At 35.4% G+C, this 144,179-nt stretch overlaps 4 protein-coding genes across 13 annotated transcripts in view; 2 read left to right on the top strand and 2 right to left on the bottom strand.

Moving 5' to 3' along the window:
• LOC142627962 (AT-hook motif nuclear-localized protein 20-like) overlaps positions 1-1,759 on the bottom strand; it is a 1,892-nt gene extending 133 nt beyond the window's left edge. Inside the window, exons 1-2 of one of the 2 annotated variants that reach the window (XM_075801869.1) lie at positions 1,110-1,759; positions 1-1,019 (exon numbers count right to left, since the gene is read on the bottom strand). The exon at positions 1-1,019 is cut by the window's left edge and continues 133 nt beyond it. In XM_075801869.1, the coding sequence (XP_075657984.1) occupies positions 156-977 (822 nt within the window). In that variant the 5' untranslated portion in view covers positions 978-1,019; positions 1,110-1,759 and the 3' untranslated portion in view covers positions 1-155. The other variant, XM_075801868.1, reaches the window with a different exon arrangement.
• Positions 1,760-60,752: 58,993 nt separating this feature from the next.
• LOC142629947 (uncharacterized) lies at positions 60,753-69,937 on the top strand. The gene is made up of 5 exons (XM_075803995.1): positions 60,753-61,027; positions 61,893-62,182; positions 62,303-62,392; positions 68,868-69,229; positions 69,363-69,937. Exons 1-5 carry the CDS (start codon positions 60,838-60,840, stop codon positions 69,625-69,627), a joined length of 1,197 nt encoding a protein of 398 aa, XP_075660110.1. The 5' UTR covers positions 60,753-60,837; the 3' UTR covers positions 69,628-69,937.
• A 3,546-nt stretch (positions 69,938-73,483) lies between these two features.
• LOC142628642 (uncharacterized) lies at positions 73,484-77,323 on the top strand. The gene is made up of 3 exons (XM_075802693.1): positions 73,484-73,822; positions 76,557-76,918; positions 77,049-77,323. Exons 1-3 carry the CDS (start codon positions 73,484-73,486, stop codon positions 77,311-77,313), a joined length of 966 nt encoding a protein of 321 aa, XP_075658808.1. The 3' UTR covers positions 77,314-77,323.
• An 8,728-nt stretch (positions 77,324-86,051) lies between these two features.
• LOC142626893 (disease resistance protein At4g27190-like) lies at positions 86,052-120,517 on the bottom strand. 9 transcript variants are annotated; one of them, XM_075800605.1, is made up of 12 exons: positions 120,332-120,481; positions 119,825-119,995; positions 119,523-119,592; positions 116,324-116,505; positions 116,016-116,095; positions 112,443-112,574; positions 112,145-112,224; positions 97,943-100,784; positions 95,116-95,859; positions 93,145-93,651; positions 87,837-88,529; positions 86,052-86,677 (listed from the first exon to the last, which is right to left on the bottom strand). In XM_075800605.1, the coding sequence occupies exons 8-12, from the start codon at positions 100,682-100,684 to the stop codon at positions 86,576-86,578; spliced, it is 4,788 nt and encodes a 1,595-aa protein (XP_075656720.1). In that variant the 5' UTR covers positions 100,685-100,784; positions 112,145-112,224; positions 112,443-112,574; positions 116,016-116,095; positions 116,324-116,505; positions 119,523-119,592; positions 119,825-119,995; positions 120,332-120,481; the 3' UTR covers positions 86,052-86,575. The 9 variants fall into 9 exon arrangements, with proteins under 9 accessions (XP_075656720.1, XP_075656722.1, XP_075656725.1 ...); XM_075800607.1 differs by having other exon boundaries at positions 116,016-116,085; XM_075800610.1 differs by having other exon boundaries at positions 116,324-116,451.
• Between the last annotated feature and the right edge of the window lie 23,662 nt (positions 120,518-144,179).

The raw sequence follows: 144,179 nt of genomic DNA, 5'->3' as shown, positions 1-144,179 counted from the left end.
AATGAAGTGAAAACATACTCATCATAGAGAAATATACATATATAATCCACATGATTCTCACCTTCATCTCTAATTTTCTCTTTTATCTCTCGAAGTACAACATAATTAAGACAGGATTGCTGAATCTCTCTTCTCTCATGAGTCTTTCACAATCTCTAAAATTGTGGCCGGCCATGAGCCCAAGAATAAGCTTCATGGTTCAACTGTCCACCATTTGGAAGCAAATTGGGAGGCAAATTATAAACAGGCAAAGATGAGGACTCCCCGATCCCACCTTGTTGCTGCCCTCCACCACCGCCAATTCCAGGCGGTGAGCTTCCACTACCACCACCACCACCACCACCACTACTTGCAACTTGCCCGTGGCCCGGGCCACCGCCTTCCTCTTCGTCATCCAAGGGCAATCTTTCATATGTAGCATTCGAAAACGTAGCTGCCATCACCATTACAGGCCCAGATGCCAGAAGTGGACCAACCACGCTACCACCCACCACCTGTCCTTGCCCCCCGGCTAGATAGATGGTCAATCCTGTTGACCCAGGTGGCGCCGGTCCAGGGAGAAATGAACCATTCAATGAGAGAATCTCGAACCGGCCATGTAGCGCCATGACTGCACCGGGGGCAGATGGCTGGCGGAGTGTGACGTTGGTCACTGTGCCGGTGCCACTAAGCACGCAAACACCTCTCTGCCGCCTTCTGGCGAATTGAGCTACACTCTCAGCAATATCAGCACCATTTGATACTTCCATGACATGACTCCTAAGTGCATTAGGGCTATCTCGAGTGACAAATATAGGCGGTTTCGGCTTGTTTTTTGAGCCGGGTGGACGACCTCTTGGCCTGCGAGTAGCTACTTCAATCGCGCCTTCTCTAGGCTCGTCGCTGTTCTCTCTTTCGTCATCTTCTTCATTTCCACCTCCACTATTTCCGGTTCCACTATTATCATTCATGGATATACCCAGATCTGGTTTTTTCATGGGGGATGAGCTAGCCGAGGTATCCAATCCCGGTAGACCTACCTGCCCGGTCCACCACCGGTTTGCCATGAATTCAAGTCAAGCACAAAAAAAAAAAAAAAAAAAAAATTATATGATAAAATCAATGATCACCCAGAAGATGATTCTTCTTTAGGTTTTCTTCGCAGGTATATATGATCTCTCTTTTTTTGTTTTACATGTAGGCCATGTATCCAAATCAAAGCTCACACAAGAGAGATAGATCAAGGTTGTCTTAGGTTGTAAAGTGAAAGAAGGATTAAATAAGGAAGTATCCAGAAATGACTTGGAGCTTGAGTAATACAAGAGGCGATCTTCTTTAGTTTTCAAAAAAGCAAAGGTAGCGCAGATTAAAGCAAAGTGTACATGTAAAGTAGTGACAAAGAACCTAAAAATGTAAAGAACTCAAAAGGATGAACAATATATAAGAAAAAGAGATAAAATTTAAGGAGTCTGTCTTTATGGAACTAAGCTTGGTAGCTAGCTTTTTTCTTTGGTGTCTTTGATTATGGGGTATCTGTGACAGTGTTGTGTTAAGGTCCAGGGGAGCTGGGGTTCTTGTACCAAAGGCAAAATCTCTCTCTCTCTATTTTTTTTTTCTTTTCTTTCTGTGTGTTTGTGTTTGACAAATGAGAAATGAATACGAGAGAGAGAGAGAGAGAGAGAGAGGTGTAGATGGACATGGGAATTAGGGTTTGTTTGTTTGTTTGTGTGGGGTCCTGTGCGCGTGAGAAAGTGGGCTGCACGTCCTTCTCTCGCATACCGACATTTGCTAGAGATTGAGGGAAAATGGGTGAAGTCTCATATGCATTCCCTTCTTCTCTATTTTCTTTTTGTGTAATTGTGTGTTCCTGATTTCCTAGTTGAACTTAAGGTTTCAGAAATTGAAGTCAGCTTCTTTCTTTCTTTCCTTTAAAAAAAAAAATTATGATTTTTTTTTTCTCTTTTTTACAAAATATAAATTGTAGGAGGGTAGGCAAATTAATCAAGTGGAAAACTCATATTTCTCACCACTTTTGGTATATATATATGCTGTGATTTCTCATCCCATTACAAGTGGGTACCGGTATTCAATTACATGACTGCTGGTGATCAATCATAGTACACAAATTGTATATCTTCCTCTTTAGAAGGGAGATTTGTAAGGGTTGAGTGCTATATATCCGTAAAAGAAAGGGATTTGTGAGACAAAAAAACAACTTCCATTACATAGCCTGTAATACTATTTTAATTTTTTTTTAAAGCTTGTAATTACTATATTTATAATAAATAGGTGTTCTTTATATGCTAAATGCAATAATCCCAAGTTTGGAGAATGTCCTTCTAAAGTACCATTAAGATCAATGGTTGATGCCTTATTTGTGATTAGAACATTTCATTTGTTGGTGACACGCTTGTTTGAGATGTGTCCTATTTGATTTTGAATATAAAACTAACAAGAGTTGATTTTCGAAGCTTATTCTATTCAATTCACCTCGATATGAAAGCTGTCGATTTAAAAAATAATAAACATTTTGACGAGTAAAAGAGTGCTTGAAAGACCTAAAGCAACAAATGTTAATAACTGGGGAAGGTTTACGTTTATTAGATAAACAAAACCGTGTACGACGGACTGTTGTGATTCTAAGTTTGAAAGAAGACAAATGTGAAAAAAAAAAAACATAATAATTACACTCAAGTCTTTACATTTTAGCACAGTGTACAATCGAGTAAATATTACATCTACAATATTTTCATAACAATTACGTAATAAATATTATTGATTGTGGAAGGATAATGGTAAGATAAACAAAACCGGGTACTTTGAATTGATGTGATTCTAGGTTTGAAGGAAAACAAACGTGATAATAATAATAATAATAATAATAATAATAATAATAATAATAACACTTAGTCTTTAAATTTTTAATGATACATTCACAATAATTTTACAACAACAAATCTTAGGTGACAACTTATTTTTGGTATAAAAAAAAAAATAGTGGTAGGTTAAATTAAAACTGGTAACAACTTACTATCTAAGCACTTAAATTAAAAACCAATTGATGCTTTAGGCCTGATGATAAAGAGAAATTATTATAGAGTGGACATCATATGTTAAAATTCAATCATATCGGCTAAGTTCAATAATGTGAACTTATAACCTTTGTAGGGGCATTAAAATAGTGGAACTTTGGGTTAAAAAAAAGGTAAACGGTGGTCTAGTGTGAGAGTTTAAATTCAAATTTTGTTTTTGGTAAAATTGTTGTGGACATAAGATTACTTGATTTACATTAGTCATAGGGTAAATTGCAAAGTACACCCCAAAAGTTTGAGGTTGTTTAGATTTTACCTTTTAAAGTTTGAAAAATTGGATTTTACATTCTGAAGTTTGTATCCATTGGCAAAAATAACCCCTCCATTAGTGGACTCACCTACATGGTTGTTAAGTGACACGCTGATGTCTGACATGTAATTTATTTTCCATGTATGCAAGTCCACTAATGCAAGGATTGCTTTGCTAACAGAGCTAAACTTCAAGATGTAAAATCTAAGCGGTTGCAAATTTTAGAGGTATACTTTGTAATTTACCCTTATTTTGATTTATGGCTTTGTCTTTATGTGTGAATTCTAATTTACTGACCAGCCCTACATGTAAGAAAGATATTTTGCCTTCTTCCATTCAATGACTCACTTTATAGGAAAAATGATAAATTCAAGTCACATTTGATGTAATTTTTTAAGACATTAATGTTACATCATTCATTTTTTTTAAAGGAATATTTCACCAAATCAACCTTTGAATTACATTTTTTTGTTATACTCTTCGTACTTACAAACATCAAGAAGATTTGAGATCAATAAATATTTCATCATAAAAAAATTTAAATTTCAAGTGTTTTTAATTTTAAATTTACACAACTCAATAAATTTTTATTTTGACAAAGTCATGCATGCAAAATTTCAATACTATAATATATCAATAATATATAAATAAATTTAAAGTTTTTGTTATTTGAAAGGGTAAGTTGCAAAGTATACCCTTAATGTTTGGGAGTGTTTGGATTTTATACCAAAAAGTTTGAAATTTTAAATTTTACATCCTGAAATTTGAAAAATAAATTTTACACCATAAAATTTGCCTCTTTTAGCAACGGTAGCTCCACCTACGTGGCGAAAGAATTACAAATTAATCAGATGTCAATGTGTCAATTAAAGGCCACATAGGTGAGTCTATTAACGGATGTGCTGCTTTTGCTAGTGAAGATAAACTTCATTGTGTAAAATCCAATATTTCAAATTTCATGATATAAAATCCAAGCAACCCAAAATTTTAGAAGTGTACTTTGCAATTTATCTTTAATCATAATTATAAGCAGTTAGTATCTCCATATCCTTATGCATACTTTTGTGTGATTTTTTTTTCCTAAAATTTAAGATTCTTGATAAATTTTAATCCGTTAGTTTTCTCGATAATGCATGAAGTAAGACATATCATATTGTATACTTTATGCTATGTAATAAAAATTATGTTTTAAAAACAGTGGAATCCGTATCTCATCTCAATAAAAAAAATTTTAAAAAAATGGACACTTTATTCCCTTTTTATTTATTAATATTTTTTCTTTATCCTCCTTATGTCATGTGAATAATCTTTTATTTTACACATTTAAGACTTTTTATTTTGACTAATAATAGATGAGTGCATATCTTTTTTAAAATTTTTGATAATGAATATAGAGTACTCATCTTACTATGATTACATTAAAATTATTAAGCTAATTTAAGTTTAGGCAAAACTATATTACCATATAAAAAAATTTGAAAATTTTTACTTTCATTAGAATTCTATTATTCAAAGTGTAAAGTTTTTAAACCTCTTAAAACACAAGTTGTTTAACCTAGTTATTTAGCCAAGTGATTACTTAGATAAATTATTCAGATCTAAGTTAACACAAGTAAATCATATCATGTAAATAATGAGGAAATATAAAGAACACAACGATGTGGTAACTCAGGAAAACCAAACCGGTAAAAAACTTGAGGAGGGTTTAACCTAGCTATCCTCAAGGTAAAACAGATCCACTATGAAAGAATTGAAGTTTTACAATAAGACTTAGACCACTAACATCCTATTGCTACCTTGAGTAGAAAACTTACTACCATGACCACGTGACAGCTCTAAGTCCAATGACTACTTCTTTCTTAGATCCAAAGCAGCCACAAGTACACCCACTTGTGTTTTTCTTTAAGCTCTTGATACAGCAACTGAAGAAATTACTAAGTTCTTAATATCAATCTTGATCTTGATAACCCTAAGTGTGTATGAAGGTAAACACCTCTAGATTTCACAAGAGATTTACACACACATCATATCAACAACCTCTAAAACATGGCTAGGGTTTTTCTTTTTATATGATACATAAAACATAAAACCCTACACGTCAAACGAGCTTGGGCTGAGTTGGAAATTCTGCAGAAAAATAATCTGCACGAGGTTCGATCGATCAAGTCTAATTTTCGATCGATCGAGCCTTGCAGATTTAGTCCAATAAATCCTGCAGTGCACTCGATTCCAACTTTACAAATAAACACACTTTGAGCAACCTAAATCTAGACTCTAAGTTTTGATAATAGTTTGCCAACATTATACGTTGAAGTTCTAATACATTTAGATCCTAAAGTCTTAGAACCTAACAAACTCCCCATTTGGCAATCCGTGACAAAACACGTAGCAAAACAGAAATGCTTAAAGTTACAAACACCCCATTAAACATTAAACATGCCTAAAAACAATTCAACCTAACTACTTCGCCAATGTAGACAGCAGCATGACTGAATAAACCTGTATATTCCTTAAACACTCAACAAACATATAAACGCATGTGTGAAAAATACAAGTAAAACAAAATAAATTCTTGATTTCACAAAACAGAAAATAAAATAAATATATCATGAATAACCTCATAATATAAATCTATAGCCAATGTAGCACATGTGAAACAAGAAACAATAATAGAAATAAAAACATAGTGTCTCCCCCTCACATATACAATCCACAAGCAAATAAAAACAACAAAAGAAAAAATAAATACATCATGAGCCAAAAAAAATATACATCATAAAGCTCCTAGATACAATCTAAAGCCCCAAAGCTCTAGAAACATCAAAATCTCCCCCTATCTCCATCAATATGTACTCTCCCTTTTTGTGACGAATTGCCAAAGGGCAATCAAGACTCATCATCAAAAGGAGGTGGTAGAGTAGACCGTCGAATATTCGCCAAATCTACACGCAAAGCCTAAAGCTCCGTGAGCACATCCACTAAAAGCTGTCCATGCGCCGTTTGAACGGTCATAACAGTATCCAACATACTCCGAATAGATGAATCATCCAAAGCAGAAGGTGGAGGATCAACAGCGACTGTGGGATTGACATAAGCCTCAGCAGAAGGGTCACCTGAAGAAGGAGGCTGAGCTGCAGCACCTGTGGAAGACTCTACTCTAGGGTGTTTAGAGCTAGCTTTCATCTGAGCTGCTTTCTGCCTAAGAAATGTGGCACCTATGGGAGCTATAATATATATGGGCTCAGACAGGGAAAAATCCTCTAAACCTAAATGTAAAAAAATCCTATGAATAAAAACAAGGAAGAAAAGACCATGTGCTGTAGAGCTACTCCTATGAACCTCAACCAAGGAACGAATGAAAAGAGTAGGAAAACTCATAGAAGCATAAGTCATAAGGGCATACAAAAAAGCACATCTCTCAAGAGGAATGGTGTGCAAATGAGAAATAGGCCAGATAGAATGACAAGAAATCCGAAAAAACAAATAATGGATCTCAGTAAGCTCATGGGAGGTGATACGAGGATCAGTACCTCACTAAATAGAAGTACCGGTGAGATATGACATAATGTCATCAAGAGGAGGGGTCTCAGAAAAAAAGGGTGGATAGGCTGTCGTACCAAAGGTACCCCAAGAGTAGAGGTCACTACTGAAGGAGTAATGACATACTCTTAACCCCTTATCCAACTCATCACATAGTGAGCGTTGGAATCATCGGAGTGGACAGAAAGGTTCAAGTAGAACTCTCTAATCAAGACAGCCGGAGGAGGATAAGAAATATCCAACAAAGGTAACCAACCCCTACGCTCAAAGTTCCTTCTAATCTCCTGATCTAACTCATCTAAAATCACCTTTCTCTCAGCCCAAACAGACCTAAATATGTTCAGCTTCTCATAGGTTTCTTGGTTTTTCTCAAACCTAAACCTCTCACTATCGAAGGCTGGGATAGAGGTGAAGGTGGTTTTCTTGTTGGCCCTAGTTTTCCGAACCATGATGCTAAAGGTTGGAAAGGAAAGACACAGCAGAAACCAAATAAAGAAAACAAAACCAAGGGCAGACTGAATTAAACAAGGTTAGAGAAAAAAAATAACAATCTATATGATGCATGACATGAATGAATAAATGATGCATACCCTAATGCATTGAAAATTGTTCAATTTTACTGTATAAACCAACAATTGACTTGAACATAGAGGCTTGGAACAAAAACTCCAAATTTTGAAAAATCCAATTTCAAAAACTTAACCAAATTGAGCAATTAATCATCATACTAGCTAGGAAACATCATATAATGAGTTAATTAAGCAATTACACAAGTTAATTTTACCAATTTTAGCCAAATTGAACAAAATCCCCAATTTCCTAAATTTTCAAGCCCTAGAAATTTTAATTTTTTTCCAAATCACAAAATTAATCAAATTAATGCATGGGAATCAAGTTAATACCATCCAAGGACAAAAACCCATTAAACAAAGTTGATTAAAAACAACTGATTTGAACAAAAATCCCAAAACCCCTATGTTCAAAATTTTCAATGAAAATGTATGAAAATTGTGATTTTAATGAAAAAGAAGGGGTAAAAAGGTCTTACCTGCACTTGAAGACAAAGATACTTGAGAAAAATTAGGAAGAAAGCGACAAAAGAGGCTCAAATTGGATTGGTCGAGCAAGAACAGTTAGAGAGCTTTTGAAAAGATTTGAAAAGTGTGAAGAACACATGAGAGAAAAGCCTTTTTTAAAAAACTCACTGATCGATTTTCGATCGGTCGAAAATTACATCTGATTAATCGAAAAGTAATTTCGATCGATCCAGCACCAATCGAGCACCGATCGAACCAGGCAGATTGTAACCAAATTTTTTATTGCATTTTCAATCGGTCGAGCAACAGGTTCGATCGATCAAAAATCTAGAAAAATCATTTTTTTGAAAAACATAGCATTTTAATGTAGAAACATCTCAAAGCACATTGTTTTATGAATGAAATACATGAGTATGAAATGAAATTTTTTTTCAAAAAAACTTGAATTCAACCCAGATCTCCCAAAAACAAGTTTTTCAACCAATTTTGTCGTCAAAACACAACCATTAAACATATTTTGCATTAGAATTTGGACACATTTAATCTTGGATGGCTACAACAAGATCACACACAATATTATATACTAAGTTTAACAAAGAGTAACTTGTGTAGTGTGCGTAACTAGCAAAAGCATGAGATATATGTGATGTGATATGTAGATAGTAATCAATCACAATTTCTACAGAATTCATTATATAAGTTTGAAAGTAACTATCACCTAAAGAGTTACATCATATAACTCTCACAATTTCTTGATTTGCCTTATAATGTACACACTAATTTTTATTTCAATTTGAATTTATTATAGTCCAATAATTTACACACCAATTTTATTATTTAAACCAAGGCTACACCTTATGTTCTTTTTGTGCATGTGCTACACTTTCTCGAGCACAAAATCATATGATATACACTATGGTGTTCATGATTGGCTAGTAAATGGTGGTGAGATAGTTATTTATGCCTTTTTCTTAGGATTTTTTAGTCCTTATAATCGAAAGCATGTGACTTCAAAATTAAGATCATGTGATCAAAAACTATAAACAATTCTCACACAACATGCATCACATAGCCAAAACTAGCAAAGTACAGTAAAATAAGCTCATCCAAGCTAAACAAAGTACATAAACATGTTATGTAAAAATAATATAGCCAACCTTGATTATAAGTCCAAGAAAAATAATGCAAAACACATTTTTTCTTCCTTTTCCCTTTTTTTAATTTATTTTTTATTTTTTATTTTTATAAGGAATAACAAAAACAACCTATCATGAAATGCATGAATGTTATGCAATGCAAATCCTAAAAGAAACCAAAACAACAAAAGAAGATCGGTCACAAAGAATAGAAAGATGAAGCTCAAGGACCATGTTAGAAAGTCTCAATTAGATTGAGCCTTTTGCATCCAAAACCTCTTAGATGCAACTCTAGCATTAGAGTTATTATTCTTATTAGAATAATGAGCAACTCCAGGATTGGAATAAAGGTTTAATGCCTTTACCAACTCACCAATAAGTACCATAGGATTTTGTACTTGAGGCACAAATACTTTTGGCTTATTTGTTTACTTTGCAGCTTGCAACTTGAAACAGTTTGGATGAATATGTCTAATCTTTTCACAAAAAATGACAAACCCAGACCAGTCTATCATGCAACTTATCCTTAAGGAGAGAAGAATTCTTAGGCTTAAACTCTTTAAGATCAACCCAAATCTTTCTAGAAGGTGTAACTTCTACTGGTTTGACAATCTCACTCACAGGAGGCTCAGAAGAAGGAACAAAATTTGTGAAATGAGTTTCAGATATTGAGATGCTTTCTACAAAATCTAGACCAGTTTTGTCTAAAGGAGACTTCTGAACACTCAACATATGATCAAGTTTAGAACTAGCAGACCTATTAGTTTGTTCTCTAACAACAGATAATTCTAGTTCCAATTTCTTAATCTTATCAAGTAACATTATTTTCTCAATCTTCACTTTATCAATTAAAGTATTAGCATCAAGTAATTTCAACAACAAATCTTTCTTATCAAGTTCAAGAGAAGCAATTTTCTTTAAATCTAAATCAACATTCATAGCATCTTTTGCAGCAACTTTGCATAGCTTATTGTAAGTTTCTTGCAAATCAGCACATTTAGAGTGTTTCCAATCAGAAGGGCTCTCTTCAACCACAACAATTTTGTCAACTACTGTGTTAGCTATGAAAACAATGTAGTTTCCAACTTCATCACTACTAGATTCGTGATCAGAAACTTCATCATCACTTAGGGTTACAGCTATAGCCTTACCCTTTGATTTTAGGAATGTAGGATATTTTGATTTCACATGACCATACCCTTAACAGCCAAAACATTGTTGTCCCAAAGAATTATTAGAGGTTTGACCTACTTTCTCTTTAGTTTTATCAGTATTGTTCACTTTAGTGGGTTTATTCCTCTTAGAATTCCTAGGTTCAGCATTGTTTTTACCTCTTGCCCTTCTGTTATTGTTCCTAAGAAAGTTTCTAAAGTTCTTGGCAAGATATGCAATCTCTGTAGAAGAGAGTTCATCATCAAATCCATTCCTATCAACATCATCAACTGACTTAAGAGTCACTGATTTAGATTTGTTAGTCTTGGGTAGGTTTAGCTCGTAGGACTAGAGAGTCTCGGCTCTAGAGCTAACCCGCTTTGATACCACTTGTAAAGTTTTTAGACCCCTTAAAACATAAGTTGTTTAACCTAGTTATTTAGCCAAGTAATTACTTAGATAAATTATTCAGATTTAGGTTAATACAAGTAAATCATATCATGTAAATAATGCGGAAATATAAAGAACACAACAATATGATAACCCAGAAAAACCAAACCGGTAAAAAACCTAGGGAGGATTTAACCTAACTATCCTCAAGGTAAACTAAATCCACTATGAAAGAATTGAAGTTTTACAATAAGACTTAAATCACTAACATCCTATTGCTACCTCGAGTAGAAAGCTTACTACCACGACCACGTGACAGCTCTGAGTCCACAAACTATTTCTTTCTTAGATCCAAAGCAGCCACAAGTACACCCACTTGTGTTTTTTTTAAGCTCTTGAAACAGCAACTAAAGAGATCTCTAAGTTCTCGACATCAATCTTGATCTTGATAACCTTAAGTGTGTATGAAGGTAAATACCTCTAGATCTCACAAGAGATTCACACACACAGCATATCAACAACCTTTAAAACGTGGCTAGAGTTTTTCTTTTTATATGAGACATAAAAACATAAAACCCTACAAGTCAAACGAGTTTGGGCTGAGTTGAAAATTATACAAAAAAACAATCTGCACGAGGTTCGATCGATCAAGCCTTGCAGATTTAGTCCAATAAATCCTGCAGTATGCTCGATTCTAACTTTACAAATAAACACACTTTGAGCAACCTAAATCTAGACTCTAAGTTTTGATCATAGTTTGCCAACATTACACATTGAAGATCTAATACATTTAGATCTTAAAGTCTTAGAACCTAACACAAAGTTTGAAAAGTTTTTTAAAATTATTAATTAATTTAAAATATTTTCATAATCTAACATAATTTTTAGTTCTGACAAAAGTTTAGCTTCCGTTATATTTTATTGTTCGATTTTGATGAAAGTTATGGAATATTTTCGTTAATTTACATACGAATTTATATAAAACCATGTGTCGAATGAGTATGCTACTATTAAATTAATAATATATACAAAACGTCAATAAGAGAAGGGGCATGTGGTGTGGAGGGTATATAATTCCTTTAAAGAAGAATATCAAATTTACCCCAAATAAGTATTATATATATATTTCTAATATAGTTAACCCTCCATAAAAAAAAATGGTTAACCCACTTATCATTAATAACGATGGATGTAAATTTTTTATTATTAGAATTATTAAACAAAAATTCTCTAAGAACTTCACAAATGAAAATTTTCCAAAATTGACTAGGCTTTTAGTTTAATGGAAGAATTTAAACGATAATCGATTTTGATATGATGTTTATCAAAAGGATGCTGAATGGTCTTGTTCAAATAGTAAACTTTTTTGAGAATTTTAATCACATGAACAAAAATCCATGTTAAGGTACGTTTCAAGTTTAAGTCTTATGGAATTTTGTTTGAAAAACTCTTAATTATGAAATGTTAGCTAGAATTACTAATTGGACAACATAAACTAAGTTGGTTCCTAAAAGAATTATTTAAAATTTTGCTCAACTATGTTTAGTGCCGATTGAGACATTTGTTCTTTTTTTTGCTAAATGAGACACTTGTGGGGAGTAAAAAGACCCTGATGGGAATGTGGGCCTTTGGGCCATGCTAAGGAAGGCCGACCTGCTCTTGGGTTTAGAACTTGTTAGTACTACGGGTCGGCCCATACGCCGAGGATCCGAGGATCTAGCCGAGGATCCGAGGATCTAGCCGAGGGTGAATTTCCCTTCGGACGGACACCGGAGAACCCAGGACTTCATGGTAAAGGTTAGGGAATGACACGGTCAAGACCAATGGTTAAAGAGGGGGAACCCTTGAATGTCCTAGAAGCAAATGGAGAAATACCAAGATAAAGGCTGCCACCTCGCATTAAAGACCACATGTACCTACCACCCTGGCCGCATTAATGGGGAAGTGACGCCTGAACAGTGGAAGGGAAACTTCTGGTTACTATTCAAAGGCACTGAGAAAAGAAATATCTAGGTTAAGGGGGAGTTGGGGCAACACGTGTACAAAGTATCAAAAAGAGAAGTATTTAAGGAAAAACCTAGAACAGGAATGGAGGGTCCCTTTTTTGTAATCTAAAAAGAAAAAGGAAAAAGAGAAAGAGAGAATATAAGAACAGCTCTCGGCTTACATCCGAGTAGGTTGATTTACAATATTCCTTGTTGTTTTCAAGTGTTCGCAATCTTTGACTTGTCATTTAGTCCTTAGACACTTCTAACCTGGGTTTCAAGCCCACACTCTACAAATTCATATTGTTTAAGGCTCATTGGGCCTGACCAATGAGCCCGTAGCCCCATTCTTGGGGCCGGGTGCAATTGTGCACTTACAATTGGCGCCGTCATGGGAAATCTAGTCTAGAAGAGGTAGGGATATTATGGCGAGGCTTAGGCTCTCACCATGCGAGTCACGAGGATCACAACCGAGAGGACCATTTCGAGCGTCTTGAACATCGAAGGGATCGTGAGAGGAAGCGTCCACACGAGTACCTAGGCGCCCGGCCATACTCGTATGGTGGGGGTAGCACTTGCGCGGAGGAGGGTTCTAAATCCATGCATAAGGAAATTAATCGTTTGAAGAGGAAGTTACGCCGTTCTAAACGCAGGTTTTCACCGTCCTCGTCTAATCCTTCCTCTGAGGAGGATAGGGGAGATGGCTATAGCTCGAGGTCGCGCTCCCCCACCAGTACAACGTCCTCCGGTGAGGAGGACGACCAGCCAACTCGCAGACGTAAGAAGCTTCATTCTAGGGGCTTAGGCAACGACACTATGAGTAGGGCGTTGCACCAACTCTCCAAGTCTCCATTCACACGGAGGATTGATAAAGGAAGGCTTCCCAAGAGGTTCACCCAGCCTACCTTTACCATCTATAATGGCCGGACTGATCCGGTGGAGCACGTGAGTCACTTCAACCAGAGGATGGCGGTGCACTCTCACAACGAGACTCTGATGTGTAAAGTTTTCCCCTCCAGCTTGGGACCTGTGGCTATGAGATAGTTTAACGGTCTCAAATCGGGGTCTGTAGGCTCATTCGGGGAGCTAACTAGGGCATTCGCTTCGCGGTTCATTACGTGTAGCAGAGTCCCTTGGCCATTGGACTCGCTGCTCTCCATGGCCATGAAGGAAGGGGAGACGCTGAAAGCATACTCCGACCGATACTGGGAAATGTTTAATGAAATAGATGGTGATTTTGATGAGGTGGCGCTTAATACCTTTAAGGTAGGTCTTCCTACTGACCATGACTTAAGAAAGTCTTTGACGAAAAAGCCCGTTCGCAGCGTACGCCGCCTTATGGATCGTATTGATGAGTACAAAAGGGTAGAAGAAGACCAGCAGCAGGGGAAGGGAAAGGAGAAGGTTATCCCGCAGGAGAGAAGGGATTTCAGGTCGAACATATCACAACAACAAGCCGAGAAGGGATTACTTCGGGCAATCCGGCTCGGCAGCACCTCAGGCTGTAAATACTGTGTTCCGAGAACCAGTGCATCAGTTACTAGAGAAAGTTCGTAAAGAGCCCTTCTTCAGATGGCCCAGCAAGATGGCAGGGGACCTTGCGAAAAGAAATCAAAACCTCTTTTGTCAGTACCATCAGGACGTGGGCCACACTACGAAAGCTGTCGGACCTGTGGAACCATCACGGCCGGCTCGTCGGCGAGGAAGGTTAAACGGCACTTGTGTCGGCCCGGCTAGGCGAGTCGGTCAAGTTGGCTCGAAACAACCGGAGGAACAATTCATCTCGGCCAGCATTGGGAACAATTAATGTTATTTTGCTGCTGCACAGCGAGACCGATTCGGCCCCCGCTGGGGTGATGGCGGTTTCTCATTCTCGGGCCGAGGACACGAGTTAAGCGCCGAAAAGGTTGAAGCTCGATTTGCCGTCTTGGGATTTTCGAGAGGAAGATAAAGTAGGGACTATCCAACCCCATGACGATGCTCTTGTGGTTACGCTCGGAATAGGGAACTATGATGTGAGGAGGGTGATGATAGACCGGGGCGGCGGTGCGGATATCATGTACCACGATCTATTTTAAGGGATTGAGATTGAAGCTGGAAGATCTTACCCCTTATGACTCCCGACTTATAAGCTTTGAAGGGAGAGCCGTCTGCCGAAGGGACGGATTCGGTTGCCGTTCAATCCGGCTCGAAATGGTTGAGGTGGATTTCATCGTGGTTTGACGCGTACTCTCCATATACAGCCATCCTCGCCGGCCACACGGCATTTGCACGCTTGTTGCTGTCTCCTCTACCTTGCACGTTAAAGTTAAATTCCCCTCGGGGGAATGTGTTGAGGAAATCCTCGGCGACGATCGGTAGCCAAGCAGTGCATATCGGCTGCGGTATTACATCAGACAGAAGCCAAGTCTTCGGCTTTAATCACCAAAGACTTATAGCAGTTAACGGCTCCTGATTCATCTGGAATGGTGACAGGAGATGAGACACATTGCGAGGAGCTAGAGAAGTTTCCAGTAGCCGATGACCCAGAGAGATTCTTCCAAGTCGGTGTACTTTTGCCGCACCAAGAGAAGATGGAATTGTTAGAATTCTTGAAGGACAATGTTGATGTTTTTGCGTGGGGTCCTTACGAAGCTCCAGGCGTGGATCCGGGCTTCATTTGTCATCGCTTAAATGTCAACCCGGCTATTGTTCCGAGAGGGCCACCTCGGCGATCTTCTAGAGAACATTCGAGAAATTTGTGAAGGAAGAGGTTCTTAAACTCGAAAGGGCGGGGGCTATCAAAGAAGTTTTCTACCCCGAATGGTTGGCTCATCTTGTTGTTGTTAAAAAGAAAAATGGAACGTGGAGGGTATGTGTGGACTTAGTACGATCTGAACAAAGGCCTTTGTCCTAAAGATTCGTTCCCAATGCCACGTATTGATCAGCTGGTAGATGCCAGCTCGGACATCCTCGGATGAGTTTTTGGACGCCTTCCGGGGTTACCACCGAGATTCCACTTGGCATTACGGGATCGGGGAGAAGGCGCTTTCATTACACCGATGGGGAATTATCATTATAAGGTCATGCCATTCGGCTTGAAGAATGCTGGGGCTACCTATCAAAGGATGATGACCAGAATGTTCGAACAGCAAATGGGGAAAACTATTGAAGTATATGTCGACGATATGGTGGTGAAAAGCAAAACAATACCCTCACACGTGAAAGATTTGGCCAATACCTTTCAGATACTGAGAAAGTACAAGTTGCGCCTCAACGCCTCAAAGTGCTCTTTCGGCGTGGGGTCTGGAAAGTTCTTGGAATACATGATTACTCATAGAGGCATAGAGGTAAATCCGGTGCAGGTCAGGGCTATTTAGGACTTGCAGCCTCCTCGGAACCCAAAAGAAATTCAAAAGTTAACGGGAATGATTGCCGCATTGAATAGGTTCATATCTCGGTCAGCTGACCGGTGTCGTCCTTTCTTCCAACTGTTGAATAAGTGGAAAGGGTTTCAATGGACCGAGAATTTGCGAATTAGCTTTTCAACGGCTCGAAGCAATATCTTTCTCGGCCACCCATTACGTCTCGTCGGAGACACATGAGATTTTGTTTGCTTATCGGCGGTGGCCGTCCACGCGGTCAGCTGGTCACGATAAGAGATGATAACGGGGTGCAAAGACCGGTATATTACGTTAGTAAGTCTTTAGGTGATGCCGAGGTGCGTTATCAACCCTTAGAGAAAGCGCTCCTGGCCGTGGTTCATGCCACGCGAAAGCTTCCCCATTATTTTCAATCCCACACAGTGGTTGTTCTGACCCAGTTGCCCCTCAAGGCGGGATCTTTGCGTAGTGCCGACTACTCAGGAAGGATAGCAAAGTGAGGGACCATCCTGGGGGCTTTTGATGTTAAATACAAGCCTCGCACCTCGGTGAAGGGTCAGGTCCTCGTCGACTTGGTGGCGGAATTCGCCGAGCCATTACTGGAAGAAACTCTAAAGGAGGCCCACATGGGTGAAAAATCAGTTGGTTTGATCACAGCAGCGGTATCTCCGATTTGGGAATTGTATGTGGATGGGGCAGCCAATCAGAGAGGGTTAGGTGTTGGACTTGTCCTGACGTCCCCCGAGGGAATTGTTTTCGAAAAGTCTTTGAGATTGGCATTCTCGGCCACTAATAATGAGGCCGAATACGAAGCGGTCTTGGTAGGCATGAAAATGGTGCATAGAATGGGTGGAAAGGAAATCCACGTCTTCTCGGACTCTCAACTGGTGGTCGGCCAGGTCACGGGGACCATGGAGGCTAGAGATCCAAGGATGCAGGAATATTTGGCCACGGATCGAGCGTCGTGGCCCGAACTGAATTTGACTCCTTCGCCTTAACTCATATCTCTCGGAGCGGAAACACCCATGCAGACTCCTTAGCCACGCTGGCAACGTCCTCGGCTTAAGGTTTACCTAGGGTTATCCTCGTTGAGGATTTACTAGAACCCTCTCTTGTCATTGCCAACGCGCCTCGCATCCATCTAATAAGGCCTAGACCTAGTTGGATCGACCTGGTCATATCTTTTCTTAGGAACGATGTCCTTCCTGAGGAAAAATGCGAAGCGAGATAAGACACGCCGAAAGGCGCCACGTTTACGGTTGTCCGAGGACGAGCGTACAAACGATCCTTTTCGGGACCGTACTTGTTGTGTGTACACACGACTCAACGCAGAAGGGCTTCTAGAAGAAGCTGCATGAAGGGATTTGCGGCGGCCACACTAGGGGAAGATCCGCAGCCCACGAGCTCGACTCGGGGTTATTGGTGGCCCAATATGCAAAGAGAGCTCGAAGACTATGCCGAGGAAATGTGATCGGTGTCGAGAGGTTCGCCCCAATATTCATCGACACTTTGGAGGAGTTCTTAACCCCCTTTCCAGTCCTTGGCCCTTCGCACAGTGGGGACTAGACATAGTTGGGCCATTTCCGAGGGCAACAGGTAACAAAAGATGGCTTCTCGTGGGAACAGACTATTTCACTAAATGGGTTAAGGCCGAGCCCTTAGCAAATATTAGAGATGTTGACTCCAAGAAATTTGTCTGGAAAAACATCGTCACTAGATTCGGAATACCACACACACTCATCTCAGACAATGGTGCTCAGTTCGATAGTAAGGCTTTTAGGAAGTATTGTGGTGACATGGGTATCGTAAATAGATATTCCACCCCAGTTTATCCTCAAGGAAATGGGCAAGCCGAGGCCATTAACAAGGTCATTGTTAGTGGGCTGAAGAAAAGGTTGGACGATGCGAAAGGCAGATGGGTAGAAGAGCTCCATCATGTTCTGTGGACGTATTGGACTACACCGCGCAGGTCCACTGGAGAAACGACATTCTCTATGACTTATGGAGCCGAGGCGGTGATACCTCTGGAATCTGGTTTTCCTACCCTAAAGACAAGTTCTTTTAGCCCGGAGAACAACGATGGACTCCTGGAGAAAGGTCTTGATTTACTTGAGGAACGACGCGAGGCAGCTATGGTTCAAATGGCTTACTATCAACAGAAGCTAAAACGAGGATATGATGCCCACGTGAAGCTAAGACCACTTGCACCTGGTGATCTTGTGCTAAGAAAAGTTGTTGGCACCTCTAAAAACCCAGCTTGGGGTAAGCTAGGACTCAACTGGGAAGGCCCCTATCGCATTGTTTCAGTAGCAGGCATAGGGTCATGTCGGTTAGTTGACCTAGACGAAAGAATTGTACCACGTCCATGGAATGTAAATAATCTTAGAAGGTATTATTATTAATAAAATGTGCTTTTGTCAATTAACTTTGAAGCTATAAATCTTAAGAATCAAACAGAAACTTGGTTAAGTGTAGTCCTCGGACCACAAACCTTGTGGAAATTGATATCTTGTCACTTGTTAAACAGAACCTTAGTTATGTCGGGTCCTCAGACCTCCTACTTTGGGAAAATTAACATTTGAAGTTACAATCATTAAGAATCAAACAGAAACTTGGTTAAGTGTAGTCCTCGGATCACAAACCTTGTGGAAATTGATATCTTGTCACTTGTTAAACAGAACCTTAGTTATGCCGGGTCCTCAGACCTCCTACTTTGGGAAAATTAACATTTGAAGTTACAATCATTAAGAATCAAACAGAAACTTGGTTAAGTGTAGTCCTCGGACCACAAACCTTGTGGAAATTGATATCTTGTCACTTGTTAAACAGAACCTTAGTTATGCCGGGTCCTCAGACCTCCTACTTTGGGAAAATTAACATTTGAAGTTACAATCATTAAGAATCAAATAGAAACTTGGTTAAGTGTAGTCCTCGGACCACAAACCTTGTGGAAATTGATATCTTGTCACTTGTTAAATAGAACCTTAGTTATGCCGGGTCCTTAGACCTCCTACTTTGGGAAAATTAACATTTGAAGTTATAAATCTTAAGAATCAAACAGAAACTTGGTTAAGTGTAGTCCTCGGACCACAAACCTTGTGAAAATTGATATCTTGTCACTTGTTAAACAGAACCTTAGTTGTGCCAGGTCCTCGGACCTCCTACTTTGGAAAAATTAACATTTGAAGTTAATGGTCTAAAGAATCAAATGGAAAATTAGTTAAGTCCTGTCCTCGGACCATAAACTTGATCAAAGTTAACTTCTTATTGTGTCTGGGAGTTAGTGCCTTACTGTTCAATAACTCGGATCTTACATCCTACTAAAAACAATGCTACACATTATAAAGTTTTAATCGTTATATGAGGTCTCTCTTTTTTAACCAAGGCATTGTTTAAACATGTTAGCCATATCACTTTTTATTAAGTTTTTAATAACACGCGAATGATTGCGTGGAGGTTAGGATTGGGTAATACTTGGAGTTAGACTTGTTTGTTCTGCCCCTTTTTAACCATGTGCTAATGGTAATCTTTATGATCAATATGACAAGAATAAAGTAAAATGGATGCGACATAAATGAGAATCAAACGAAATAGTCCTTCATTAATCACTTAAATTTACATTACATATGCAATCCAGATATAGAAAAAGAAAAGTCCTAAAGCTAGGTCCTAAGCTTTTGGAGGGGGGTCTTGCTGAGAGGTACTGGTGGCCTCGGTCTTTCTCAACTCTAGCTCAAAGGGAGTCAGGACTTGCTTTCCTTTGTCTGCTGTCTTCGTTGGAAGGACGTTGGGTTCCACTTTCTGGCTCAAGTCCTTCTTTGCATCCCCGCCTCCTTCCTTCTCTTTGTTGGAACCCGAAGGTTCTGTAGGATCTGGAACTAGCTGTGGGACCATCGGAGGGCGGAGCGAGGAGGTTGACTCGGGGGTAGGAGTAAGCGGCGGGAGCCTCTTCAATCTCCTGTATCTCCGGGGGGAAGCCAAACGTTCTCGGACTTCCTCGCTATCCGAGGGATAAAGGAACTCGGCTACGTTTAGGGCTTCCCCGAGACTTTCGACGGTACTCCGGCACGAAGCCGCGAAGGCCTACGTCGAGCTGCTCCTCGGTGTTTGCTACCCCTTCCTCGTAGCTCGTACGCAGGCGACTGTAAAGAGGCGATGGAATGAGTTGGCTTCTTCCTTCATCAGTGCAAGTTCCTTCTCCAAATCCGAGCGTTCCCTTTGGGCTCGGGAGAGCTCATTATCTTTTTCGTGAAGGAGCTTGCGCTGCCCTTCTATTTGGGTCTTCATGGTCTTCAGATTCGCCTCGGCCCCATTCTTCTCTCTCTTTAGATCAGCCACCTCCGAGGTAAGCTTCTCGTTCTCAGCAAGGGCTGTGCCCAAGGACTTCTCAGTCTCTCAGCGACTTCAAACTCGGATTCGGCCTTCTTCCGAGTCTCTTCTATAAATTTCTCGGCTACGAAGACTTCTTGAATGGCCTGCAGTAAAGTGCGAGGAAGTCAGATATAGCAAGGCACTTATGAATGATTGAATATTGTTAAAAGTGGAAACTTCCTAAAAAAATGGGGTAAACTTACCAGCGCTAAGTCTCTTTTTAAAGAGAGGAATAGTTGTGGCTGTCTCATTTTTTCCAAGGTTTCCATGTCCTTGGGCAGCAAAAGAGGGCGCTCCAACACTTCGGTCAAGTGGTGAGCATGGCCTTGTTGAACGCCCTTACCTCTTGGATTGGCGAGGAGATGGGTGTGTCGTCCGGTCTTAAGTCGGGGGACCGGGTGGTCGGTGCTCGGCGCACTTCGGCCTCGTCCACGATTTCCCCGCTTTCAGGCGAGCGAGCCCACCGCCACTTGCCTTTGTCCGGCTTTTCCTTTGAAGCCGGTGGGAATTGTTGTCGTGGTCTCTTGGGGTCCTTGGCGATCGTCCCCTCGGCCTCCCCTTTCTCTTCTTTTGGGATCCTCGAGTGGAAGTTTTGGCTCGAGTGGAGGAGGGGGAGGTGGCAAAGATTGAAGAGCTTGGGACCCCCCCGTCTTTCTCTCCACAACCTTCGCGGCTCTATTGGTTAGGAGACCCTTCATCCTGTCCATATCCTCCTCGGATTGATCCTACGGTTGGGCAACGACTAGCCTGCAATTCCGGAAGGCCTCGGTGGCTTCTTCCTCCTCGTCGAAAGCACGACAATTGATTCCTCGAGGTCTTTCGGTGTCTTCAAAATGGAATTGATCTATCTCTTCGTCTAGTGTATGTGAAGAAGACACACTGCTGTCGGAACAACGGTTGCGAGTGCACGGCGAGGGGACTTGCCGCTATGGGCTGGTTGTACAAAACGGTGTGAGGGGCGTCGGGAGATCGCGGTCGTCCAAAAAGTTGGGCCGGGCTACGTTTATCCTCCTTCGCCTTCGGTCACCGCGACTATGGCGTTTTCTATCTCTGGAAGTCCGAAGAGATGGAAGTGTACCCACGAGAATCAGATGACGGCTCTAAGTTGTAATTCCTCGTTGACGAACACCACGAAGCGAAGCACTCGGTTAAGATCGACAACAACTGCGGTGGCTCGAGCGTGGACGCACGTGTTGTTTATACGCAAAGAAAGACGTGAAAGTGAACAACATGGTCGGATTCACATAGCCGATGATAAAGTTAAACAAATATAAATACATGTTAGTGTGCATGTTTGTGAGTATTAAAGGGAGTTGTGAGATGGGGAGGTTAATCCTAAGGTGTCGCACTTGGGTCTCCCCACTCCGGCGGCGATGGAGGCCGTCGTGCCGGTTTGCGAGAGACGATCGGGTAGTCATCCTTCATGCCTTTGTTGGATTTGGGCGGACGGGGAGATTAGCCTAACAACGCTGGAGCGGGATTTAATGTAATAACCTACTTTGGAGAGTTTATGGGACTCGTACAGAAAGACGACGTCGTGCCAGGTGAGGTTTAGACCCATTTGCTCGTTTAGAGTATCGACGCTACCCAAAACTCTAAAAACGTTTGGGAGACGCGATCGGGACACAACCGATGGTTGCGAAGGTACTCCACAGTTGGTTTCATTGTGAGGGTCATCCCACCCTCTATGAAGGCTATCATTGGGATGATAACCTCTCCCTCTTTTCTAGAACCGGCCACAGCTTCTGCCGGGCAATATTTCAAACCTACATCGCCGGGAATGTTATACTTGGCTCTGAAGCCTTCCATCCCAGTGGCGGTATCAACTAGACACTTAAACCTACCCATCAGAAAAGAACGAAAGGCTAAACTCTAAAGGGGAGAATATCTACGAGGACAGCCGAGGACTATATTCGAGGAGAAAAGGTTAAGAATAGAGAGAGCAGAAACTTACAAAGTTGAAGGTGTGCAAATTTCCACGGTTTTCTGCAGGTAAAGTATGATTGCTGATGTTTTGATGGGATTAGCCCTTGGGGAATTAAATGAAGGCGCAGGTTCCCGAAGCGTCACGATGTGCGGAAAAGCGGTCTCGAAATTATACTCGTCTCGCCCAAATTTTCGTGGAGTAACGAGGACCGTTGGATACCCATCTCACCGTTGAACGTGGGGGGCAAAGTGTAGCTTACGGCAATAAATGCGCGCGTTTTTGAAAATAAAACCGCCAAGTGGCATCTTCTGGGACGCGAAACGATTTCCACACGTGCAATCATTCACAAAGTGTGTGGGGTATGTTCTCGTCAGATCAAAACCCTATTTTTCTCCTCGGACGTTGAAAATTAGAGTTTTGAGGGGCTATTGTGGGGAGTAAAAGACACGATGGGAATGTGGGCCTTTGGGCCATGCTAAGGAAGGCCGACCTGCTCTTGGGTTTAGAACTTGTTAGTACTACGGGTCGGCCCATGCGCGAGATCCGAGGATCTGGCCGAGTGGTGAATTTCCCTTCGGACGGACACCGGAGAACAGGGACTTCATGGTAAAGGTTAGGGAATGACACGGTCAAGACCAATGGTTAAGGGGGAACCCTTGAATGTCCTAGAAATACCGATGTCGAGAGAAATACCAAAGATAAAGGCTGCCACCTCCACATTAAAGACCCTGTGCCTACCACCTGGACGCATTAATGGGGAAGTGGCCTTTGAAGGTGGAAGGGAAACTTCTGGTTACTATTCAAAGGCACTGAGAAAAGAAATATCTAGGTTAAGGGGGAGTTGGGGCAACACGTGTACAAAGTATCAAAAAGAGGAGTATTTAAGGAAAAACCTAGAACAGGAATGGAGGGTCCCTTTTTTGTAATCTAAAAAGAAAAAGGAAAAAGAGAAAGAGAGAATATAAGAACAGCTCTCGGCTTACGTCCGAGTAGGTTGATTTACAATATTCCTTGTTGTTTTCAAGTGTTCGCAATCTTTGACTTGTCGTTTAGTCCTTAGACACTTCTAACCTGGGTTTCAAGCCAACACTCTACAAATTCATATTGTTTAAGGCTCATTGGGCCTGAGCCCGTAACTGTTCTTGGGGCCAGGTGCAATTGTGCACTTACAACACTTGTTCAAATTCCCATGACAACAATGGCTAATATATATAACTTGATGTAATTTTTTAGGCTCAAAATTAAATTATATTTGATAAGTTTAATTGCATTTTTATTTTATAAGACCGTAAAAAAACATATTGTCTAATGGTTAGATTTTCAAAATATGTAGCAATGTTAATTTCTATAAAGAAAGTTTTAGTATTAGACTACAATCAAGTTTGTAGCCAAATTTTGTTCCTTTTATATTACTTTAAAGTTCGTCTTTTCGTCTATTGTTTACTCTAAATCTGTAAGAATCACAACATGTGATGTGACATGACATTGTTTATTGAACTAAACAACATTTTTATAACTGGTAATGGACATAATGATTATCCCACTAGGAATGTGAAAACTTAAGAACTAAAATGACAAAAAAACATAGTTTTAAAACAGAATTCACCCAAAATTTAAGGATAGAATTTGAAGTTTTACCATTATTTTGTACTATCGTTTGACACTAAATTTTATTTCTATATAATTTGATAGTTATAATAGTGAGAGCAAAAACATTTGAATTCTGGTCATCTTTATTGGAAATACTGGAACACTAAATTTTCTCATTATAAAAGTTAGGAACACCTAGTGTCTTAGGGTTTGTTTGGTTTTAAAAAGTGGTGTATCTACTTTTCATTTTCTTTATTCTATATTCAAATCCTGAATTTGAATATAGAAAAAATCACTTATTTTCACAATTAGTAGTATTTGGTAAGTTGTGTTGAATACATAATTTGGGTATAGAATACATCATACCTAGGTTTAGTCATTATTTTCTTTTTCTTTTTTTTTTAAAAGTAACTCTTTCTCACTCACACACATCACATCACATCACTAAAAAAAAGTAACTTTGTGTTTTCACAATATTTACAAATATGCCACTGTGTTCGTATTCATAGAAAACGAAAACGTTGAAAAGTTATATTCATTTTTCGTATTCAAATCCAACTTTTAGGATACTGAAAATAAAAACTGAATACTAATACTAAAACCAAACCAGTTTTTTTAGTGGTGGAACCCACTAAAAACTGAAAATAAAAACAAAAAACTGTGTTTTTTCAACTAATCAAACAGAACCTTAGGTTTGTCTTCTTAAATTTTCAATATCTATCCCAATATACTAAAAGATCAATAAAAATGATTAAAAAAAAAACCTTTTCAAACATTGCTCGGGGTTTTATAACAGTGTTGTGAGTTTATTTTTTATATTTTTTTATGTTTAATCTCACTTTTCTTTTTTGTTTACTTTGGCCCTATCATATACTGAATCATTCCCTTCACAAAAAATATACGGAATCACATTATTGATAAACTAGAAATCAATTCAATTGTTTATTTATTATATTTGCTTTAATAATTTAATGTTAAAAATCTCCAATTAAGTAGTAATATCGCCTTATGAGGTAAATTATATTGCTTAGAAAATTAAAAATGGAAAATTGTTACATCCTCCTAGAGAAATTTAAATGATATCAATGTTATATTTTTTTTTAGTTTCAACTTTCAAGACATCTTGATTGTTGGCCTCGTGTTCCCCTAAAATAAGGGAAGAAAATCCTCTTCATTTCACTTGAAATGGAGAGAGTTCATTTTATGTTTAAGATTTTATGTCTTGAATCTAATAGTGTACAAAGTGTCATATTATATAGAATTTTAAATGATGTAAATTAGATACAATTTTACCTTTTTACAATTTAGTATTTGATTTAAACTATAAAATAAATCCATCTTAAATAAAAATGATGTTAATAAAAAAACATTCATATGATCCACCATAAGTAAAATGATAAAATTCATCATCTTAAATTGGAAGAAGTCACTTCCATTCCATTCATAACTAATTATTAATATTTAAAAAAAAAACTATTTCTTAAAATTTCGGCCTCAGTCCTTGAGATTTTTGCCTTTTTGGCCAATATAGGAGATTAGACTTCAGCTCTCAATCTAAACCATCAGCATGAAACCCTATTTTAGTAAGTTTATATATATTGACATTGTTGGCCAAGTCGTCGGCTACAACTGTGACTAAGGCAACGACCGTTGGCGTTCTGAAGGAGAGAAAAACAAGAAAAAACATGAGAAAGACAAAGGAAAAAAGTGGATTAGTTTTTATTTGTTATTTTATTCTTTAATATATATAAAAAAAATATGATATGGATTAAATAGGAGTAGTATTCAAAACAACATAGTTTTTTTAATACACAAAATTTTTTTGGAGCCTACGTGGCTTTTACTTGCAGCCAAGTTGGTCGTGAAAATGACATTAAAATAAAATAAAAAGTTGTTGATGACATTGTACAGAATCACAGAAGAATCATATTAAAAATATTGTAAAGATAAAAATCTCATAACGTATAAATTTTAGAGTTACAGTGATTTCAATTAGTCTCTCTCTCACACACATAGATGTCCAAGTTGAGTTCTCACGGTGAGGAGACTTGATTGAGGAGGAACCGGTGTGAAGCAATTTTGAAATTTCAATGCCCTAGTAATTTGAATGGAAATTTAAGTTTAAGGGTTTGCAATCAAGTAATTGGTAGAACCTAAATCAAGGTACTTATTTGGATCGTAAATGGTCTTTGTGGAAGCAGTGAAAGTTGATGGTGTTATAGATTTGTTGTTGTTAATTTGTTATTGTAGGTAGGTCCAAAGTGATACTAGCATTAAGCCACTTATTTATACTTAAGGGTCCACCATGACCATGTCCCTTACCGCGACCATTGAATTAAGGAGTTATATTTTCTACATTGGCTAGAGGCTCAGAAGTAAATGAAATATGTGTGGAGATCTTCCACGGGGATGTCAATGTCATCTGTTTGGGTTGTAAGTGAGGTGACAAAGGAGCTCTTCTCAGTAGGTAACCTTCCAAGGATGTAAAAAATGAGATTGAGTCTAGGGACCAAATGATTAACAACTTTTAAACTATCAGCTAGTGCATTTGTCTTCTGAAAATAATCTGTTATAGACAATTTTTTTCTCAGACAGTTTTGAGGCAAATATTCAATCTAGTGCATGCCAAAATTGAGGCTGAAGTTGATAGACTAGCAACTTGAGTAAGGACTTTTAGGTGAGGGGTGAAAACAAAAATTATTTTTATTTTTTATTTATATATACCATACAATTTAAAATTTTGTTTTTATTTTTGGTATATAGACGGGATTTAAACCCTAGATTTCTTATTTAATGATAAAAAACTTTATTGGTTAAGTTAATTGAAATCCACAACGAGGGATAAAAGAATATATCCGATACAGGATGTTATCCTATTTGTGCTAGGCAAGGTATTCAAGGTTAGTAATAGGCTCGGTTGGAGAAAGAAATTTGGGAGGACAAGAGTATGTGCCTGTGCCATTTATATAGCCCTCTAATTCATAGCCTTTGAAGAGGTTAAGCATATAAGAATGCCAAAAAAAAAAAAAAAAAGTTTTCGACTATGTAGAAGAGGGGTTGTAGAAGAGGAGTTTGAAGTGATAGGGGAAGGATTGCTTATATTAAGAGGCCATTGTACTACCTTTGGGTATGCAAAATTATCATACCATGTAAAAGGATCGGTTTATATATATATATATATTTAGCTGTGTAGTTGTAGACACCCCATTTGGCTTGAGTGGTTTGTGGCTCATACACTATGCAGGGTGCATGGTTATGTTAAGTCTTGGGTTTGTCAAGTCTGGGGTGGGTTTTGCGAATGGGTGCTTCATGGTGGGTTATGAGGTAGTATTTTTATTTGTGTTTCTGTTGGGCTTCTGCTTCCCTATCTGTTGCTTTGAGTCTCTATTTATAGTAGTGCAGATGGGGTGTTGACTCTGCTGAGCAAGGTGAAGATCGAGGTTTGATGATGGTTGAGTGATGAAGGGTGCGTTAGAGGTTGTGGCGTCTATGTAGAAGGGTGAGCTGTACAAAAATATGGGAAATTGTAGATGCAACTCATCTGGGCAGTGAGAGAGATGACACATGAATCTTAAAAAATAAGATACCACCTCCTAGGGTGAGATTTCATAAGTCATAACTGTCTTACCTAAAATAAAATAAAAAAACAATTAATGGCTATCACACAAACCACACACACGTGTATTTTTAACTGAAATCGTGACTTGAAGTCATGATCATCATCTCACATATGGATAATTCCTACAAAAGTGGACCCGTCTCTAAGTAAGAGGATAGCTGAATAAATTTACTACACTTTTTATACCATTTCGTGTTCTAAATTATGTACCCAAGGAAGAACACCAACTATATCTGTGCTATACCTCAAATAAACTAGTTATAATTGAAACTTCTTATAGTCATCAATTAATCATTAATCATCAATATACATTAAAAGACAGACTTTATGTGGGAGTGCATGAAATTCTGCCAAGTGACATTTTCTTCAATTAGGCTTCCACCTCAACAAAGATTACATTTATGTCAAAATATTAGTTTATTGAATGTGTCATGGATTAAATGTATATATTAATTATTTTTAAGTGTGCATTAATTATATATATATATATATATATATATATATATAATTTATTTGGTTATTGTGAGGACAAAAGGTCCAGGGCATGTTCGAGGAGGGTATTGGGCCTGAACCGAGGGTATTTACTTGTCCGAGGAGAGTTCAGTGGTAATAATGATGTCCAACTCAAAGGCCCACGAGCAAACTATTGTGAGAAATGCTGGTGGAAATAGTTCGAGGAGGGATATCTCCTCGGCTAAGTGAAGTGAAGGTCGGACGGGAAGCCATGGTGATTAGAATGATATTCTAGAAGGTATTGGGAATGAAGATATGTTTCACAAGGGCACAAGGAGGAAGAACGGATGGGAAATATCTTAGAGAAAGCTGCTACCACCGTATTGATTGCTCTGCACCTACCTTTCTGGCCGCATTAATAAGGAAGTGACATCTGAATAGTGAGGATCGGCCTTACAGTTGTTGTTTGAAGACTTCAAGAAATGGGGGGATGGGACAAGTATCTGGATCGGTGATCTGATCCATACGTGGAAGAGGGAGAGAAGAAGGAGGATGATATAAAGGGAAAAGAAAGGCATTCAGGGGGGGGGGATCAAAAGAAAAATAGGAAAAACATTGTACACACTACCACTCTTAATTGTAATCTATCTTTAGAAGAGTGAAAGATAATACAAATCGTCCTTGGCTTGTGTCTAAGGAGAAGTTCTGTTACATAAACAGTTCATTGCATGTGAACTGGTAATCTAGCCCATCATTTTCGATATCTAATATCCATATAACCTAGATTTCAAGCCCACTCTCTACAAATTTTATTGTATTGGGCTTTTTAGGCTTATCCCTTTCATATTGTTGGGTTCGGGTGCGAATTGTGACCTTACAGTTATGTTTTTTGAATAAGAAAGCAAAAATCTCATATGAGAGACCATGAGTTTTAACCACGTGGCACAATTACACCATATAATAAATATTAATAATATGGAATGGATTAAAATACTTTTATTATTATTTAAATTACAATGTGAGTTCTAGTTAGTTCAACTGATAAAGTCTCTAATGGTTGAATAAGAGATCTGGGGTTCAATCTCTGCCTACACCAAAAACCGATTGGTGTTTTGGTCTGATGATAAAGAGTTTCATCAAGAGTGGACGTCATATGTTGAAATTCTCTCAAAAGTTTTTTTTATTTAAATTACAATATTCCTACATTGTTCTTTAATCCTTTAGTTTCTCTTTACTTTAAGTGAAAACTTTTAATGGACATGTGTGCACAATTTTAAATTTTCACTCTTCATGATGAATTTATTACTTCAACTAATTTCTATGACATTGGTTCATGTTATTTCTTTAACATATTTTGAACATTTTATATAATCTTTCACATGGTAATTGTTAGGAATATGGATAATAATTGTTGTATTGAGATTTAGTTAGTTAGTTAGTTACAATTCCAAGCATGTTAATCACATTTAGCACATGTTGGAATTATTAATGCACATGGTTAATCACATTTAGCACATATTGGAATTATTAATGCACATGGAAAATAATAGAACCAATAGGATGAGACCATATGGGCCAATGAGATTTGAGATAATCTCCTATAAATACATGATTGTAATCCAATATGAGATATCAATGAAGAATAAACCAATTTCTTAGTGTCTTAGTGCATTAGTGCATCTCTCTCTCTCTCACTCTCTTAATCTCTCTCTTTCTCTATGGAGGGTAACTATCTCGAATTAAGTCAATTCCTCTATAATTCCTATCCATCTCCATTAGGAACCACCGGGTTCCTAATAAGTGGTGCGATGTGGGCCAATGAGATTAGAGATAATCTCCTATAAATACATGATTGTAATCCAATATGAGATATCAATGAAGAATAAACCAATTTCTTAGTGTATTAGTGCATCTCTCTCTCTCTCTCTCTCTTTCTCTTAATCTCTCTCTTTCTCTATGGAGGGTGACTACCTCTAATTAAGTCAATTCCTCTATAATTCCCATCCATCTCTATTAGGAACCACCGGGTTCCTAACAAGTGGTATCAGAGCCGTCGATCTTAAGACAAGTGATTGTGACCGAAGAAAAGTTTGTAAAGAAGTACTGCAAATGTTGAACAAAGTTTCAGAGGATGTCAAGGATATTTCAAAGATGGTCAAGGCCTTGGCTGAATCTAAAAAGGCCATGAAAGAAGAGCTCTCAAGATTGCAAAAGGATCTTAAGAACATGACGGAAGAGGAGTTACAATCTCTTGATTCAATGGAACTCGAAGAACAAATCAAGTTCCAAGAATCTACTACTATTGTTGCAAGTTGGGATGTTTATTTTTGTATCAAAGTGGATGATGATATACATGAAGACGTTGCCCTTGAAATTCGATCCAAAGAACCAACAAAGAAGGTGATGATGAACTTCCAAGAACTAATTCTTGATACACCAATGGAAGCTTCCATTCAAAAGTCTGTGATTAAAGAATTGACAATCCAAGTGTTGGTGATCCAAGAATCCAAAATACAAGTGCCAACAATTTTAATGGTTTTAGAATCAAATGAAGGCTTGAGGATACAAGAACATTTCATGGTTCAAAGAACCAATGAGACCTTAAAGATTGAAGAACCATTGAAGGCTCAAGAATTCGAGCAAAGTTTGAAGATCTACAAAGAAGAAACCTTCATGTGCACGGGACCGTTTGTCAAAGAGAAATACATGAATATGGTGATTAACATTTCACAACGGTATTGGTTCATTGGAAGATCTCCTTTGATGAAGATGCTATTTCACAACAACACCTTGTGGGCAAGGTGTTTTCAAGGAGAGGGAAATGTTAGGAATATGGATAATAATTGTTGTATTGAGATTTAGTTAGTTAGTTAGTTACAATTTCAAGTATGTTAATCACATTTAGCACATGTTGGAATTATTAATGCACATGGTTAATCACATTTAGCACATGTTGGAATTATTAATGCACATGGAGAATAATAGAACCAATAGGATGAGGCCATGTGGGCAATGAGATTAGAGATAATCTCCTATAAATACATGATTGTAATCCAATATGAGATATCAATGAAGAATAAACCAATTTCTTAGTACATTAGTACATCTCTCTCTCTCTCTCTCTCTTAATCTCTTTCTTTCTCTATGGAGGGTGACTACCTCGAATTAAGTCAATTCCTCTATAATTCCCATCCATCTCCATTAGGAACCACCGCATTATGCGCGCATTGCGCGAGCCCTTTACTAGTCTATATCTATATATATCTAAATGTTAAAATGTAGCATTTATTGTTGCTACGCTCTTGTTGAGCCACATCAGCAACCACATTATTATTTCTATTAATAAAAATATTATTTTATTATCATTCTTTTTTTATTAATGTTTTAAAAATTTCCACTTCAACTTCCATAACACCCATGACTCCCTATCTCCACTGTTTTCAACTTCCCATATAACAATTCTTTAATGTTTGAGACTCTCCATCTCCCCATTTCTAGCCTCTTCCTTTCCTCATTGAACCGAACCATTTCATACTTGTTCAATTGCCACTGTCCCTATAAAATCAAAGAGATCATGTATAAACAATTAGATGTTCTCTATATCTCTTAACTAGAAGAGGAATAGTTTTGGATTTAACTCTTGCAAAAAGCACAAGACCAATGGTATTAGAACAATGGTTAAGATTATTAGCTCTTTGCTTCCTCACACTAAAACTCAACTCTATATGTCTAATCACATTACACCACCTAGCTAATAATATCCTACTTTCATTTCAGTTTGACACACTCTATCTTTCACTAAGGCTTAGCTTTTATTTGATGGTGATCTATGGTTTTGAGGTTTTTTGGCTGTGACCCACAAAGGTAAACTCTTTTTTCTTAGTCAGTGCCTTTTTGGTGGTTTTGTGAGGTTTTCTCATGTGAGTTTTTTGAATTAGGTTTATTTATATGGTATGTGCATGCGGGTTTGCTTCAAAGTTGTACTCTTTGCTCTGATTTCGTGGTTGCATTCTCTTTTTGCACCATGTAATGTTTGAAATTTTAAGCTTTTGTTATGTGGGTATTTGAACTTTGACCTCTACATGAGGTACTTGTAAATGGGTGCCCTTCAAAAACTTCAATGCGTTATTTAAAATTAGAATATGTTTTGCTTCCTCACTCTAAGTTTCTATGCGTTCATGAGTATACAATGTGATTGGAATGAAAGTCCAATGCGTATGAAATGTTTTGCCTAAGCCTAATGCGTTATAGGCTTCCTCTTTCAACTGTTATAGGCTTTCACACATTAACACTCTATATGTCCAATGCGTTATAGAAACATAGGTTTAGAAATTTTTTTGCCTTCGCTAAGTTCTCTCAATTATCTTATGTGAAATAGGGAAAATGTATTGTATAGAAAATATTGTTAATGCTCAATTTAATTCTTCCCATTCTTGGTGTATTGTTTCCGACAATTTAGGTGTGTTCTTTTTGTAAACACACGGGCTTACTACTCTTTTGGGAAATTATAGTAGCATTTTTATTTTCATTATCCACATCATATTTGAATAAACTATCTAAATATTTTGTGATTCTAATGCATTATAATAATGATAATCAAAGTCTTTTCTAAAATGGTTCATTAAATATAAAAGTTATCAAATATTATAAGAATGACTCTTTGTTTGCGTAGATAATAATTCAAATGCATGACTATATGAGTATATTCTCTATTGGTTTAATTAAATTAAATGACAATCAACCGCCTCCACCATTATATCAGAAAAAAAAAAAAGCTTTAGGTTTTAATTTTTTATTATTAATTATTATCAATAAATCACAACAATCATTCAAATAATAGTTACATTCTTACTATATATGAAAATATATAGTCCACAAATATGAGAGTAGCATTCAACAACACAAAAATTTACACCATGATTTGTCTTCTTGTCATTTCTACTTTTTTTATTATTGTTTTTATTATGTCAATTTGAATTCATTGTTTAATTTTTGTAAAAACCATGTTTACTCTACACTATATTTAATTATGAATTTTCTAGGGTATGCTATATATTTGATGGTTGATTTAAATGATTTCTTGACAAAATTTTGTTTGAATAATTTGATAAGTTGTGTTATATTTCTTTGATTTTTTTTTTTTTTTAGTAATGGTAGTTTATTAATTTAAGCAATAAAAATTTTCTTTTGAAAAATCACAAAATGATCCTTAAAGAACTATTATTATAAATTTTTAAATTTTAAATAAGTTTATCCACAAATGATCATTAATAATATTCCCATGTATCGCATGGGTCTGCGGCAAATTGTTAATAAAACTCATATCTAATTAGTAAATGCCTAATATGGAATTCATCACACACTTAAACAATATCCAAATCAGATCTCTAGGAGTCACAGATTATATCCCTTGACAAGCATAAGAGTCTATTCATTCCATTACATGGCATGTTGGGCCTCTTTGTGTAAGATGCCAGGAACCATTGCCATGTGTTCTCTGCAGAATTGATTGAGTCCGCTGATGGGGTAAATGAGAAAGGTACTGATATTTCACGTGTTAATGATATTCACCTCATTATTAGATAAAATTAGCAGATGAAATATATAATTATTTTAAGATATAGTATAATAATAATAATTCATTTTCTAAAATTTATTGTAAATAATTTGTTTTCCTTAAAAATTAAACCATTTTTAAAAGTAATTTCTATTTCTCTATTTTTACAAATATATAATTTTAAATTTTTTTGTACTTTTGATTGATATTATTCTTTTTAGAAGTGGTTCATATTCTTTTAACTATTATTATTATGCATTATATATATATATATATATATATATATATATATATATTGATAAAAAAATTTTCTAATTTCTTTGAGTACAACTAAAACTTTTAAGTTTCAAATTTATTATTCAAATTCCTCATTCTTTTAAGGAGATCATTATGGTAATCAAAATTTATCATATAATTACAATAAATATTACTCAAATAATTGATAAAACTCTCAACTCAAAAATGTCTTTTCCCATTCTTAAATAAGTGTATCAAAATGGACTAAAATTGATTAAAATGGACTAAAAGAGGCCAAACTGGATTGTAGTGGACTGAATTGGACCAAAAATAGACCGAATTGGACCAAAATGCATACACTAATATTTATATACATATAATTTTTTTTATATATAAAGAAATGATGGCATGACTACTAACGTGACTCAATAAAAGTGTAACAACTATAAATATTACGCTAAATAGAGTGCTTTTCATTGACAACAATTATTAAACCACTTGTTCCATGATATTAACAGTCACAACTCACAACGTGCCCATGTCATCGCATCGCACATATTGATCAAATTAATGCTTATGATATTGAGATTCCCAAGACACCAGCAGAATTACATATTTCAAAATCAAACTCTGGTTTGAGGAGGTGATAATTTGGTGTAATTTAAAATAAAAATTGGGCAGCTTTGTTGCTTTTTTTTTTTTTTTATCATCTAATCAAGTGTTGAAGAAAATTTGTATATACTTGTAAAAGTTAACTTTTTGTTTAATAATCTCTGACTTGCATCTTATGGAAATTTCTTTTTTGTTTTCTAGTGTCAGTCAAGCTGACTGCCTCTTCCCCTGGCAGTGGCACGCCCAAAACCTATTACACATTGCTACATGTAAATCATATAATTTATTTCTAACTGAAGATATTTTCTTCCGTGTGACTAAAGGGTGTAATTATCACAACCTTATCAGGCATCTTCAAAAGTAAATATGCAAAATAAGTAACTTTTTATTTTTTATTTTTATACAAGATAAAATTTTTACTCTAACATAATCTAAGTGTATATGTGTGCGAAACTCCCTCCTGAAGACTTGAACTCCGGCTTTTACCCCCCACATTCCACAAACATTTATACCTGTGAAGTGACCATCGCACCAAGAGTGTGCGGTGGTCAAAATAAGTAACTTTAAAGTTTGAAACAACTGCTCATTTCATTTAATTCAATCCAAATATTTGAGATTTCACAAAAATAATAGAAAAAGGAAGACCATGTTATACATGGAGAAAAAAATGAGGGATAATTAATAGCCCAATTAACTTATTTGTATTCATATAATTTTTTTGAGAAGGGTATTCATATATATGTTTTTTTAGAAACAAGTATTCGTATAATTAAATACAAAACTTAAATATCACAAAATATAATAAAGTTTAAAACCTAAACGAACTTCCTTATATCCATCATAATATGATGAGACAACATTATATCTCATTAGCCTCAACATCATAAACAGCTGCTCTTTTGCCATTCAATTGAATAGATGCCATTCCTTCTTCAAAATCCAACTCCCTTACACCCATGAACTGCATAAAAATCACGAAAATCAAACAAAGTTAATGTTTCATACTTAAACTATTAAACCAAAGAAAAAATGAAAAATTGTTATACCGTGTTGCCGATCCAGTCATTTCCAAAAACAAAATTTAAGGGCTCGAGGCCCATACATTTGAATCGCATAAGGGGTACAAAGCGCTTTGCATCACTGTCTTCATCTGTATAAGGACGGCCATAACCGCTCAACATTATGATATTCCCTTTCCCATGACAACATTCACACTGCATCGAACAAATATTTAGTAAATAAAAAAGGCTAAAAAAATGTGGTCAGGATATATTGACATTATATATATATATATATATATATATATATATATATCAAGAGTAGAGATGTCTCCATAAGTTAGGTTATCATAATCTATGACACCTAAGGGGCTGCAGAGGGTTTCTTTGACTTTCTGGCCAAAGAGTGTTGGTAATCCATCAATGAACCTCTCTTTCCAAAATGGAGAGTTACAATCAGTCCTGTGCATGACTCGGGTAGTAAAGATATCTTCATACCACCGATAGTCTCCTAGGGTTTTGCATTTAAAGTTGCTTAGCTGCTCGTAAACCCTAGACGTGATATTGCTGGGTTTTCCTATGAAGTGTTTCATGATCGTATAAATCAGGGTGTTGACTCCATCAGGAACTCCTCTATCAACATTATCAAAGATGGGGGTTCCTTCCTCATCTTTTTGGACTGCATGCTTGATGTCTTCTTTAGACATGTTTGTTAGACAGTTGTTCCACCATTGCAGGAGTTTCCCTGTGAATCCTAAGACCATTATTTCTATGACTTCCTTGTGAGAACGACCTTCGTTCAGGTAATTATTTGCTACCATAGTCATATGTTGGATCTTGTTTAGGATTTCTTGTTCCGATAAACCATCTATGTTCCATTCATAGAGTTTACTAGAGGATATTGAGAATTGGTTGCTAACATTCCTTTCCTCGAATTGGAGGTCAGGGGGTGTTGGTCTAGGGTACCAATTCTTGGTTAAATTGGTTGGATTCATGTTGGGATGGTAAAGCCGTTTTACCTGTAAATCCTGAAACTGGTTTTCTAGTTGTTCTATTTCCTTGTCAGATTCTTGACTAGAATTGCTAGGAGCTGCTTGGATGTCTAAAACCTGGAGTTGACTAGTTGCAACTGATGAAGGGGCGACTGGTTCCTTCTTCACTAGCTCTTCTAGTTTCTGGGCAACTATTTCTAAGGTTGTTTTGTCCTTAGGGTAACTAAGGCTGGTGTGCCTAGTTATGGGTAATTTGACTAGAGGTTTTTCTAGGGCTTGGATAGGCTTACTAGAGCTTCCTGGCTGGAGGATGACCTTGTTCTCGATCCTATTTTTTATCCTGTCAAGCTGTTTTCCTATAACGCTTAAACACTGGTTGGTATAGTTGTTCTGTTCTATCACTTTCTTGACTGGTTTATCCTCATCTGTGGGGATTTTGAAAGGAGAGGCAACTATCTCTCTTTTGCGGTGATTAAAGGTTATGGCTTGTAGGGGTGGATAGCTAGACCTAACAACTTCCTTAGTTGCATTGGGTCCCTCTATGGTCCAAGCTCTGGTGAGAACACAAAACTGCTTGTGTTGGCCAAAGTATCTTTAAAAGTATATGAAAAATGGGACATTACGGGATATATCCCTCATGAATGTCGTCCATGCTTCAAATACTTCTCCTTTTTGCTCTTTGGTGTAATTGGCTTTATAGGCTTCTCTTTTGATTTCGTTTTCCTCAAAACCAAATTCCTTTCCTAATTCTTCTAGGTCAGGAACGAAGTCTCTTTTCAACACAATGAGCTGATGATCAATGGGAGGAATCTGGTGTTCTTGCCAAAATGGTTGTTCCATATCAGTTCCAGATGGAGATGGGGGGGATTGTTCACGGCCGTCTTCATCATTGGCAACCAAATCCTGTTTGGCTGTGTAGCAAGGTGTGCTAATCTGGGATTTAGACTGGACTCCTTGGAGTTGGACACTTAGATCTCTTCTAGATCTTCGGAAAGGTGATTCTAAAGGTTTGGTTGAGCTACACTGGGATGCAAATCTATCTCTAAGGTAGATCGGTGACTGCCTTTGGGGTTGGTGTAGATCTATTGGGGATCTAAACTAGAATATATCCAGAGGTGTTCTACACTCATAATCTAGAGGAGTGCTAAGCTTAGATCTGTCAAAACTTAACCTAACCATGCCGTCGGCTAGCTGTTGGACAAATTCTAGATCTGGATTCTGGGCTGGGTTTTGGATCTGTAGAGTATGGTTCTCATTCTCTAAAGTCCAATTGGCTGAGAATGTGACTTCTGTCCATTTCAGGGTTCTTGGGACCCGAATCTTGGCACTAGGGTCAGTGGTTTGGATGAGGGTTGTCTCACCCTTTTCCCTTTTGTCAAGTGCTCTGACAGTCATATTCATTCTCATGCACTTGTAGTAGACTCTGTATATCAAGGCGATCTGGCTAGTTTCCTGCGTCATGAGGGTTCCATGGGTCTTGATATTGAGTGTGAGGGCTTTGATCTTGGGAAGCAATAAATCCATAAAATAATTCAAAATAATTATAATGCTGATGTAACTGATACTTTGAGCACTTAAAAATGGATAACCATAGAGCCAGTGCCTTCCAACTTGATTGAATAAAAGTAACTTACAACTCCGACCGGGCCAACTTGGCTCAGCACCTTGATTCAATCGTATCAATTGATGATTCTCCTGACCCCAATTGGTCCCAGTTATCATCATGCATTCACCATGAAAGTAATTGCATCTTTGCATTCATTAGTTTTAAAAACAAAAGGTATTTTAACAATTATTTGAAAATTTCAAATAATCCAAACCTTTCTTAGCAGGACTGTGAGAAAGCAATATTTAATACCACTAATAAGTGGACAATGACTTCTTCAGCATAGAAGAAGAACAAGGGGAAAGGGGGTAAGTTACAGACAAAGGCCGGTTGGGGCCATGTGCAGAAAAGAAAGATAAAGGCCGACTGAGGATATGGGATTACAATTGTGAAAACCGGCTAGGGTATTACCAAAGTAAAGAGGAGCTATCTGATTACAAGTATTGGGTTGTAAAAAGGAGGCAAAGCTGAGAAACTCTGGACTGGGAGAGTGAGGTAATTGATGCTACAATTGGACCTCTAAGGTATTTTGGAGTTGCTCCTAAAATTGGACCTGCCTCAGAATGGAGTCTTTGCTGCCTTATATAGAATGGAGGGAGCCTTGGATGCCATCTGAAGATTGCTAGAATCACGGAAGGTGAATTGCTTTTACTGAGGTGAAAACTCTTTCCACCAAAAGCAACAGTGTCTCTGAATGATTGTGTCTGTGAACAGTAATTGTTACTGTTCATGAATAGTGACTTGTCCCATTGCTTTTTCGGAGTACTGTTCATCTGTCGCTTTTGGATGAATAGTAATCTGTCCAAAAATCGGTTGAGTGCTGGTGTGGGTACTGTTCATATTAGTGGCTGGTGCTGATTTTGAATAGTAACAGGATTGGAATCTTATCCTGAGTTGCTTGGTCAAGATGCTTTAATCAGTAGCAGGAGCATTTGATGGATATCCTTCATAAGGATCCCACTAAGAATCGTCGTCACAATTATGCTTGTGATACATGGCATTGTGGTTGCAAAGTCCACAATATAGGAGAGGTTCATGTACAGGCTTTTTCCCCGTAAGGAACTCCCTAGGATTATCGAGACCAAGCTTTTTAAGATGCCTAATAGCAGAGATATATGGTCTTCTTCCAAAAACATAGATTCTATATGTAGAACCTATAAAATGGTAATCTTTCCATAGATCATGGTTGACATCAAGAATTTGGTTGTTGAAGTAGTTCCTCCAGCGATCTGCTAGAGCATTAGGGTATTTGTATGAAATATATGTGTCTCCTTCATACCATGGGCCCTGATAAGTAAAACCATTGATGAGGACAAGATGCTTCGAGGGGTGAACCTCCATCCAATTATCTCTGTCCCATTTTGGTAGAGTACTCCAACATCTGATAGAAACAAAAGGGCTGTTGATTTGCTTAACAGCATTTTGGATGATCAGGGGTAGTTGGCTGATTTGGTCATGACTTGTTAGCTTGATAAGTCTGATGAAACCGGATTCAAACATTTGTGAGAGCCAAGCAGGATCTCTCTCATCATCGTCTGTTCTGTCTTCATAGTTGACCAAAAGTCCCGGAAAGGGATGTTTGTTTTCATATACTCTGGAGCTGCTTCCAAAGTATTCTTCCTATATGGCTTGCATGAGGGCATTATCAATATCACCTGAATCATCTGGATTAGGGATAGTGGTTATGACCAGAATTTTGAAATGTTTATACCAAAGATTCAGAGATTTGTCCATAGCCTTGCTTTTCAGAATACGAAATTGTAAGTCGGATGGCAAGTTGGCAGTGGCACTTCTTAGAGTAGCTCAAGTCTTAAGACTGAGCCTGGCATAATCAGTGCTCATGATAGTCATTCTATCCATTGAATGGATATTCTCTTTGCCAAAGAGTTGACTGGTTAAGACTTCATTCTTAGCCTCAAGGTTAACTAGGTGAATTTCTAGTGCTCTGAGGGTTTTTTGGAAAAGGTCTTGGTTTTTTCAGGTGTAGGCAAATTGAAGGTTATCAAGAAGACATTTAATGGAGTAGGGTAAGTCTATATATGCTCCATCATTGAATTGTAAAGTCATGGATAAAACTTCCTGTAAAACAATAGCCATATCACCACTGGAAAAGGGATATTGATCCTCTATGGCTGGTAGAGGATGCACCTTCATGCATTACAAAATACTGTCCCGCTGGTAGTTTTTTGTCTTGAGGATAGCCCTTTACTGGTGCTTTCCCCTTGTTCTTCTTCTCTGCTGAAGAAGTCATTGTCTACTTATTAGTGGTATTAAATATTGCTCTCTCACAGTCCTGCCAAGAAAGGTTTGGATTATTTGAAATTTTCAAATAATTGTTAAAATACCTTTTGTTTTTAAAACTGATGAATGCAGAGATGCAATTACTTTCATGGTGAATGCATGATGATAACTAATGCATGATGATAACTGGGACCGATTGGGGTCAGTAGAATCATCAATTGATACGATTGAATCAAGGTGCTAGACTTGATTTTAAGATGGAAGGGGTTGGATGGTGACAGTATTGAGAGTTTTTGATATAGAAACTTTCTGGAGGGAGCTAACCTCCCAAGGTTTGGGGCTTCTCATGAACTCAAACTTGACAGATTGACCAAAGGGATGGGCTGTGATTCCTTCATTGTCTGTGGTGAAAGGGTATAACAAACATAAGAAAGGATTTCCTAAGATGACCCTATCTGTCATGTTTTTAACAAGGACAAATTTTTTCATGAAGGATATGTCATCTTGGCAAGCCTCTGCTTGTGGGAGATTGAATTCAATTTGCATTCTCCCGCCACTTGCGGATGTCAATCGCTCCGTAGACTTCTTGAAGTACTTGGAGGGAATGATTCCTTCTTGAATGCAATTAAGATCAGTACCTGAATCAATTAAGGCTATGACCTCGAATTCAAAATCTTTGTTAATGACAATCCTGACTCTGGAATGCCATTTATGGAAGTTAATCCTACTGATGGTATCTAAGAACAATTCTTCGGGGGGTTTATGGATAAGGTCCACTGTAGGGTTAACTGTTTGATCAATTTCATCATCAGAAGGGTTTTGAAATGATGGACCTTCTCCATCGCCTTGATGAGAAGTGTTTTCCAAAAATTGGACTCTTCGATTAAGAAGATCATAATCAACCCTGAGAATGGTTAGTTCTTGCTTTAGGGTTTTAACTTCTGATTTAGTCTCCTTATTTTCTCTTTGAAGGTCGCTGATCGTAACTTCCTTCTTGGATTGGGTAAACTTATTGTAAATTTGTTCTAAATCTACCTTGGGTTGGTGGATCCTTAGTTCAGGTTTACTGGTTTCCTTTACTAAGGTCTGATGGAATAGGGTAAGCTTCTGAGCTTTGATGACAGGATCTTCTATTACCTTAATGAGGTCTAGAAGAAGTTCTTCTTGCCTATTGAGAACATTGATGGTTTTGTTCCTACAACAACCATCTTTGCATGGTGTGGGTTCATCCGGGCCACTAGAGGTACTGGTTCTAGAGGGTTCAGAGGATGACCGATATATCTGTCTGAGTTCACCGTCACTAGCACTGCTGAATGACTCACTATCTGAGTGGTCAAGTTCCAGTAACTTGAAGATCTCATTTTTGCTAGGTTGGTCACTAATGAGGGTATTGATAAGGGATTTGGCCTTAGCCCTATACTCGCTCTTAAAATGACATTTCTTTCCACAATTGTAGCATTTGCCTGATGCTTGTGGAATGGATTCCTTGGTTTTTCCTTTCTTATAGAAACCATCAATCTTGTACTTCTGTTTTCTATAATACTTGGTTGCTTTCTTCCTATAGTATCTGTCAGAGGATTCCTTTCCTTTGTGCTTAGATTTCCTCTTGGAAGGTTTGACAGAGGGTAAGCCATACTGTGTAACAAAATGTCCCATTTCGTACTTGGCTTTATTCTTGTTGACTTGACTTTGGATTTTGAGATCTCTGCACATCTTCATTCCTTCACTCCGAATGGTGCTAGAGATGTCTCCATAAGTTAGGTTATCATAATCTATGACACCTAAGGGGCTGCAGAGGGTTTCTTTGACTTTCTGGCCAAAGAGTGTTGGTAATCCATCAATGAACCTCTCTTTCCAAAATGGAGAGTTACAATCAGTCTTGTGCATGACTCGGGTAGTAAAGATATCTTCATACCACCGATAGTCTCCTAGGGTTTTGCATTTAAAGTTGCTTAGCTGCTCGTAAACCCTAGACGTGATATTGCTGGGTTTTCCTATGAAGTGTTTCATGACCGTATAGATTAGGGTGTTGACTCCATTAGGAACTCCTCTATCAACATTATCAAAGATGGGGGTTCCTTCCTCATCTTTTGGGACTGCATGCTTGATGTCTTCTTTAGACATGTCTGTTAGATAGTTGTTCCACCATTGCAAGAGTTTCCCTGTGAATCCTAAGACCATCATTTCTATGACTTCCTTGTGAGAACGACCTTCGTTCAGGTAATTATTTGCTACCATAGTCATATGTTGGATCTTGTTTAGGATTTCTTGTTCCGATAAACCATCTATGTTCCATTCATAGAGTTTACTAGAGGATATTGAGAATTGGTTGCTAACATTCCTTTCCTCGAATTGGAGGTCAGGGGGTGTTGGTCTAGGGTACCAATTCTTGGTTAAATTGGTTGGATTCATGTTGGGATGGTAAAGCCGTTTTACCTGTAAATCCTGAAACTGATTTTCTAGTTGTTCTATTTCCTTGTCAGATTATTGACTAGAATTGCTAGGAGTTGCTTGGATGTCTAAAACCTAGAGTTGACTAGTTGCAATTGATGAAGGGGTGACTGGTTTCTTCTTCACTAGCTCTTCTAGTTTCTGGGCAACTATTTCTAAGGTTGTTTTGTCCTTAGGGTAACTAAGGTTGGTGTGCCTAGTTATGGGTAATTTGACTAGAGGTTTTTCTAGGGTTTGGATAGGCTTACTAAAGCTTCCTAGCTGGAGGATGACCTTGTTCTCGATCCTATTTTCTATCCTGTCAAGCTGTTTTCCTATAACGCTTAAACACTGGTTGGTATAGTTGTTCTGTTCTATCACTTTCTTGACTGGTTTATCCTCGTCTGTGGGGATTTTGAAAGGAGAGGCAACTATCTCTCTTTTGCGGTGGTTAAAGGTTATGGCTTGTAGGGGTGGATGGCTAGACCTAACAACTTCCTTAGTTGCATTGGGTCCCTCTATGGTCCAAGCTTTGGTGAGAACACAATACTGCTTGTGTTGGCCAAAGTATCTTTAAAAGTATATGAAAAATGGGACATTACGGGATATATCCCTCATGAATGTCGTCCATGCTTCAAATACTTCTCCTTTTTGCTCTTTGGTGTAATTGGCTTTATAGGCTTCTCTTTTGATTTCGTTTTCCTCAAAACCAAATTCCTTTCCTAATTCTTTTAGGTCAGGAACGAAGTCTCTGTTTAACACAAAGAGCTGATGATCAATGGGAGGAGTCTGAGGCTCTTGCTGAAATGGTTGTTCCATATTAGTTCCAGATGGGGATGGGGGGGATTGTTCACGGTCGTTTTCATCATTGGCAACCGAATCCTGTTTAGCTGTGTAGCAAGGTGTGCTAAGCTGGGATTTAGACTAGACTCTTTGGAGTTGGACACCTAGATCTCTTCTAGATCTTGGGAAATGTGATCTTAAAGGTCTGGTTGAGCTACACTGGGATGCAGATCTATCTCTAAGGTAGATTGGTGACTGCCTTTGGGATTGGTGTAGATTTATTGGGGATCTAAACTGGGATATATCCAGAGGTGTTCTACACTCATAATCTAGAGGAGTGCTAAGCTTACATCTGTCAAAACTTAACTTAACCTAACCATGCCGTCGGCTAGCTGTTGATCAAATTCTAGATCTGGATTCTGGGCTGGGTTTTGGATCTGTAGAGTATGGTTCTCATTCTCTAAAGTCCAATTGACTGGGAATGTGACCTCTGTCCATTTTAGGGTTCTTGGGACCCGAATCTTGGTACTAGGGCCAGTGGTTTTGATGAGGGTTGTCTCACCCTTTTCCCTTTTGTCAAGTGCTCCGACATTCATGTTCGTTCTCATGCACTTGTAGTAGACTCTGTATATCAAGGCAATTTGGCTAGTTCCCTGCATCATGAGGGTTCCATGGGTCTTGATATTGAGTGTGAGGGCTTTGATAACATTGCTATCATGGATGTGGACAGCAAAATTTGGGAAACAGTTGAAATGGACTGGTCCATTGCTAAGGCTAGTTTCTATGGTTCCTAAAAGGCTGTCGTCAAACCTGACGTGACAAGCATCTTTGAGGGCCATGAGGATTGAGTTGTTCAAACCTCTTCTGATGAGTGGTTTAACTTCGACTTGGACTAAACCTATGTGTAGGAAGTTGTGACCTTGGTTCCTATGTGCTTGAATGGCTGTAGGGGGTAACAAGTAGCACGTTTTGTACTCCTTGTTTATACCATAAACTTGTTCTATAGTCTTGACATGGTAATCTGTCTTGAAGGCTCTCTTCCAAGACCGTGAGGACTTATAGATCTGGTTGGTGGCTACTTTAGGGATATTCCAATCTTCTATGTCTAGACCTACATCTGATAACTCATAAGACTCCGAATTAATTATTCCTACATCTACTGGTATCTCTGGGATGGATGATGGTTGGGAACATCTACTGCTGGTAGAAGAATGACTTCTAAACAACCTATTAGTCTATGTGTAGGAAGTTATGACCTTGCTTCCTATGTGCTTGAATGGCTGAAGGGGATAACAAGTAGCACATTTCGTACTCCTTGTTTATACCATAAACTTGTTCTATAGTCTTGACATGGTAATCTGTCTTGAAGGCTCTCTTTCAAGACCATGAGGACTTATAGATCTGGTTGGTGGCTACTTTAAAGATATTCCAATCTCCTATGTCTAGATCTGCATCTGATAACTCATAAGACTCCGAATTAATTATTCCTACATCTGATATTCCTTCCATCTTTCCAAAACCATTACAGGATGCCCTAAGGTACTTTGAGCACTTAAAAATGGATAACCATGGAGGCAGTGCCTTCCAACTTGATTGAATAAAAGTAACTTACAACTCCGACCGGGCCAACTTGGCTCTGATACCAAAAGGGGGTAAGTTACAGACTAAGGCCGGTTGGGGCCATGTGCGGAAAATAAAGATAAAGGCCGACTGAGGCCATGGGATTACAATTGTGAAAACCGGCTAGGGTATTTCAAAAGTAAAGAGGAGCCATCTGATTACAAGTATTGGGTTGTAAAAAGGAGGCAAAGCTGAGAAACTCTGGACTGGGAGAGTGAGGTAATTGATGCTACAATTGGACCTCTGAGGTATTTTGGAGTTGCTCCTAAAATTGGACCTGCCTCAGAATAGAGACTTGGCTGCCTTATATAGAATGGAGGGAGCCTTGGATGCCATCTGAAGATTGCTGGAATCACGGAAGGTGAAATGCTTTTACTGAGGTGAAAACTCTTTCCACCAAAAGCAACAGTGTCTCTAAATGATTGTGTTCTATGAACAGTAACTTTTACTTTTCATGAATAGTGACTTGTCCCCTTACTTTTTCGGAGTACTGTTCATTTGTCATTGTTGGATGAATAGTAGTTTGTCGGGGAATCTGCTGAGTGCTGGTACTATTCATGATGCGGGTACTGTTCATATCAGTGGCTGGTGCTGATTTGGAATAGTAACCGGATTGGAACCTTATCCTGAATTGCTTTAGGATGCAGATGCTTTTTAATCGCTATCCAAATTATACCCATCATATGGATCTTGGGAATCCTGAAGAGGATCAATTGGATTGTGATTAACTGAAGCTACTGAAGCAGTAGGAGAAATTTGTTCTTCTAATTCTAGTTGCTGTGAATGGACCATTAGCTACTGGGCTAGTTCTTTTAATTCTTTACTGGGTTTTCCAGCAATTTGGACAGAGTCTAGGCTAGACTGGGATCTTGTCCTGTGGGCAATGGGTTTCTGAACTGGGGGAGGATATTCTTTATAAACTTGATCGATGATCGGATCAATCTTAAGGTTGTCCTACCATTTTCTCGGTCTAGGAGGTTGCTGTTAATTGTGTATTTCCACATACTGATATAGTGGACCCTGTACCTTCGAGTGAAGAGTAGGATTATTGGGAATTGAGATCGATGTTTAGAAGAACTGCATCTTGAATCAAAGTACCTTAGGGCATCCTATAATGGTTCTGGAAAGATGGGAGGGATGGATCCAAACATCTCCCACCACTTAAGGAACCAAGAGGAGATCTGGCTCTGGAAATCTTTGCTAAACATTAAGAACCATGAATGATTATAATTCTGATTCTGAAAAAAGAGGACTTTTTCAAAGGCGTCCATGTAGTCATAATAGCTATAATGGAGTTCTGAGCCTGCTGGAGTTTTGTAATTCTTGAGGGTCCTTAACAGAGAAGGATGTTGTCCCCAATCTTGGCAACTGACGAAGCCTGTGATGATAAACTTGTGATAGGGGACTATTGGGGGGTCCCCTTTATTAAAAATGTTCTCTATTTTAGCAGACTTTTCTTGAGTGAGGATGCTCCTATAGAACTTGATTTTTTTTTTCTGGATGTCTAGGTAAGAAATGCCATCCTGGTGGCAAAACTTCCATGGCTAGGGTTAGGGGATCTGTTATACGGGTTTGGTGAGGTTCAATATAAGAGATATGCTGGATGAAGGACTTCTTAACGTAAGAAGATTTTCCTTTCTTGGCTAGATATGAAAAACACTTTTGAGTTTGGTTTAGGTTAAAAGGTTCTTCAACAGCATAAGGGTTGATTCCCCTTGGTGCTGGAGTGGCTAAGGCTGAACTGTAACTGGGCTGACCATAGGGTAGCCTTTCATAATTTGGTTTTGGAATTGTCGAAACTAAGTAACGATTAGCAATGACTGATGGGGAGGCTGAAGAATGCTGTCCAGGGTTCATTTTCTGACTAGGGGAGAATGGGACAATTTGGCTAGGAGTGATCGGTACAAGCTTGCTAGAGACTTGGCTGGTACCAACAGGGTTTTGTTGTTTAGGTAACTTCGGGGGTTGGGGTTGTACGGGTTTCTTCCCGGACATCTTGGCTGTGACTCTGCAAAAATTCACGGGTTAGAAAATCAGGGATGCTGTTTTGGCTTCCTTCAATGAATTTTATATCAAAGTCAAAAACTGAAAGGATGGCTTGCCATCATGCAAAAATTTGTTTTGATGCAATGTTTTGAACATCTTTTTCTAAAACATGTTTTGCAAATTTACAATCTATCCTGATTAAAAACTTTTGATTCAAGAGATCACTTTGAAATTTTGAAATGCATAGCACTATGATAGTATTTCTTTCTTAATAGTACTATAATTAATCTGAGTGGGAGTCCATATTCCTGAATGAAAACAGACTATCTGTTCAGGAGAATTGGGACTAACACGCTGGAGGAGGATGCCACCATACCCTATGTTAGAGGCATCTGTCTGGACAATCTTGAAGGAATTGACTGAGGGAATTCCTAAGCAAGGAAGGGTCTTGACATATTGCTTGATATGTTGGACCACTGTGCTATGGGCTGGAGTCCAGGGGGACGGATTGGTCCGAAGCCTGTCAAAAAGAAGTTTGCATTGTTGTCTAAGATTTTGATAGAAATCGGAGATATAGTTAAGAGATCCTAGAAATCTCTGAAGCTGGGTTTTATCTAGGATTTCATTTGGAAACTTATCCGCAAATTGGATAGCTCTGTTTATGGGTTTTATTACACCATGGTAAATATCAAAACCTAAGAAAGGAACTCTAGTTTGGAAAAGTTTGATCTTGGGGGCAAAAACAACAAGACCATTGAGCTTGATAGTATGGAGGAATGCTCTTAGGTGTTTCTGATGTTGTTCCAAAGATTCTGAGAATAGGAGTACATCATCGATGTATACAATGGCATGACTGGAAAATGGATTGAAAATCTCATTCATGATATTTTGGAATTCAGAAGGTGCATTCTTGAGGCCAAAGGATATTACATTCCATTTGTAATGTCCAAAGGGTGTGGTGAAGGCTGTCTTATACCTATCAAGCTCTCTGATTTGTATTTGCCAGAACCCACTCTTCATATCAAACTTACTGAAGACCACTGCTCTACTAAGCCTGTTGACTAAGTCTTTCTTGTTAGGAATTGGGTACCTTACCAATTCTAAAACTGTGTTAAGGGGCTTTAATGTCTTTTCCTTACTTTCCTTTAATTTCCAAGCAATTTACATTTAATTTCTTGTTGTTACTTTTCTTTAAATTCCAAATAATTTACTTTATTGTCTTGTCTTTACATTCCTTTAAATTCTAAGTTCTTTATTTTTATGTCTTGTATATAAATTCCTTTACTTTTAAAGCACTTTACTTTTTTGTCTTTAAATTTTTGGCATTTTTATTCATGTACTCTTGTTGTTTTCTATCCTTTTTCATGTGTAATATTGCCATGAAATAAAAGGCTTGAAATAAGCAAACCTTTGAAAGGTGTTTTTCTAAAGTAAACAAATTTTTTTTTTCAATGACTACTCTTTTCTTCAAAAAAAATATTTTCAAAAGGTCTTCTCTTTAGAACCCTAAAAAGCTTTTAAAAAGTTTTCTTAGAAAATCCTTTTTCTTTTCCCTTCTTTCTGAAACCTCATTTGGAATAGACAAAGTTTTTGATAAAAAAAAAAAAAATTCTACACCATGTGTTCTACAAGAATAATAAAACCATGGATTTTTTGGATCCAAACCCTTTACTTTAAAAGTAAAACCCATGGATACTTTCTTTCTTTAAATCAATTCTCTTTTAAATTTCTTTTATTTGAAACTGTTGTTTTCACATAAAGGTCTTCAAAAGCATCACTTGCTTTTCATAAAACTTTTATTATCTCAAAAAACTATGGAATTTTTTGCTTTAAACCCCCCTCTTTAAAATAAAAACCAATGGAAACTTTTTCTTTAAATCAATTCTCTTTTTAAATTCATTTTGTTCAAAATTCTGGTTTTCACAAAAAGAAAAATATTTCCAAAACAAACTTCGTTTCCTCAAATTTTTGCCACTTCAATATAAAAAAAAAACCATGGGATTTTTGGATCCAAAACTTTTCTTGAAAAAAACCCATGAGAATCATTTTTCTTTTCCAAAACCTTATTTCTTTCGCAAGAAAAAAAAAATCAAACAAACTTTGTTTCTTCAAAACTTGCATTGTTTCAACAAAAACCATGGGAGTTTTGGGATCCAAGCTCTTCTTCTTCTTTTTTTTTTTTTTTTTTTAAAAAAAAAACCCATGGAAATCATTTTCTTTAAAACAACTCTTTTTCCAAAAAGTCTTGTGTTTTCTAAAAAATTGTTCTTTTCACAAAAAGTTTCCAACACCTAAACTTTGGCTCTTAGAAATCTTTTGTGTTATCTTATATAAAACTATGAGTTGAAACGTCTTCTTGAAAATTGAATAAAACCATAAAAACCTTTTTTTATAAATGATTTTTGAAAACCCTATCTCCAATCCTTTCATTTTAAAAACAAAGAAAAATGATTTTCCAATCTTGCTTCTTTAAAATCAACACTTTTTCTTCACTTTTTTTTTAAGAAAAAAAAAATCAATTTTAAAAAAATCCAAACAAAAAAGAAAGAAAACCTTTTTTAAAGTCTTTTACTAAAAAATAGGCAAACTTTGTTTTTTGTTTTTTGTTTTTTTTTTCAAACAATCTTTTTCTCAAAATATTTGTGCATCTTCATTTAGGTAAGTTTTAAATTCTTTATGCATGGTTGTTATGAATCTTCTTATCTTAGAATTACATCTTTAGAGGTTTGTGCCTATGGTTCAATTTTATTGAACCAAGAGGCACCAATCAAGCTAATATGTTCCCCTCCCCCCCTTTCTTGGCACTAATGTTCTTTCTATTGTGTTTTTGCATGATAAATGAGAAAAATATGATGGATGACAATAAGGTGCTGTCTTTTTTACTCTCCCTCTTTTATTTTTACGTTGTAAACATTCACATGCTAAGCATATAGTATATAAATATTCACATGCTAAATATGTAGTAATAAATATTCACTTGATATTGTAATAGGGATGGCAATGGGGCAGGGCGGGGCCGGAGGATGGGATCTTCGCCCCCGCCCCGTATAGATTTTTCTTGCTCCATCCCCGCCTCGCCCCGCCCCGCATGACGGGGAAAATTTCTTACCCTATCCCCGCCCCTTAAGGTCCCGCGAAGACCCGCGAAGCCCCGCCCTACACCGTAAAACTTTATTTTTTGTTAATTTTTCCTATAACTATTACCATTTTTTCAAATAAAATGACATGTTTCAATATTAAAAATATACTTGAAATTATAAATAAATTTATCCTATCAAATCAAACTAATTTTTAGCAAAAACTAAATAATATTATCTAAATGTTTAACAAGACAATGTCACAACAAAAATCTCATAGTTAGACACGAAAATCTCATATTATGTTAATGATGAAAAGTAAGTTGAGAAAGACATATGAATCATGAATGAAAAGACAAAAAAAAGAGTTAAAATTGGTACCTTATTTCCAACTTTGCTTGAGAGAAAAGAGAGGTAGAACCACGTTAGGTAGAATAAAATAAGCTGATGATATTTTTGTTTAAATAGTAGGATTTTAGAGTATGAAAAAATTACAACTTAATCCTTATTAACGCGGAGTGGGGCGGGGTGGGTCTAAAAAGTGTAAACCTACCCCCGCCCCGCCCCGTCCCATGGTGCGGGTCTAAAATCTCGCCCCATCCCCGCCCCATCACCTTTGCGGGGCGGGGAAAACCCGCACTGGGCAAAGCGGGGAGGGGCGGGGAAAAATTGCCATCCCTATATTGTATATATAATTTCTTGCAACGTGGTAAAATGCCCCTCACATGCTATGTATAAATAAACTCCACATGCCTTGTTTGTAAATAACTATTTGAAATAAATATTCACATACTATGTTATAAATAAATAAATACTCACGTGTGTGTGTATCCACCAAAATGACAAGTATTTAATTTTTTTCACCAAAAAGATAACATTAGAAATAAATTAAAATGGGGCACTATCCTTTGGATATGCGGTGTGGAGTGCCTAACACCTTCTCCACACGTAACCAACTTTCGAGTCCAAGATCTTTGGTTCGAGACTTTTGGTTTACCCTAATTAATAAACCCTTAAAATTAGTTTAGTTAATTAGGTAACTTAAAAAGAATTACACAAATAGGTGACCAATCACATCTAATACAAAAACAATAGTTGGTGACGACTCCTTAAATAAAAATAATAAAAAGGTACTCATACACACAAAGAGAAACAAGAGAAATAGGAGAAGAAGCCCTAAACAAGCTTTTTTTTTTTTTTTTTTCCTTTTATCCCTTTTTTTTGGGCGTCCACAGTATAGCACATTTAGATATTAGATTCAGGTGACCAAAAAAAATTTGGCAAAGCTAAGGTGGTTACATTGAGCTTTGTGTGGCATTAAATTGCATTGGGTGCTGCTTGCCTGCTTGGTGGTCATATGGATTGGGGTTTTTGTATTCACAGCCCTAACTCAGCCAAATTGGGGGTTTTGATCCTATTGGGAGACATCGAGGGGTAATTTGGTCTTGAATAATATTATTGTCATGTCTGACCAGTAATTGCATGCCATGTGTTTAGCTTATTTAAAAATAAGATGGTTTGGTCCAAGTTAGAATAGATAATGCTATAAAAAAAAAAAAAATAAATAAAAAAAACATCACAGTAGCACTCCGTTAGGCCACGTAGAATCTAAATTAACTAATATTGACAAAATGGCATAAAGTATAGCATTTGCTAAAGTTTAAGGATGATTTTTTTTTTTTTTTTTAAGTTTAGGGACGAAATCCAACTTTTGGTAAAATTTATTGACAAATTATTTTAGCCAATATTTTTTTTAAAGCATACCATCAAAACTACCACATTTATTATAAAAGGTAATTATTTAGGTTGATTTTCAAAGAGGCCAATAAATGGTTCCATCAACTTAATTGGGTTCAAAATAAAAGAAAGTCAAGCTCATAACTTTCTTTAGTATTAAATAAAGGCCAGTGGGGCAAGGCAAATAAGAACATGCAGTGACTAAAGCTCAAAATAAAGACGAGGAATAGAACATATGGTACAAATAATTGCTTTTAATGCTACATATAAATGTCTCTGGGGGTGTCTAAAATCCCCAAGGACTACTCTTAAGTAACTGATGGCTCTTTTGGTTTCTGGTAATTTTGAGCCGTGACCATGAGTTTAATAGGGAAGTGAAATCGGTTTGGCTTAGTGTAGATTTTGGGTATTGTGATCAGTAGAGGTTGCATGCTAATTTTTCTTGAAGAATTTCAGCCTAATGATGTTGCTGAATATGGGGAATTACACCGATTAATATTTGGTGAAACCAACTTGAAATAGGGAGTGAAACAAGTAAAGAGCGTGAAATGAGAAATTAGTAGCCGAGGTTCATTTCTTAGCTTTTACTTAGATGTGAGACACTTGTGGGCTCATGAAAATGCGTGTGCTCAAAGCTCACATGTTTTTTTAGGGATTGAAAGTTTATCGAAATTCTTTCTCAAGCCCTCCAAACCACATCTCTATAAAATCCTCAGAAGAGATCACTCCAAGATGGCTTAGACCACTTGGGATGATAATGAGATAGAATAGAAAAGAGCCTAATCTTGCTTGAATTGTTTTGTTGACTTGGCCTCTGCACGAGCCTTAGCAAAAAATTGGTACTCAATAGCTTTCTTAGATAGTTTGGTTTCTATGCATCCATACGATTCAAAGGGTGGTGAAGAGGATTTGAAAAATATGCATATGGTCCTCAGTATGGGGCTGCCTTTTCAATAAAAAATCACCACTATTTTTGGAATATTTAATAATAGAGGATGGAGATTTGAATCTTTGATGTTTCAATTGGACATAAAAGAATATGTCAATTGAGTTACAAGACTCTTCGCAACGATTGATCACCACGGTTGAATTTGTTGTTGTGCAAATGTGGTTTTGAGGCTAAGATCATATCCTAACCATATAGCTCTTGAGAAAAAAATCTGGTCAAGCGTTTCCTAATCTTCAAGGCAAAAGGAACACTGAGACGGAGTGGAGAGGCCTATTTGAATAAGGGCAACTTTGATTGGTGTACTTCATGTAACAACTTCCATACAAAAGTGAGAATCTTTGAAGTCAATTTAACCCTGACTTCTTTTGGAATAGTAGGTTGCCTATCATTTTTATTTCTAGTTTCCTAGTGAACTTCGTTGTGTACAAATATTTAATCCATGACTGACTTCACACAATCAACCTTTCTGATTGTTGAAGATGTTGGAGTAGGTGTCGTTGCAGCAAACATGCACTCAATGGTGAACTAGAAATAGTTCTGTACAAAACCCTAGGCGCACAAGGTCGCAACAACTTCTCAAATTTGCGTGTTTTTGTTCTCTATGATGATGGCTTTTAAAAATATGCTTTGATAAAGTTGGAAATCTTGGTGCACAAATTCCCAAGCTAGCAAGTTATCATGGGCCAAAACCGAAAAACGGAACCAATAGGCCCGAAGCTTGATCGATGGTGAGGAGTCGAGCTTTAATGAAGCTCAAATAATCACATGGTATCAAGGCTGTAGTCGAGGCAACTGTTCTTCCATGTTCTTGAGCAATTTTCTTGTATTTTCAAAGTACTCTTTCAATACAAATCTAGGCAGTAAAAATAAAGGACTCAATTCCATCAAAAATGCATTTTGATTCAGATTTGCCAACGCATACAAATTTTGACCCTCACAATGTTGAGTCTTAAGTACTTTTCTGGTTTTGGACCAATTTTACACCTAACCCTACGGATTTGGTTTGATGGGTTACAGGTGTGTTGGGTGAAGAAAGAAGCTCAGATTTATGTAGTTTATACATTGACCTGAGAAATTACAAAACCAGTCAAGACTAAAACACCAGGACAAATAGTGCTAGTTGCTAACATTAGAACATCTAGAAACACTTGCTAAATGTCAGAAAAGTTATATTTCAAAATATTTGTACATCTAGAATATTCATCTAGACTGAAAAAGAACACAAATTATGATGTATTCAACAATGTTCTACAAGACAAGCCAAAGTCACAGGCCATGAGTGCATTTCCAAATTTTTATTCAAAGAAAGATATTTGCTCAATTTTTTTGTCCACTGACATTTGAAGCAATGCCACCAGAAAGGAATTGGAAGCTCTCCAACCTTTCTGTGTTCTCGTGAAAATATTTCTCTAGACTTTCTTCATCTGCCTTTTGAGTTTCTTCATCTGCAGACATCCTAAAGTTCTCAATCATTACGGACTTTAGGCAATGCCTCCAACATGGAATTGGAAGGAATTTGCAACAACTAGGCTTCGCCCCTTCAAGAATAGGCTTGTCATAGGAGAACTGAAATAAAGCAAAGCAGTAGTAACACTATCAAAATACTAAAAATTTAAAAGACTAAGCGGAGTTGAATTAGTCTACTTTAGGGGGAAATTGAAAAATTGTCAAATTATGATAGTTGTGACAATATTGGGAAATTATTTTTAATAAATACACTGGTATAAAACTACCATGATTATAAATTTTAGCATTTGCTACTAGGAACTAACAAATTATTTCCATAGTAGATGTATAGGACTTAGACAAACTGCCAAGAAAATAAGGAAAATAATAAAAATCTCACAACCTTCTTTGCCCTTGATATAAGCTAGTATTATTTTTCTCCAGCCAACAAAACAAAATTTATTACAATAAAGGAAATATAGGAGCTCTATTAGACCAAGATCATGTAAAGAAATTTCTTCATAACTGTTATTTCTGGAAAAAAAAAATGTTGGTCCTTTTTTCTTTCATATGTGAAATGATTTCTTCTAGCAGTGCATCTAAGCTTACCTAATAACCTCCTATAGTTTTTTTTTTTTTTTAAGTACTTTTTCGCTTGCCAAAATCCAGCAGGTTTCTACTTTCTAGTGTTTATGATAATTCACCATCATTTTTTCTCTGTGTATATGCCTCCTATAGGAGATTTAGCTAGGTGTGAAACATCTGAAGAATCTTTCTCAGCTGCAAAGGAGGTAAAGTAACTTATACGTAGCAACAAGAAGATTAAGCGGAAAGTTGGTTACCCCTCTCTCCTCTTGACCAACAGAGGTGTTAATCACAAGTTTGATAATACAAGAAGTAAAAAAATTTTGGAGTAATAAATGTCCTTTTTTCTCTTGGCATATGCTGTTCTACACTCTGTACAAAACACTAACATATGATCCAGCTAGGGGATCTGATTCAGCTATTTAGCAAGGAGAAGATCAGGAAAACTTCACTTCTAAGTCCTCTCTTTCTTCATTAACAGAGGTGGTGATACTAAACCACACCCAATTAAGGGGTTTTCTGATTACTATGCCTCTGCAAGAGCCATGGCAACAGAAGGAGCTATAGCTCTCACTAAGCCAAGCTGTAGCTGTTGAAGATATGACAAAGAATTTGTGACCAAAGGCAGATATTATACTTGAATGGAGGAACCATTCCCTAATGCTTTTTTTGATTAATAAGTTACACACACATGATGGATCTTTAGCCCAAGACCTCACCTTCTGCCTAAAACTTATAATAAACCGAGGTGGTACCAATTGACCTATAGTTTATTGGCCCCTTAATGCTATATTATCTATGCCATGATATTCTCAGCTTTACACTTTAATTTGTCCAAATTCCATAGTTTTCTATCTAAACCACCTTTTACAAGTGTTTTTCTTACCCATGCATACTTAAAACAATTCATAATTCCTAACCCCCCCCTCCCCCCAAGTAAGCAAAAATTAAAAAAGAAAAGGGAAAAGAAAGAAGAAACTACTTAAACTGCCTTTCATGCGGTTTCCTTTACTCATCCATTCTTAAAACAATTCATAATTTCTATCCCACCACCCCCAAAATAAAGAAAAAGAAAAAGAAACACTTGTAGGATGTAATCTTTACCTGTTTTTTAAAAGATGTTTTTTATCATATAGTTTTGCATGTATAAAAATCTGTTCACAACTACTACTATATTTTTCTATTATGTCTTATCAAAACAGATTTCTAATTTATCTGAACACATTGTGCTGAACTATGGTTTTTAGCCTGAATGTACAAATAAATATGAATCAATATGTTGTTACAGAGTGCTTCTGTAGTTTGGAACACATGCTTTCAACATATATAGGATCATGGACAAAGTTCAAAAAAAAAAAATTTGCATGATGCCATGAAACTGTGTCCTTAGAATCCTATAAACGTTTGTGAAAAAACCATATTTTGTTGCAAGAGAAGTACAACTCAAACTTAAAGATTGATTTAAGAACAAATCAGAAACATGTTAATTCAACGAAAACCTGAAAGAAGCTTCAACACATTTTTTATTGGCTTTAGTATATCTATGCTATAAGAGTCTGTATTGTAGGCTCATTTTGACTCTCTTTGTTTTTTGGCCTTTTGTTTTATTCTTAATGTATATACATGCATATTTTTTTATCTCTACAAATATTGTATACTCAAAACATTAAACTTAATTTTTCCATTTCTTCTTTCAATATAAATAAATTTAAGTTTTTGTATATTGAGCAAAAAATTTCGGATAAAACACATTCATCAAAATTGATTACACCAAAAAACTTCACTCATAGATTATAAACTTCTATAGGATCCATCACACCAAAAGTAACCTTACTCAGCATGAGAAGCAGGAACTTTAACATAAATTATTATATATTAAGAGATTTGTTATAAGAATCAAAACACTATCTAGCATCCTCACATGTCACAATATGCAACAAGATTCTATACGTAGGAAATGAATGTTTGGTATGCCTTGAAAGTCATCCAGGGTTCCATGTTGATCCTATGCCGTATGATTAGAATCTCTGGAAGAGGAGAAATCCAGAGCAAGCTATCCACAAGTTCAATGATTTCTTGTCGAGTACGTGGATGTGATGTTTCTACCTTCAATTGCTTGACATTATATGACGGTGATGGTAGGAAATCTCTCAATTTCTTCGGTATAACCAAATCCTTTTAAAAAAAATTCCGATTACCGCTATATAACATATGTGAATAAATGATGTTCAATAATGATGAAGAGAAGAAAAAATATATCAATTGAAAGAAAGCAAAAATACCTTGGCTGAGGTACTTGTCAAAGTCAATTGTTTGGATTTACCCAGCTTTGTCAGAAATTCAATCTTTTCAACATTCCAAGGAGGAATTTCCAGTGGTGGCTTTAGCATCTGGTAGATAACTTCTGACAAAGCCAAAGCATTTGACGAGAAGGGTATTACATTACGTCCACAATATGCAAATTTATACAAGTTAGGAGTGTCAATGTCGACTTCAATTAGAGTACCCCAATGCATTAAGTACAATGTCTTAAGACTGACTCGAAATCTTAAGTCTTTCCAGCTTACGACTATATAGGCTCAAGTACTCAATTAGTGGAAGTTGAGAAAAATGATTGTGTAACCACTTGTCTGTTATGTTTGGTGCACTTAATGTTAGCATCCTCAGATTATTACAAGAGAGCAGATTGATCTCACATTGTTTAGTCTGAGATATAACTACACGACAAAGATTTGATGCTTCCAACTCAACTCTCTCAAGATCATCATTGAGTTCCACCTCAATCGACTTGGCTTTAATGAGACCGGAGAACTTTATACTTTTCAATCCGTGGCACTTCAAAATTTTCATGTCTTCTATCACAGCAACTAGTTTTTTAATAGTTTTATCATCTGCATCAACGTAAGATAAAGACAGTTTTTTCAAAAAGGGAAAGTTATATCACCACAGTTTGTATCCAACTTACACTGCCTTAAAATCAACACGGTTATGGATTTTGCAACCAAAACGCTCTGAGGTAAGCCATAATATCCTACTGCAAAATGAAGGCTCAACTTCTTGACATCACTCTTAACCACATAATTAATCCAGCAGTCAACACGAGAATTCAAACTCCGTTTGTCCAAGCCGTGAGTAAGTATAAATTCCCTTATAGTTAGCCTCTGCTTATGACGGCTTTCTAAAGATTTTTCCACAAAAATGTGGAAGTCTTGTAACTTTCTCTAAATATCCAGATTTTTCTTGTCGTCTGTAGAACCAAACAAGATTGTGTTAAATCCCAAGACTGGAACTGCAGTCCATACATGTTTCCATCTCTTAGAAAGTACTGAGGATTGAACAACTTCGTTGATGGAAAGGTAAGACAGAATATGTTCTTGAAGATGGTCTGGCAATTTAGATATCCTGTCCGCAGCTAAGTAGTTCTTGTGATCCATAACATGGAAACCTTCCCTCGTATCAACAAAGAAAACAAGGTTTATATTATAAACGCATTGTGTGTTTTCTGTGCTGGTTTGAATCCCGCTTATTATAGGCTGCGTCTGCGTTTTGTTTTTTTTTTTTTTTTTTTTTAACCCAGCCGCAAGGTTGGACTTTTCAGCCATAAACAGTGCACAAATGCACTGTTCATGGGTCCCATAAATTTTACTTTAGCAACTTTTTTATTAAAGTGGGTCCCGCAGCACTATTTACACATTTAAAAATTATTTTGCTACAGTGTTTTCAGTTTTTAGTTTTCAGTTTTCAAGAATAAGTTCTATCCAAACGGACCTATTGAGTCGGTAAACAAGTACTGTACCACATAGGAGATGAGACATACATCAAATAGAATTGTGAGAATTGACTGGCCGGGTACCACACAGTTTGTCACACACATGAATTTTTAATAAAGAATCGCCGAATTATCATGTTCTGATTGGTGTTAAACTAAACTGATGCTCCAATAATAATTTGTCACATTGTGATCATCTCTGTTTTAAATTATAATAACAATAATTAAAAAAAAATGAACAAAGAGGAAATCTTGGCCAAATAGGAATAGGATATTTGGATTCGTGCACAGCAAATAAAATAGGTTTTGGTAAAGGGTATTTGTTTGCAAAAAGCCTTGTATCTAGGGGTGTTTACGAAACCACTTGGACCGCATTTAAACCTACCAAAACCGCTCGCAAAAATGGTGTAACCACACTGCACTCACACATAAACACACACACACACATATATATATATATATATATATATAATTTTATGTTAAATATTATATGAACTATGCCTTCCAGTTTGATTAAATATATATTATATATTAAAACTGTACAACACAAATTAATATATAAGTTTTATTTTATATTTAATATAGATTTTAGAAATATTTAACATATATTAAATAGATATTTAGCATATATTAAATATATTTGTGATATATATTTAGTATAAATTTGTGATATATATAATAACAAACCAAACCCCACCCCACCACACAATCAAAGATCACACTGTACCACAAGGTGATTGATCGATTAAAGTGCGGTGTGGTGAGGGTTTTAGGAAAACCGCACCACGTGGTGCGGTGCTAAATATGGCGGAAAACCGCATCGATCAATACGTGAACATTTCTTAATTGTCGCTTAATTAGTTGGTACTTCATGGTGTTTTCAAGGAAATGTATAAGGTTCAAATCCTCTCTCCTCATTGTAACTATTGAATTTATTGACACAAAAAAGAAAGATTACTTAAGAAAAAAGATTACATCACTATAGTCAATGGGATCGAATGTGGAAGATGCAGAAGCTTTAACAACCCATTGAGTTATAGAATTTGTGGTGCATATTTTTTGTTGAAAGTATGTTAAAGCATACTTGTACCTTGACAAAGTGGGGGAAAAAATGAGGTTTTAAAAAATTGTACATAAAAGCTAAAAACTAAGCAATTAAGCTCAAGCCAAACAAACTTGTATGAGTTGACAAGGAACAAAGTGAGGTTATTATGTGATATTTCTTTCTCTCATGTCCATATGAACAATGCTATATCCATAATATTTTCATTACAAATTTTAAGTGACATATTGTTACTAGTGGCAAAAAAATAATAATTATAGCGGTAGGTTCAAATTAGAAACAGTAACAACTTATCATCTAAGATTTGTTATGAAAGTATTATAAATATAATATTTCTCAAGAAAATTTAGTACCTCACTGTTAGCTCAACATGTTAGGAATATATATATATATATATATATAAGAGAGAGAGAGAGAGAGAGAGAGAGAGAGAGAGAGAGAGAGAGATAAAGGATGGAGGGAATATTAATATTTGAATAAAGGATGGAATAAAATTGATATGGTGGGAAGATATTCTACCTTTTCTGCATAGTTTTATATTGCTAAAATAAAATTTATTTTCCCCCAAAATAAAAAAAGTGTTATGATAAATTAAATGTTGGATTGCATTATGTCCAAGGTCAATAACTAATTCATGGTATAAATTTAATAAAAAAAAAGGCTATGATTCTTTCTCTCAAAAGAAATTTCACGTAACCTTGGTGCGATATGTTTCAAGTACTTTAAAAAACAATCTTGATTACCACTGCATACCCTTGGTGCAATAGTCACTTCACAAATATAAATACATGTGAGTGTGTAGAATAAATGGCAATGTGAGCTTTACACACATATACATTTGGATTAGGTTAAAGTAGAATTTCTATTTTATATAAAAAAAAAAATCTTGATTAGTTCTTTTACAAAAAAAAAATTCATGATTATTATATTAATATTTAAAAAAATATTAGATTGTCAACTTCTTTAAGATATTCTTCTCTCTTCTCGTGTGTATTACCATACTTAGTATTCTAAAAAAAAAATTATTAAGTACCATCAAAAAAAATTGTTATCCTAAAAAAAAAATATTGTTAACCAAAAAAGAATGTCCTTATTTTAAAATTTTATAAAAAAAATTAATTGTGGGCTTGTGGCAATCTAAAATACACACCCGAATAAAAACACCCTTTCTACTCGATTTGTAAATTTGTTGCCCAGTGATTTTACACAGATACATACAGATTACAGAGACACACAGAGAGAAGGACAGAGACAGAGAGATCAGAGATGGGTGACAACCTCTTCGAAGGCTTGCCTCCTCCTTCCCAACAAAAACCACAAGAAGAAGAAGAAGAAAAAAAACAACAACAACGACACAACACTACTACTCCTCCTTCTTTTTCTTCGATTCCAGTCCTCAAGAGCGCACTCAAGCGCCCCAAACCCAAACCCACTGAGCCATTCCCAGAACCAGAAGGTTACTATTCTTTCTTTCCCCACTTTGTTATTTGGAACTGCTTTGCCTTTTGTTTTCAAAACCCAATTTTGGGCTGTTTAGTTCAGCTCTTTAAAAGCAACTAATTTGCATTTTGGAAAATGGGTTTCGTGATTTTCAATTTTGGGTGTTAAGTTCATCTCTCTGAAAGCAACAAAAATCACTTTTTGGAATATGGGTTTCATGAGTTTCAACTTGTCTTGCTTTTTTCATTGTTGTATTTGTCTGATTTTACTTCCATATTTTGTTTGGTTGCTGAGAAAGCCAAAAAAGAAGAAGAAGAAGAGTGTTTTGGGGTCTTAACATTGAAGATTGAATTGAATATCTTGATTCTTTTTCTTGTGTTGCTTTTTTGCATTAACTCAATATGAGTACGGGTCTGTGAGAGATTTTGTGTTTGTCTGGGTTGATGTTCCAGCATGATGCTTGTATATGGACTTTAAGATGATATGCTTTCTGTCGAAGGTTTTGTTGAATTTGAATGACCATAGAGAATGTTTGGTTAGGAAGAAATTGCAGGAAAAGAAAGTAAAAAGATTTTTAAGCTTTGAATTTTTCGTTGTATGTGGAATGCATAATGTACTCAATTGAGCTATGCAAACTACAGTCCTGCTTAGATGAAGTGTACTAGAATAGCAAGACAATACAAGAAATCAAAGCATAGAACCCAAGATGTTGCTACTTTTGCACCTACACGTTCTTAGTGACAAAATAGATCTGAAGAATGTCTCATATTTATGGATTTTGAATTTGTACCATATATAAACTCTGTTTATCTTCTTGTTTGTGTCTCTTATGAAATATTAGTCTCTTGAAATGAAGCTGACATGTTCATTGTAATTCGCAGCTGCTGCACCTGAAAAACGCTTGAGGTTCAAAACCACAACTGATGCCTCAGAGAAGCAAATTATAGACGCCATGCAAAAAATAGCTTTGCATATCAAGAACCCCGCAAAGTTTGGTAAGGCTTCAAAGTTGGCCATCCAGCTGATTCAAGCGGGAAGTGTGAAGCCAGGAACTAGTGATCACTTCTTTGCCATACTAGAAGCTGCAATGTCTTCATCCACTTCTTGTACAGATCCTTCAGTGCGAGCAGATTATCATGCATTGTTCTCCGCCGCACAAGATGTCACAGAAGTAAGATTCTGGTCTTTTTGCATACATGAGTTTATTTTTCTATTAGTTATCACTTTTCAATCTTTTGTTAAGAAGAAAAAATCTTCCTTATCAATTTTCTAAACTTATGTATTGATGTAGTGTCTCAGTAAGAAGCAAAAAAATCAACTAACTACATGGATGATCATGGTGGTGGATGCAAATGATTTATACACTGATGACAGCTTTGTGGTATGAACTTTACTTGTGCTCCCTTATAGTCTTTATATTGGCTGATTCATTTATTTAACAATTTTCTTCATATTTTGAGTTAATGAGAAGCATATTAAGGTATGCAACAAGTTATGTCAAGAATTTAGTATGTCTCAGTTGATGTACCAGCATAATTTTTGTTATCAAAGTCAAATACAGTGCTCTTATCCATTTACAGAATGGGAATATGTACATTGTCAATTTGTGCATGAGTATTTTCCCTTGAACGTCTATGTTGCTTTAATTTTTCGGTAGTTTTAGAAGAATGAAGAAATCTTTGTTTGAATGGGTTGGATATAGAAATCTGATTTAAAATTGTATTTGTAACATCAATTAAGAGCACTTTTTTTTTTTAATCTTATTTAATGAGTTTGTGGTGACATTGATATTGATATGTTACATGTACGAAAAAAGCGATGAGTGGGTACATAACATTAATATGCATGAAGTTAAGTCAGGCTGTTTAAGTGCTTTTCTTTTTGGTGTAAATGAAGATAGAAGAAAATGAGCTTCTTTGGAGACTAGGGGTTTGGTTTTCTTGTGAAGTAGGAAAAGAATTTAAATAAGGTTAAAATCTTTAAAGATATCAAATGTAGTCCTTGTGTTTCTTTAATTCCAGTCCATACAGCCTTTTGGTCATCTTGGCAGTGTTTTCTACAAGGCAACGAAACTTTAATTTCTTTCAGATTATCGACATTGTTTGCCTTTTATGATGAGTATTGATAATATATATTTTATATTGTACGTGTTGCATCTGCTGTTTTGTGTCATGTCATTATATACTACCAAATTTAAGGTTATCAATTATATATGTTGTTTTCTATGTCATATCCTAGTTAATATAACCATAAAATGAACAAAAATTTAATAAAAAACAAAAGATAAAAAAAGGAAAACTATTCCATAGATGTTCTTTGAAAAAAAAAAAAAACTATTTATGTCCTTTTTGGCTTTAAGGCATATTGGAGTTGAAATTATTTTTCCTCTATGGAATGACGTTTATATGATATAAAAGTATGTTTATTTGTTGCTTGCTTTCTGCCAGGGATAATTTGGCTACCAATCAAGTAGCAAAATTTGAAAATCTCAACTTTGTTTCAGCTAAGTCCTTATTTCTTCGATCTTTGTATGATTGGATGAAGGCCTTAGGCAGTGTTGGTCCACTTCGTATTTTTAAGAATTCATACTTAGTTTGCCACATATATGAGTTTTCTTTTGTCAAATGGAAATGATCAGGTATTGTTTGTGGGAGTTGATGTAGGTCTCACTTGGAATTGGATACTATTTGTATTGATCTTTTGAACTATAGATTGTAATTTTTTAAGAGTTCTTGTATATATCCTGTGTACTTAACATTCTCCTCTTACTAATAAAAATTATTCTTTATGTATGATACTACTTCTATAATGCATTAATGTAAATACATCTAAATAATTTGCAGTTACCAAAATAAATTCTTTTTTTGAAATTCTTGTTTTTAGATTTGGCTCATGTAAACATTGAGTCAATTGCTATTGTTTGAGATTAGACTATCTAAACACATGGCATGGCTGTGGGTTCAGGTAGTATGGGGTGTCTTGTGATGTAAAGCTTTTAAAATTTTGGAGGTAGAAGACGGCATGATGGCACTGTACTTAGGTGTACATAAACCCATCTGTCAAGCTTGCTGAGATGCTAACATAGAAAGACAAATACAAACTTACATGATTGATTTCAAAAACAATGTAGTTAAACAACATGATGAGTTTATGTTATATATTGTTTGAATAATGATTATTTATTATATCCAAATAACTGAAATTTTTGGGATAAGTGGTAATTTATCATGGTATCAAACCAGGTAGTTGTGAGCTTGAGACTGGTCTCTAATCTACCTCCTTTTTAAAAATTCAATGTATTGAGCTCCACTTATAAAGGGGAAGTCTGGGTCCACACATGAAAGACGAGTGTTAGAATAATGATTAAATTTATCATTTTCTAACATTTTAAGCTTTTGGAATAGGTCTAATTTCCTCCTCAAATTAGTGTCTTGATATTTTGGTTTGGCTAAAAAATCATGCATGAAATTTGCTAATAGCAAAGTGCGGAAAGATAATATTACTAAAAATTGTTGAATATAATAATCTCATTTAGCTGTATGTTTAACGTCGAAAAAAACAAAATTATATGAACAATAAAATTAGGGATAAGCTATTATTATTTCATGCATCTAACTTTGCTAGCTTTTCAATCATTTCATTTTGGCTATCATTGATTAGATAAGGATGATCTCAAAGCATGACAAGTTAGTAAAAGTACATAACATACTGTACAGTTATGATTCTAGGTACAAAATTGGAGAATTCTACATCATTTTAATGACGAAATTGCTACTTTTGAAGCTCTAGGGATGGGATTGGTAAATTGGCCAAACTTTAAGGACCAAATATGGTGTTTGCCTTTTTTTTTTTCTTCCCCCTGGAAAAAGTTTTTGTTGCCTTAGCTTTGTCACATGCATAATTTTCTTTTTCTTTTCCTCTTTTTTTTTTAGCCAAAGATGAATGTGAGATTACATCTGGCTAGGTCTGCGGGGTCCTTTTGCATACACGGGCTTTCTTACACACACACTTCTACACACTTGCATATGTGAGGAATCTAATAGGTTTTATATGTTGCACCTCATTTGTTTGGACAAGGAGCTTTTGGCTAATTAATGTGAGGGCCAGATTACGTGCTATGTCTTTGGAATGGTCAAAGTCAACTGTTAGGATTGGCATGAAAGTAACCTATTGACAACAGAAGAATTAACCCCAGTGCAAATTGATAATAGTATTTTACCATATGCTTCTTTCTTCAGTCAATCGTGATTGATTTTGCGTTGTATATAAAGTCTTATTTGTTTTGGAATTAACCATGCTTAATTATTTGAAAACACTATGATGCTCCAAAAATTATTATGCAATAGCTTAGTTTCATTGTCAGCTGGTTTGGGAGGAAGGAAATGAATGGAATGGGAAGGAGTGAAAAGAATAATTTTAGAATATTCTTTCTTTTCTTTGTTTGAGAGTTTTAATGGAGGGAATGGAAAGTTCATTTCCTTGTTTGGGAGTTTAAGTTGAAGGGAATAGAATAGGTAAGAGGGAACACTTATTCATTTCTATTCCCTCAAAATCTCAAATTATCATTCCTCCCAAAATTGGGAGGAATTGGAGGGAAAGGAATTAGATTTAATGACTTTTTTACTAAAACTTTCAAAATACCCCAATATATTTAGCCCTTTATTTTAAAATAGAGGTCTAATAGTAATATTGTCATAAAATGATTTCATTCCTTTCCCTCTATGTTATTTCCAAATAAGGTTACTTACCTTCCATTCCTTTCCATTCCTTTATTTTAAAACATTCAAACAAAGTTACTTAATTCTATTCCATTCCTTTTCCTTAAATACATTTTACTCCCAAACAAAGCCTGAGTTATCAGTCTTCTAAACAAGATGGGTTTAAGAACTCTTCCTATTCCTTTTAGCCCTTGGTCTTGGCCCAGCTGGTAAGGGGTGGGGTCTTATAGGGTTAGGTCCTAGGTTTGAATTTTACCAGTCAAAAGAAATAATAAGCATTCCTTCCACCCCCCCCCAAATAGTCCATATAGAGGCTATAGTAGTGCAGTTCCAGATTCAGCTATGAATATTGGTACCAGAAACTGTGAGAGAGGACCAAGAAGGAAATTGTAGTCCAAGGTACAATTCAAACAATCCATTCCAAAGGAGAATAAATATAGAAGATGAAAGAAATGGAGATAGATAAATTTTTATCAGTTTATATATCAAAGAAAAAATGAATAAATAATTAATATGTTGTCAATCTCATGGCTGTTTTGCACATTTTGATTGGTTGTGTGTGGAGCTTGATCCACTGTACACCTTACCATGTGCCGCATGGGCAATTTGTAACCCTAGTAATATTTGAATAAGGCTGTTCTAAATATATATTACTAGATTCTTACATTAGATAATCTTATGCTTTGAAGTCGCCCCTTGGCAAATCGTTGCTGTACATGTTGTAATGAGAAATCTGTGGATCACCTTCTTATTTTTTGTTTGTTAGCTCATTCTTTGTGGGTGCATATGCTTCAGCTATTTGGGATTCATTGGGTCATGCTAAGTTCTGTTGCTAACTTATTATTTTTTTGGCAACAATGGCTTGGGAAACATAATTCCAATATTTGGAATTTCGTTTTTGGCTATGTGGATTATTTGGACTAAACATAATTGGCGTTCTTTGAAGGATACTGAGAAATTTTTGGTTCAATTGATAGATTGGTGCCAGCAGACTCTCTTAGATTGGTCTCAATGTTGGGGGTCTCTTAGACTGTTCTTCTCTTAATGATTTTCTATTGTCTCTTAGCATAGCTTTTTGAGTCCTTTGTTTCTCTATTTTTTGAGTTGTTTTTTGTTCATTATCGTGAACACCCTGTATTCTTTCTTCTATTTTTTTTTTATTAATATTACTTTCTTGCCTAACTTATCAAAATGAAATAAAATAAAATAATAATATTACTTTCTTGCCTATCAAAAAAAAAAAAAATCCTTGTAACTCCTTTTATTATCTTCATTGTAGAAGATGTAGAAGCTCCATTGATAATTTGGGTGAATCACATAAATCTGGTGTTCTTGTGTCTATGCTTTGATCCTTTTTTTCCCCGATCTTGGTTTTTCGCATCTCACAAGTCTTTGGTTTTATGTTTCCTCATTCTTTTTATTGGTAAGTTACACATGCACCAAGTGGTTTTTGAAGTTTGAACCACGATCTCACCCTCTATCCTCTCTTGTGGGAAGAGGAAATTCCCTGAGTTTGTCACTAGTTGTCTAGCACATGATGAATGTGTGTTTAAGTAAAAGATTATCTTCTCGTTGTAGAATTTCATAAATGCTAGGCTTCTTCAGTTATGTTACACTGGGTAAAAGTTTTGGCTTAAAGAGAATCTTAGATTATTCAAGTGGCTAACTAATACAGTACTCAGGATACTAGATTTTGTGCTGGATTGACAAATACCTAGATGAGAGTGCTGATAAGGATATATACATCTCCCATAAAAAGGTTCATAAGTTTTCTCTGAGGAATAACATAGGTAGATCACTAGATGTTTGGAAGGAAAGAGCAATTAAGGCATGTTGACAATTTTACCCTCAAGTTAAGATTTTACTAGGATCACAATAATTCTGAAATATGGTGAAAATGGACATGAAATTGAACAGGGATGTCACCTCCATTAAAATAAGGGCAAAACACAGTTTAGATTCTTTCTGTGTGATGCTTTTTTTTTCTTTTCTTCTTTTTGTGTGTAGACTTTCTGTTTGATGCTAAATATTCATGTTAGTTATATTCTGATCCAAGGCTATAAATCTTGGAGTCAGAGGAACTTTCAAATTTCAAAGACAGCATTTGATTATAATGTTGACTTCCATTGAAAGTCAGAAGAGGCTGCCTCAACGTAGGAAATTATAGACAAGGATTTTAATTCTGTGATCCAATTTTTAGACTTGTTTTGTCTTCTACTCTGATAAGGAAACTGATTAGTGTTCTTTGATTCATTATACTTGTCATTATCATGGTACATCATTGCCTAAGATATTTTTGCAGTTCTATTATATGGATTTATGTATGAAAATCCATAAGAAAACGTCGTAAAATCAGTAATAACTGTAATTAAATAAATAAACATAAGCACATTTTTTGTTGTTCAGCTGAAATTTTATTTTCTTCCGATTATTGTATCTAGATTTTTATTTTATTTTTGTCTGAATGTAATACACTTATTTATAATAGATCGAAAGCTCATGTCCACATGATTTTTTTTTTTTTATAGAAAAATTATGTTGTATGGGAACTCATTTTGGTTTCCATTTTTGTATGAGTTTGCCAATTACTTTTAGACAACCTAGAGACAGTGGCTTCAATTGGTTAAGTGGTTTTTGGGACTTGAATTTATCTTTGTTCCTGCCAAGGGCCTTGAGCTCAACTGACACCTCATGGTCTTTCCAACAGAGATGTTTAGGATTCAAATAGCCCCTCCCCTATTTTTACTACCAAATATTTCTCTGTTCTTGCGAGTGCAGCGGAAAGTTTTACTTGTAAGCCGTGATGAAGAATGTTCTATTTACTTCCTGGTTGTCATCCAATTGATGATGACGTATAGGCATATAGGCATCGAGTTTTGTTATGGTGTGTTTCTAATGCTGCTTGGATGATGTAGATCTTGATTTTTGATGCATCGTGTTTTTATTTTTATCTTTTCATATAGGAAATTCCAAGTACAATTTGTGCATCTTATCATATCTTAGTTTTGGGGTATAGCTTGGCCCAAGGATTGATAATGACAGACATGTTATAGTACTTCATTTTTCGTAGTCCTGAACTACCAACATATGTTTCATATTTTTTTTAACCATGGCTGACTATTCGTTTTGTCCATATAGTTTTCAAAAACAGCTGGACGGATTAAAGAAGCCATAGCTAATCTCCCTGTTGCAACTGAGGATGATGACAGAGATGAAGCGGCAGCTCTGCAAGATGAAACAGAATCGACAGATGAAGATGGTGCAATGAAGCTGGATGTATTAGTTGGTGTTCCAGCTGAAGAACATTTGGAAGAGTCCGATCCATTTGGGCTCGACGCTATGCTCTCTACTGTAGTTAAAAAAGGTTTCATTAAGGGAAAGAAAGATGCAACAGCCAAGATCAATGTGGAAGTAGAAGAGAATAAAAGATTCATCAAGTCACAAAGGGAGGCCTTGATTACATGTCTTGAGATTGCTGCTCGAAGATATAAGACTCCGTGGTAATAGTCAATCAATGCCTACTTACGAGGAAATGTTTCTCGAGTTTCTTAAATGCTCATGCTTTGTGCCTTCTCTAATGTATTTTTTATAAATTTTTTATCCTAAAGAGTTTAGTTTTTTTCTCTTTTGTAGGTGCCAAACAGTTATAGACATCTTAGTTAAGCACGCATTTGATAACGTAGCGAGGTTCACAACTCGACAAAGGGATGCCATAGAGAAACTTTGGGCTTCTATACGAGAACAACAAACTCGTAGGAAGCAAGGGAAATCTGTAAATGGGAAACTTGATGTTAATGGATTTGAATGGCTTCAGCAAAAATATTCTACTGAAAAGATCAGCATTCGGCATTCTGTTGGAGGTAGTGGAGATCGTCGTGCCCAGCAGTGGCTTGGTTAAAACTTCGTATATCATCATGTAGGAGCCAACAAACGCTCTTAACACCTCAACCTGAAAATGGGGGAAAAAGATCATTGAGAATCTATTTGTTCAAATGTAAATTGCATTTTCTTAATTGATACGTTAAAATATCATTTAGAAGTTTCCACTTCCATGATTAAGGTAAATAATCTTAATTGATATGTTATAATCTTCACAGATGAGAGGTCAACATTTACTACTAACTTGTTATTTTAGTTAATTTTGGAACTTTGATGATATTTGTGAATTTTTCATTTTCTTTATATATAAATTTTAAATATTACATGGTGCATGCAAAGTACTGGTGGAGATAAAACTTGTTGTACATGATAAGCAAGCTACACACATGGATACATCTTTACATTTGGGTTTTATACATTTAGGCAAAACCCATATGAGTAGTCTCAATTGAGGATCTTGTTGCAAATTCAATTATGATTATAAATATATATAACCACTCTTTATAACTTTGCTAGCTTTCCAATCATTTCATTTTGGCTATCATTGATTAGATAAGGATGATCTCAAAGCATGACGAGTTAGTAAAAGTACATAACATACTGTACACTTATGATTTTAGGGACAAAATTGGAGAATTCTACGTCATTTTAATGAAGAAATTGCTACTTTTGAAGCTCTAGGGATGGATTGGTAAATTGGCCAAACTTTAAGGACCAAATATAGTGTTTGCCTTTTTTTATTCCTTCCCCCTGGAAAAAGTTTTTGTCGCCGTAGCTTTGTCACATGCATAATTTTCTTTTTCTTTTTCTCTTTTTTTTAGCCAAAGATGAATGTGAGATTACATCTGGCTAGGTCTGCAGGGTCCTTTTGCAAACACATGCTTTCTTACACACACTTCTACACACTTGCATATGTGAGGAATTTAATAGGTTTTAGATGTTGCACCTCATTTGTTTGGACAAGGAGCTTTTAGCTAATTAATGTGAGGGCCATATTACGTGCTATGTCTTTGGAATGGTCAAAGATCAACTGTTAGGATTGGCATGAAAGTAACCTATTGACAACAGAAGAATTAACCACAGTGCAAATTGATAATAGTATTTTACTATGCTTCTTTCTTGAGTCAATCTTGATTGATTTTGCGTTGTATATAAAGTCTTATTTGTTTTGGAATTAACCATGCTTAATTATTTTAAAACACAATGATGCTCCAAAAATTATTATGCAATAGCTTAGTTTCATTGACAGCTGGTTTGGGAGGAATGAATGAAAAGAATAATTTTAGAATATTCTTTCATTTCTTTGTTTGAGAGTTTTAATGGAAGGAATGGAAAATTCATTTTCTTGTTTGGGAGTTTAAGTTAGAGGGAATAGAATGGGTAAGAATGAACACTTACTCCTCTCTATTCCCTCAAAATCTCAAATTTTCATTCCTCCTAAAATTGGGAGGAATTGGGGGGATAGGAATTAGATTTAATGATTTTTTTTTACTAGAACTTCCAAAATACCCCTATATATTTAGCTTTTTATTTTAAAATAAGGGTCTAACAATAATATTATTATAAAATGATTCCATTCATTTCTCTCTATGTTACTCCTAAACAAGGTTACTTACCTTCTATTCCTTTATTTTAAAACATGCAAACAAAATTACTTAATTCTATTCAATTCTTTTCCCTTACTTAAATACACTTTACTCCCAAACAAAGCCTGAGTTATCAGTCTTCTAAACAAGATGGATTTTAGAACTCTTCCTTTTCCTTTTAGCCCTTGGTCTTGGCCCAGCTGGTAAGAGGTGGGGTCTTATAGGGTTAGGTCCTAGGTTTGAATGTTACTAGTCAAAAGAAATAGACATTCCTTTCCCCCCAAATAGTCCATATAGAGGCTATAGTAGTGCAGTTCCAGATTCAGCTATGAATATTGGTACCAGAAACTACGAGAAAGGACCAAGAAGGAAATTGTAGTCCAAGGTAAAATTCAAACAATCCATTCCAAAGGAGAATAAATATAGAAGATGAAAGAAATGGAGACAGATAAATTTTTATCAGTTTATATATCAAAGAAAAAATGAATAAATAATTAATCTGTTGTCAACCTCATGGCTGTTTTGCACATTTTGATTGGTTGTGTGTGGAGCTTGATCTACTGTACACCTTACCATGTGCCGCATGGACAATTTGCAACCCTAGTAATATTTGAATAAGGCTGTACTAAATATATATTACCAAATTCCTACATTGGATAATTTTATGCTTCAAGGTCGCCCCTTGGCAAATCATTGTTATGCATGTTGTAATGAGGAATTTGTGGATCACCTTCTTATTTTTTGTTTGTTAGCTCATTCTCTGTGGGTGCATATGCTTTAGCTATTTGGGATTCATTGGGTCATGCCAGGTTCTGTTGCTAACTTATTATTTTGATGGCAACAATGGCTTGGGAAACATAATTCCGATATTTGGAATTTGGTTTCAGGTTGTCTGATGTGGATTATTTGAACAAAACATAATCAGCGTTCTTTCAAGGATACTGAGAAATCTTTTGCTCAGTTGATTGATTGGTGCCAGTGGACTCCCTTAGATTGGTCTCGGTGTTGGGGTTTCTAGGACTATTCTTCTCTTAATGATTTTCTATTCTCTCTTAGCATAGCTTTTTGAGTCCTTCGTTTCTCTATTTTTTGTGTTGTTTTTTGTTCATTATCGTGAACACCCTATATTCTTTCTTCTATTTCTTTTTTAATGATATTACTTTCTTGCCTAATGAGTGGGTGGTAGACAGATACTTGATTCAGTCATTATTGCTAATGAATGTGTTGATAGTAGGGTGAAGAGTAAGATTTTGGGGGTTATTTGTAAATTATATATTGAGAAAACCTATGATCATGTGAATTGGGAGGCTCTTCTAGATTTGTTGAAGAGAATGGGATTCGGGGAGAGGTGGTGTAGGTGGATCCGCACTTGCATATCTACAGTCCAATTTTCTGTTTTGTTTAATGGGTCCCCAGTTGATTTTTTTGGGAGCTCGAGGGGATTGAGACAAAGGGACCCACTATCTCCCATGCTGTTTCTGGTACTGATGGAGGTCTTTAGTAGGATGATGAAAAGAGTTGAAGGGGCTGGTTTGACCCGAGATTTTAGGGCTAATGGTAGACGGGGTGGAGGGGTATGCGTCTCGCATCTGTTGTTTGCGGATGACACGATTATGTTCTGCGATGTAGATGAGGAATAGATTCTACATGTCCAGATGCTTCTTCTTTGTTTCTAGGCAGTGACAGGTTTAAAGGTTAATGCGTTAAAGAGTGAGATGGTTCCCATTGGGGAGGTTCCTAATGTCCATGTCTTGGCAGAAATCTTGGGCTGCCGGATTGGATCTTTGCCTATGACCTATCTTGGTATGCCATTGGGGGCATCCCACAAGTCTCCTACTATTTGGAATCCTATCTTGGAGAAAATTGAGTGTAAGTTGGCCGGATTTAAGAAGATGTATTTGTCAAAAGGTGGAAGACTGATGCTGCTTAAAAGTACATTAGCGAGTCTTCCTACTTATTTTCTATCCCTTTTTACCATCCCTACCCATGTGGCCAATAAAATTGAGAGGCTGCAAATGGATTTTTTGTGAGGGGATTCCAAGACTCATTTGGTGGGATGGAACAAAGTGTGTGCACCTTTGGAAAATGGTGGGTTAGGAGTAAGGAAATTAACTACTTTTAATAAAACCCTATTAGGGAAGTGGTTATGGCGATTTGGGATTGAGAAGGCAAGGCTTTGGAGAAGGGTTGTAGTTCTAAAGTTTGGAGTAGAATTGGGGGGGGGGGGGGGGATGGACCTCCAAGCTAGATAGAGGGGTTCATGGGTGCGGTTTGTAGAGAAGTACACGTATGGGTTGGGAGGAATTTAGCAAAAATTTTCTATTTGAGGTAGGGGCAGGAGATAGAGTTAAGCTTTGGACAGATCAATGGTGTGGGGATTCTCCACTTAAATTGATTTTTCTGAGTGTGTATGAGATTGCCTCCAATAAAGAGGCATCGGTGGCCTCTTCTCTTGATCGGTTGGGGATAGGAGAACGGAGAAGCTGGGGTGTTCGGTTTATTCAAAGACCAAATGATTGGGAAATGGGTGGGGTGGAGGAATTTCTCTGTACTTTGGCTTCAAATTTACCTCCCAATGAGAATGGTGATCGTTTGCGATGGAAATTGACAAAGAATGAGGATTTTGATGTCTGATCGTTCTATAATAAGTTACGAAGTCCCTTACCCATAATATTTCCTTGGAAAGGAGTCTAGAAGGTTAAGGCTCCTCGGCGTGTCTCCTTCTTTGTGTGGACTGTTGTATGGGATAAGATCCTTACAGGTGACAATTTGAGGGGTAGAGGGATGAATTTTGTTGACTGGTGCATTATGTGCCGTTGTAATAGGGAGACGGTGGATCATTTGCTACTTCATTGTGGTAAGGCTTATCGGTTGTGGAGTTTGGTCTTTAGATTGTTTGGGATTTCTTGGGTCTTGCCAAGATCGGTTGTGGATACGCTCTTTGGTTGGCGGAATTGGCTTGGAAAGCATTTGTCTAGCATTTGGAATTTAGCTCTATTGTGCTTATAGTGGTGTCTTTGGAGGGAGCCAAATAGGAGGACGTTTGAGGACATGGAAAGTTCGGATGATCAGTTATTGGCTTCTTTCAGTAGCTCTCTGTTTGACTGGTCTAGGGCTTTGGGACTCACCTCTAGTGATTCTCTCCCCATGTTCCTTAGCTCTCTCCTTTGTAATTAGTTTCTTTTCCTTCTCTTTTTCTCTCTTGTGTTTCTTATCTCTTTGTAATTTTCCCTCTGCCTTATGTTTTTCTACATAAGATAGTGTTTTTGAATATACTTCTTTATTACTTATCAAAAAAAAAAAAAAAGATTGATTGTACTGCTCCTCAAGCACACACGGGTGTTTCCTTTTTTAACAATAAAATTTTCATTACTTATCAAATATATATATATATATATATATATATATATATATATTACTTTCTTGCCTATCCAAAAAAAAAAAAATCCTTGTAACTCCTTTTATAATCTTCATTGTAGAAGATGCAGAAGCTCCATTGATAATTTGGGTGAATCTCATAAATCTTGTGTTCTTGTGTCTATGCTTTGATCCTTTTTTTCCTCGATCTTGGTTTTTCGCATCTCACAGATCTTTGGTTTCATGTTTCCTCGTTCTTTTTAATTTTATTGGTAAGTTACACATGCACCAAGTGGTTTTTGAAGTTTGAACCACAATCTCACCCTCTATCCCCTCTTGTGGGAAGAGGAAATTCCCTGAGTTTGTCACTAGTTGTCTTGCACATGATCAATGTGTGTTTAAGTAAAAGATTATTTTTTCCTTGTAGTAGAATTTCATAAATATGCTAGTCTTCTTCACTTATGATACACTGGGAAAAAGTTTTGGCTTAAAGAGAAGCTTAGATCATTCAAGTGGCTGACTAATACAGTACTCAGGATGCTAGATTTTGTGCTGGATTGACAAACACCTAGATGAGAGTGCTGATAAGGATATATACGTCTCCCCTAAAAAGGTTCATAAGTTTACTCTGAGGAATAACATAGGTAGATCACTAGATGTTTGTAAGGAAAGAGCAATTAAGGCATGCTGACAATTTTATCCTCAAGTTAAGATCTTACTAGGATCACAATAATTCTGAATTATGGTGAAAATGGACATATGAAAATGAACAGGGATGTCACCTCCATTAAAATAAGGGCAAAACACAGTTTAGATTCTTTCTGTGTGATGCTTTTTTTTTTTTTTTTGTTCGTAGACTTTCTGTTTGATGTTAAATATTCCTGTTAGTTATATTCTGACCCAAGGCTATAAATCTTGGAGTCGGAAGAACTTTCAAATTTCAAAGACAGCATTTGATTATAATGTTGACTTCTATTGAAAGTCAGAAGAGGCTGTCTCAACGAAGGAAATTATAGGCAAGGATTTTAATTCTGTGATCCGAATTTTAGACTCGTTTTGTCTTCTACTCTGATTAGGAAACTGATAAGCGTTCTTTGATTCATTTTACTTGTCATTATCATGGTACATCATTGCCTAAGATTTTTCTGCAGTTTTATTATATAGATATATGTATGAAAATCCATTAGAAAACAGCGTAAAATCAGTAATAACTGTAATTAAATAAATAAACATTAGCACATTTTTTGTTGTTCAGCTTAAAATTTATTCTCTTCAGATAATTGTATCTAGATTTTTATTATTATTATTTTTGTCTGAATGTAATACACTTAACTACAATAGATTGAAAGCTCATGTCCACATGAAAAATTATGTTTTTTATTTTTTATTTTATAGAGAAATTGTGTTGTATGGGAACTCATTTTGGTTTCCATTTTAGTATGAGTTTGCCAATTACTTTTAGACAACCTAGAGACAATGGCTTCAATTGGTTAAGTGGTTTTTGGGACTTGAATTTATCTTTGTTCCTGCCAAGGGCCTTGAGCTCAATTGACATCTCATGGTCTTTCCAACAGAGATGTTTAGGATTCAAATAGCCCCTCCCCTATTTTTACTACCAAATATTTCTCTGTTCTTGCGAGTGCAGCGGAAAGTTTTACTTGTAAGCCGTGATGAAGAATGTTCTATTTACTTCCTGGTTGTCATCCAATTGATGATGACGTATAGGCATATAGGCATCGAGTTTTGTTATGGTGTGTTTCTAATGCTGCTTGGATGATGTAGATCTTGATTTTTGATGCATCGTGTTTTTATTTTTATCTTTTCATATAGGAAATTCCAAGTACAATTTGTGCAGCTTATCATATCTTAGTTTTGGGGTATAGCTTGGCCCAAGGATTGATAATGACGGACATGTTATAGTACTTCATTTGTGGTAGTCCTGAACTACCAACATATGTTTCATATTTTTTTTAACCATGGCTGACTATTCGTTTTGTCCATATAGTTTTCAAAAACAGCTGGACGGATTAAAGAAGCCACAGCTAATCTCCCTGTTGTAACTGAGGATGATGACAGAGATGAAGCGGCAGCTCTGCAAGATGAAACAGAATCGACAGATGAAGATGGTGCAATGAAGCAGGATGTATTAGTTGGTGTTCCAGCTGAAGAACATTTGGAAGAGTCCGATCCATTTGGGCTCGACGCTATGCTTTCTACTGTAGTTAAAAAAGGTTTCATGAAGGGAAAGAAAGATGCAACAGCCAAGATCAATGTGGAAGTAGAAGAGAATAAAAGATTCATCAAGTCACAAAGGGAGGCCTTGATTACATGTCTTGAGATTGCTGCTCGAAGATATAAGACTCCGTGGTAATAGTCAATGCCTACTTACGAGGAAATGTTTCTCGAGTTTCTTAAATGCTCATGCTTTGTGCCTTCTCTAATGTATTTTTTATAAATTTTTTAGCCTAAAGAGCTTAGTTTTTTTTCTCTTTTGTAGGTGCCAAACAGTTATAGACATCTTAGTTAAGCACGCATTTGATAACGTAGCGAGGTTCACAACTCGACAAAGGGATGCCATAGAGAAACTTTGGGCTTCTATACGAGAACAACAAACTCGTAGGAAGCAAGGGAAATCTGTAAATGGGAAACTTGATGTTAATGGATTTGAATGGCTTCAGCAAAAATATTCTACTAAAAAGATCAGCATTCGGCATTCTGTTGGAGGTAGTGGAGATCGTCGTGCCCAGCAGTGGCTTGGTTAAAACTTTGTATATCATCTTGTAGGAGCCAACAAACCCTCTTAACCCCTCAACCAGAAAATGGGGGGAAAAAGACCATTGAGAATCTATTTGTTCAAATGTAAATTGCATTATCTTAATTGATACGCTAAGATATCATTTAGAAGTCTCTACTTATACGATTAAAGTAAATAATCTTAATTGATATATTATAATCTTCACTAATAAGATGCCGACATTCACCACTAACTTGTTATTTTAGTTAATTCTGGAACTTCGATGATATTTGTGAAATTTTCATTTTCTTTATATATAAATTTTAAATATTACATGGTGCACGCAAAGTACTAGTGGACATAAAACTTGTTGTACATGATAAACAAGCTACACGCATGGATACATCTTTACATTTAGGCAAAACCCATATGAGTAGTCTCAAAGGAGGATCTTGTCACAAATTCAATTATGATTATAAATATATATATAACCACTCTTTATAACCTGTAGAGAATTAAAAAATGCTAAAGCTACATCAGTAGTTTGTAATAATGTTGTAAAATAATTTGTGTCTGTAATATTACTCTAGATATACATATGCAATTATTATCATACATCTCATTTTGTGCAATAACAGTGGCGACCGAACTCATTTTTCACACATTTTCCAGTGAGAAAGAAGTGTGGCTTCGTACTTCCATTATAGAAGTGTATCTTCCCACATCTCACATGACAAGTTTTGTGATCGCTGCATGTCAAAGCCCAATCACTTTCATATCGTTCTCTTAAGTATTTGTTCAGATCCTTCACTAAAGCAGAAACAGAAGCCATTTGACGAACCTTTATTCACACATGTTTCAAAGATTAGTTTCACCTTTGGGTACGTTTTCTTGCATTTATTAACACATAAAGTCCTTATTGCATGTCATTCTCATACTTTTTAGTTCAGGGAAGAAAAAACTCTATAGGTTTTCTATTACGAAAAAACTCTATAGATTTTAGTGGTTGTGGTCTAACTACTTTTTGTTCTTCACTAAAGCAGAAACAGAAGGAATCCGAGGAATCTTGTCTCACACACGTTGCAAAGATAACTTTCTCATCGGGATAAGTCCCCTCGCATCTCTCCATACAGATTGAATGCCTTTTGCATTTCTTTGTCAAATCATGTAGTTTAGCCTTAGGAATTGGAAGTCCTATCATAGAAAGAGATATTGAAGAGCAAAATTAAAAATAAAATATAATATAATAGAAATGTTGAAACTTTATGATTGTCTCCCTCCCGCCCCCACCCCAAGAAAAAGTCTTCACCATGCTTTACCCCTTTTTTTTTTAATTTTATTTTAAAATATTGGTTTGAGTCATTGGAGGTTGGGTTTCTATGTAATGACAATTTTCTTTTGCCCAAGCGTTATATCATGAGTTTGAGTATGGAATCAACCTCTCTTAAAATTTAAAATTTAGGGTAAGACTACATGTGAATCACCTTTCTTAGACCTTAACAAAAAAAAGTCTTGTACATTGGGTGTGATCTATTTTATGCATTAAGTCATTAGAAAACTCATATATGTTAAAAGTGTTGGAGTAAGTGTGTTTCAAACACTTAACCTTTGCTTTGTGTCCCACATTTATTAGAAATAAACCTTGTTATAAGTTTATAAGCCTTTGCATATCTTAAGTGGTAAGTTGGAGTACAATGGGTCAGGTGTTGGCTTGGGCTTGGTTCTGTTATATCTCTTTTGGGCCTCATTCCTTTTCCCTTTCTTTTCATTTTTACCCAATTCAGTTCAGCCTGTTGGAGGCATTTAATGTGTTGCCCATTGGGCATGCACAGTAACTGTTGGAACAGCCCAAGTTCTTTGCTTAGTTGGCTTATAAAACCCTACAACTCACACTATTCACATAAGTCATTCTTCATCTTCTCTAGCCATCTCCCTCCTCTATTTGCTCAAGTTTTTCTGCACAGAAATTTTAGCTTCAATTTTTTTGGTTAATTTTAAGAAAATGCAAGTAAGATTGTCCTTAGTTCTTCTTGCTTGGGTGTGCGTCCAACTTGAAGAATTTGCTATAGTTTAATCCTAAAGGATTGTTCGGCCAAGAGAGCCATTCGCACTGAGTACTACTCCGAGTGGCACAAATCAACCTTTAAAGACAATACATTTTGCGTGATTCTATAGTTTGTGAGATATTTCTAACTTTATCTATTTATTTTTGTTATTGCTAATTTTTAGGGGTTGTATTGTTGAATCAAAACTTGTTTATTTAGCCATATTTTCCTAAAAAAGTACTAGCTCCAAATGTCAAACAATGCTAGATGTAGATGATACCACAATAGTAAATGTGCAATGATCGATGTAGTAGGTGCCAAAGGAATAAGTATGAGGAGATGTGTCATAACAACTAAACCAATACAATAAGAAAATAAATGATCTTGTTTATATTTAATATAATGATGTACCTTTAAATTTGATAGTATACATTCCTTTCTATTAAATAAAAATGACAACAATGGCATAGAGAACAATGGCCTCCAATAGGTCTTATGCTCATACTAAGATTATTGTACAATAAATTATAATAAAAAAAATAAAAAAAAAATTGCAAACAACCTAACCATTGTGCATTACCATGTACAATATTCTAGTCCTCCATTTTGTGGAATCCATGACCAAATAGTGGAATTGAAATTTACTCACCTGTGCTTAAAAGGAAAGTGAACACAAAATAGACACCAAACAAACATGCATTTAAGAGTCTTAGTCATATTTTCCTCCCTCCTAATAACTAGGATTGATAAGGGGGTATTTATCATGGTTTTAAAAACCGAACCGTAAATAAAACCGTTTTTTTTTCAAAATTTCCGGTTTTGACCGGTTATTGACCGGTTTTGAGACATATAACCGGACCGGACTGCACCGGTTTTTCCGGTTGAACCGGTCGGACCGGCCGGTCCGGTCCGGTTTTTAAAACAGTGGTATTTATAGTAAAAGTGACTACATTTCACTCTTTTTTATTATTATTATTATTCACTTGACTTTAGACTCATCCTAGAGTTAGGCATGATCAAACGGTCAAATGTTTAGTCAAATCTTGGTCAAAGGAGTTTGAGAGATGCATATGAGTATAATAAAATGGAAATCGTGGTTGTTTTAATTTTTCAGTTTTGGTTTTTTATTTTTTATTTTTGGTTGATCAGTTTAATCAAACTTGGCCAACAAACATAAAGCTTGTGCATACATCATCCAATATAGAAACATTAATTTAATTATTATGATTTCCCAAATTTCTAAATGAAAAATGCAATTTTTATAATTTTCAAAGCTCAAACTATTTTTTTTTCTTGCAAATCAAAGAAGGACAAAATATGGTATCGACACATATAAAATTTGAATACCTGAATCAAATTTCTACATAATTTTCGGCACTATTGTTTTCTCTACTATGATGGTATTATTTGATGGCATTGGGTGGCATACATCCTTAGATTGTGTTGGAGAGAACTTTTTAGGAAGATTCCAATTGAGTAGTTAATAAAACAAATTATTAGGACACCACTAAAACCAAAATGTTAAGTCTATGAATTTGGGTCCAACTATGTTATATTAGTCACTCACTCTTCTCATTATTATTCAATGTGGGATTTTACTTATATGTATATGCCAAACAAATTGGGGTTTGAATATAACAAAATGATGCTCCAAAAAATATTATTCACATGAAATAATGAATTTTTTTAATAAAAAAACTGATTTGTATTAGCACAATGGCGCAACTTGATTAATCAGATTTTTGACCATTTGATAACATGCTAATTTATTTTGAACCATAACATGTTTTTACATGCCAAAATCAGAGTTTCCATGATTATGTGAATAAGTGCATATTTCAATTCAAAATCCCCTTTTCCCATTTTTATAACTATTGAATTATCAAAAAAAAGATTGAAGTTGAGTTTTTTTTCTCTCTTCTCTCTTGCATAATTTACATATGTAAGTGGTTAAATTTCTTTTTTATATAAAAAAAAAAAACAAGTATTGGTTTACTTAAGCCACAATAATAATAAAAAATGGTTTAACTCTCATCCAATTTTCCATCCAAATGAAAACCTTTTACCTATGATGAAATTTGTTCCGTACCAGCATAGTATTGGTGGAGTAGACTATGAGTCTGTTTGGATAGAACTTATTGCTGAAAACTAAAAACTGAAAACTGAAAATACTGTAACAAAATAATTTTTAAATGTGTAAAAAGTACTGTTCATGCCAAAATTATTGCTCATTGGCCTAAAATCACTGTTCATGGCCAATGAACAGTGACAGGCACGCTGAAAAAAAAAAAAAAAAAATCCAAAACGTGGACGCTGGACGTTGAATCCAAACGCCCTCTATATACCAATCAAGATGAAATTTGTTTCGTGGAATTGCCCAAAGGTAACTCTAAGAGTTTAAATTTATAATAATAAAAAAAATAGCTAACTTAGAGGTTATTATATGCTGGACTTGTACGGACAACAAAGTGTTTACTCAAAGATATAAAATAAAACTAACTCAGAGGCTATTGCATGTATGACTTATATTTACTGGTGTGTGTGGGTTTTAATTAACTCAAATGATAAAATCTTTGATTGTTGTATAAGAGATTTAGGATTTAATCCCTACCTACACCAAAAATTGATTGGTGTCCTGGTCTGATGATAAAGAGCTGTCATTAGGAGCAGAAGTCATAAGTTGTAACTCTCTCAAAAAAAAAATATTTACTAGTGTGTAACCTGTATATATGCACGGGTATAATTTTAAATAATCATAATTGTATGGTTCAAATTATAAATTTTTTCAAAAGAGATTCAAATTATACATAGTATTAACTTATACTTTCTTTAAACCATACATTTTAAAAATATATAATAGTTTCTCATATATATATATACACACACATACCTAAAAACATACAAAAAGTCTACGCATTAGTCTCAACAAATCACCAAAAAAATTTAATATTGAGTTTTACTTCGCCAAAATGAGCTCTTCTCTCTCTCTCTCTCTCTCTCTCTCATTTTTTTTTTATGTTATGTTCTCTCATACAATTTTTGACACTTATTGATAAAGATATTTGCTCTCCATCATGATGTGTGGTTTTGATATTTTGATAATAATTTTATGACAGTTGAACACTAACATTTCTTGGAACCATAAAACTTGTTCACTTTTTGACAATTTGACTAGGAGTAATGAGAATATATAACAAAAAGGTACATTATTTTCACAACAATTGAGTTGTAGCTAAGGTCGATTAAAATAAAATGTTATATTCAAATTCACCACTTAAAAATATTTAGCCTTTTTCTGTATTTTTAGATTTTCTATTTCACTAATATTTAAATATAGTAAAAAATAGTGTATTGAGTCTGATGCGTGTGCATACAAAACATCCTAGCTAAACTAGAAAAATCAAAATTTGTTGAGTTAGTTTACCTAAAAAGTTGAGGAGACTTTTGTGAATACTATAAGTTAATACTGTGTATAAGCACATAGTATCTAAGTACTAAAAGATAAACCATAACATCGAACAAAAAAAATAAACATCTTAAAAGAAAACAACAATGTGTCAATATCAATGTGTCTCCCCCTATCAACATATCTCCTCCAATGCATGTGCACTGAAGTCCAAAAATTTCTCCCATTTTTTGTCATGAATGACAAAGGGATCAAGAAGAATAAGAACAAATACCAATTGGGGAATGAATGTATGAACAAACTTACGAGAAATGCAAAGTATGGGTGCTTACAAACAACGTTTAAATAAGCACAAGTAAGCATGCAAGACACATGGACAAAATGAGGAAAGTGGCACAAACCAATTTCTATGATAAAAAGGATGTTATGATGCATGAGTAATGTCCTAGACTCATACATAACATAATGTCAAAATTTGAGACTCATCGGAGTTCAAATGACGATGAAAATTTCTTTAGACATTTCACCGAACACATGGCGTGCACTCCTATTTGAACACTCAAAGAGTGAGGGATCACCTCAAAAAGTGAGGGATCACCTCAAAAAGTTGCTAGAAATACATGAGAATTATGCCTTAGGGGCCAAAAACCACTCAATTACATCAAATCTCAATCAACCAAAGCAAAAGGATTGATAGAAAAAAGTTTTTTGCTCAAAAACTCCAATATTCCCAATTTTGAACTTCAACTCTCTAAAATGAAACTCATGAATTAAAAATGAGAGAGAGAAATTAAAAATACCTTAAAGATAGATGTTAGAAATGTGATATGAGTTATTCGAGCCCAAAAATCTCAAGTTTGGGGGATTAGGGACAAGAGAGAGTCAAGAGCGAGAAATTAGAATGAAATAGAAACTGTTTTGAAAAACTTCCTTAAAACCTTTATGCTTGTAAGCATAGTTTTTAAAATCATACTAGACCGTCCAATCTAATTGGGTTAATTGGAAACTAGCCAAGCCTAGATCAATTTTTTAATTAAGAAAATAGGCCAACTTTAAATTAAAGTCTTGAAGCGTTTGAATTTTTGGTCTAACTAGTGAATTGTTGAACAGGTCATGGTTCAGCTAATTCAAGGGATGCCATTTTTTAAAGAAAAATTCCAAAGAAGGGAGAGATGAGGGTTTTAACTTTTAAGTTTTAACCTCTGACCCCCAACTCTTGCAAACATTTTTTTTTTTTAGAAACAAACTAACTATTAAACACACGCACACATTTAATTACACTCTCTAACCAAGCTAAAACACATTACTTAACCCAAAGTATCAACTCTTGCAAACTAAATGACAGGCACGCTAACCATTAGGTAGCTGTTATTGTTATGTCTTCTCTTGATTTTATATTATATATTTATTTTTCTTTTAGATATTAATAGTTTTTATTTTTGTTATTTCTTCTCTCTCTATTTTCTTGGATTAAAAGATAGAAAATCTCGCAATCTATTATTATTTGTTAAATTTAAAAGTATTTCAAGAATTATGTTTTTATATGTGAATGTGAAATTTATCAATTTATGTTAAAAATGGTTTTATTTTAAATCTGAAAGATTAGTAAAGAAAATGGTTTTATGAACCTAATTTATGTTTTTTTACTAACTTTTGATAATTTTTACAAATTTATTACCTTTATTTGTATTTTAAATAATTATAAAATCACAGTTCGACCTTATTTATAAGCCTTGAACCCTCCTTTTCAATTCTTTGAACTGTTTGTTTTTTAAAGCAGTGCTTGTAGGTTCATTTTCTTGTACTCGTGTTATCATTTATTCAAGTATTCAAGTAGATTGATGCAATATTTAGTTTTTTATTGAAGTTTTATATAATTCACTATTTACTTCAAATCAATTTATCGTTAGAATAATCATTTAGGTTTGAATCCTTTACATTTCCTACAATTTACTTTACTTTGAGACGATTTTCTTTGGATTAATTTACTGTGCATTAGTTTACTTCGAGATAACTTAGGCAAATTAGGTTCATAACTTAGTCATTTAGGAACTTTGACAATTAGGATTTACTCATTCTGATAATCTCATGTGAACTCATGCATTTCTAAACAAGTCCTATTGAGTTAAAAATTTCTAAACCCTATGCCTTAGTTTTCGAAGTTAGATATTCACTTCAAGTAACTTGAAAGCATAATCAAGGGACCAAGGTTAATTAAAAATTGATTTTTACTCAAACACACTCACATTGTAAGTAATTTATTGTCACCAAGGGATTTCCTCTGTAATTTGGTCTACCTTCACAATTGAAATTTATTATTATTATTATTTTATCAAAACTCTGCTCATCTCAATATTCCAAAAATATAAATTATATAAACGCAAATGAATTTTCAATTTACAGTATCTTGGATTTGTCAAAAAAATAGAAAAAACACTCAATAAGGACAAGGTCCCTAGTTGACTTTTAATTTCATGATACAATCCTAGGAGGGAGGCCAAGTTCGATGAAATCCCTAACGTCACACGATAGATCTCAATGCCTTCCTTTGATTGGGGTCCCAATTGTTCATCGTAAGCAAAAATGAACCAAGATAAACTTTATTCGTGTGACCAATGTGGCTCTTTATAGGAAATGAATTTGATTAAAAAAATTTGTGGAATATTAATTTGAATTTTTAAGAAATCATATTTGAATTAAATTTGTAACTTTTTTATTCAACTTTTTGCAAACATGGCTATTTTGTAGATGTCACTTGTTCATTGAGTTGTAACACCCGCAAGGGTGCTGATATGGTAGAACTGTTGCGATAGATACTTTCATGTTTTGGACAATTTTTTTTCTCTTAAATTGGTTTTGAAGAATTAGTGGCAAAACGTGAACATCTGCAATCTCTGCATGGGTTCTAATTGCGAGAACACTTTGAGGAGATTCGAATTAGTAATTCATATAACATATAGGAACCAAGAGAGTAAATTTCGTACGTGTCATTTTGGTTTGGCCAAAGAAATGAAATATTTTAATACCGGTGTATCATTTTGAGGTTAGATATATGAGTAGTGATATAAGTTTTACGACATTGAGCTAACAAACTAGTGTGTTACCAATCACAAAGCGACAATTCAAATATTTATTTTATGAGGTGGTTGAAGCCTACCAATCACATTCATTGTCATATCAATTTATAAACATTATGCAGTAAAACTTGTAGTACCTTTATCATTTTCCTATACAAAGATTTATTTATTTTTATATTTATCAAAATATAATTAAATTGCACTTACTTTATAAGCCTAAGTATTATCCTAAGTACATTAACCCAATGTAATCATTTTATTATATCGACTGAAACATCAATACTGCCCAAAATACCCAAAAAATCTACAATATGGTATGTACAACATGGCACAATTCTATATTTTGTCTAGTACATTTTAAAAAAATACTGGTATTAGTTTAATGACGGATATGGTATATATCGCTGGTACAGCTGGTATTGACTTTCTTGATAGGAGCACCATTGAATCCAAAAGTTTAAGTTTATGAGTTTGGCCTAATTATGTTCTACTAACAACTCATATCTTTTTTCTTTTTCTTTTTCTTTTTTTGGAGAAGAAACAACTCATTATCTAATGTGAAACTTCACTATTTAACCAACTACACCACTTACATGTGAATATTATAACACATCTTTAGCAGTAACACATCACATTAACATGAAATAAGGTCTATCATAATCGAATAGTATACAAATTCATAAATAAGGCCTATCATGACTATTGACCAACCATACCACTTAAAAGGGAAGATCCATCTTCTTTTGAGTTGCTCCCTAGTCATCATTCTCCATCACATTGTGTGTCCCCAACTTCACTAGTAGTTTCTCTCTCCAAGTCATCATTGGTTTCATGTTCATTCTTCTCACCGTCACTAGCATCAGTCTACAATAAAAGTATTTCGAAATAAAAAGAAGATACAAAGTAATCCAAAAACAACATGATATGAAAGAGCACGATGTTAACATATTATGAACAATGTTCCGATCTCATCCACCAACTATGCAGATCAACTAAAACCAAAACCGACAAGATCCAGCAATCACAAAACCAATGTCAGCTCTATTCAAATTAGATTTCTCACATTCCACGCCATTGTAAGATACTACATTTCAAATAACAACAATAATTACAACACCAATATGGGAGTTTATCTTTCTTTTTTTTTTTAATTACATAATTTGGAAGTAGTTGCGGCTCCATAATTATTTTCTAGGAGTTAATAAGGAACATAAATGATACAAAATCTAAAACAAAAGAGAACTTGAAAATATCACATCGTAAAAAAAAAAAAAAAAGTTTTACAATTGCCTTTTATGAGGTTTCATATTTTGAAACCATTGTATAATATTTTTATTATTTATCCTACGAGTTACATCTTTTTCAATGTACATAGTCAAATAATCATTCATCCATTAATCACCCATTTGATTGATTTATTTCAAAATTGCTAAGATCTAAATGTGCTTTTTCTAAGGTTTTTGATTAACAAATTTCTTGTTTCGTTGTTGAGCTTCTTAATTTTTATTTTATTTTTTCAAATTTTAGCTTAAATTGGTTTGTCATTGTATTTTTTAAAGGCCAAGATATTGATAATAGGATTGTATTCAAACTTATTTTAGTTTAGTTGGACATAAAAAATATTTAAGGTCACGGTGTTCAAAATTTTATTTTAGAAGGTCAAAAAAATTTAAAAAGAAAATTATATATACTTTCTTCTTCTTTTTTTGCCAATTCAGGGGGTTCAAATCATTTGAACCCTTGGGCTTTAAGTGGAGCCTCCACTGTTTGCAAGAGATGAATAGATGAAACTTTTATAGGCCCATAGGGGTAAACCTAATTGTTAATGACTTTATATATAAATTAATGCTCATACTAAATACTAATTGTTAATGACTACCCTATATTTTGGGTTCAGCTAGATATGAGATATCAACATGATGACATATGGCAGTGAAAGTAAATTAATTTGCAGCCACTTACGATTTAAAAAAAAAAGAAAAAAATTAATAAGGAACTACGGCATGAAAGCATGGCAACGTACCTTTTCAGCGAACTTTTGGTCGCAAGTCTCCAATTTAGCCTCCCAATACTCTTTTATTGTAGCGTTAAGACCAACTTCTCCATCCCCCTCCTCTATGTCTATCCGCTCTCCTTCTATCCAAATATACTCTAGCTTTGGCGTGCTTAAGACTCCACTACAGAAAATCTTCAATTTAGGACATTTGAAAACAAATACTTTAACCAATGATGGGAATTTGATGGTGCGATTCCCCAAATGGAAGGCTGTGAGACTCAGCAAGTCAATTAATACCAAATCTCTCAAATTATTGAAAGCGATCTCATCTCCTGCTTCTGCTTCACTTCCCTCATTTGCAACTATTTCTGTCATTCTTTTGCATCCATAAATTTGAATCAATTTGAGTTGCACGAGAGTTCTGGCTGTTGAAGGAGTTAATAAACTAATCAATACATCAGATCCACATGCTTCCAATCGCTCTAAGTAGTGGAAAGATGTGGATGAGAATGGAACAATATTCTTTAATCTGCGAAAATCTGATACTCCTGCTCTTGCAATTGGAGCCTCTTCATTTGGAAACATAGTCGATTTACCACCGTTTCCGAACAACCACATATATTTTAGGTTGCAACAGAATTCTGCTGACGGTCCGCCACATGTCTCATTCATGACATCGCCCTCATCCAATGACAAGGTTTTCAACTTCGGGAATTTATCCTGGGAAAACGCCAAAGTAATGTACAAATTAAGGAAATATAATGAGTTTAATATCCTGTACATCAAGTTTAGGATATTATATTATATTGCAACAAATTTGAACAGGGACTAGATGTATCTAAATCATCTAGACATCTAAATCTATGGCATGCACTAATTTAAATTGAATAAATTCAAGGGATATGGTTCCTAACAAGCTGGCTCAAGTACAGAAAAAGTATCAGCACATTAATTGAAAAATTAAAAGGAATGAAATAGCCCAAGCAGCATAGATAAAAGGACCAATTCAAGGAAAATTATTTAATTCTTCGGAGATTCCGTTAACACGAATGAACTGAATTCAACTAGGAGGTAGAAACTCATGGTTTAAAATGTGATATAAAATTGATGTCCAATTAGGAATTTTCAATATTAAAGCAAGAGATAAGCAATAAAATATTAAATTACATACTAAATTAATTGAACCAAGTTTTGTTCAATTTAAATCAGGACAAGACAAATACGATCTAGCATATCAAAATTAATATCCAAGGATAAAAAAATAAAAAAAAAAATTTGAATAGCTAACCGATGCACATTGGTTCAACCATCATGTCATTCAGAACTAACTATGAAGAATTGGGGAAAACAACGCACTCACATCCTATTTGACTTGAGCAGTTAAATCAATAGTACTTTGGAGTAAAGACCTAAACATGAATTTGCCAATAGAATTACATCTTTTTTAAAATGAGTAAATTTTAAATATTAAAATTTAAAATTTAAAGCAAGAGATAAGCAATAAAATATTAAATTACATACTAAATTAATTGAACCAAGTTTTGTTCAATTTAAATCAGGACAAGACAAATACGATCTAGCATATCAAAATTAATATCCAAGGATTAAAAGAAAAAAAAAAAATTTGAATAGCTAACCGATGCACATTGGTTCAACCATCATGTCATTCAGAACTAACTATGAAGAATTGGGGAAAACAACGCACTCACATCCTATTTGACTTGAGCAGTTAAATCAATAGTACTTTGGAGTAAAGACCTAAACATGAATTTGCCAATAGAATTACATCTTTTTTAAAATGGGTAAATTTTTAAACACTACTAAAATATAATCAATAAATTATTTATTATATATATATAATATATAATATTTTTTTATTAATCACATTCATTACCACATTAGTTTATAAACCTTTTGCTGTCAAATTGATTACTACTTTAACATTTTCCATAACTAAACATATGTCCTTTCCATTCGGCCAATGACATACCTTATTTAGTGAATATCAATCTTTTATCTTTCTTCATCTAGTTAGGGACTAGGGCCAAGGGAGCGTTGCAACCCTCCCGCCCCCACCCCCAAGATGCAGAATTTTTTTTTTAATGTATATGTTAGGGACTAATTCAAATTGGGCTCAAGGAATAAAACTTGACCCCCTTCCCTCCAAAATCTTGCCCCCCTTCCCCCTTTCAGATTAGTGCAAACAACTCCACAAATTAGCAAAAACAACATTACAAATCAATCCAAACAACCACCTATTAGCCCTAATAACCATAGTACACAAATCTCAACCCAAAAAATTATCAAAAACTTATTACAAAAATAAAATACAAAAAATGATAACCAATGACCAGTTGAACCACCATTTTCTCTAAAACCATAACCACTACCTTTCTTTTATTTTAAAAAGAAATGAAATTATGCTCAAATAAACAAATTTTGTCATTGTTGCATGAGACTATCCATTGCACATAGGCTTAAGGGACACTACATAATTTTGCCATTATTGTGGTGGAAAGTGAATTTGGCTTCAATGGTGTCTAGAACAGAAAATTAGAGGTCACACAGGATAAAATTCTTTTAATTTCAGAGAGGCAAATTTAAAGAACTTAGTGAGATGTTAAACATCATATATATACTGATATAAAAAATGAAATAAAAAAAAAGTAAAGATATTTGAAAGGGAATCTGACGACCAATTCTTGTTGATTGGCTTGTAGCCTGAATGACACAATCCCCCACTTCCTTTATATTTCAATTCCCATGTCGCAGGTTCAAACACGCCCACCCTTTCCCTTCCCAACAAAAGCAAAAATTTGAAAGAATATTCATAAAGAACTAGAAGTATTAAATGGAAGAAGAAGGAGACAAAGAATAATCATAAAGAGAAAATTCTTATTAGAGCTAATACCTAAACTGTCTTTTAATAAACTCATAACTGCATATCTAATTAACTATTTTGTGTAATCAATATTTAACCGTTCAACTAAAAACCAATTCTAATTATTTATACCTTCAGTTTTTCTTTTTCTTTTTTTGGCCAAGTAATTACACTTTTGGTTAACATTAGTTTTTTTTTTTTTTTTTTTGAGAAATGGTTAACATTAGTTAATTACACGGAAAGATATATACTTGAGTTTTGACCTCTAACAAAGGAGTATTAATTGATATCTACTTACCATCATTCTTAATAACAAAAAAAGAGTGGGGTGATTTGAACCCTTATCATCATTGTTAGAGACATCAACAAGTGACAATTGAATTGTAGCAAATTTGCAAGGCTCTTTTCCACTTATTATCATTCCAATCTTATTCATATTGAAATTTAGAAGTGAAGAAGAAAATGGGAAAGTTAACCATTCTAAATTTTAACTTAATAGAAATAGTAGACATAATTTTGGATGTCAACATATACATAAAAAAAAAATGTACATATGGGAATGAGAAGAAGAACAGTCTAAATGTTTTAGTTCATTTTGCAAGCGACAAAAAGTCAATTTTTTGAACATTTTGAACCTATTTTGATGGCCCACACATGTGAATAAAAATAAATAAACTTTTCCCATTGTTTTTTATACTACTTTTTTAAGCAAATAAGAAATCATCAAAATGCATCTAAATTCACTCATAACCAAATTATAAGGCTTGCATTATTAAATAGGAAAATTTCAAATTTTAAAATAAATTTGAAATTTGTATGGTTAGTTTTGTGATGATTGTTTTTTTTATCATTATGTCAAGACACTCACGAATTTCTTCTTGGTCTAAAGCAAAATTGAAAACTAGTTTGTAAGTAAAACTATATATTTTTTTTTAGAAACAAATTGAATTTAATAGATGTTCAATATTTCCATAAGTCCAACAATTAAAAACCATATATTTCAAGAAAAGTGAAAATTGACATTACAGTAGATATGGTCCTTAATCCCCATAAAAATTTAAGCACATGAGTAAACAAATTTCAGGGAAAAAAATTACTCTAACCAAAAATATTTAATCTATTATGCATAAAAAAAACAATAAATACCTGAAAATTTTCACAAAATATATTGTCAAAATAAAACTCTCTCATGAGTAAGCATTAGGTAACCGACTCATATTAATTTGGTAATTATTTTCTGACAAGTAAAATTTAATAGCTTCTCTATATCAAACATAAATAATAATAAAATCCAAATTAGTTTTCTTTTAAGTTTTTATTATAAATAGAGAATCCTTATATATATATAGGTAAACCTGAGAGAAAATCCAATTAAAATTCAAATTGAAATTCAATTAGAGTCTAATTTTGTGCTCGTGTCCCATCTAATTTAAACTTTTGTGCCAAGTGAGTTAATTTAGTGCAAAAATTGAATTTCAATTAGAGTTTAATTTTGCGTCAAATGTCTCATCTAATCCAAGTTTTTTTTTAAAAAAAAAATTTGGTGTCAAATGAGTTAATTTAGTGTAAAAAATAAGGAGTCCAATATAAATAAACCACAAAAAACCTTATCGTATATCTAACACTATATATAAAATTAGAGGAAGAGAGAGTTTGAATGATTTTATATTTATGAGCCTTTTTATTTTATAACTAAAAACAATTAAAACTATCAGTCATTTATGTAATATACCATGACTATGTATAATCCATTACTAACTAGGAAATTTACATATATATATATATATATATATATATATATATATATATATATATTAACAATGGACATATTTTTTGTACTATTTCTATTCAGATATTTTATATGAGAAAATATTGAACGTAACAAACTGTAATTGAATTGAACAATCCCATGCACTCATCCCTATTCATTTTGTGAGATTCTATTTGACCAATTTATTATTTTATTTTGTGTTGTATCTAGTAGAATTTGACAGACAATAATTGTGAATTGATATTGTAGTATATGTAGTATCCAATAGTGATTTTCAAAATTATATATGTAATAGCAATGTAATGAGAAACTTGGCATAAATATTACGATGAAAATTGCAAGAAAAAACTATTTTAGTACCTTCAAATATCCTGTCGAAGTATGTTTTATATGTTTAATAACCTAAACTAACATCAATAGCACCACCACAATTCATCATACCTATACTTATTACATACTAGTTTTATTAATTGAGGGGCATCTCAATTTTTAAGACTGCCAAAATTCTCTGCTTTGATCGCAATTCACATATAATAAATCAATTTGATGGAGAATTCTTAAACAAGTATGTGCAGCTTGAATGGAGTAGACTGACTTCAGCCTACTCCACCCACATATAATCCCATGAGTATATATATATTATATATTAACAAAATGTAAAGACATGCAAGGGAAGTTATTACCTCTTCCACGAAAAAGAAGGGTTGTTCCAAAAGACTAGCATAATCGCCCAGCCCATTTGTTTCTTGCATGCGACACTCATTGGAATAATCAAATATTTTCAATTTGTTGCATTTTCGAATGTACAAACTTTCCAACGAAGGCCACTTTGAAATGTGACTTTTCGGATATAAACTCTTGAGTTCAGGCAAATTGTAAAGTCTTAGAGTGGTCAATTTTAGGAATACAAACAAAGTGGTTGTCTCTATTCCTTCTTCTTTTGCTACGATTTCCTCCATCATTGCACAATCATTTATCTCTAGTGCCTCAAGTTGCGAAAGAGCCTTCGCCACAGATGTTGGGAAAACACTTTTTAGACAGGAACAACCATCAATTTCTATGGTACGTAATTTTGCAAAGGTGATTATTTCTAGTTTGCCAAAGCAGTCTGAAATGAGTTGATTGGACCAAATCATCTCCATGCTATCCATACCTTTTATTTCCAATTTCTCCAAGTTCGGAAAGGCAACCTACAAATAAAACTTAATTAAATTATATTCTAAATACCATGATTTAAATTAATTAACTATTATAAGGAAGAATTAAGAAGGAAGAAGAGTAATAATTCCTTTTCATTTAAGAAGTATTGTGGGGCAATACCTAGTATCATTTCTTCAAGCTTTTTCTCAATGGTCATGTCCGTACTAAAAGAATTGCTGATGAAATTTAAATTATGATAATGCTTATAAGGATGAAAATTCAATTTAATTTCCAATCTAGATTCTCTCTCTATATGCATAACAAATAGAGCTCAAATTCGATAACAGTATATTGAGAAAATTTTAAATTAATATGCACAATTTTTGGAAAAATGTTTCATTCCAAGCTGTAGTAGAAAATAAAAAAGATAATTCTAGTATTAGTATTATACTAAATTTAAACAATTTTCACCAATTTAAAAACTATTTTTTTTAAGGAATTTAAACACTATCAAACTTGTTAACAGTAATTAAACCTTTTTAGGTGAACTTGAGAGAAAATCAATAAAATTTCAAATTGGAATTCAATTAGAGTCTAATTTCGCGTCCGTGTCCCATCTAATTCAAATTTTAAAATTTTTGTGCCAAATGAGTTAATTTAGTGTAAAAAAATAAAGAGTCCAATATAAATAAACCATAAAAAACCTAATCATATATTTAACTCTACATATAAAATTAGAGGAAGACAGAGTTTGAATGATTTTATATTTATGACTAAAAACAATTAAAATTTATAAGTCATTTATGTAATATACCATGACTATGTATAATCCATTACTAACTAGGTAATTTACATATATATATATATATATATTAATTAACAATGGACATATTTTTTGTACTATTTCTATTCAAATATTTTATATGAGAAGATATTGAACGTAACAAACTGTAATTGAACTGAACGATCCCATGCACTCATCCCTATTCATTTTACGAGATTCTATTTGACCAATTTATTATTTTATTTTGTGTTGTATCTAGTAGAATTTAACAGACAATAATTGTGAATTGATATTGTAGTATATGTAGTATCCAATAGTGATTTTCAAAATTATATATGTAATAACAATGTAATGAAAAACTTGGCATAAATAATACGATGAAAATTGTAAAACAAAACTATTTTAGTACCTCAAAATATCCTATCAAAGTATGTTTTATATGTTTAATAACCTAAACTAACATCAATAGCACCACTGAAATTCGTCATTCCTATGCTTATTACATACTAGTTTTATTAATTGAGGGACATATCAATTTTTAAGACTGCCAAAATTTTTTGCTTTGATCGCAATTCACATATAATAAATCTATTTGAGGGAGAATTCTTAAACAAGTATGTGCAGCTTGAATGGAGTAGACTGACTTCAGCCTACTCCACCCACATATAATCCAATGAGTATATATATTATATATTAACAAAATGTACAGACATGCAAGGGAAGTTATTACCTCTTCCACGAAAAAGAGGGGTTGTTCAAAAAGACTAGCATAATCGCCCAGCCCATTTGTTTCTTGCATGCGATACTCATTGGAATCAAATATTTTCAATTTGTTGCATTTGTGAATGTTCAAACTTTCCAACGACGGCCACTTTGAAATGTGACTTTTTGGATATAAACTCTTGAGTTCAGGCAAATTGTAAAGTCTTAGAGTGGTCAATTTTGGGAATACAAACAAAGTGGTTGTCTCTATTCCTTCTTCTTTTGCTACGATTTCCTCCATCATTGCACAATCCTTTATCTCTAGTGCCTCAAGTTGCGAAAGAGCCTTCGCCACAGATGTTGGAAAAACACTTTTTAGACAGGAACAACCATCAATTTCTATGGTACGTAATTTTGCAAAGGTGATTATTTTTTGAGGATCCATACTCCACACGTGCTTCACTTTTTCCAGATCTCTTAATTTTGAGGATATAAGTTCAGCGGCTGCTATATCACGTGATTCTTCAACATTATTTGTCCCTTGGATTTCAAATATCTCTTCTACGGAGTCGCAATCAAATATGTACAATTCTTTTAGATTCCGGAGCGTTCTCAACATATTGGGCGGAACAATATTTGTAAGATTTGTGCAACCTGAAACAGTCATTGTTTCTAGTTTGCCAAAGCAGTCTGAAATGAGTTGATTGGACCAAATCATCTCCATGCTATCCATACCTTTTATTTCCAATTCCTCCAAGTTCGGAAAGGCAACCTACAAATAAAACTTAATTAAATTATATTCTAAATACCACGATTTAAATTAATTAACTATTATAAGGAAGAATTAAGAAGGAAGAAGAGTAATAATTCCTTTTCATTTAAGAAGTATTGTGGGGCAATACCTAGTATCATTTCTTCAAGCTTTTTCTCAATAGTCATGTCCGTACTAAAAGAATTTCTGATGAAATTTAGATTATGATAATGCTTATAAGGATGAAAATTCAATTTAATTTCCAATCTGGATTCTCTCTCTATATGCGTAACAAATAGAACTCAAATTTGATAACAGTATATTGAGAAAATTTTAAATTAATATGCAAAATTTTTGGAAAAATGTTTCATTCCAAGCTGTAGTAGAAAATAAAAAAGATAATTCTAGTATGAGTATTATACTAAATTTAAAAAAATTTCACCAATTTAAAAACTATTTTTATTTTTTAGGAATTTAAACACTATCAAACTTGTTAACTGTAAGTAAACCTTTTTCATTATATAATGTATTTATTTTTAATAAATATGAAAGTTTTATCTATTTTAAAAAAAATATAAAAGTTTGATATCATAAAAAAAAAAAAGTTTGAGAAAGTTTGAAACTATTTTAAGATAAAATTATTCTATTCTTTACTTACAAATCCTCTGTCTCACACATAATTGGAAAGCAAAAGTTCAAATTCTATAAAATTATGAAACAAATTTTATACTTTAACTACATTTACTTGTGATTACAACTTAAAAATATTATGCATTTTATTTTTTTAAAATTGGATCCTCCATACAAAAGAGGAGAGCATATACATATTCCAAATGCAAATTCGGAATATAATATTTTTTTAGAAAATTTGGCAAGTGTAAAAAGTATATTAGGATGTGTCAAAGTCACCATATAATAGATAGATAATCAAATGAAAATACAGACTACGTAAACTAATTATATAAGTATGTTCTTCTAAATTTTTTTTTTTATATATGTATGTTCCATTTGTGATTTATCTCGATTAGAGAATTTGGTTATTCTTCTGTAAAACTCTTGTTCAATGACCTTTTCTTGTAATATTTTACAACGCTGCCTACGGTAGTTGCTAGGTTTCCTATTGGACCTTTTTTTTATGCTACTCATTAAATATTTAAAGTGACCATCAGTGTTTGTTCTCAAAAAAAAGTGGCCATCAGTGCTAAGGGGAAAAAAAACTAAAAAAAATAAAAGAAAAGAATAAAACAGCGGTGACCATTAGATTATATTACTGGCATATAAATTGATAAGTATTAGTGAAAATACACACCAGCGAATAAATAATAAAAAAAAGTGTCCAATTTTGAATCTAACCAATATCTAGAGACTAAAAGTGAGGAACTTCAAAAAACTACATGAATTTATAATATATCCAAATTACTTTGTGTGTTTCCATAACTACTATTGTGTAGAACAAGCCCATTTAAAATACAGTTAATAGTAAGGTGCCAATCCACTAGACAAACTCAATATTTCATCATTTCAGTGTAATTTTCGACCTAAGAATAACAAAAATGGGATCACGTTGCACCCTAATCTATAATAAGGCATCAGATTACTTCAGATGAACTAAAGTTTGATGCAATATAAAAATCAAGTAATTAATGTTCATATTGGCGTCGAATCAAATGTGGTTCGGTCAAACACCTTTATTTTTCGTCAAAAAAGAACAAATAGATAAATGAGACAAATAAAAAAAAGATTATATATTGACCAAAAAAAAAAAGACAAAACTTAGGTATTGTTCCTTAGGTTCCCTCTCTTAAGATTTTACCATGTGGCTACTTAACTAAAAAATATACTTTCATCCCATGAGAAAGAATTCACATGATAGAATTTTAAGAGGAGAACTAAAAAAACAGTACCTTAGTACTGTAGCTAAATCATGCCAAAAAAAAAAAAAAAAAGCAAAAATAATACTTATGATCATTTGGGACAGTTTTCAAAAAGAAAATGCGTCTTTATATCGACAATTCATAGTCTAATCTTTTTTATATTTTTTTTAGATTGTGGAAGACTTATCAACATTTAACGAGTAAAATTTAAAATTAAATCTTAAACATACCTTCCCGTTGAAAAGTACATGAGAGTCAACAACAGAGAGGAAGCCCTTTAACTTGAATAAATTCTTTAATTTCAGAGAATGGAGATTTGCAAACGTAATGCTGTCTTCACTATTGACCTCAATTTCTTCTTCTCTTTCTATCGCAACTATTGCACTCATTATCTCACAATCTTCTATATTCATTTCCTGCAAGTGTGAAAAGCATCCAACCATAGATGAGGAGAAGACAGATTCCAACTTACAACAATTGCTCACTGTTACTACTCTCAAGTTACAAAAAGTCTTCGTTGGAAGTCGCATGTAGCATATCCGTTCCAAATTATTCACTTTTGATAGAGTAATTGACTCCAACCTAGGAAAGATAGAATCAAGAACTCCCATAGACTTGCAAATATCCTGAATCTCATCATTGTATTGGACTGTGAGATGCTTCAAACTTTGAAAACCTTCTGAATCTAATTCGTAAAGATTATTTTTGACACCATTCATGCGATCCAAAATGAGAGTTTCACATTTCCTAAATAATACTTTATACCCACCGTCCGATTGAAAGCTTATATTGAGCTTTAAAATTTGTGAAGTTTCCGAAGTTTCACCCCAGGACCAAGCACTGCCTATGGCTATTCTATAGCTTTCCAACCTTTCAAAAACCATGGCGTTTGGTAGAATCTTTGCATTCTCAATACATATATGTAACTTGGTCAAGTGAGACAAATGGTCCAACTCTGAGACCATTGCTTTAATTCTTTCTGTGCTTTGTGCTTCAACCTCCCATTCAACATCATCTGGCAAATATAATTCTTCTAACCTCTTCAGATTAGATAACACATTGGGTGGAATAAATTTAAGTTCGGAACATTCTCTCAAATCTAGTAACTGAAGGTGAGTCAGCTGCCCTATCTCTTTTGGTAACCGTTCAGTATTGGACAATGAAAGACTAAGAGCTTTCAAATTCTTCAGTTCTCCAATTATGATTGCATTCTGTACCTCACCGTCTAAACACAATGTTTGGAGGTTTTTAAGGGCCGAAAGTGATGAAGGAAGTACTCCGCACCAGCTTTCAGATAACTTCAACACTTTGAGATCCTTTAACCCTTCAAAAAATGAATCTGGAATACGGAAATCAACTCTTTGGTTGAACAACATAAGTAACTCAAGCTTTGAACATTCAAACTGATTAGGAAGCTCTAAAACATCACCATTAATGTAAGGCAACGAAATTGCAACTGTATCTTTACGTTTAGACCGAGTTTTCAATTCATTAACAGTTCTTATAGTATACATATGCCTTTCTTCGGCTGCAATATTAATGACGACGTCACGAATTACGTCATGCATTTTGACTGTTCCATTATAATCACCATCCAACAACAAGCTAGAATTTTTGAGTCTTTCAACCAATGTGTGCACCCTACATCTCGCACCCTCTATTGTATCCAAGTTATCAAACAAGCCCCAACCCACACAATATCTCAACAAGTCTTCTACTTCTATATTGTAATCCTCTTCATGTAGACTACAAAGCAACAATAATGACTCTGCTTCTTCACTTTTCAAAAATTTGTAACTCAGCCTTATACTTCTGTACACCTTTTCATTCATTCCCTCTATCTCTTTTAGGCTAGACATTTTCAACTGTGTGAGGAAATCCTTCCAAACATATATATTTGTCTGATTTTTTAATGCATTTGCAACTGTTGTAATGGCAATTGGTAATCCAGCGCATTCTTTGACAATTTGATGCATATAAGGTTGCATTTTGGGGGTTTTAGCGAATTCACCAACTATCCCTTCAAACAAGTTTCTCGCTTCATCGCCTGATAAAACTCCGACTTCGAACTGCTTTTGGGTATCCATATCATTGCATACTACATTATGAAATCTGGACGTCAACAATAATTTGCTCCCCTTTTTATCATTTCCAAAGGAAATCCCAAGAGCCTCTAAGTCTATGGGCTTCCAAATGTCATCCATAACCAAAAGGATCTTCTCATCTAGCAATCGCTTGTATAGTCGATCTGCTAGTACAGATTCACTCTCCATATCAAGTTTCAGACCCAATTTCTCCGCAATTTCTCTTTGAATCTTTTTCAAGTCTGGAGGATTGGATACAACTTCAAAAAGGTACTTGTTGAACAACTTGTCTCTCTTAGCTTGTTTTAGAACTTCTTTGACTAGCATGGTTTTCCCGATACCTCCCATCCCGTACACCCCAATCCTAGTGATATTAGGATTTTTAAGTGCTTCCTGAACATCAGTTAATATACGCCTTCTTGATTCAAAGGCCTCATACCCTCTATTAGATATCGCGGTCCCTCCTACTTGTGTAGACTCACGATAGCCAACTCTATCGAACTTGCCCTTATCCTTGATTTCCTTGACTTCCAATCCCTTCTTGTGTGATCTCTTGCTCACTTGGTAACGAGACTTCAAATTAGGACACCACCCATTGCAGCACTTCATATTTGCTTCTCCATTATCTTTAAATATTTCGTCTGCCTTTATCATGACCTCATCAGAGTCGATCAGCCATGTCTGAACATCATCATAAATTTTCTCTACATTATCTATTGCCTCGTCAACATCACATTGCACTCTATTTCTGGCCCCTCGCAGCTCCTCAACTTGGGTTTTGAGATTATCAACGTTGCTTTTGTAGTGAATCAGATAACCCAACTGACGTCCAAGTGCAACACGTACGCAATCGAGAATTTTCTCCCCGATTGTGTCTAGAAAATTCATTCTCACAACTGGCGGTTGTCTAGGAAGGGGAAGAAATCAATAACACACCTCTCTTCGGGTTTTCTAAGTGGATGGTGGACCGTGATGCATTATGAGAATTCTGAAAAAAGGAAAACGTCAGGGACGTAACCAAACCTAGGGCCAAAGCATAAACTAAAAAAATTTCAAGTGATATGGTTTATTAAAATTAAAAAAAAAATCATGGTAGACAAAATAATTGCACTTTATTACCTAAATATTTAAGTCCAGAAGGAAATAATATGAACCAAAAAAGTTGAAAGTTACAATATGATATTCTAACCTTTTCGAAGAAGAAGAAAAAAAGAAGAAGAGGACTTTGGATCTCCAAATTTTGAGTAATTGGAATTAATATGTTAATTTTATCACGTTGACCAACTCACTAATATGATAAACCCATACTTTTGGATGCAACTGAAAATCATACTAATGAAGTTTTCAAAACTTTGTTTGAGGATTTTAAAAAACTGAGATATTAATATTAAGAATTGATAGTGCTACATCATCAATATTGGCTATAAAATTCGTTTTATATTTTAGCAATCTTCTGGAGTTCATGGAATGTGGCAAGTTATGGTAAACTATGAAACAATGGATTATTTCCCATAAGAGTGAATCCATCTACTTTATCGATTGGATGGCGCACTTTTTCATTTGATAATTTGTTATTTCCACGTTACCCACTTTTTACATGTGAGTTGTTACTTTTATGGACATACTCATAGTTGTCAAGCATCCTTTTTTGAATTGGTATAAGATTTTTATCAAAATAGTGTATAATGGAGTAAATCATATTAACATCCTGTTAAATTGGAAAACAAAAATTATGCAAACACATTTTTTGTCATAGTAGTAGGATAATGAAGTAATGTCCTATTTCATAATTGTTGAGGTATTAATTCATTTTATATATATATATATAGGTGAAAATAAAATATCATACTAAAACCAATCATAACTAAAAATAAAGATATTGTAAAAAAAAATAAAAAAAGTACTATATCCACAATATTTTTCACGACAATTTTATAACAAAAGTGTGAATACATAAAGCTATAGTAGTAGCTACATTTTTTTTTTTTTTTTGGTTTGTTCAATTTGCACTATTCACTGGCTTTTTTACGGTAATATCGCCTAGTCAGCTTTTTTTTTTTTTTTTTGGTATCGCTATTAGTTAACACAACAAATTGTCACAATATTTTCACAATTGTTGAGATATTAATTCCTTATAGGTCAAAATAAAATATCATACTGGAACAAACCACAACTAAAAATAAAAGTATTGTTATAATAACACAATAAATTTTACAATATTTTCACAATTATTAAGATGTCAATTTCTTATAAGTCAAAATCAAATAATAAAATATGAGACGGACCAACTATAACTGAAAATAAATATTTTCTGAAAATGTTGTAAATAAAAAAAGTACTATAGCTACTATAGTAGCTATAGTACTTTTTTTATTTATTCAATATGTACTGTTCATCACTTCATTAGCCCTTTTTTTTTTTTTAGTCATCGGTTTGTGCTCTTTTTTTAAATATTTATATGAGCATAATACACAATTATCGAGGTGTCTATTTTTATAGGTCAAAATAAAATAGTAAAATATGAGACTGATCAACCACAACTGAAAATAAATCTTTTGTAAAAATGTTGTAACACTTGTTGTTATCATAATTTTTGAGATCTTAAATTCTTATAGATCAAACAAAAAATTACTTAGTCCACAATATTTTCACATTAACTTCACTCCAAATTATAGGTGGTAAACTACTATTGATAGATAAAAAAGTGATATCAGTCGTTGGTTCATTTTAAAATTAGTAACAACTTGCCATTAAGAATTTGTTTTGAAGATATTATAGAGATAACATTTCTATAAAATAAATAATAATATACCAAACCAAAATTTACCACGACTGAAAATAAAGGTATTGTAAAAATATTGTGACATTTTGTTGTCTTCCTAGACTTCTCTTTTGGTTTAGTCAAATTTGGTGTACAAAAATTCACTGTTTCACGCATAATTTTCTTTTGTTGGTTTTTTTTTAATGCATAGTTTAAAGTGGTTGTCTCAAATAAAAATCAATAATAATTTACTATCTAGGATTTATTGTGAAAATATTGTGGATATAGCATAACTCTAAAATAAAATTATAAAATATCATACTAGGGCCCACCATAGCTAAAATAAAGGTATTGAGAAAATATCGTGACATTTATTGTATTCCTGATTTTTTTTTTTTTTTAGCTAATTTGTTGAGCCAAAATTTATTGTTTTACGAACAACTTTCTTGGGTTTTTTTTAACACATTGTTTAAAGTAAAAAACACATAGTTTTACCAACGGAAAAAAAAAATTTATAGAAAAAAGTACTTTCTCCCTTTTTATGTTTGGAGTAGTTTCATCCTCAATTTTAAAGTTGAATAATTTCCTCATTTATATTTTGTATACAAACATATAGTCCTTGCTTTTACACTCTTAGTTAAATCTTCACAAAATTTTATGATTTCTAGAATATTCCATTATGCAATATCTAAAATGTCTCACTAAATTTTAATATCTCAAAAATTTTCTGTGTATTTTTAGTTTTATGTTAGTCATACTCAAAAAGTAAAAATGGTGATTTATAGTAATTTATTTGTTACCTACAGAACACTAATTTATTAGAAGTTTAAATCTTCTAGATTTATAATTTTATATAATAGAAACTTCAATAACATATGTCTTTTTTTTATTTTATTCTTTTTTTATTTCTTTTATTTCTTAAAAATGTGTCCATTAAAAATTAAGTTAAGTGTTGTAGTTAGGCTCATAAAATAAAATGATAAAGAAAGAAGTATGAATAACAAAATATTCATTGCAAATGGTTTTTTTTTTTTTTGGATACAAGATAGAATTTCTACTCTAGCCTAATCTAAGTCTAAATGTGTGTGCAGCTCCTTCCTGAAGACTTGAACCCCAGCCCTTGCCCCCCACACCCCACAAGCACTTATTCTTGTAGAGTGACCATCGCACCAAGGGTATGCGGTGGTATTGCAAATGGTTGTAGGCACTTAATTTGATGAAGAGTATCAATTGTAGCATATATTATCATTTATTGCAAAAATTTAAATATTGTAACAATGTTTTATCAAAACTTAGTTGTTTATTGTTAGAAGATGACGACATTTGTTATTATTCTTAGTAGAATTTTTTGTGAGTAGATATTATCTTTTGTAAATAGATTCTAAAAAATTATCATACTAAATAGATAGCCACATGTTAAATAACTATTCTAAACTTAAATACATGATATGATACTACTTAAAAAAAAAAATTCTATCTAAAATTTTTTTCACTCAAGGTGTAGCACATGCCTTGCATGTGCAACCCTTACTAGTTATCATTAAATATATCAAATAAAAGTATATGTATAAAATCCACGATTTAGTAAATTATCATGTAATTTTCAACCAACTAGCCACACATAAAGTAGATAATTTACATTTCATGTTGGAATTGATCACAAACAAATATGAAGAACAAATATAAACAAAAATGAAATTTTTGTAAAAAAAAAGACTATCTTCAATACCAAAGAAGACTTTTTTTTTGAACAATAGAAGAATAACTATGATGGAAACAAAATATGACTGAAAGAAACGACATATAGATGAAACGAATGAGAAAAGCTTTTGTTTATGTAGGTAACACAAAAGTTGTTAAGTGTTGGCCAATTTTGTGAAAATGGATGTAATCAAATATCATGATTAGGTGTATTTCATTCCTTGTTAAAGTCAGCCACAAACTACCATGAAGATGCTCAAAGAATTGATTTATGAAGATTTCAATCGAGTGAAAGTGTATCTTATTCGAGCAAAAAAACAAGGAGTCTCGCTAAAACAAAAGTGAGTTTTGTTCCAAACAAAAAATAATTCAACCCGAGACTTTGCTTGTCCACGTTCAAGGCTTGCTCAAGCAAGATTGTCAAACTTTGTTTTCTTGTTCCTATTTGAACCAGGAATTTTTGCTTTGTCTTTTAGCCTACATTTTGCACCTATACAAACCATGTTTTGCACGATTTTCCTTCAAGAAAAAGGCCGCTAGGCTCTATGCTATTTTGAGAATACCTTATGCTTACACTGAAAACCTTATTCTTTGTTCATCTTGTGCTACAAAAGAAAATTTAGTTAGGTTCATATTTATAGAGTTTTGGCAATAATGAATAAAATTTTAAGTCTTGTTGAGTTTTGGCAATAATTAATAAAACCCTAGCCTTTGCCTAACTAACCTGTGAGCCCGAAAGTACTACTAGATCAAATTTTCAAGGTGGTCCTTGGAGTCAGGAACAGGAAGTTCGTGAGAAGGAATTCAAAATAGAAAAGTCCAACTGAATTTGAGCTACTTATGGTCACATGAGTAAGTCACTAATAGAGGTAGCAATTTGGAATGTGTGTGGGTTTCAATTGTAAGAATTTTGATTCTATTAGTGAATTTGTTCTTGTGGTTTAGGAACAACTTAGTGGTTTTCCCTTGGACTGTTTTTTTTTCAGTTTTTCACTTTGTCACCGTATTGTTGCGTTCTTTATTCGCCACTCTACTGCTTTATTGGTCACTCATTAAATTTGTGGTAATTAAATGGTAATAATTGAATTATATAATTGGTTAAATTGTCAAGCTAATCAAGTTGGAAAATCAGCAATGGGATTTAAATTTTCTAATAGTTCCAAGTGAGATTCACTATAGAAAATTTTTCAAGAAGGTTCCTAGGAATGCCAAAGTGTCCGATCCTTTTGAATGGAGAGTTCATGGAGAAAATTTGATTAGAAAGGTTTTGGCGCTATTGTGGTAAGAATGCAAGTGGGAAATTTGTCGATATTATAGCACAGAGTCTAGTTGTACAAAGATTTTGTAAGTATAATATTGTAACTAATTTTCCTGTAGTGATTTTTTCTATAGGATTGGGTCCTTGAAGTTAGTTTTCCATTGAAGAAATTCTTCTTTGGTTGCCCACTTCGTACTTGAGTACTTTGGTACTTGAGTACTATGGTTGGTTTGTTTATTTGTGTTAGGTTCTAAGGAATTAGGAACTATTGTATTAGAACCCTAATATGTAATGTTGGCAAACCATGATCAAAACGTTTTAGTCTTGTTTAGACTGCTCAAAGTATGTACTTTTCATGTAAAGTTGGAATTGAGTTGCAACAGGATTTACTGTACATTCCTGCCTGGCTCGATCGATCGAAAATTAGACTCGACCGATCGAAAGTCGTGCAGAATGTTTTTTTTGCAGAATTTTTCAACTCAGCCCAAGCCCGTTTTACGTGTAGGGTTTATGTTTTGTCCAAAGCATAAAAGGGAAAACCCTAGCCACGTTTTGAGTGTTGTTGTTAATGCTCTTTATGCTGTGTGTGTGAATCTTTTGTGAAATCTAAAGGTATTTGCCTTCACACATACTTAGGGTTATCAAGGATCAAGATTATATCAAGAACTTGATAATCGTTTCAGTTGCAGATTCAAGAGCTTAAAGATATACAAGCGAGAATGCTTGTGCTTGCTAGGAATTCAAGAAAGAAGTAGTCCGTGAACTCGGAGCTGTTACGTGGTCGTGATAGTAAGTTTCTTACTCAAGGTAGCAATAGGATGTTAGTGGTCTAAATCGCTATTATGTAAACTTCAATTCTTTCATAGTGAATTCGATTTTACCTTGAGGAGTTTTTGCATAAAATGGCTTTGATTTTTCAAAAATTTGTTTTTTCTAGAATTTCGATTGATCGAATCTGTTACTTGACCGATCGAAATTGCGATTAAAATTTTGGTTTGGCCCTGTTTGTTTCAATTGGTGCTCAATCGCTATTGGATCAATCGAAGGCATTTTCGATCGATCGAACCTGATTTTCGATCAATCGAAAATCGCAAAGAGAGTTTTTCAAAACTTTGTTTTTCACGTGTTCATCACTATTTCAAAAACTTTTCAAACACTATTCTCTCTCTCTTCGATCGGTCTAAGGGTCAAAGAAGATTTTTGTCGTTTTCCTTCGATTCTTTTGCAAGGTTTTTGTCCTCTAAGGCCGGTAAGTATACCCTTCCTTTTTCAATATTTTCATTTTTCATGCATTAAATCATGCATTTAAGAGGGATTTTCGAACCTATGAAAATTTGGGATTTTAGATGTTTTAAGCCTTTTCTTTCTCAATTGATCAATGGGTTTTTGTTGTGGGATGATATACAACTATTCTTAGTGATTTAATTTGATCAACTTGGGATTTTGTGAAAAATTGGAATTTCTAGGGCTTAAAACTACCCGAATTGGGGTTTTTGTTCAATTGGGTTTAATTTGATGAAATTGGCTTGTTGAATTGATTAATTTGATCATTATAATGTGTTATCTATCTTATTTAATGATCAATTGGTCAATTTCTTGAAAATTGTACAAGTGGTTTTTCAAAATTTTGGGTTTTTGATATAAACTCTATGCTCAAGCCAATTTTGTAATTTTAAAGTTACATTGAACTTATTCTCATTGCATTAGAGCATGCATCATTTGCTTATACTGTTCATGCATCATATAGATTGTTATTTTCTATATTGTTTTGTGCTAACTTGCAGTCTGCCCTTGGTTTTTCTTGTTTTCTTTTTGGTTCTTTTCTGTGTATCTTGTCCTTTCCTTAGCACCATGCCTAGGAAAACTAGAGCCAACAAAAAATCCTCCTCTTCTTCTGCTCCATCCTTTAAGAGTGAGAGATTCTTGAGTGAGAAACACCAAGAGACATATGTAACGCTTAACCTTAAGAGGAACATTTGGGCTGAGAGAAAGGTTCTTCTAGATGAGGTAGATCCCGAGATTAGGAGGAACTTTTGAGCATCGGGGTTGGTTACCTTTATTAGATATATCTCACCCCCCTCCGGCTACCTTGATTAGAGAGTTCTACTCGAACCTCTCTGTCCACTCCTATGATGCCGACACTCTTGTGAGGAGTTGGATTCGTGGTGATAAGTACACCATTACCCCTTCGGTAGTAGCTTCTGCTCTTGGGGTGCCTCTAGTTCAGCATCTGGTTTACTCTTATGATGAGTCTCCTCCCCTAGACGACATCATGTCTTACATCACTAGGTCTTCTATCTAGTAGGGTTATGATCCTCGGATCACTTCTGCTGAGCTTACTGAGGTTCACTATCTTTTCCTTCGGATTGCTTGTCATTCTTTATGGCCTATCTCTCATTTGCACACCATTACTTTAGAGCATTGTGCGTTTTTGTACACCCTTGTTACTGATGCTCCTATGAGCTTTCCTCATTTGTTCATTCGATCTTTGATTGAGGTTCATCGGAGCAGTTCTACTGCTCATGCTTTTTTCTTCCCCGTTTTTATTCACCGGATTCTTCTACATCTTGGTTTAGAGGAGTTTCTCGTATCTGAGCCTGTTCATGTTATCGCTCCTATAGGTGCCACCTTTCTTAGGCAGAGAGATGCTCAGTTGAAAGTAAGCTCTAAACGTCCTAGAGTTGAGTCTTCTGGTGTCGTACCTCCTCCTCCTCCCTCCTCTACAAGTGATACTACTGCTGAGGCGTCTGTCGATCCTGCTGCTGCTGCTGCTGATGTTCCTCCGCCTTCTATTTTAGATGATTTAGACATTCGACGTATGTTGGAGACTATCATGACCGTTCAGGCGGCTCATGGTCAGCTTTTGGTGGACATGTTTGATGAGCTTCGTGCTTTGTGAACGGATTTGGAGAGTCTTAGACTGCCACCTCCTTTTGATGATGAGTGAGTGTCCTTTGACAATTCGTCACAAAAAGGGAGAGTGCAAATGGTGTAGAGAGAGGAGCTTTTTGTAGTTTTTGATGTTAGGGGGAGATTTTGTGTTGTTTGGAGCTATGGAGTTTTTAGATTGTATCTAGGTGCTTCACTCTGTACTTACTTTTTTGGCTCATGATGTATTATGTGATATATGTGTTCATGATAGGGGGAGTTACTTTGTTTATATATTTCTTGTTTCACATTATTTATTTATTTATTTTTATGAGGTTATTCATGATATATGTCTTTATTGTGTGTTATGTGATATCAAGAAGTTATGTCTTTATTGTGTGTTATGTGATATCAAGAAGTTATGTTTTGTGTTACTTGTATTTTCCACACATGCATTTATGTGTTTGTTAAGTGTTACAGGAATATACATGTTGATTCAGTCGTGTTGCTGTCTACACTTGCAACTGATGGATAGTAGTTAGGTTAAATTTGTTATATTGGGCTATGTTTTTGTAATGGGTTGTTTTTATGTAAACTTTGAGCATTTTGTTTAAGTTTGTGTTTTGTTAGGTTCTAAGGAATTAGGAACTATTGTATTAGAACTTTAATATGCAATGTTGGCAAATCATGATCAAAACGTTTTAGTCTTGTTTAGACTGCTCAAAGTATGTGCTTTTTATGTAAAGTTGGAATCGAGTTGCTGCAGGATTTACTGTACATTTATACCTGGCTTGATCGATGGAGAATTAGACTCAATCGATCGAAAGTTGTGCAGAATGTTTTTTCTGCAGAATTTTCTAACTCAGCGCAAGCCCGTTTTGTCGTGTATGGTTTTATGTTTTGCCCTAGGTATAAAAGGGAAAACCCTAGCCACGGTTTGAGGGTTGTTGTTAATGCCTTTTATGCTGTGTGTGTGAATCTTTTGTGAGATCTAGAGGTGTTTGCCTTCACACATACTTAGGGTTATCAAGGATCAAGATTATGTCAAGGACTTGATGATCGTTTCAGTTGCAGATTCGAGAGCTTAAAGATATACAAGCGGTAGTGCTTGTGCTTGCTAGGAATTCATGAAAGAAGTAGTCCGTGAACTCGAAGCTGTCACGTGGTCGTGGTAGTAAGTTTCTTACTCAAGGTAGCAATAGGATGTTAGTGGTCTAAGTCGCTATTGCGTAAACTTCAATTCTTTCATAGCGAATTCGGTTTTACCTTGAGGATAGCTAGGTTAAATCCTCCCCAGGTTTTTTACCGTGTGGTTTTTCTGGGTCATCATATCATTGTGTTCTTTATATTTCCGCTACTTTACATGATATGATATATTTGTGTTAACCTAGATCTATTTAATTTGACTAAGTAATTACTTTGCTAATTAACTATGTTAATCATGCTGTTTTAAGGGGTTTAAAAGCGTTCAATTTGTATTGAATACTAGTACTTTAAAACTAGTTTGATTGATCAACAAATCTATAAATTCTGACGTAAAAACATAAGGGTATTAACAAGTTTTTTAAGTAGTATTAGCACATGGGTACACTCTATAAGGGTTTAGTTTCCTGAGTTTGATCCTTAATCCTCGATGGCATGAATACCCTTATGTTTTTACAAGAGTATTCCTTAATTATTCCAATGCCTACTGGAGGGTTTGTACAAGAGCATTCCTTAATTATTAAAATGATGAGAACATGACATTTGTTGCAACGAAATATAGAGAATTTCTCAAAGTTAGGAAGGTTAAGTAGAAGAACAAACCCCTAGACCTACTAGACAACCCAATAATGAAGCAATTGTAGACACCCCATTTGGCACTAGCTAATAATCTTTAGTCGGCAACCCTAATGAAGAGCTTGACATATGTCAACTAAAGATAATTAAAGTATTCAAAATAGTCCATAGGTAATCACAACAAATAGGAAATGATGCTAAAAAGAACTTTTCCTTACACTTTTGCCTATAGTTGTTGACCCCAAGCGAAATTTTTTAATGAGGATTTTTCCATTAAAAATTATACATTCAGGGCTTCAAAATGGACACAAATGTTGCATAATTTGGATTTACAATGAGTAAGTATTGGCTGTTTCAAGTTGGGCAGACGTATTATCAGGAAATTAGGGTTCTAGGCCAAGCTGAATACGTAAGCTCAAAGTTATGTACGCAAGATCAGAGCCCTATTTGCAGCTTCACCTCAGCAGTCTTAAAGTTCCATATATAGGCCCTAAAGTGCTTAAATCTTGGTGGGGGTGCTCCCAAACCTCTAGGGAGCTCTACAACCCTTTAAAATCCTAGTTATCAAGCATAAATACCCACCTTATGCCTTAATTACAAATCACTTAAATTGAGAATTTATTTTTGCCTATATGATTTCAAAACTCCCTTTTTCTTCTCTAGTCTCTTTCTCACTAGCACAAGACCACTTTTTTATCTTCAAAAACCTCTCTCTACGAGTCTCTTGAGGCAAAAACTTGTTTTTAACTCCATTTTCAAAACCCACGCCATTTTCAAAACCTTTTAGAAATTTATTTGTTAATGAGTTGTGATACCAAAGTTCTATTGTATTTTTCCATTGCTCTTGCAATCATAAACTAAATTTGTGTTGTATGCACTCAGATGTCAATTAAAATCTTCAAATTAGATCCATAAGCAAGGTAATTTCCTATTTCGTGATTTTCTACCTTGTTAGGAACAATCTAAATAATTCAAATTTTGATGTTTGATTGAGTACTCTTATTTGATTTGGTTGATGTCATGATCTTAGTTCTCTAATGTTAATTTAACCATGATCTAGTTTTCGTTTATTTTTTAGTGTCATATTCATATTATTTAATTAATTCTGTGTTTAAATTTTGGGGTTAGATAAATCTGGAAATCAAAAATTCTAGTTTTTGTGTAAGGGTGCATAGGTATCATTAAGACTATGTACACAACATTTCAATCCTAACACACGAGATCAAGTATGCATAGGCAACTCAAATCCAAATTAGGCAGAATTTAAATAAAAAAAAATTATTTCAACTTTTTTTAAAAGCTTTTTCATTTTCCATTGTTTTTTCTAGGAAACAAACATAGAAATAAGCACACTAAATCCTAGAAATTCAAACCCGAAAAAAGCAAAACAACAAAATTAAGAAAATTTCAATGGCCAGAATAAAATTATAAAACCTATTTGTTTGCCTTTTGTGCAAATGAGATGGTCTTGAAATGAGTAGCAGTTGCTATTTGAGCAAAGAAACGTTAGTTTATTACTTTATTTGTGCGTTAGTACCAAATAAACTCTCTCTCTCTCTCTCTCTCTCTCTCTCTCTCTCTCTCTCCAACCAATTTAATTAATCGGTTTGGTTGCAGGTTGTGCAAAATCCCAAACCTGTGGACACCCCTACCCACTTGATACAACCAATATCAAATTTTAAGAAAAGTGAGAGCATAAGAACAAGGAAAAAATCACACTTTTTAAAGATACAATTTACCGAATCATCGCTTATTAGTTAGTATTACTATTAATTCCGACAGAGATGATTCTCGTAATGCCTTAGGAACAAGGATCACAATTCTTGCTTCGATTCTTCTGGTTTCGTCTTAAAGTCTTTTTCTTTATGGGTGGTATAAGCAGATGAAAACCAAACAAGGGACTGATCATTACGAGCAAAGTATAGCAAGAATCAAATTAAGCAACAACTGAGAAAAGGTAAATATAGAAGGTCGTATGTACCTTCTCATTAGGATACCAAATTATGAATGAAGTAGGAACAGGTTGTTTTCCTCTACCTCCACTCGGATTGCTAAGCAACTCTACAAATGACAATCAATTATGTGAATAAATGTGAAGGACAAAAAATTTCTAATTCTTTGAGACTTGGTTCTGGTCTTTGGAGGCCATTTCACGTTGGGATTTTTTTTCCAACCCCTTCCATCACCATAATAAACAAAAATAAAAATCCAAATCTAACAAAATTTTAAATAAATATAAATTAAAAATAAAAAGTAAAAAACCAAACAAATTAAAGTACCTCTCTCCTTTGTGCCACAAGTTCGCAAGTTCTTTTTCACATTTTCTACACCCTCTTGACTTAGCAATGTGAAGAATTAGCCTTCAAAGTGAAAAGTTGGAAGTGTCCAGCTCTTTCTTTTCTTTTCTTTTTCTGAGAGAAATGGAGCAAATGAAAAACCAAACTGAAATTAAGATGAAGCTTTTTTTTATAATAAATATACAAGATGAAAAGGTTTTTTTTTTTTTTTTTTGTGTGTGGGAATTATATAAGACAGAAAGTTGTACGAAGAATCTAACTTTTTTTTAATATTTTTTTTAAGAAGTAGAGAAAAATAAAATGAGAGGACGAAAACACAAAAACTGCAGCATTATTTTTATTCGTATTATTTTCTTTCAGCGGGGATCACTTTTGTCAAATTTTGTTTCGATAAATTGCTTTTACTTGGAAACTGTGTCTGTTGTCTTCTAATATACCATTGGTTATCGCTTACTCCTTGGTTCTTTGATTTCTTGGCAGAGTAAGAAAAAAACCCTTGTGACTCGCTCCAATACTGAAGCTAAATATCGTGCTGTTGCTGATATCACATCTGAACTCATTTGGCTATAATGGCTTCTTAAGGACTTAGGTATGTCCACATCCTTTGATACTCCTCTTTATTGTGAAAGCACTCATGTATATTCATTTACTGTGAAATACAATACTATTGAATTCAGTATTTTTAACACTGATATTTCAATTGTAAGCGAATTTGTTCTTTTGGTTTAGGATCCTCCAAGTAGTTTTCTCATGGATTTTTTTCCTTGATTTTTTCACTTTGTTATCATACTGTTGTGTTCTTGATTTACTACTTTAATTGAAGAATTATAGATTTTGTGGTAATAAAATGGTAAAACTTTAATTATATAACTGGTTAAACTGATTAATTCTATTATAAAATCAACATTGGGATAAAATTTTTCTAAGACTTCCAAGTGAGGTTCACTACAGAAAAATTTTCAAGAAGGTTTCTTGGAGTGCCAAAGGTTTTGATTCATGTGAACGAGAGTTAATGGAAAAAATCTAATTAGAGAGATTCTAGAGGTTTTGGGGCTATTGTAGTAAGAATGCTAGGGGGAAATTTGTAGAAATTAGAGCATCCACATTCATTTATCCTAATTCTATCCTATTTTACCATTCAAAAAGTTACTTTATCAATTATACAATACAATTTTACAATTCCTCAACATCCATTCTTCTATTTTACCATACTACACATTAAAATAATATAAAAATATTTCTCAATTACTCTGTCAAACTTCTATCAGTTACACCACCACCACCGTCCACCTTCTCTCAGTCACACCACCACCGTCCACCTTCTCAGTCGCACCACCCAGAAACCAAAATCCAAAAATCATTCACAAACCAGAAACCATCGTTCTAAATCTAAATCAAAAATCAAAATCAAAATCAAAACCGAAACCCACAACCCACCACCGAAACCCACAAAATCTAAATCTAAATCTAAATCTAAATCTAAATCAAAATCAAAATCAATCACAAACCCACCACCGCCAGAAACCCACAACCCACACAACTCGCCGATCTCCACCGGTAAAAACCCAAATCACTCACCGATCTCCGATCTCCGATCCAAATCAAAACAAGAAACCCATGCCGCCGCTGCACCACCTGACCCATGCCCACATCAATCACAAACCCACCGCCACCAGAAACCCACTCCCACACAAATCACAACCCACCTGACCGACACAAACCACGCGACCCAACCGCCGCTGGGTAGCTCGATTTTGTTGAAGCTTGAAGGAAGCGGATTCGCCGCTGGGAAGCTTGAAGGAAGTTGATTTTGTCGGTTTGAAGAGAGAGGGTCATCTACACATGCAAGAATGTCGGTTTGAAGAGGGTCATCGGAGCACCGATGCCTCATCGGTTGAGTGAATCGGTAAAGGGATCGGAGCACCGATGCCTCGTCGGAATCACTATCAGAGAGAGAGGGTCATCGGCGAGAGGGTCATCGGCGAGAGAGAGGGTCATCGGAGAGAGTCTTGGGTCTGAAGAGAGTAGAGAGCAAATGAGAAAGAGAGAAGGAAGAGAGAGAGAAAAAAAAAATGAGAGAGGAGAGAGAAATTCCCGGGTAAATAAACAGGAAGAGAGCATTAAAAATTTATATTTTTTTTTATCCCATTTAGCTACAGTACCATCTTACATTTACGATGGTACTGTAGCTATACGGCAAAAAAAATTTGGCCTTTGCCAATTTGCCATTTTCATTGCTGAGCAGTTTTTGAGTCTAAATGCCAAATGCACCTTACATTTGGCATATACCACACTCACTGCTGATGCTCTTATAGCGAAGAATCTAGTTGTTCAAAGATTTTGTTAAGTGTACTATTGTAACTACTTTACTTGTATTGATTTTTTTATTCTATGGGATTGGGTCCTTGTATTGAGTTTTGCATGGAAGAAATTCTTCTTTGGTTGTCCACTTTGATACCACATCTTGTGTCTTTGGTTGTTTGCATTAAATATGTTGCTTTAAGAATTGGTCTTTGATTACTGTAATTGGTTTTTTTTATCTGTATTGATTACTTTAAAACCAATGTGATTGATCAATAAATCTATAAGTCCACAATATTTTCACATTAATTTCACTACAAATCATAGGTAGTTAGCTACTATTGACGGATAAAAAAGTGATATCACTCGTTGGTCCATTTTAAAATTAGTGACGACTTCCTATTTAGAATTTGTTATGAAAATAGTATGGAGATAACATTTCTATAAAATAAATAGTAATATATCAAACCGAAATTTACCACGATGAAAAATAAAGGTATTTTGAAAATATTATAACATTTTGTTGCGTTTCTAGTCTTCCTTTTTGGTTTAGTCAAATTTGGTGATCAAAAATTCACTATTTGAGGCACGATTTTCTTTTTTTGGTTTGTTGTTGTTGTTGTTGTTTGTTTTTTTTTTTTTTTTTTCCAGGTTGTGATATTCATCTCTCTCTATTTATGTCTGTGTTCTTTGGATTTGTGGTTTATTGCTCTTGGGTTTATTAAAATATATATTTGATCATTGTATTTCGGTATTGTTTGATCATTGTATATTTTAGAGTTCATTGTTTGATCATTGTCTTTTGGTCGAAATCGTAGTTGATCGTTGTCCACCTAAGCTTGATCTAACTCCACCCATGGTTATATGTAGTTGGAGGTGGGTCTGGAACTTCTCCAACCAATCTAATTAATCAATTTGATTGCAGGTTGTGTGAAAGCCCAAACCTGTGGACACCCCTACCACCTGATACAACCAATATCAAATTTTTAAAAAAGTGAGAGCACAAGAACAAGGAAACAGTCTACATTTTTTTAAGATACAATTCACTGAATCATCGCTTATTAGTTAGTATTACTATTAGGTCCGACAGTGATGATTCCCGTAATGCCTTAGGAACAAGGATCACGATTCTTGCTTCCATTCTTCTATTTTCGCCTTAAAGCCTTTTTCTTTATGGGTGGTATAAAGAAAAGTATAGCAAGAATCAAATCAAGCAACAAATGAGAAAAAGTAAATATAAAAGGTCGTACATACCTTCTCTTTAGGATACCAAATTATCAATGAAGTAGAAACAGGTTGTTTTCCGCTAACTCCACTCGGACTACTGAACAACTCTACAAATCACAGTCAATTTCGTGAATAAACGTGAAGGACAAAAAATTTCTAATTCTTTAGAGACCACATTTTACGAGGCAGAAGCCATTTCCCGTTGGATTTTTTTTTTTTTTTTCCAACTCCTTCCATCACACATAAATAAATATAACTAAAAATCCCAAATCTAACAAAATTTTAAATAAATATAAATTTTTAAAAAAAAATGTAAAGAAAACTAAACAAAGTACCTCTCTCCTTCGTGCCACAAGTTTGCAAGTTCTTTTTCACATTTTCTGCACCCCCCTTGACTTAACAATGTGAAGAATTGGCCTTCAAAGTGAAAAGTTGGAAGCGTCCAGCTCTTTCTGTTCTTTTCCTTTTTTGAGAGAAATGGAGCAGAAGAAAAACCAAACCGAAGAATAACTCTCAACTGAAATTAAGATGAAGCTTTTTAATATATATATATATATATATATATATATATATATGTATGTATGTATGTATATATACACACACAAGATGAAAAGGTTTTTTTTTTCTTTTTGTGGGAATTATATAAGATGAAAAGTTGTAAGTAAGAAGAATCTGACTTTTTTAATATATTTTTTTAAGAAGTAGAGAAAAATAAAATGAGAGGATGAAAACACAAAAACTGCAACAATATCTTAATTCGTATTGTTTTCTTTGAACGGGGATCGCTTTTGTCAAATTTTGCTTCGATAAATTGCTCTTACTTGGAAACAGTGCTTGTTGTCTTCTAATATCTGCCCTTGAATTATTTCACATTCTTCCAAAATGGTAGGGGCCACATTTTGATTGATTGATGTCTTCTTCTGTCAATCATAATTTCTCATGTGCTGTTGTCTGATAATGTTACTTCCTTTTTGAATTATTTCACATTTTTCCAAAGTGGTAGGGCCATGTTTTGATTGATTGAATTGCTCATAGTCAGTCACTCAGCAATAGTAAATTGGATCTTGTGAATGTGAATCTATAGCCTAGGCGGGGTTCAGTTTCTTAGTTACTGTTTTTGTCATTTTCTCCACTGAGAAAAGAGAGGGCATCCTTCAGTTTTTACCTTAACTATTCCTTAGAGAATGTTTGGTAAAATTTGATTGAATATTTGATCTTTCAATTAAAAATTGAGATTGTTGGCTTGGGAAGTTATTGGTTGTTGAGTAAAATTGACTATTCTAGCAATTTTGAATGTATCCCACCATTTTACCATGAATTTCTCTTGAGACTAATATTTAATGGTGAATTTGGAATGATTACATAACTCCAATGGGAGATTCTTGGGAGAGTAAAGTTAAAAAAAAATTTTGAAAAGAGATGGGAGATTTTTGTAAATTGATGATAGATTAAATGAACCAAAGGCCTATTTCTGAAAAGCCTCATTAATTTAAGATCATGACATGGTCAAGAATTTTTTGGACGGGCAAAAATAGTCCACCATTCAAGAAACTAATTAAGAAGAGGCATATTTTAGACATTCTTGTATCAAAATGGTAGAACCAAAAATGGCTCATTTCTTTATTCTGAATATAAAACACTTTGAAGAATGCATCCATGTACTCCTAGTAACCGTAAAATTGAGGATCAAATTTTCTTGAAAATCTTTTTCTTTCTAGTGTCTTCCTAGAGGGATGGACTGAGTATTGTTTTAATTGTACACTTACGTGGGATATTTGAGTCTGGTCACTAGTCTCTAGGTTATGGGCAATGATTTCAAAGTCTCTGTCAACTAAGCTGAGCTCATAATTTTTTTTTTTTTTTTTTTGAAATTGCTGGAAAAGAAATGCCAATTATTTGAGAGATATTTTTGGAAAATTTTCTAGTGATAAAATCTAGATTCAATTCTGGTTCTATTATGAAAAATGGGTGATGATAATAATGAGATCTGATGGGTTGGTCAAATCTGGATGACTAGTGCTGGTAAAAGGAAAATACATAAGATGGAGTTCTAGGCACTTGGGAGGATAACACATTGATTCAGCCGAGAGAGAGAGAGAGAGAGAGAGAGAGAGAGAGGATAATACACATTGGATGAGGAAGGTCTAGTTACTAGGGCAAAAGTTGGTGTGTTGAGAGGAATATTTTCTAGCACTTGAAATCTATTTGAAAAGTCCACATTAAGATGTGTTGAACATGTCATAACTAAGATAGGCATAATGAGTTTATTTAGTAAACACATGTCAAGCTTATAAATGAGTTTAGGCATAACTTGTTGTATATCAAGCCTTGTAACTCACGAGCTTGTTCAAGAACAAATTTTTTTTCTTAAGCTTAGTTGGTTTATTAAACAAGCTTAAAACTTAAGCTCAAACTTGATTTATTTATAAACAAACAAATATAAACAAACTTTTTACTGAAGCAAAAGTTGTTTATGAACACATTCATTTACAATCTAAACAGAGTCAATAATATTTTTTTTTTAAAACCAATTCAGATTTACAATTCTCTCTCTCTCTCTCTCTCTCTCTCTCTCAAGTTAGATTTCTCTGTTTTTTGTCATTCAGTCATAGTTCTTTGGATTGTGGTTGTGCTATTTCATCTCCTTATTTCGATTTGTGTTCTTTGGATTTATGGTGTACTACTCTTTGGGCTTATAAATATGTTTTTCAGACTTCAGAGTTCAATGTTTGATCTCTATATTTTAGTCAAAATCGTAGCCAACTATTGTCTACTTGAGCCTAATTCGACTCGACCCATGGTTATTTATAGTTGGGGGCAGGTCTAGAACTTCTCCACCCGATCTAATCAAGTTAGTTGCAGGTTGGGCACAAGCCTAACCCGAACCGACCTATGGACACACCTGCCTACGTGATATGACCAATATCTTATTTTAAGAAAAGTGAGAGTGAAAGAACAAAGAGACAGGCTACACTTATTAAAGATACAATTCATTAGAACATTGCTTCTTACTTTTAATTCCGACATAGATGATTGTAGTAATGCTTTTCAAATAAGGATCACGATTCTTGTTTTCATTCTCGTTTTTCATCTTAAGCCTTTTTCTTTATGGGAAGTATAAGCGGAAGAAAACCAAACAAGGTACCAATCATTATAAGCAAAGTATAGCATTTTGGAAATATACACGAATTCCCAGATTTGTGATATGCGAAAAATAAATAGAAAAATAACACACCCACAAGGCAATCACACAAACACGAGAATTTACGTATTTTAGCAATTTGCTTACGCCTACATAATTGTAATATTTTCACTATTTTAAAGAAAAGTACAAAATGCGATAGTATAGTTTTTCTCTATCAAAATAACTCAACCAACTCTAAAAAAATCTCTCCCATTAAAATTGTAATACTTTTATATCAGAATCAGATCTAAATCTGGAGCAAACACAAATTAAACTCCACATAGACCAATATAGTAAGAATAGAATAAAGCTAAAAATGAGAAAAAGGAATTATAAAAGGTCGTACGTACCTCGGATTATAATTTATCAACGAAGCAGGAACAAGTTGTTTTCCGCTACCTCCATCGGACTGCAGAGCAACTGAATAAAGGACGGTCAATTTGGTGAATGAGAATGAACGCGAAGGGCAGAAAATATGTACTGTAACTTAGAGACTTTGTTGGGGTCCTAGCTCCTAGGAGACCACATTCCATTGCTTCTTTTTCTCTCTCTCTCTCTCTCTCTCTCTCTCTCCTTCCATCACTCACATAATAAAAAAAAATTAAACCCCTAAATCAAAGAAAATTTCAAATAAAGAAACTAAACAAATTACCTCTCTCCTTCTCGCCGCAAGTTTGAAAGTTGTGTTTTTACTTTTTCTGCACCCTTTACTTACCAATGTGAATAAAACCTTCAAAGTGAAAAGTTGGAAGCGTCTAGTTTTTTTTTTTTTTTTTTTGTGAGAAATGGAGCAACAGTAGCTGAGAGGATGAGAGCACGAAAGCTGCCACGAAAAATATTTTTGAAAAAAGTAAATTGAGGAAATGACAAATCGCAAAGGAAGTAAGATGAAACCACCCCCCGCCCCCTTTTTTTTTTTTTAAATAAGATGCAAAGTAGGAACTAGGAAGCAAGAAATATATCACTCCTTTTTTTCGTTGAAGTAGAGAAAAACAAAACGAGAGGACGACAACACAGAAACTACAGCAAAAATTTGATTCAAAGGAAAACTGAAAACGAAGAGAGGGTGCAATCTCTTTCAACTGGATTTCATTTCAATGAAATTGAATTTCTTTTTTCTGATACTTCCGCCTTAAACTGCAAAACAACGATTACTCACACAGATCAAACTAATGCAATACTTATGGCCACATGTGAATGAATTCAAAAGGATTCCGAAAATGACGAAGACACGATGTAAACAGATATGTGTTGTGAATTCAAGCATGCGAGGATGTGTGTATCTCCCATACAGTAATATGGAAACAATATTGAAAATGCAAAATGGGTTTATTCTTCAAGGGGCATTTGCGTCGTTTTACTGTATGTTACAAATAATTGCTTAAACGATATATTTTATTATTAAAACCTCTGAACAGTATCTTCACTTTTGGCAAAGTTAAAAGTTGGCAGACAACAGCATCATTGTTTGATGGATGACTAAAAAAAGCGAAAGCAATTTTACACTTCCCTTTACTCTTTTTTTTTTGCCGGATGACTCAAAAAGCGAGAGTAATTTTACAATCCCTTATAACATTTTTTATTATTATTGTATATAGTAAATTATGATTAATTACGTGTTATTTTTATATGTACTTATAATTCCTTCTTTATTATATACGATTTGTCACATTACAATTATGGCAAAATAAAGAGCAATATTACATAGGGTTATATTCTAGCATCAAAACATTTATCAAAGGTTGTGTTTCAAAATTATTGTTGTTGTAGAACTTATTCTATGATCACAACCTTTACAACACTCTTTCTTATAATTATCTTATGTGATAAATTGTGTATAATTACCTTTTAATTTCAAATAGACTCACCATTTTTTGTCTATATCATCCACAGTTAACCACATTGGATATTTGTGAGAAATAGAGATAAAGGTTATGTTCATAGAATTATTGTTGTTGTAATAGTTATTCTAGTCTTTAAATAAAAGCAATGGACTCACCAGTAAAGATAAATAAAATAAAATATCTATGGTCACCACGCGTCATACCTTGTCAAATATGATAGCCGGTAAAGATTATGATAATATTATTAAAAATAAATAAAAGAGATAAAGATAGAGATCAAAATACAATAGTTTATATAGTTCATCAAAAAATACAATAGTTTATATAAAAGTAAATTCTCTTTAAAAAGTTGGTAGATGAAATAACATCATTGTCTGACGGGTGACTCAAATAGTAATGCCATAATTAAATTAGTAAAAAAAAAAATTAGTTCTTATTTGGATCCACCATAGATATCATCACTTTTTACATACTACTAATAATCTGTCACATCAACATATATTAAACTTCTTGTCATCTTTTTTGTTTCTATAGACTCTCTCTTACTAAAAATAGTAAATACCCCTTATCCACAACCATTTAACAAGTTTAAATTAATTATAGTTAAATATGGACGCTCTCCATTTCACTTGGAAACAAAGAGGATCCTCATATAATAAGAAGTTGGTAGACAAAGGTTTAACATCGAATGACGAATGAGTGACTCAAAATATTAGTTAGTAGCACCCGAACATGTTAGCTCAAAGAGAAAAATTTAGGACCACAAAATTTTTTGCCACAACTTTGACATGACAGATTGTGAGTAGTACAAAAAATATTGTGGGCTTATGTAAAATGATATGCAGCCCAGTTGTGAAAAATTGTATAACATTTTTTAAATATAAAAAATTGATATTTCTCGCATGTTGTTGGAGTTAATTTAGGACTACTACTTTTACATCATCATTTCTCACCATTATCATATATGATGAATTATAACTATTTTTCACTTTGAGCAAGACTTAGATATAGTACTTAAGTGTTGTTCCTTAGGTTTCCTTTTTAAAATTCTGTCATGTGGATTTTTTTTATAAAATAGAAGTATATTTTTTAATTAAGTAGTCACATAGCTGAATCTTAAAAGAAGAACATGAGAAACAACATCTAATATTCTGTACTTAAGTTTTGTCCTTTCATTTTTATATGTATCTACCATTTTTTCCTCTATCAACCATTCTCATCCACCTACAATAATGAGAGAGTGTGCGCTAGAGGTATTGTTATTAGAATTATTATTGTTTGTAGTCTTCGATAAAACCAAGAAAAATAATCTTCTCAAAATGATATCTGATAAAATTATAAAAAATTAAAAAAAAAATTAAAAGAGATAGAGATAGCATAGAACTATCATAACTGTATATAAAAGTAAAACATGGCAGTGCCCTAATGGGTCCGGCCTAATCAAAATGGTAGTGTGTCCGGGTCCTTTTCAAAGAGTATAAATATATGAGTCATGTGAGTCATGCGTTAGCATTATTAATTTATTATTAGAAAAAGCCTAATGACACCCAAATTGTTTTTTATTTTTTTCACTTATACTATATACTATTACCCTTTTAGTTGCCCTGGAAAGGATATGTGTTTTTTTTTTTTTTTCCTGTAACAGAACTCTATTTCTCACTATCTAGGACTTCTGGAACAAACTTGACATTCACAAACAGTCATAGTACAAAAATATATAAACCCATACTCAATTTTACAATATGCTTAGAGTTAACTTGTAATTATTATTTTTAACATGTCATCAACTTGTCATTTGATTTCAGGATTTGAATATCTGACTAACACAAATACATACTAGAAAAAATATATATATTCGTTGCTCCAATTACCATGGGTGACACTTAGGGGTTGATCAGTTAGGAAGAAAAGTGGGGTGATTTGTGGGGAGAAAAAAAAATAAGGGGGAAAAGTATGTTTGGCTGTGGAGGAGAGTGTGGGAGTGAGAATAGTAAGGCCTAGGAGTTTTTTGTTTTTTTTTTTTTCCCTGGGCACAAAAAAATTATAGGTGAAATGGCTTTCTCCCCTATATGGGGAGAAAATTGGGGAAATTGAGTGGGTTTTGATGAAAAATTAAATTACTTATCCGTCCTTACCCCTCTAATTTAGCTTGCTTTTTCTTGTTCTTTTTCTTTTTCATTTTCAAAGAGTGTTACAATTTTTTTTCCTCGAAACTTTAGTTTTTCTCCCTTATGTACTATAAATTTTTTTTAGTACTAGGAGCGTAGGAATAGATTTATCCAATCTATATTTCTAACTTCCTTTTTTTTTCTCTCTCAACAAAATACAATAGTTTTTTTGTATAGGGGCAAAAATAGTCCACCATTCAAGAAACTAATTAGGTAGAGGCATATTTTAGGCATTCTTGTATTAAAATGGTAGAACCAAGAATGGCTCATTTCTATATTCTGAATATAAAATACTTTGAACCATGCATCCACGTACTCCCAGTAATCGTAAAATTGAGGACCAAATTTGCTTGAAAATCTTTTTCTTTTTGGTGTCTCCCTAGAGGGATGGACTGAGTATTGTTTTGATTGTACATTGACGTGGGATATTTGAGTCTGCTCACTTGTCTTTAGGTTGTGGGTAATGATTTCAGAGTCTCTGTCAACTAAGCTGAGCTCATAATTTTTATTTTTATTTTTTGAAATTGCTTGGAAAGAAATGCCAATTGTTTGAGAGATATTTCTGGATAATTTTCTAATGATCAAATTTAGATTCAAATTCATGTTCTATCATGAAAATGGGCGATGTTAATAATGAGATCTGATGGATTAGTAAAATCTGGATGACTATTGCTGGGTAAAGGTAGATACATAAGAGCATTAACATTCGGCTATGCAAAAAAAAAAAAATTGCATCTTCAAACACTACTTTATTTAGTTTACCAACCTATTTTACAACTCACCCTACATCCTAATTTTTATTTTTACATACAACTTAATAAAATAATATAAACTACCTAGTAAAATAATAAAAAGTATTATTCTCTATCTTTTTTCCTACTCACTTTTTCTCTTCACACACCACATATTAAAATAATATATATATTTTTTACAACCTATGAACAGTAATATATGCAACCTTTCTATTCATAGTGTCTATTTGGATAGCTTATTTTTTACTAGCTTGTTTTACTATTTTGCTTATTTTTGTTAATATTTATGAGCCAACGGCACTTTTTGATACTATTTACGGGTCCCACTGTATTAGTTTAGCTAACTTTTACCTTTATCTATAGTACATTCAGTAAAAAGTTTTTAATTTCAGCAAAATTTGCGAATCCCAAATAGACCTATAAGTTGCAAATTTGTTTTAAGTTTGCAAATCCGGATGGAGTGGGTTTTGGATGGCTTAAGTTGTAAAATAGCAACTGGGAGTGTTTACACTTCCCAATGCTAGTGCTCTAAGATGGAGTTTTAGGCATTTGAGCGGATGACACATCGGATGAGGAAGGTCTAGTTACTAGGGCAAAAGTTGGTGGTTTGAGGAATATTTTCTAGCACTTAAAATCTAGGGGGTGTTTGGTATTATTGTTTAAACAACAGTTTTCAGTATTTAAACACCACAACACGTATTTTTATAACACTTTTTAGCATGCATATATTTTCACAATACTTAAACAACATTATTAAAAATCTCTTACCAAACAAGCTTCTATTTGAAAATGCCACATCAAGACTTAAGATTCGTTAGACATGTCATAATTAAGATAGGTATAATGAGTTTATTTAGTAAACATATATGAAACTTGAGTATACGCTCAACTTGTTGTGTATTAAGTCTTATAATTTACTAACTTATTTAAGAACATTTTTTTTTTTCTTAGACTTAGTTGGTTTATTAAAAAAATTTAAAACTTAAGTTCAGTCTTAATTTACTTATAAACAAATAAACATAAACAAGATTTATATGAAACGGAAGTTGCTTATCAACGCGTTCATTTACAATTCAATAAATTTAAAAAAAAAAAAAAAGGCGAAAATGCACTTTTGGTCCTTACATTTTGGGTCAATTCCTATTTTGGTCCCAAAATTGATTTCTTTGCTAATGTCATCCCTAAAAAAAGAAAATCGTTTTTAAAATGGTCCTTTCCGTCAGGCTAGAAACGGAGAAATCTGACGTGGCTAACGGAAGGCCCTATTTGCTGACGTGGCGCTGACGTGGCTATTAAAATATTATTAAAAAAGATTATTTGGCAAATTTTAAATGCCATGTCAGCATTTTAATTTTTTTAAATAAAGCCACGTCAGAAATTTTATATAAAAAAGAAATTAAATTTAAAAAAAAAACCTTAAATCTAATTTAATTAAAAAAACAACTTGTTTCTCAAAAAAAAAAAAAAAAAAGGTGTTCTTCGTGTTCTTCTCCATCAAACACAGGAAGAACTCAAACCCAACAACAAACACAACCCAACCTTAAATCTAATTATCTCTCCTCTCTCACTTCTTTTCTTTGCCCTCTCTTCTCTCCCTCTGTTCTCTGTTCTCGCCGCCGAGACCTAAACCCACCAACCCAGCAAACGTCGCGGCGGCTTCTTCTTCTCTCCCTCTGCTCTCTGTTCTCGCCGAGACCCAAACCCACCAACCCAGCACCCAACGTCGCGGCGGCTTCTTCTTCTCTCCCTCTGCTCTCTGTTCTCGCCGAGACCCAAACCCACCAACCCAGCACCCAACGTCGCGGCGGCTTCTTCTTCTCTCCCTCTGCTCTCTGTTCTCGCCGAGACCCAAACCCACCAACCCAGCACCCAACGTCGCGGAGGCTTCTTCTTCTCTCCCTCTGCTCTCTGTTCACGCCGAGACCCAAACCCACCAACCCAGCACCCAACGTCGCGGAGGCTTCTTCTTCTCTCCCTCTTTCTCTGTTCTTTGTTCTCTCTTCGTGGGTCTGCGTGGATCGAAGGAGTCATGAGCGTGGATCGAATGGTGGATCAAAGCGTGGGTCTGATTGTTCATGGGTCGGAGCGTGGATCGTAGGAGTCGTGGTCCAATTTGGTTGATTTGGTTTGTGGGTTCTTTTTTTTCTTTTTTTCTTGCTGCGGATGGTGGTGATTTCTTGAGAAGTTGTGGTTTTTTTTTTTTTTTTTTTCTGTTGCTGTGATTTGGGGTTGTGGCTGGTGGGTGACGGTGGAAGTGGTGGTCAAATTTGTGGGTTTGGCCGTGTGGTGTGCTGTTGGTTTGGGTTTTGTTTCTGTTGTGGTGTGCTGTTGTGGTTCTGCCGATCTGGGTATGTGTTTGTTGTTTGGTTGCTGGGTTTTTTTTTTGGGAATGTGGGTTTGAGTTCTTCCTGGGTTTGATGGGAAGAACACGAAGAACACCTAGTTTTTTTTTTTTTTTTTGAGAAACAAGTTGTTTTTTTAATTAAATTAGATTTAAGGTTTTTTTTTAAATTTAATTTCTTTTTTATATAAAATTTCTGACGTGGCTTTATTTAAAAAAATTAAAATGCTGACATGGCATTTAAAATTTGTCAAATAATCTTTTTTAATAATATTTTAATAGCCACGTCAGCGCCACGTCAGCAAATAGGGCATTCCGTTAGCCACGTCAGATTTCTCCGTTTCTAGCCTGATGGAAATGACCATTTTAAAAACGATTTTCTTTTTTTAGGGATGACATTAGCAAAAAAATCAATTTTGAGACCAAAATAAAAATTGACCCAAAATATAAGGACCAAAAGTGCATTTTTGCCAAAAAAAAAAAAAAAAAAAAAACCGATAGTATATTGTGTAAGGGAGCATACTATTTGTACTGAGTCACTTTTTGAAGAGTAGCTCACAATTCTGACTCACTTTCACACTGTAGGAATCTTAATGCAGCTTTTGCACGCATGCGATCTACTTTTTTTTGGAATGCAGCTGTGCAGCTTTATGCATTACGATTCATTTTCAAACTCAGGAGGGACCGCTCCCACTCGTTTTACTTTGAGACTGTGTTTGTCTTCTAGCGTCGGCGGAACATAACATCTACTGTTGCCTGGTCTTTTTTTTTTTTGGCTGAATGTTGCCTGGTCATGTTACCAACTTTTGAATATTTCACATTCTTCCAAAGTAGCAGGGGCCACGGTTGATGGAGTAAACTTGTACCAATCAAGATGAAATTTGTTTCGTGGAATCACCCACTGAAACAATATAACCCCAAAGGTAACTCTAAGAGTAAAAAAAAAAAGTAACTTAGAGGTTCTTATATGCCGGACTTGTACGAACAACAAAGTTTGTACTCCAAAGATAACTCTTAAGAGTCAAAAATATAAAAATAAGAGTAATTCCGATGCTATTACATGTATGACTTATTACTTCTAAGGTTTGTCAAATGACTTCCTAGTTCCATTAGAAGCTACAAAGAACCATATGATTACATTCCCTTGCCTTCTTCTAATTTTAGGTCAACACCATACTTGATCGAGAGGAGATTATAACGTAGCGATAATGGTGCCATTGAATCTCTCATCTTAACTGTGAATATTATTCAGTGGCAGAACCAGAAAATTTATTTAGAATGGACTAAGCTAAATATATATAATAAAAAATTAAATCCAAAAAATAACACACACATATATATTATATTTATTTATTACTTATATATTTCAAATCAAAAAATAAATTTTGTGCACGGTGTGTGCACTAACAACTACCCTTTCCTAAAATATGTTGTCGGTTGCTAAAGTTTACCCCATGGGTGATTATAGTCCTTAATGTTAATGGTAATCACTTTTAGTTCCTTAGATGACTTGACAAAAAAAAAAGTGACACGTTATTACTCCATATGGACTAAAAGATAATACAATTCTTTAAGACTATAAGTTGTATTATGACCTACTTTTTATTGAGAACCACAAGAAAATATCATCTAATGTCATTTTCATGTTGCTAATATATTATCATATCATTAGCGACCACACAATATTTTTGACAGGACAAAACTTAGGTACAATATCTTAAATACTGTTCCTTAGGTTCCCCTTTTAAAATTCAATCATGTGGCTACGTAACTAAAAAATACACTTCCATTCTATGAGAAAAAAATCCACATGGCAGAATATTAAAAGGGGAACCTAAGGAGTAACACTTAAGTACTGTACCCAAGTTTTACTCTTTTTGCTAATATGTAATTTTCGGTGATGACAAAATATCGTCACTAAAAACCAAATTTCTTATAATCTGCTTAATGATAATTACTTTTTATTATAAGGTCAAGACGCTACCAATCAATTTTCAATATAGGGCTGGCAAGGATCAAACCCCAATCTTCCATTAAAAAACGAGATGCTTTACCAAAACAAACGTACATGCGAACAAAAACCCAACTAAGTTTTAAAATTCTTCTCCAACTAAAATTATATGATATATATATATATAATTTAAATCATTTATCATAATTTTGTTTTTAATATAACACAACAATTGCACACTACAAATTTGCCTCCATGTCAAGTGGGTAAACATATATATGCATTCCAATAGTTAATTTATTGGTTCAAGTGACCTACTAATTATTATAATATTTTCGATAGAAGTTTTAATTAATCTGTACATTGTACGGATATACTACTAATTTATATGTAAAACTTGTATTACGTCAGTTACAAACTTACAATATGCATACAACTAATCAAGCATGCTTACCTAAGATTTGTATTATTTAGGGGGAAAAAAAAATTATAAAGCACCAGCAACAAAATTTATATATTGAAACTTCATATCATATTTGACCAAAAAAGAAACTTCATATCATATAAGGAACTAAAAATATTTTTAATTAATTTTGGAACGTCGATTATATTTGTGAAATCTTCATTTACTTTATATAAAATTTAATTAATCCATGGTGCACGCAAAGTAATAATGGACGTAAAACTTCTTGTACATGATAAATAAGCCACAAGCACGAACATCTTGACATTTATTACATCTAGGCAAAAACTCATATGATTATTCTCACTACAAAAAAAAGTTCTTAGGCAGCATTTTTAAAATGTGGCTATAGGTCAAAAAATGTGGCGATAGGACGATTTGGTCTATAGCCGCGTTTTTTTAGGCCGCGTTTTTACCCATGGATTAAAATATGTGATTATAGGCTTGAGGGATCTATGGCCACATTTTTATAAACGCGGCCATAGTTGTGGGCTAAAGCCGCGTTTCAAAAATGTGGCCATAGTGATAGGCTAAAGCCACGTTTTGAAAACGCGGCTTTAGCCCATAACTATGACCGCGTTTTGAACGCAGCTATAACCCCTGAATACTTCACAATAGTCTTCTCTACACCCTCATCCCCATTCTGCTTTTTGGCAATTTGCTTCTCTAGCTGTTGTTCAGCTTCTCTCTTGCCTTCAAGAAGATCAAAAGGAACACAATTACACTAGGAACATTTATTTTCCTTTGACTTTCCTACGCTTTCTCAGCAATGAAACACAAAATTGATGCCCACAGTTCAAACAGCAGGATATAACAATCATAATAACAACAATATTTCAAAAAATAGAGAAACTTTCTAGTTTCCACAAAGCATCTATACACTGAAATTCCAAAAATTTATTTGCCTACATCACAACAATAATGCTATTTTTGTGAAGGTAAAAAGCCTCCCAATGAACCAAACCTAGCATAACTCATCAACTCTTTATGAGAGGCAACTTGCGTTCTTTTGTATCTATTATTATTTTTATAGGCAGGATTTTGGAAGACATCCACAATCACTTTGGCATCTATCTCAACAATAAGACAAGTGATATTTAAGGTAATTCCAACAAATATAAAGGTAATTCCAATCAACACTGAATAATCACATATCCGACAGTATAACAATATCAACTGTTATCCTTACCTCCAAAGTGATGACTCCACGAAAATGTCTTTCCTCTTGCTTTTTGGTGTACCCAAGCTGTAAAATAAATGAGAGGTCAAAGTAAATCCTACAGTTTGTTGACCAGCCGTTTGAGGACTAGTTGCCTAGGACAAGGAAATAATTAACATATAATGAGCAAGGAATACTAAGAGACTAAATAACTAAAATAACAAGTTATATATATATATATATATATATATATATATATATATATATATATATATATATATATATATATATTAATTCCCCAGGGGACAGGAGCAAAAAAATCCAATCAATGCACTTGTTCTTCCAAACTCATCCACTTTACATTGGAGTAAGAGATCCGCTTATTTTTTTTATTGATAAGAATTGAGATGGGCAGCAACCAACAACCTTGATACAACTTTGGAGATCTTTCACCTTTAATAAAATTCCCAAGGTCAGCAAGGGCAAATGTTGACCAATGAATGAGGAAAACTTCTTGACTACAAGAAGGTATATTATGTAGATAAATTTCAAAATAATAAACACTTTCATTTATTGATAAATTGAAGGGATTAGAAAGATTAAATGCTAAATATAAATAAAAAAAATCCTTCGAATTGGAAAATTTCCATGCTTAAGACTAAAGTTTACTGAACTAAACAAAAAAAACAAAAAAACAAAAAGACAGAAAACCTCACCTCACCGGATGTAACATGCTGGAGAAACTTATCCTCAAATTCATGACAAAGTTCCAAGGCTAGAGCCCCGGTGCCCTCAGAACTATTCAACATTTGCTTACCAAGCCTTACCAACTCATCCTGAACTACTTGAGACTTGCCCTGCAACCTGCACAAATGTGAAGGACAGGTGTTAATAAGGAGCCAAATTAGATGGAAATTCACAATATGCATGGCAGAGGGAAGACTGTAAATCCATTCATATGTTGTTCTATTAGAATAGGTTAAAAGCCAAAAAATTAAAAGAAACAATTAATTTCTATTAGTAAAATGAACCATAAAAAGATAAACTATCTAAACCTAGAAAAAAGAAGGAAAAACCATTTTTTTTAAAGCAGTAAAACACATAGATATGCCACTGCACCCCAATGAGAATTGAAAAACTACTAACCACAAAGGTCTCAAACCTATGACTAACCAACAAAGCAAGCTACGCTAGTGCAGCCCAAGCTGCAACACAGTGCAGCACATAGTGTCCATGCACACTTAAATGAAGGAACCGTGTGATTATGATCAGCCAATCAATCTACTTTGAAAGAGGCCAAAAAGAATGAAGGATTTCCATAATGCATATGACACATAAATTGGGGAGGTGGCATTGGCATGGGCCAAGCCCTCCACATGTTGGTGCATTGACAAAATGAAGTCCAACTCAAAACCCAATAGACTTCCAGAAATGACAAGTAATGGTAAAAAAAATTATTTTCAGAATGTTACATTGTCTAAACCAAATTGTCTATGATGTTCTCACTTTCATTCAATGGCTCAATTCATACAAACCTAGTGATGTGGAAAGAACGAAGACCATTTTATTTTAATTTTTTATTATTTAATTTTAGAAGTCAAATTACATTTTTTTTTCTGCTGCAACATTGGTTTTCATTTTAATTCTTATTAGCTAATTAGATTATTGTGAGGTTGACTGAGAGTGAATCTATTTCAGCAAGGAAAAAGGACTTTGCCTATGGGAGAGATTATTTGGAATCGGGCAGAGGAAAAGGTGATGGGCCTCACGTGCCCACATGCATTCACCCGGGGTTGAACACTCATATTAGAGCCTTTCTTGGTATAGTAATGAAACTGATAGGCAGAGCCAAAGAATTTTGGCACAATAATGAAAAACTCCATCTTAAAAGGAACAAACTTACCATAACCAATTAGGTAGAAATGAAAGAAAAAGAGAAATATTTACCTCAATCCTATCTAGAGAAGTATCTATTCCAATCCTAACGGTGTTCATGTAGATTCTAATTCTAAGTCTCAATCTACTGTGGAACAAACTCTAGAAAATCTGAGAATGAAGATTCCTCACTGCTTGGTGAAGAAAAAATTTAACAATAGAGCAAAGAAATAGTAAGTTATCTAAGCTGACTCATAACTACAATAGTTATTGTCCTTTACCTGGAAAATTTTCACATTAAATCTCAAGCCAAAGAAAGGTATTATTGTTAGGCACCCTAGTGAACTTGATAAAAGATCTTTGAAAGAAAGTGACTCATTGAAATCAAAGGCAACAAAGATGAAAATCGCTGAGTCTAAAGTGCTCAGCTAGGCATCAAAGCCTACATTCAACTAATACAATTTCTTAGCAGAGGGGCCCATTGGCACCATCGTTCAAGAAGCTAAGTGATTTTAGAGACTTACAACCCCTCGAAGTTTGTCATTTCATTGTAGCCCCTTCAAACATTCAGGCTAAAAGAACACCCACAAGTTTCAAAGAGTGGCACTGAGCATAGTCTTTGTCAATTAACCACTATGAAAATTAACAATTACTAGTTACAAGTCACACAGCTATTGAATGTTTTTGGGTCATATAGTGTCCCTAATATCTACTAATGGACAACTTTGCCCTCCTAGATGTACTGTACAAACTAGAAAGATGATTCTATACACTTCCTAAAAGAGTTTTAGGCCCTCCAATAGAAGTTTGATCCCACCAACCCCACCTAGAGGCCTTCCATAATTATCCATGATTCTTGTTGCATGGGTAGCATGTTTTTTGGGGGAGGGGGGGAGGTTAATTGTGTTAGTAAAAGAATAGAACTAAATGTAACCTGTAAAGGGTAACTACACCTTAGTAAATAGTAAGTTAAGAATAGTGAGCAGTCTGTCACATAAGCATTTAGTATATTACCTATGTTGAATGGAAAACTCCAAATTCATTCTAACCAAAGAATATCTCATAACAAGATGAAAGTCTAACTTAACAAATAGACAACCATAAATATAAAGTACTAAGAGAGATGCCTAACTAAAATCACAGTCCCAATCAATGACAAAAGGCTCTATATATATGTTGATCTAACTTTCGTTGTCTAAGCCAAAGCTTGAACACAAACAAACTAACAGTTGATCTGATCTTCTAGACAATGGGTCTTGCAGTAAGTGCCTTGTGTCTATGGAATCATAAAATGCATACCCTGACAAAATGCATAGCTGATCTTTTTAACTTTTGGAGTTACTGAAGCAAATATATAAGTTCCTTACAAGACTCGCATCAGGATTGCTAAACTACCCTTTAGTATTAACCTGTATATATTATTTTCCACAAAGATGGATAAGAATGTTACCAATCTAGCCTTTATTTGTATTTATCTTTATTGATTGAAAATTTTTACAGTAACCGCACTTCATTTTGGGTATGATATCTTTAATAGTTAACAAAGTATGACAGTGGGGTTCACAGTCTATATTTACACTCCAATGTGTCTGACATTATTTCTTGACAATTAAAATCCCAACAGTGAAAAAAAAAAAAAAAAAAAAAAAACTGACTCTCTCTTTCCTATCAAATATACAAAGATTCAAACTTCAAAAACCAAAATCAAACTAAACCTCTATATCAAACACACACAATGCATCTAAAACTAATACATTGGAATTCAATCCAAAATAAATTCACCAATTTCTCTGCCAAACAAACACTCCATAGCAATCCGATACAAACTTCAAAATACCCAATCGGGTGAAACAAAAAGATGACAGAAAAAATGACAAACCTGCACGAGTACTAGTGGAACCACCTCGTTTAAGACCTTTCTTCTTCAAGATGACGCTCGTCCCAATGAACACACTTCCGTACCTGATTTCAATCGAAGAAGATGAGCACCTTCGATTGCCGATCGAGATCCTCGAACAAAATGTTCCAGAGAGCCTGCGAGAAACAAAAAAAATGGAGGAAGTTAGGAATTGATTTGCTATGAACTGGGTTTAAAAATTTACCTGTGGCGTGTGAGGGCTTCAGATCGGAGAGATGGAGGGTGACGGCTTGAGATCGGGGAGATGGAAAGTGAGGGGTTGAGGTCGAAGATGGAGGGTGAGGGGTTGAGAGTGACAGATCTAGGGTGAGGGTTGAGATCGGATGGAGGGTGAGGGCTAGATTGAGAGATGGAGGCTGGTGATGTGCAAAGGGAGAGGGTTGGAAATTTCTAACCTTCGTATTTATACAAAGATTAAAGCCGCATTTTTAACCTGTGGCTATAGGCAAAACCTGAAGCTGCGTTTAAAAAATGCAGCCCCATCACTAACTAAAGCCGCGTTTTAAACACGTGGCTTAAGACTAAATTTAAAGTCGCGTTTTTTAAACGCGGCAATAGCTCCACCCCAAAAAACGCGGCTATAGCTCAAAAAAACGCGGCTTCAGACACGTTCTATGGCCGCATGTTTAAAACGCAGCTTCAGTTGTTACTTTGCCGTTGGTTGGAAATCCATTGAACTGTTTTGGATTCAAGAGTGTTTCGGGTTTTGAGGTACACACCTTGTTGGCTATATAAGTCCTGCATTTAATAACCTCTGGATTTCTTTCTTTCTATATATTTTATTTTTACTCTTATAGTTACCTTTGGGGCTATATTGTGTTGGTGGGTGATTCCACGGAACAAATTTCATCTTGATTGGTAGGGCTTAAGTGAACCACTTACATTTTTAAATAAATAAAAAAGTAAACCACTTACATATGTCAATGATGGGGAAAAAAAAAAAAAACTTACATTTAAAGAAAGAGAGAATTTCTAGAGAAAGTTGAACTCAGAGAAAAAAGAGAGAACAACTCAACTTCAATCTTCTTTTGATAATTAATAGTTATAACAATGGTGGAGGATAATTTGAATTCTTATTTTCCTTATAAAGAAAATAGATAATATAATTGAACTATAAAACTTTTTTTTTCTTATGGAAAGTTACAAGACTCTTAATAGCTTTACAAATGAAAAATGAAATTTAACTACTTAAGAATAAAATACATAAGGCTACTGTTAACTTTTAATAGGCCATATAATGACACTATCCTTTGTGAGATACCAATCTGATGTGATTTTAACCTGATAAGGATAATTTTGTAGTTAATCCATGGTGAGGAAAAAAGTGGCAGACCCAATAATCCCGTCGACGTAACTTGTCACAAGCGACTACATCATAAGGACTATAGCTTCATAACGAAGCTGACGACCTTAACAAAGTGACGACATCATAAGCTGGCGGCCCTAATAAAGGGATGATGCGGTAAGCTGACCAGAACAAGCTAAAGTGGGTAAGCGAACCTCCATCTGTAGCCTTACTTGATTTCCATGCATTCGTGTATAAGGAGAGTTCTTGCGCCATACGCTTAACCCTAATCAAGAAGACTCCTATAAGGAAAGGAACTCTAGGAGATATACAAAATCCAAGAGGTTCATTCCTAGAAGGAAAGAACTTCTTGGCCAAGTCACGGATGTCAACCCCACACTACTATAAATACCCCAATACCCTCATAAATCAATCAAGGTACGTATAATTCATCCCAGCTCTAGCACTCTAGAGTTGTGAACAAGAGATTTCTCTAACTTGACCGTCAGAGGGTATTTGGCCGGTACCACACCGGTACTCCTCTTAAGGTCTTCAGCTTTTGTAATGTTCAGGTTCTATATCGGAAGCACGTGAGGACCGTGTGACTTACTGATGATTTTTGACATCATCAGTTGGCGCCGTCTGTGGGAACTTAGCGACTTGTAAAGCCGCGTTAACACTTCCCGGACAAAGAGTTGCATGGTACTTACTCGCTCGATGACGACCACCAACAACGTTCAAGGAGACGAACCACGCACAACGGCACTCAAGAGACAAGCCCAAACCCTGGCTGCCGCCATGGAACGTCTCACCAAACAAAACTAATATTTGGAAGAGCAATTGCGCCAAAGGAACCCAGGCACTAACACCCAGAAGGAAGACCAAGAAGGAACTAGCGCGGAGAAAAGGAACCAGGAAGGGCCGAAAGGTAGCAACGCCCCAAGCAGGCTGGAACGACAGGACACGAGCCGGCCATCTGTCACCGAAACCGTCCCACCTCACATAGTCGCTGAGATGCAGATGATGAAGGAGCGAATGGACTGCATGATGAATGCCCTCAGAGGACGGGTGTCCAATGACCATGATGACCTGGTCCAGCGAACTGACTCGCCATTCACAACGTCGATTAGTTCATTCCCCTTTCCACAAAAGTTTCGTATGCTGCAGGTAGAAAGCTACGATAGGTCCAAGGATCTCTTAGATCACTTGGAGTCTTTCAAGACCCTGTTGCACCTTCAAGGAGTGTCGGATGCAATCATGTGCAAAGCCTTCCCCACCAAGCTGAAGGGACTCGCAAGGATCTGGTTCAGTAGGCTGACACCCAACTCCATTGGTACTTTCAAAGAGTTAAGCGCCCAATTCGCCTCGCACTTCATCGGGGGCCACAGGTATAAGAAATCCACCACATGCCTGATGAACATTAAGCAGCAGGAAGGCGAGACGTTGAGGTCTTACATAACTCATTTTAACAAGGAAGCCCTTTCAATCGACGAAGTCAATGACAAGATACTCGTAGCTGCGTTCACCAATGGGCAGCGGACGAGTAAGTTCCTATTTTCTCTATATAAGAACGACCCGAGGACCATGTCAGAGGTGCTTTACAGGGCGACCAAGTACATAAACTCAGAAGATGCGCTACTGGCCCGAGAAGAGAAGCCCAAGAAAAGGGAGAGGTAGGAAGATGTACGATCGGACAGGAGGCAGAAGATGGCTAGAACTAGAGAGCGACGGGAGGACCGATACTCCAAACCGCCCGCGGGAAAGTTCATGAGCTTCACCCCGCTGACTGCCCCTAACGACCAAGTACTGATGCAAATTAAGGATGAAGGAGCCTTGACTTTTCCCGACAAGCTGAAGGGAGATTCTAACAAGAGGTCAAGGGACAAATACTGTCGTTTTCATTGCACGACCACGACACAGCTGACTATTATGACTTGAAGCAACAAATAGAAACTCTTATTAGACAAGGAAGGCTGCAAAGGTTTGTTAGCAAGAAAAGAACGGACCAGCCACAAGAATAGGCTCCCCGATGGGAGAACTAGCGCCCCTGGCCGCCCATAGGAGATATAAGAATGATCGTAGGAGGCATCGCGACTGCTAGGTCGTCAAAGAAAGCCTGTAAGACTTACCTCAGGATGGTTCAGAACATCTAGCTGACGGGTTTCGTACCCAAGATGGCGCGAATCGACAACCCCCTTATTGGATTCTCGAAATAAGACACACGACGTCTTCACCACCCACATGATGACGCACTCATCGTCACTATACAAACAGGAAACTATAACATGCACTAGGTTCTGGTTGACAACGGTAGCTCGGCTGACATCCTCTACTACCCTACATTCCAGCAGATGGGGATTGATAGGGAGTGACTAGTTCCAACTAACGCTCCGCTCGTTGGCTTTGAAGGGACGAGGGTATTCCCCCTTAGCGTCGACACTTTGGTTGTAACTGTAGGTGACTATCCTCAGCAGATCACTAAGAATGTAACATTCCTCGTGGTCGATTGCTCGTCAGCTTACAACGCCATCATAGGACAACCTACCCTCAATTTGTGGAAGGCTATAATCTCAACCTACCATTTGATGTTAAAATTCCCTACTGACTATAGTGTAGGAAAATTGCGAGGAGATCAGGTGGCCACACGTGAATGTTACGTAGCTATGATGGAAATGGATGACCACCTCCAGGCCATGAGCATAGAAGAACATCGGACAACAACGGAGCCCATTAAAAGACTCGAAGATATACCTTTTGATGATTCCTGACCAGAACGAACAACCAAGATCGGTACCCTTGCAGACCCGACGGTTCGTCAAGCACTCACAACTTTCCTCAAAGAAAACCGGGACGTATTCGCTTGGAGCCATAAAGACATGTTAGGAATCGACCCGTCAATCATGGTGCACAGGTTGAATGTGTCGCCTTCTTTTCCGCTCGTCCACCAAAAGAAACAAGTGTTCGCCCAAGAGAGAGATCGAGCTGTGACAGAAGAAGTCCGCGAGCTACAAGAGGCAAGTTTCATTAGGGAAGTTTACTACCCTAATTGGTTGGCGAACGTCGTAATGGTCAAGAAGAGCAACAAAAAATGAAGGATGTGCGTAGACTTCATGGACCTGAACAAAGCGTGCCCTAAAGATAGCTACCCCTTCCCGCGGGTCAACCTCTTGGTAGATTCTACGGCTTAGCACCAGCTACTAAGTTTCATGGATGAATTTTCAAGATACAACCAAATCCAAATGGACAAAGCTGATCAAGAGAAGACTTCGTTCGTAACTAGCCAAGGCCTTTTTTGTTACAAGGCCATGCCATTTGGCTTAAAAAATGCGGGCGCAACGTATCAACGGCTCATGAACAAGGTGTTCGCACGACGGATTGGGAGAAATGTCCAAGTATATGTTGACGACATGCTGGTGCAAAGCCGAAGGGAAGGCGATCACTTGGAGGATCTCAGGAAAACCTTCGACACTCTTCGCTCCTATAACATGAAGCTTAATCCAAGCAAGTGTGCCTTCGGAGTGACGGCGGAAAAATTCTTAGGATACATAGTGTCTTAGAGAGGTATTGAGGCTAACCTAGACAAGATCTGAGCTATTATAGAAATGGAACCTCCTAAAAACGTAAAAGAAGTACAAAGCCTTAACGGCAAGATTGCCGCGCTCAATAGATTTGTATCCAGAGCGACGGATAAATGTCTACCATTTTTCCGCACGCTGAAGAAGTCTTTTGAGTGGACGGTCGAATGTCAGCAAGCATTCAAGGACCTGAAGACCAACCTATCTTCGCCACCGCTGCTAAGTCCCTCACAACTGGGAGAAGAATTATTCCTCTACCTAGCTGTCTCCCTAGCGGCCATCAGCGTGGCCTTGGTCAGAGAAGACGAAAAGGTGCAAAGGCCTGTTTACTACGCCAGTCAGGCGCTTCATAGTGCAGAAAAAAGGTACCCTCCAATGGAAAAGCTCGTCTTCACTCTAGTCACAGCCGCTCGTAAGCTCAAGCCATACTTACAGGCCTATATGATGATCGTCCTAACTGACAAGCCCTTACGGCAAGCGATGAGCAGTCCCGAAGCTACCGAATGTATGGCGCTGTGGGCAATAGAGTTGAGTGAATTCAACATACAATATTGCCTATGTACTGCCATCAAGGGACAGGTGGTCGCCAACTTTAATGCGGAGTTCACTAACGCGGAAGGCTAGGGGGCAGAATATTCCCAATGGAACATATACATGGACGGATCGTCCAACAGACAAGCTGGAGGAGCAGGGGCCGTACTTCAATCTCCAGAAGGCAACAATATCGAATGCATGGTCCGTCTCGACTTCCCTACAACTAACAACAAAGCAGAGTATGAAGCCCTAATAGCGGGGCTAGATCTCGCCAAAGCAATAGGGGCCGCGAATATGGATATCCATTGCAACTCCTAGGTCGTCACAAACCAAGTGAACGGTGATTATGAATGTAAGGGCAAAAAGATGAAGAAGAACTTAGAGCAAGCAAAGATAAGGGTAAACGAGCTACAGGCCAAGGTTGTCCAAATTCCAAGACGAGAGAACGAGCAAGCCGACCGTCTTGCCAAGGCCACATTAGTAGAATACATGATCACCCCCGACAAGGTACTTTCCTTTATTCAGCTTTCACCACTAATAGATGTTGCCGATGTGCAGGAGATAGGTTCCGAAAACAATTGGACCACCCCCTTAATTTCTTATTTAAAAGACGGCACACTTCCTGCCGGGAAGGAAGCTGCAAGAAAGCTGAAGGTCCAGTCGGCGCAATTCATCTTGATAAAGGACGTTCTATATAAGAGGGGTTTCTCCCGACCGTACTTAAGATGTTTAGGCCCCGAAGAAGAGAATTATGTCATGAGAGAAGTACACAAGGGGATCTGCGGCAACCACTCGAGGTCGCTGTCATTGGTGCGTAAGTTGATTCGGGCTGGATACTACTGGCCGACTATGTAGAAAGACACTCAAACTTATGTCAAAGCCTGCGACAAATGTCAAAGGTTCAGCAACATCATTAGACAACCAATGGAAGTGCTGACCCCAATAATAGCTCCGTGGTCGTTCGCTCAATGGAGACCGAACATCATGGGCCCATTCCCGACAGCAGTAAGGCAATTGAAGTTCCTAATAGTCGGTATAGATTACTTCACCAAATGGGTGGAAGCTGAAGCCCTGGCCACCATCACTGAGAAGAACGTATGAAGTTTCGTTTGGAAAAACATAATTTGTAGGTACGGAATCCATAGGGTCTTGGTCTCGGACAATAGAAAGCAATTTGACAATGACTCATTCGGAGACTTTTGCTCACAGTTAGGAATCAGGAACCACTTCTCCTCCCCTGCCCATCCTCAAGCCAACGAACAAGTTGAAGTCACAAATCAATCCTTACTTCGAATCATCAAGACTTGACTCGAGGGGGCAAAGGGCGTATGGCCAAAATAGTTGCCTAGCATCCTATGGGTGTACAGGACAACGGCCAGAACCCCCACAGGAGAGACTCCATTTCGACTAACATACGGAAGTGAAGCGGTCATCCTAGCCGAGGTCGGATTCACGAGCTATAAGGTGGACAATCACGACGAGGAGAGGAACAATGAAGCCACACGTCTACTGCTTGATCTAGTTGATGAGGTCAGAGCGATTACTGAACAGAGACTTGCACGATACCAGGACTTCATGGCCAAACACTACAACTCCCAGGTCAAGCACTGAGACTTCAAAGTTGGAGACCTCGTCTTGAGGAAAGTGATGGGCGCTGCCAGAGATCCTACACAAGGAAAGCTCGGCCCAAACTGGGAAGGACCCTATAGAATAACGTCATGGCTAAGGAAGGGCACCTACCACTTAGAGACACTTGACGGGTAGAAGCTGCGCCACCCATGGAACGCCGAGCATCTCAGGAAATACTACCAGTAGAAGACAGCATGAAGAACGCAACTCCTCATTCCCAGTCTATTTCTTTTAGTCATTTATCATAAGTTTAATTTTGCCTACAGTACTTTTCAAGCCCAAAGGGCTGAGGTTTATTCGTTTTGGAACAATTTTCTACTTATATATGCATTCATCATAATAAGAGGAGTTTATTCAGAAACGACTAGCGTATTTGTTGTGTGGACGAATTTATCATTAACTCCACTAAGTGGACAACCTAATTACTAAATCCACAAAGTGGACGAGTCTACTGCTCAGTCCACAAAGTGGACGAAATTATCACCAAGTCCACAAAGTGGACAAGACTACTGTTTAAGTCCACAAAGTGGACGAGACTACTGTTTAAGTCCACAAAGTAGACGAGCTTACTACTTAGTCCTCAAAGTGGACAAAATTATCACCAAGTCCACAGAGTGGACGAGCTTACTACTCAGTCCTCAAAGTGGACGAAATTATCACTAAGTCCACAAAGTGGACGAGACTACTGTTAAAGTCCACAAAATGGACGAGCCTACTGCTCAGTCCACAAAGTGGACGAAATTATCACCAAGTCCACAAAGTGGACGAGACTACTGTTAAGTCCACAAAATAGACGAACTTATCATTAAGACCAGTCCACTAGTTTGTCCACAAAATGGACGAATTTAGCACTACGTTCATAAAATGGAGATGAACTTAATATAAAGTCCATCAAGTGGGCAGGTTTATTAAGTCCACAAAGTGGATAGGTTCAATATAACGTCCGCTAAGTGGACGAGTTCATTATGAAACCTACAAAATAAACGAATCCACAAAGTGGACGAGTAGTCAACTAAAAGAGAGTTGATGCCATTATCCGTAAGCTGACGGATCCATGACGAGTACCCAAAGTGACGGGTTGAAATCAGTAAAGAAGACAAGCTTAAGGACAACCTAAGTAGACGTCTTCGCCCTATTTCACTAAGTACCCTGGCATACAAGTGCAAAAGATAAACACACACATGCCAAATAAAAAGTAACGCATATATACTAAAAGTGACGGGCAAAAAGTGATTTTTTTACAAGAAAAAGCCCAAACACAAGTGGGCGTCAAACATTGTCTGGAATTTGCTTACATTTTACAATAAAGAAAGAAAAATCTTAAGTTCATGGAACCAGGGGGTCTTGAGACTTTTCATCACCCTTTGGAAGAAGGGCTTGGACGTTTGGAGTGGAAGGGTCTTCAGCATCAAGGTCTTCAACATGAGGATTGGCTGACAGAGTCAGGGTGACAGGCTTGTCCACGGCAGGCTGGGCAAGGACGATGCTATCGTCTTTTGGGTCCATCTCGAGCTTAGTAGCATCATCACTCTCTTCAAGGATAGTATCGCCCACAGGAGTCGACGGTAGAGGCTTGTCTATACTGACTTTGGATAAATCCAAGTTAGGGTAGATGAACTTGACCTGCTTTAGGCAATCCTCAAACCTGTCACCGTAGTAGACGGCACAAACGCCTATGAAGGGCTGTGAATCCTTAAATTTCGCCACGGCGTCGCTCTTGGCCGTCTCCATCTAGCTTGAAAAAGCCTTTAACTCTTTTTCTATTGTTTCTTTAGCCTCTTGTTCCTTTTTCCTTTGACGACTCTCCTCCTCCAGCTCTCCAATTAGCTCCTTCACTTTCTGATGAAAATCACAGATAGCATCCTTGTATTGCTTTTGGGCGTCAGTCAGGTTCTTAATGCGTGTATGCAGACAAGTGATCACTCCCTCCTTAGCGACGCCCCTATCCTACAAAGTCTTCATGCGAACCAGCGCCTATGCAATGAAAAAACGTCGTCAGTAATGTGAAAAAGAAGAAGAAGAGCTAATGAAGAATAAAAGTGACATACCCGGGAAAGGTCAGAGAGGCTTGACGCCCCCAACTCTTTCGTCGCTTGCTTGACACAAGGATCTATTTCCTCACTCTTGAGGACGAACTCCATCACCTCAATAGCATAGTCCTTGTGGGTAAAAATGCGACAGACAGGTTCCTGAGTGACTGGGCCAGACGACGTCATTAACCCCTTACCCACTCCGTGACTCAGCTTTAGGGGCGATGTCTTCTTGGGGTGCTTGTCCTCAGGGATGACGGTGGCTTTCTTGGAGGGACGTTCATCCTTCCCGTCAGCTTTTCTTTTGTTAGCCATCTTCCCGACGACTTTAGGAGCTGACGAAGACGTCCCCTCCCCCTTTGTTTTCTTCTCCTCTTCCTTCCTCTTGGCAGCAGCTGCCCGAACCCTTTGCCTAACTGCCTCCATTTCTGCAAAAGACGAGAAGCGAGAATCAGAACAGGAGAAAACGATGAAAACAAAAGAGACGAGAGGAATTAAGGGATGCATATGTTGACGGGAGTAGGCGTTTAACCTACAAGCTTCCGGTGTCAGCTCTGGACCTCCACAGTATAAATGTAAAGCGTCGAATGTAATCAGGTCTCGACACTTCTGCTCATCCAACGAGATGGCTATTACCCGACAGATAAAGTCCTCTTGTTCTGCTGTGATATGTGGATGAACGCTAGCTGAAAAGAAAAGTAGACAATGTTAAAGAATTGAAATAAGTGGACTAAGTAAAGAAAAAGACAGGATCAACCTGAGTCTTTGACGTAAGCCCACGTGTTGTCAAAACCGTGGGGCATTAACTCCCATTCCTCCTGACGGCACACCCAGTTCCTCCCTTCGACAAAAAAGTACCTGCCATTCCAATTCCTATTTGAATCGGGCATATCTAACACCAACTTTAGCTCTTTCTTCCTTACTGCAAAATGGTATATCTCCTAGGATAAGGAGATATGCTGGGGTCGGTAGCACCAAAAGAACTCGTCAAGGGTTAATTGACGGTTCCCGCCACTCAGACGACCCCACAAGATCTCAGCCCCAATAAATATCCGCCAAGCATTGGGGGCAATCTGGCTGATGAATAAACCCAAAAAATTAGCCAGCTGACAATGAAGTGCCATCAGCGGCAACCTTAATCCTGCTGCAAACATGGCGTCATACATGCCAACATTGTGGTTTGCCCTGAATTACATTTCTCACCCTTCTTAGGGAGACGGATTGGGATGTCGTCTGGAATTTGGTAACGGGCACGTAAGTTATTGAAGACATTGATCGACATAGTCGGAAAGAATTCGTTGACGGTCCATTTCTTGGGTAGAATGAAAGGACGGTCATCCCCAGGGACTCCCGAGGTGCTTTCTAAGACCTCCTCACCACCGTCATCTTCACCCCCGTCACCCGTTCTCTCCCCTTCCTCTTCACCAGTCTTTTTGTCTCCGTCACTCACTCTTTCTTCCTCCCTTTCATCATCCTCTTCTTT

The sequence above is a fragment of the Castanea sativa genome, chromosome 3, assembly GCF_040712315.1.
Source record: "Castanea sativa cultivar Marrone di Chiusa Pesio chromosome 3, ASM4071231v1".
In the NCBI taxonomy this organism is placed as follows: domain Eukaryota; kingdom Viridiplantae; phylum Streptophyta; class Magnoliopsida; order Fagales; family Fagaceae; genus Castanea; species Castanea sativa.
Note: the sequence above shows the minus strand (reverse complement) of the source record. Positions and strands in the feature narration are given on the sequence as shown.

Coding starts and splice junctions, on each gene's coding strand:
- LOC142626893 (XM_075800603.1), bottom strand. CDS start 100,684: ATGAATTTTCTAGACACAATCGGGGAGAAAATTCTCGATTGCGTACGT. Junction 95,860..97,942: donor ATGTACTTTTCAACGGGAAG/GTATGTTTAAGA, acceptor TTTTATTTGTAG/GTTGCCTTTCCGAACTTGGA. Junction 93,652..95,115: donor CCCTCTTTTTCGTGGAAGAG/GTAATAACTTCC, acceptor TTTTATTTGTAG/GTTGCCTTTCCGAACTTGGA.
- LOC142629947 (XM_075803995.1), top strand. CDS start 60,838: ATGGGTGACAACCTCTTCGAAGGCTTGCCTCCTCCTTCCCAACAAAAA. Junction 62,183..62,302: donor CCGCACAAGATGTCACAGAA/GTAAGATTCTGG, acceptor GTATTGATGTAG/TGTCTCAGTAAGAAGCAAAA. Junction 69,230..69,362: donor CGAAGATATAAGACTCCGTG/GTAATAGTCAAT, acceptor TCTCTTTTGTAG/GTGCCAAACAGTTATAGACA.
- LOC142628642 (XM_075802693.1), top strand. CDS start 73,484: ATGGGTTGGGAGGAATTTAGCAAAAATTTTCTATTTGAGGTAGGGGCA. Junction 73,823..76,556: donor CAAAGAATGAGGATTTTGAT/GTCTGATCGTTC, acceptor TTGTCCATATAG/TTTTCAAAAACAGCTGGACG. Junction 76,919..77,048: donor CGAAGATATAAGACTCCGTG/GTAATAGTCAAT, acceptor TCTCTTTTGTAG/GTGCCAAACAGTTATAGACA.